At 38.0% G+C, this 125,955-nt stretch overlaps 4 protein-coding genes across 9 annotated transcripts; 3 read left to right on the forward strand and 1 right to left on the reverse strand.

Moving 5' to 3' along the window:
• Positions 1-13,052: 13,052 nt before the first annotated feature.
• Positions 13,053-61,502, reverse strand: TRAPPC3L (trafficking protein particle complex 3 like). The gene is made up of 5 exons (XM_025382971.1): positions 61,365-61,502; positions 59,241-59,338; positions 56,302-56,401; positions 16,577-16,762; positions 13,053-13,172 (listed from the first exon to the last, which is right to left on the reverse strand). The coding sequence occupies exons 1-5, from the start codon at positions 61,404-61,406 to the stop codon at positions 13,053-13,055; spliced, it is 546 nt and encodes a 181-aa protein (XP_025238756.1). The 5' UTR covers positions 61,407-61,502.
• Positions 28,058-33,117, forward strand: CALHM5 (calcium homeostasis modulator family member 5). Its single transcript, XM_025382965.1, has 2 exons — positions 28,058-28,760; positions 32,129-33,117. The coding sequence occupies exons 1-2, from the start codon at positions 28,074-28,076 to the stop codon at positions 32,516-32,518; spliced, it is 1,077 nt and encodes a 358-aa protein (XP_025238750.1). The 5' UTR covers positions 28,058-28,073; the 3' UTR covers positions 32,519-33,117.
• CALHM4 (calcium homeostasis modulator family member 4) lies at positions 45,415-74,700 on the forward strand. 5 transcript variants are annotated; one of them, XR_003119053.1, is made up of 4 exons: positions 45,429-45,559; positions 59,703-59,810; positions 70,040-70,200; positions 73,666-74,408. XR_003119053.1 is itself a non-coding variant. In XM_025382967.1 (4 exons), the coding sequence occupies exons 1-4, from the start codon at positions 59,752-59,754 to the stop codon at positions 74,050-74,052; spliced, it is 513 nt and encodes a 170-aa protein (XP_025238752.1). In that variant the 3' UTR covers positions 74,053-74,402. The 5 variants fall into 5 exon arrangements, 4 of the variants coding, with proteins under 4 accessions (XP_025238754.1, XP_025238755.1, XP_025238752.1 ...); XM_025382967.1 differs by lacking the exon at positions 45,429-45,559 and adding an exon at positions 69,684-69,688 and having other exon boundaries at positions 59,752-59,810; positions 70,139-70,200; positions 73,666-74,402; XM_025382969.1 differs by lacking the exon at positions 70,040-70,200 and having other exon boundaries at positions 45,415-45,559; positions 73,666-74,700.
• An 11,967-nt stretch (positions 74,701-86,667) lies between these two features.
• RWDD1 (RWD domain containing 1) lies at positions 86,668-116,155 on the forward strand. Of its 2 annotated transcripts, XM_025384470.1 has the most exons (8): positions 87,168-87,382; positions 89,797-89,910; positions 96,693-96,758; positions 101,401-101,531; positions 111,702-111,845; positions 113,155-113,287; positions 113,766-113,828; positions 115,861-116,155. In XM_025384470.1, the coding sequence occupies exons 5-8, from the start codon at positions 111,720-111,722 to the stop codon at positions 115,980-115,982; spliced, it is 444 nt and encodes a 147-aa protein (XP_025240255.1). In that variant the 5' UTR covers positions 87,168-87,382; positions 89,797-89,910; positions 96,693-96,758; positions 101,401-101,531; positions 111,702-111,719; the 3' UTR covers positions 115,983-116,155. The 2 variants fall into 2 exon arrangements, with proteins under 2 accessions (XP_025240254.1, XP_025240255.1); XM_025384469.1 differs by lacking the exon at positions 89,797-89,910 and having other exon boundaries at positions 86,668-87,382.
• The last annotated feature ends 9,800 nt before the right edge of the window (positions 116,156-125,955 follow it).

The following is a 125,955-nucleotide window of genomic DNA, read 5'->3' on the forward strand; positions in this document are numbered from 1 at the left end:
TTATCTTCATAGCTTTTCCTATAAAGTCTGCCATCCCAGAACTAGAAAGAACTGACGAAGATTACATGGTTTCTGTTTCTGTCTCCAACCTAAATTTACCACAAATATTCCTGCCTCTAAAAGGTAGCTACCAGGAATATCATCAACACTTAGTTTAATTATGTTTAACTTTAGATAATAGAGAACAAATCTTTGCCAACAGACACCTGGCTGAATTCGTGCATGGAAGTACCATCATAATTGCCAGGACCAGAAACATGGTATTCTTGATAAAGAGTTGCCCTTTGAGCTGTCTAGACTTGAGCAACCAGTATTGGTACCTTTTTCTTCCATTCATTCATTTTGATTGGATATCTTCATGAGGGACTCCACCCAGCAGGTGTTCAGAAAGGTTTAAATTGGCATTTTTTCACCTGTTTAGGGTGCAAAAAAATATACAGTTTTGACCTGAAGTTCTTTCAGACTGTCTAAACATCTTAGGCAACCACAAGACAATCACAGATAAGGTTCTGGGGGAACACTGACAGTAGGGGGAGTACTGACAGTGGGAGTAGAAATTTTCTTCTTTATCTCATTTTTTAAGCACCCCTAAAGCAGTAAAAATCATCTCTGGTCTATTTATTTAGTGGCTCCAACTCTTGTGCTGCTTTTTCTGGGGATATTTTTTTTTCAATAGTGGCATTTGTCAGCTTTTCACATTTCTTTGACATCTTTGGGACAATCATTATACAAGCCTTGGTAGTCCTAATATGTGGCTTTCTATGGCTTTCTTCAGTGGTCATTTCTATGTGTGTATTATGAGCATTTTTAGAATGCTCAAAACAGTATACATTTCCATGTTCTAGATGCAGGAGTACTTGGGGAAATTTTGTAGCCACAAATCTGCTCCTTGTTTGGAAGAGTTCCCTAAGACAGCCTACAGTCAAATCTCCCATCTCCTTGGAGACACAGGAAATTGTACTTATGATCCATGGGGAATCTCAGGTAAGTATATCTAGGCAGGCTGTCATCCCCATGTTAGTGACTTTGTAAAGAATCATTCATTAGAGCACAGGGAAGTAAAGGTCATGTGTATTTTCTTCCCAGGCATTTGCATGATCGTGCACTCTGAAGGCTGGATTATTTTCTACTTTGAGGGCTTAAGTGCTGAGAATATGGACAGCATTCTACAGCACAAAGTATCCTCATCCAGCCTCTGTCCACCTACATCTCTACAAAGACGTTGAATCATGTTTCATAGGGAAGATTAAGGCCAACGGTCATGAGCTTGATCAGCGTCTTCCCCACACGTCTCTAATCCAATCCCCTAATCTGCCCACTTTCAACTTCATCATGGCTTTCTAAGGAGAAAGGGTAATATTTATGAAGTTCAGAGTCAAACCTTTCTCCCATCATCTTTATCCTGCCCTCTCCCACTTCCTCACAAGTTATTCCCTCTCTTTTATGTTTTCAAATGCCTGGATTCTTAAGGAAAACAACAACAACAACAACAAAACTAAAGTTAACAGAGCAAACAGCCCAACCTTGCACTCAGAGTCCATTTACAGTCCAGTACCTTAACAGAATTATCTGCACATAGGGTCTCACCTCCCGTTGACTTCTCTATCTTTAATGAGGCCTCTGCCTCCACCACTGTCCTGAAATTGCTAAGATGCAAAGACCTCCTCTACACCAGTTCCAACATCCTTTTTCTGGCCTAACTTGATTGCTTTTCGGTGGCATCTAACACCTCTGACCTCTTTATCTTCCTTGAAATTTGACTTTGGTCTCACCAGTTTCTCCCTTCTACATCTCTGGCTGAAAGTTCAGCCTGACTTGCTCTTTTCTTTTCTTATTGCCCCTTGAGTGGTGGTATTTCTCAAGATTCTATCTTTGCCCCTTATATTTTCTAAAGTCCATATCCCGTTCAGATGTTACCATTCATCTCCACTGCTGTTACTATTGTTTATACGCTGATGACTCCGAAGTCTATCTTCAATTCAGACCTCTCTTCTGAGCTCCTGGTATTGTTTGGATATTTCAAAGGCACCTCAAACTCAAAGTATTCCAAGGTTATCAGCTTCTTCTTTTTAGCTGACTTCTCCTGTGGTTCCTCCACTCAGCCCCCTAAGCAAGATCCTCAGAAGCCATTGCCAACTCCCTGTACTCACCAGCTGCACATCTTAATGCGCTTAAAGCACTGGCAAGTTTAGTTTCTTTGTAATTTCACAGCTACCCCCACTATAAACTTAATGCCTCACAGATTGTTGAAAAGTAAATGATGTACCACGTATGCCTGGCATCTGATAAAACTGTTAATTGAATCTAAATCTTAAAAATCAGCATTTCCAGGTGCTTGAATTGTTTGGTATCCATTGGGAATTAACATTTCCTCTTCCATGTCATCAAAATCTATGCGATTCACACACTACACAGGAAGGGCAAGTCACTAAATACAGTCTTCTGGCTTTAAAGATTTATATCACTGAAGAGTTCCTGAAATGAGAGGGTTGTTCTGAGTTTAGAATCCTTAGTGACTCCTGATGTCATTTAGGATTCCAGTGGAAATAGGTGTAGCAAGGGCCTGAAATGTATAATTATTTTGGCTGTTTTATTTTAAGAGGTACCACCAATTTAAAACCGTGTTTTCTCCCTGTGGAATCTCCCTTTTCTAGGTCTTGTGTGCTGAGTAGTTGTACAACATAATGCAACTTCTATTTTCTTACTCCTGTGAACGTTTCCTTTTTGTGAAGAGGAGAGTCATGCAAATACAAGTGTTATTTCATTGAATATTAAACCATGTGAAAATGTAATAATAAGTAATTAATATTTTTGGTATTCTCAAATATATTACAGATTATCTGACCTATCACGTATTTGTCATACAATGAACTTTGTTGCATTGCTATTAATAGAGATGAGAGAATCAGAAAATGAATTAGTTTGGATCCTGTTGATTGCAGGTAACAGAAACCTAACTCTATTCTCTTAAGAACACAGTAAATTTATTGATGCGAGTAACTGAAATTCCAGAGGCAGGGCAGGCTTTTCTTCTCTTTATTCATCCTCCTCATCCTCCCTATGTCAGCAGGAACCAGAGCCAACTATTTCCACAGACAGACAGAATAAGAAAGGAGCGGGGTGGCAGGGCAGTGGGTCAGAGAGAGAGACAGAGAGAGAGAGAGAGATCCTCTTTCCATAACCATAGAGTAAAAATTGCAGCAATTGGGCCATGCCAGAACTATTGATTGTTGTCTGGGGAATACCATGTGTGGACTGGCTTAGATCTGGAAGGCAAGGAAGTGGTTTTAAACTGAGAATGAGCCACCTGAAGTAGATGTGTTGTTTAATTAAATGGTGGCTCCTAAGGAGAAATGTCACTGAATTAGAAGAGGGGAAGATATAGGAAGCTAACAAATGTCTATTACATGAGGCATAATTTTAAAAAATGGAAGAGGAAATAAAAGAGAAAGTAAGGAGTTCCGGGAAGATTCCATGGAAAAGGAAAAAGAGAAGATTCCGTAGTGGCCACAGGTCTGCTAAAAAATGGAAGACAAAAGAAACAGAAGGAAGAAAAATAAAGATTTTTTAAAATTTTACTTTAAGTTCTGGGATACATGTGCAGAATGTGCAGGTTTGTTACATAGGTATACGTATGCCATGGTGGTTTGCTGCACCTATCAATCTGTCATCTAGGTTTTAAGCCCCACATGCATCAGGTATTTGTCCTAATACTCTCCCTCCCCTTGCCCCTAACCCCCCACGAGGCCCTGGAGTGTGATGTTCCCCTCCCTGTATCCATGTGTTCACATTGTTCAACTCCCACTTATGAGTGATAATATGCAGTGTCTAGTTTTCTGTTATTGTGTTAGTGTCCCTGCAAAGGACACAAACTCATTCTTTTTATGACTGCATAATATTCCATGGTGTATATGTGCCACATTTTTTTTTATCCATTCAATCATTGATGGGCATTTGAGTTGGTTCCAAGTCTTTGCTATAGTAAATAGTGCTTCAGTAAACATATGTGTGCATGTGTCTTTATAGTAGGATGATTTACAATCCTTTGGGTACATACCCAGTAACGGGATTGCTGGGTCAAATGGTATTTCTGGTTCTAGATCCTTGAGGAACTGACACACTGTCTTCCACAATGGTTGAAATAATTTAAAATGCCACTGTCGGTGTAAAAGCATTCCTATTTCTCCACATCCTCTCCAGCATCTGTTGTTTCCTGACTTTTTAATGATCACCGTTCCAACTGGCGTGAGATGGTATCTTACTGTGGTTTTGATTTGTATTTCTCTAATAACCAGTGATGATGAGTTTTTTTTTTTTCGTATGTTTGTTGGACACATAATTGTCTTCTTTTGAGGAGTGTCTGTTCATATCTTTCACCCACTTTTTGATAAGATTTTTTTTTCATGTGAATTTAAGTTCCTTATAGATTCTGGATATTAGCCTTTCGTCAAATGCATACTTTGCAAAAATTTTCCCCCATTCTGTAGCTTTCCTGTTCACTCTGATGATAGTTTCTTTTGCTGGGCAGAAACTCTTTAGTTTGATTAGATACCACTTGTCAATTTTGGTTTTTGTTGCCATTGCTTTTCGTGTTTTAGTCATGAAGCCTTTGCCCATGCCTATGTCCTGAATGGTATTGCCTAGGTTTTCTTCTAGGGTTTTTATGGTTTTAGGTCTTACATTTAAGTCTTTAATCCATCTTGAGTTAATTTTTGTATAAGGCTTAAGGAAGGGGCCGAGTTTCAGTTTTCTGCATATGGATAGCCAGTTTTCCCAGCACCATTTATTAAATAGGGAACCTTTTCCCCATTGCTTGTTTTTGTCAGGTTTGTCTAAGATCAGATGGTTGTAGCTGTGTGGTATGATTTCTGAGGCCTCTGTTCTGTTCCATTGGTCTATATGTCTGTTTTGGTACCAGTACTATGCTGTTTTGGTTACTGTAGCCTTGTATATAGTTTGGAGTCAGGTAGAGTGATGCCTCCAGCTTTGTTCTTCTTGCTTAGGATTGTCTTGGCTATATGGGCTCTTTTGTGGTTCCATATGAAAATTAAAGTAGTTTTTTCTAATTCTGTGAAGAAAGTCAGTAGTAGCTTGATGAGAATAGTATTGAATGTATAAATTAATTTGGGTAATATGGCCATTCACAATATTGATTCTTCCCATCCGTGAGCATGGAAATTTTTCCATTTTTTTGTGTGTGTCCTCTATTATTTCCTTGAGCAGTGGTTTGTAGTTCTCCTTGAAGAGGTCATACACGTCCCTTGTAAGTTGTATTCCTAGGTATTTTATTCTCTTTGTAGCAATTGTGAATGAGAGTTCACTCATGATTTGACTCTCTGCTTGTTTATTATTGATGTATAGGAACGCTTGTGATTTTTGCACATTGATTTTGTATCCTGAGACTTTGCTGAAGTTGCTTATTAGCTTAAGGAGTTTTGGGGTTGAGACAATGGAATTTTCTAAATATACAATCAAATGGAGACAATTTGACTTCCTGCCTTCCTAATTGAATACCCTTACTTTCTCTTGCCTGATTGCCCTGGCCAGAACTTCCAATACTATGTTGAACAGGAGTGGTGAGAGAGAGCATCCCTGTCTTGTGCCAGTTTTCAAAGGGAATGCTTCCAGCTTTTGCCCATTCAGTATGATATTGGCTATGGATTTCTCATAAATAGATCTTATTATTTTGAGATGTGTTCCATCAATACCCAGTTTATTGATAGTTTTTAGCATGAAGGGATGTTGAATTATATTGAAGGCCTTTTCTGCATCTATTGAGATATTATGTGGTTTTTGTCATTGGTTCTATTTATGTGATAGATTACCTTTATTGATTTGCATATGTTGAACCAGGCTTGGGGAGGAGAAATAAAATCCTTTCCAGAGAAGCAAATGCTGAGGGATTTTGTCACCACCAGGCCTGCCTTACAAGAGCTCCTGAAGGAAGCACTAAATATGGAAAGGAAAAACCAGTACCAGCCACTGGAAAAACACACCCAAATATAAAGACCAATGACACTATGAAGAAACCGCATCAACTAATGTGCAAAATAACCAGCTAGCATCATGGTGACAGGATCAAATTCACACATAACACATACATTTAATTGACCTTAAATGCAAATGGGCTAAATGCCCCAATTAAAATACATAGACTGGCAAATTGGATAAAGAGTCAAGACCCATCGGTGTGTTGTATTCAGGAGATCCATCTCATGTGCAAAGACATATATAGGATCAAAATAAAGGGATGGAGGGAGATTTACCAAACAAATGGAAAGAAAAAAAAAAAAGCAAGATTGCAATTCTAGTCTCTGATAAAACAGACTTTAAGCCAACAAACATAGAAAAAGACAAAAAAGGGCAATGCATAATGGTAAAGGGATCAATGCAACAAGAAGAACTAACTATCCTAAATATATATGCACCCAATATGGGAGCACCCGGATTCATAAAGCAAGTTCTTAGAGACCTACAAAGAGACTTAGACTCCCACACAATAATAATGGGAGACTTTAATACCCACTGTCAATATTAGACAGATCAATGATACAGAAAATTAACAAGGATATCCAGGACTTGATCTCAGCTCTGGACCAAGCAGACCTAATAGACATCTATGGAACTCTCCACCCCAAATCAACAGAATATACATTCTTCTCAGGACCACATCACACTTATTCCAAAACTGACCACATAATTGGAAGTAAAACACTCCTCAGCAAATGCAAAAGAACAGAAATCATAACAAACTGTCTCTCAGACCACAGTTCAATAAAATTAGAACTCAAGATTGAGAAACTCGCTCAGAACTGCACAACTACATGGAAATTTAACAATCTGCTTCTGAATGACTACTGGGTAAATAACGAAATTAAGGCAGAAATAAATAATTTCTTTGAAATCAATGAGAACAAAGAGACAACATACCAGAATCTCTGGGATACAGCTAAAGCAGTGTTAAGAGGGAAATATACAGCACTAAATGCCCATATCAGAAAGCTAGAAAGATCTGAAATCAACACCCAAACATCACAATTAAAATAACTAGAGAAGCAAGAGCAAATAAATTCAAAAGATAGAAGACAAGAAATAACTAAGATCAGAGCAGAACTGAAGGAGATAGAGACATGAAAAACTCTTCAAAAAATCAGTGAATCCAGGAGCTGGTTTTTTGAAAAGATTAACAAAATAGATAGATCACTAGCTAAACTAATAAAGAAGAAAAGAGAGAAGAATCAAATGATAAAAAATGATAAAGAGGATATCACCACTGATCCCATAGAAATACAAACTATGATCAGAGAATACTACAAACACCTCTATCAGATCAGTAAGAGAAAAAACTAAAAAGGATATCCAGGACTTGAACTCAGCTCTGGACCAAGCGGACCTAATACACACTACAGAACTCTCCACCCCAAATCAACCGGGAAAAGATTTCAACAAATAAACTGGAAAATCTAGAAGAAATGGATAAATTCTTGGACATATATACCCTCCCAAGACTAAACAGGAATAATTCGAATTCCTGAAAAGACCAATAACAAGTTTTGAAATTGAGGCAGTAATTAATAGCCTACCAACCAAAAAAAGTCCAGGACCAGATGGATTCACAGCCAAACTCTACCTGAGGTGAAAAGAGGAGCTGGTACCATTCCTTTTGAAACTATTTCAAACAATAGAAAAAGAGAGAATCCTCCCTAACTATTTTATGAGGCCAGCATCATTCTGATACCAAAACCTGGCAGAGACGCAACAAAAAAAGAAAATATCCCTGATGGACATCGATAGAAAAATCCTCAATAAAATACTGGCAAACTAAATCCAGCAACACATCAAAACGCTTATCCACCACGATCAAGTTGACTTCATCCCTGGGACACAAATAAAGATTTAATTGGGAAAGACAGAGCCTGAGTTCAAGGAAGAACAAGAATTACCCCCAGAAGGCCTATTTCTTAACTTTTTTTTTGTGAAAGAGCCCCAACTTTTGATTTGTTTTGTTTAGTTCTTCTTTTCTAATGAAAAGTAAAATTTTGCTAATGATTGTTGTGGCTGTGCCTTGTTTTCAATGTTAGGGTGACACTTGCTAACTGAATAAGAGTTGACCATTTCCTTCTGAGATCACACACTGGTACATTGTACCTGCTACATCCCTCCCTGTCTGTTGGTGGTTTGTCATAGACCCTACTGGTCGACCACTGGTTATGTCCAGCTAAAGTTCTGGAAGGTTTATTAGGATGAAGAAATGCAGACACTGCTCAGATTTTTCAAGGAATATGCAACTAAGTGGAGTAAACAAAATTTGGCTTTCTCTCTTAACAAGAAGGATACAGAGTCTTTTGTCATATGAAGTTTCCAGAGCTGGGAGGATGCATCCATCACAGACTCCTTCAGTGTTACTGAAGAGATATTAGCTTCCAAAGCTGGTGAAGTAAACTGAAGTATAACAACTACCCAGAGTCTACAGCCCAGTGGGAGACACTTAACAGTGACACTTAGCATTTACTGTATTAGTTAACATTTAGCAGATCTTTGTTAAAGTAGCAGCAGATTTTTCTTAAAGTAGTCTCTGGATACAAAAGTTTTAATATCATCCTCTTACTTCAAGCATGTGATTTTCCAAATTTCTCCTTTTGTCTCTCATAAACAGGGAGAAGAGGAAACTTTCCACTTATTCACCATCATTCATTCCAACTGCTAAAGAGATCCAGGCTCCTAACAGCTAATAAATGAAACTGAGAGGTTTGAGAAGAGAATAAATAAGTGTACAGGACGCTGAGGCAGGTCTTTCTGATTCCTGGCAACTGCAATCAGTGAATAGACAACCAAAGCAGGCCTCCTCAGTTAATAGCTTGGGCAGTATCTGGTGTAGTCATTTAAGAGCATTGCACTACGTCTCTGCCCCAAACATTTCCTCCTCTTTTGCTTTGCTGAGGTGACAAAACAACTCTGCTTTAATCAAGGTTTTGGGTTTGGATTAAAGGCTTTTATAGAATAAAAATATAAAATAATATAAAATAAAAATATTATATAACCCTGTAGTTATGCTGTATAAGTTCCTTAAGCTCTTTATCAGAGAAACCCAGCTTTACACAATGGTGATGAAAACATACTTGGAGCCCAGGGAAGGATGTGTAATCTCTCTTTATTGTTTCTATGGGTCACCGCTCAGTTGGTAGAGAGAGAGCATTTCATGGGTCTCTGATAGTCTTATTGACCTGATTTTCTTTTATTTTTTTCTTTTATTTTTATTTTTTTCTTTTCTACCCATTTCCTCTCTTTCTCTCCATGGTACTGGATCCTCTCCATTCATTCTTTGTATCAAAGGTCAAGGAGACACAACAAATCTTTGACTGGGAATTCTAGACCAGTGGTGTCCATTAGAGTAGCCACTAGACACACATGGCTATTGAACATGTAAAATGTGACTAGTGTGACTGCATTTTAAATTCAGTTTAATTTTAATTAATTTAGATTCAAAAATTGAGGCTATTAAACACCATTAAACACAACTTTATTATTTTGGTAGAACTACATTTCACTCTAGCCTTTGAAAATTTACCATGAGTTGAGATGTGCTAAGAATGTCAAATACACACTGGAGTTCAAAGACTTAGTATGAAAAATAATATAAAATGTCTCGTTAATAATTTTTATATTGGCCAGGTGTGGTTACCTCATTCCTATAATCCCAACAGTTTGGGAGGTCAAGGTGGGAGGATCACTTGAGGCCAGGATTTAAGACCAGCCTGAGCAACAAAGCAAGATCTCCATCTCTACCAAAAATAGTAATAATGAAATTTATTATTATAGATAATGACATTTATTATTATATTACTATGTTGAAATAAAAATTTTTGGATAATTAAATGATATATTATTAAAACTATAAAAATAATGTCACCTATTTCCTTTTATTATTTAATATGGCTATAAGAAAATATAAAATTATATTGGTGGTTCTCATAATTCTAATATATTCAATGCCAAGAGGCTCCCCTCCTTCCACAGTGAGAAAAACAAGGGATGGGGAACAAGCCTCATCCTGAAGCCATCATCAGTTCCAATATCCAGCATCACTGAGAATACCAGATTAAGCTGCCTTCAGCAGGGTGGGGATCAAAGACTTTGGGCCAAGGGACTTTTGATGGTTGGGTTAGGAGAGAAAGAAGAGGAAGGTATAGACAGGCAGGAGAATACTCCAAGACCTGGAGTATTTTCAGGATAGTTAGTTGGGTGCTGATTTAAGAGAGAGGGCCTTAGGCATGAATATCTTGGGTTCCTGGGAGAAATGCATATATTATAAATGAGAAAGAGGCAACTGAGCAGAAGATGGAAAAAGTCCTAAAAAGAAGCTTTAGGATAGATTGTAGGCAAGAATTCTTATGGAGGTATCAGTTTAAAATACATGACATTGTGATACCCCTTCTAATGTCAGATATCTTCTTCCAGATTCTACTCCTGGTCTTCTGTGGAGCAGGCTTGAAGGTTCTTCCATTGATGCCTCAACTGTGTGCCAATGACCCTATTTCCTTTATGCCTATTGTAATGTCCTTTTGAAGAGACAGTTGAGTAAGTGGAGAACAAACAATTTCCCTACAGTGTTCTAAAGTCCAAAAATGTAGAATTTCAGTGATCATTTATATCGTTTAAACCCACTGATACAGTTTTAGACCTTTATTGCATCCAATGTCCTGATTTTAAAGGGGTGGGGAAAGAGAGAGAGAGAGAGAAAGAAAGAGAGAGAGATGGAGAGATTATGTGCCTTGCCCAGGATCAGTCACTACTCAGGATCAGCTGAAGCCCCTAGAAACAGAACTCGACAGGGACTCAGAATAGGCTCCTGAATCCTAGTTGACGTCTATTACTAACATATCACTTATACCAGTTTTATTTATTTTGATTATTTTTTAATTTTTTTTGTGGGTACACAGTAGGTATATATATTTATGGGGTACATGAGATGTTTTCATACAGGCATACAATGTATAACAATCACATCGGGTAAATGGGGTATCTATTACCTCAAGCATTTATCTTTTCTGTCACAAACAATCCATTTATAATCTTAATTATTATTAAATGTACAAAAAGTTATTATCAACTGTACTCACCCTGTTGTGCTGTCAAATACTTGATCTTATTCATTCTTGTACTTTTTTTTTTAAGACAGGGTCTCACTCTATTGCCCAGACTGGAGGGTAGTGGCACAATCATGGCTCACTGCAGCCTCAACCTCCTGGCCTTAATCAATCCTCCCACCTCAGCCTCCCGAGTAGCTGGGACCACAGGTATGCACAAGTATGCAAAAAAAAAAAAAAAAAACCAAATATATATATATATGTGTGTGTGTGTGTGTGTGTGTGTATGACCTAAGCTGGTCTCAAACTCCTGAGCTCAAGCAATCCTCCCACTTTGGCTTCCCAAAGTGCAGAGATTACAGCCTTGTGCCACCATGCCTGGCCCAGATCTTATTCATTCTATCTAACTAGATTTTTGTACCCATTAACCATCTCCACTTCTCTTGAAACTACCCTTTCCAGCCTCTGATATCCATCATTTTACTCTATATCTTCATGAGTCCACTGTTTTAATTTTTAGCTCCTACAAATAAGTGAGAACATTCTAAGTCTGTCTTTCTGTCCTGACATATTTCATTGAACATAATGACCTCTAGTTCCACCCATGTTGTTGCAAATGACAGGATCTCATTCTTCTTTATGGCCGAATAGTACTCCATTGTGTATATGCACCACATTTTCTTTATTCGTTCATCTATTGAAGGACACTTAGATTTCTTCTAAATCTTGGCCATTGTGAATAGTGCTGCAATAAACATGGGAGTGCAGATATCTCTTAGATATACTGATTTCCTTTATTTTGGGTATGTACCCAGCAGTGGGATTGCTGGATCATATGATCATTCTATTTTTTGTTTTTTGAGGAACCTCCAAACCATTCTCCATAGTGGTTATACTAATTTACATTCCCACCAACAGTGTACCAGAGTTCCCTCTTCTCCACGTCTTTGCAAGCATTCACTGTTGCCTGTTTTGGATGAAAGTCACTTTTAACTAAGGTGAGATAATATCTCATTATAGTTTTGATTTGCATTTCTCTGATGACCAATGATGTGGAGCACCTTTTCATATATCTGTTTGCCATTTGTATGTCTTCTTTTGAGAAATGTCTATTCAGATCTTTTGCCCATTTTTAATTGGATTATTAATTTTTTCCTATGGAGTTGTTTGAACTTCTTATATATTCTGGTTATTAATAACACAAGGGTGTCAGATATGTAGTTTACAAATATTTTCTCCAATTCTGTAGGATAGTATCACACCAATCATAACTTGTACTTGTGAGTTATCTGCAGAGCCCAGTAGATTCTGGGCTGCCTTGTAGGCTGCCCTTGTGTGCCAATGGTCTGGTGAAGATTACTGTGTATTTAATTCAGTACATATGAATTTTAAATGTGTTCTGGTCACAGAGAAAACATTCTGTGGAAGATTTTTTAGGGGATTAAAATGATAGTAGAAATTCTAAATTAATAAGCTTTGGGGTAAGAAAGTATTTTCAAAGAATATTATTTATCCTTTATTTAAGAGGTTTCCTGGCCTGACCATCAAGCAATATTTTATGAGAAAAGGAAGGAATTTGGTTAATATCAGCTATATTAAAACTAAATAAAATAAATTAAAATTAAATGCTATTTAAAATGTTTCAAAATTATCATTGAATAAATAGCTTGACTTGGTGATTACAAATCAAGGGTAGCATCAGGAGGCTAAAGCTATAAGCCAAGCTAACACATGAGAAAATCACATTATATGAAATTTTGTGGACATGAGATTGAAAATATGTGATCTATAAGCAAAAGGAAAAAAAAAAAACTTTAAATTTTTGTGCCCTGCATTTCAAATTTCTGGGTGATTTATAAGCCTTTCAAAGTTTATGCTATTAAGCAATTCAAAATTTCTATGTCTATACATGTTTAGCTAATATTAACTCAACTAGCCACCCTGTGGCATTTTCCGTGCTATTCTTCATTTCTTCCGTCTATATTTTTTCTCGTCTCGCTTTTTTAGAAATGTTATTCCTATTTCTGTCACACTGTCACCTTTTAGTCTGTCTTGCAAGAATGTAACATCAGCAGCCAAATGAACCTAGGAAAGAAGAAAAATACAGGTCTGTCATTTAATTAAAAAACAAAAAACTAAATTTTTCTCAGTCTTTTGTCAGCTTTCTTTACGTTCCTTAAGAAATGATTTTTTAAAAAGCTTGTTCGTGGATAAAGGGCCCTTTACTGAGTGTCCTCCAGAGGTGGTACAGCTGTGTGTCAGCTCTGTGGTGTGACTCTGCAAAGAGAAGGGTGGTCCAGGCCAACTAGGATGACTGGGACACCCAGACTCTGCCAAGCTTAGCTCACTGTGCAAGGCTGAATTATGGATCCATCTTTAGAAGAACACAAATTCCCTGCTCAAAGATAGCCTTGACCCAGTGTGCTTAGTCAGCAGAATTTCCAAGAATAAATGGATTCTTAAATGATTGCTCTCAAACAGATTTGCCATAAATCATTCTGTCATTAGCTAGATAACATAACCACTTATCCTAACAACATTTAGCAGTCAGTTATGGTTTGAAGACTTTGAGAATAATATCAATTAAATGAATTATAGATATAAAATTGAAGACTGAAATTACAGACATGAATATTTGATACTCAGGCCTTCTTTTTCTCTGTAAGGTATTTCCCATTTCCCAGGCACTGAAGTAAGCAGGGCTTACTTCTTTATTCATTAACATGTGTCCACATAAGAGCAGCATGATATTGCTGACCTACCCCCAATAGTGTATTTATTCAGAGTTATTTTGCTTTATTGGGAAAAATAAGATAAATAAGTAAAAGCACCAAGTAAAAGCAAATAATATGTGAAAAATGCCCACGTGTAGCAGGAAATTAATTGATATTTATTGAATCTTAGCTGACTCACTCCCCTCTCTCACTAAGAATTCCTTAGCTAGTCAGCCTCAATTTGTTAAACCCTTAGTGTACCAAATTATCTGACTCATACTGGGCCCGGCCTTGCAATGCCTACCATTTAACAGAAGGACGTAGACTGCACTTGGAAATACAGAAGCAAAATTCATCCTCAACTTTTTCTTCCATAAGATTTTTTAAGTCTTTGTCAAAATTTAACCGAAAATAAATTAAATTAACAGGGAGACAATGTTGAAGCTATTTGGATATTTGGGAACACATGAGGTCTGATGCCAGCTGTCATTCAGCAAATATAATCAACTGTTATCTATGAAAGTAGAAGACATTCTTTTCCTATTTTTGACTTGGTTTTATGGTTTCTCCCTTGGCCCATAAACGCTCAGAATGCTTTCCCACCCCTTCCTTGATCTCATGGCCACCGACTATAGGACAAGTCTAAAAAGATGCTAGGGTGGAAGCATGGAGAATCTGTATGAACAATACATTGTTTCTATTGTTTTATGCTTTTGGATTACTTGTTATTCTGTTTTCCCCTAATTATCACAAATAATTTAAAATCACATGCATGCCTCATTATTAGGTAGCTCAACACATGGCAAGACTTTGGTTGCTATCTGGTCCCACCATTCTTAATAGCTAAGCTTCTGGGAAAATGAGACTTTGATGACTGTCATCTCTTCCTAAGCTGTTGTTGACTCACCAATCTTTGACAAATTGTCTTCTTTCCCTCCACTTTCCCAAAGGAGCTTTTACCAAGGCCCTCGTGGGTCTTTTGGTTCCTAAATGTTGTGAATATTTTTCAGGTCTAGTTTAACTTACACTCTCTGCTGTACTTGTTCTTATTAATCACTCTGTCTTCTTGAAATGCTCTCCTCCCTTGTTTCTATGACTCCTTCTTTTCCTCCCTCTGATTTCTCTTTCTTAGTATCCTTTTTCAGCCTTTGTGCTCTCTATTGAACCTACTTATTATATTTTATTGCTTCCTACGGTTCTGTTACTCCCTTTTCTTCTTGCTCTACAGACTCTGTCTAGGCATTCTTTTCCAATTCTAATGCTTCTTCAATCCATGTCTCTCTGTGAACTCCTGACAGGGATAAACAACAGTTTGCTGGATAGCCTCACTTGCATGTGTTAAACACCTCAACTCCAGCAGGCTCAAAATTGAACTCCTCACTTTGTCTCTACCAAGCCCAGATGTACTCCTCTTGGTTTTGCTCCTCTTGGTTTAATAGCACAACCATCTCTACAGGTTGCTCAGAAACTTACAAATCATTCTTGAATCTTTTTCTCAATTTCGTTCCTTTCAGTCAGTTCATAACCTAGCCTTATCTGTTCCATCTTTTTGATGTTGTTCAAATGGTCTTCCTCTCCCTATTCCTGCTGTCAAGGCTTTGTTCTGGTTTTACCTGAGGTTACCATCATAACTTCCAAAGTGCCCTCATCCTTTCCTTCAGCATTGTTCCCTCTGATATACTTTCATTTGGTTGATAAGCAAATGAAATTCCTAAAACACAAGTTTCAAAATATTATTCCACTGTTTTTAAACCTATATTGATTTCTGTTGCTTCCAATGTAAAAATCTGAATTTCCACGCTTGTCATATGAACTCCTTTTCTTAAAATCAGTCTTCTGTAAAGAATTTAAGCCTTCTTTCTCATGACAATCTGTCTCTCAATTTATATGTCAGTCATACTGAACTAATTCAAGTTCCTTGTTCCTTGATTGAAACATTCTTTTTGTACCTTTGGACATGCTGATTCTTCTACCTATTGTATTATTTTCTCCTGCTCCTCTTACCCAAGGCTTTTATCTAACTCCTATTTTTCTTTCAAAAGCCAGTTTAGAGTTTCCTTAGGAAGTCTAGGAAGTTTTTCCTGCCACAGGTTCTCTCATAGCCTTAATTATACTTATTTGTGCATCTGACTTCTCCATTAGAAAGCAGATTCTTTAAAGGCAGCAACTATGTCTTGTTCATCTGTGTATACTCAGTGCCTGACACTTAGCAGATACTAATAACTGTTTTAGTTAAACCAATTAATAATTCAGGTGTAAAATCCAGCCTCCAAAATGGCCAATGATCCCTACCTTCTGTTATTCACACCCTCAGGTAACCCACTCCTCCATGGCACCAGGGTTGGCCACATAAGTAGCCATGTTGTGATTAGATCTACAAAGAGGTCCATGTGGCCAGGAACCTCATGAAGCCTCCTGCCAACTGCCAGCAAGGCACTGGGGGTGTGTGAGTGAGCTTGGAAGTAGATTCTCCAGCCTCAGTCAAGTTGCCAGAGGTTGCAGCCCTGGCCAGCAGCTTGACTGCATGTGTATTAAGCCATGAAAGACTCTGAGTGACAACAACCTAGCTAAGCTGCTCCCAGATTTCTGATCCTCAGAAACTGTGTGAGAAAATAAATGTTTGTTTTTATAGCTGCTACATTTTGGGGGTACTTTGTAACACGTTATTAGATAACTAATGTACCCAGCAAAATGAATTATGCATATTGGTTATCTTATTTTAGTCTTAGAAGGACTAAGAGATTCTTCATTCATTCTTCACTTATTCAACTTTACCATTTCCAAGGCACCTCTGATAATCCCACACAGCAAGTTGCAGTAGCACAGAGAAGATCGTCCAGCAGGGAGCTCTTCCACAAACTCCACCAGAGGATTCTTGTCTAGAATCAGGGAAAATTCATTTCTGCTTGAATTGTTACAGGTCACACTTGGTGTAATTCCCAGATACATCTTGAAAGCAACCTGATAAGAAGAAAACAAAATTACTAAAACCTGGTCTAGAACAAATAACTATTAGCAGACTAAACAAATACCCTGTTCTAGGCATTGCAGCACAATGGTTAAGTACATGGAGTCTATAGTCAGGTGAAGCTATGGCTTCACCCTTAGCTTTGCAATTTATTGATCCTATGCTGTGAAATTTTTAAATATTTTTACTTGTGAATCACTTCCAAGATTCTTGAATAGGAACAGCTCCGGTCTACAGCTCCCAGTGAGATCAACAGAGAAGACAGGTGATTTCCAACTGAGGTACCTGGTTCATCTCACTGGGACTGGTTGGACAGTGGGTGCAGCCCATGGAGAGCGAGCCAAATCAGGGCAGGGCATCATCTCACGTGGGAAGCTCAAGGGGTCAGGGGATTTCCCTTTCCTAGCCAAGGGAAGCCATGAGTGACTGTACTTGGAGGAACGGTACACTTTTGCCCAAATACTGCACTTTTCTCGCGGTCTTCACATCCGGCAGAACAGGAAATTCCTTCCCTCAGGAGATTCCCTCCCTCAGGAGATTCCCTCCAAAGCCTGTGCCTAGCTTGGCAGGTCCCACGCCCATGGAGCCTTGCTCGCTGCTAGCACAGCAGACTGAGATTGACCTGGGATGCTGAAACTTGGTGGGGAGAGGGGTGTCCACCATTGCTGAGGCTTGAGTAGGCAGTTCTATGCTCACAGTGTAAACAAAGAGGCAGGGAAGCTCTAACTGGGTGGAGCCCATCACAGGTCAGCAAGGCCTACTGCCTTCCTAGATTCCACCTCTGGGGGCAGGGCATATCTGAACAAAAGGCAGAAGATAACTTCTGCAGACTTAAACGTTCCTGCCTGACAGCTCTGAAGAGAGCAGTGGTTCTCCCAGCATGGTGTTCGAGCTCCAATAACAGAGAGACTGCCTCCTCAAGTGGGTCCCTGACCCCCATGTAGCCTGACTGGGAGACACCTCCCTGTAGGAGCTGACAGACACCTCATACAGGCAGGTGCCCCTCTAGGACGAAGCTTCCAGAACAAGGATCAGACAACAATATTTGCTGTTCTGCAGCCTCTGCTGGTGATACCCAGGCAAACAGAGTCTGGAGTGGACCTCCAGAAAACTCCAACAGACCTGCAGCTGAGGGGCCTGTCTGTTAGAAGGAAAACTAACAAACAGAAAGGAATAGCATCAACATCAACAAAAAGGACATCCACAACAAAACCCCATCCATAGGTCACCAACATCAAAGACCAAAGATAGATAAAACCACAAACATGGGGAGAAACCAGAGCGGAAAAGCCAAAAATCCCAAAAACCAGAACACCTCCTCCTCCAAAGGACCACAACTCTTCACCAGCAGGGGAACAAAACTGGAGATGGAGAATGAGTCTGACAAGTTGACAGAAGTAGGCTTCAGAGGTCAGTAATAACAAACTTCTCCGAGCTAAAGGAGCATGTTCTAACCCATCGCAAGGAAGCTAAAAACCTTGAAAAAGGTTTACACAAATGGCTAACTAGAATAACCAGTGTAGAGAAGCACTTTAATGAGCTGATGGAGCTGAAAACCATAGTACAAGACCTTCATGAAGCACACACAAGTTTCAGTAGCCGATTGGATCAAGTGGAAAAAAGGATATCAGTGACTGAAGATCAAATTAATGAAATAAAGTGAGAAGGCAAGATTAGAGAAAAAAACAGTGAAAAGAAATGAACAAAGCCTCCAAGAAATATGGGACTATGTAAAAAGACCAAATCTACATTTGATCAGTGTACCTGAAAGTGATGGGGAGAATGGAACCAAGTTAGAAAACCCTCTTCTGGATATTATCCAGGAGAACTTCCCCAATCTAGCAAGGCAGGCCAATATCCAAATTCAAGAAATACAAAGAACACCACAAAGATACTCCTTGAGAAGAACAACCCTAAGACACATAATTCTCAGATTCACCAAGGTTAAAACGAAGGAAAAAATGTTGAGGACAGCCAGAGAAAAAGGTTGGGTTACCCACAAAAGGAAGCCCATCAGACTAACAAAGGATCTCTCTGCAGAAACTCTACAAGCCAGAAGAGAGTGGGAGCCAATATTCAACATTCTTAAAGAAAAGGATTTTCAACATAGAATTTCATATCCAGCCAAATGAAGCTTCATAAGTGGAGGAAAAATAAAATCCTTTTCAGACAAGCAAATGCTGAGAGATTTTGTCACCACCAGGCCTGCCTTACAAGAGCTCCTGAAGGAAGCACTAGACATGGAAAGGAAAAACCAGTACCAGCCACTGCAAAAATATGCCAAATTGTAAAAACCATTGACACTATGAAGAAACTGCATCAACTACTGGGCAAAATAACCATCTAGCATCATAATGACAGGATCAAATTCACACATAACAATATTAACCTTAAATGTAAATGGGCTAAATGCCCCAATTAAAAGACACAGACTGGCAAATTGGATAGAGAGTCAAGACCCTTCACCTGGGTGTGATGGCTCACGCCTGTAGTCCCAGAACTTTGGGAGGCCAAGGCAGGTGAATCACGAGGTCAGGAGATCAAGACCATCCTGGCTAACATGGTGAAATCCCGTCTCTACTAAAAATACCAAAAAATTAGCTGGGCATGGTGGCGGGCACCTGTAGTCCCAGTTACTCAGGAGGCTGAGGCAGGAGAATGGCGTGAACCCAGGAGGCGTAGCTTGCAGTGAGCCGAGATCACACCACTGCACTCCAGCCTGGCCGACAGAGCGAGAATTCGTCTCAAAAAAAAAAAAAAAAAAAGTCAAGACCCATCAGTGTGCTGTATACAGGAGACCCATCTCACATGCAAAGACACACAGAGGCTCAAAATAAAGGGATGGAGGAAGACCTACCAAGCAAATGGAAAGAAAAAAAAATAGCAGGGGTCACAATCCTGATTTCTGATAAAACACACTTTAAACCAACAAAGATCAAAGGAGACAAAGAAGGCCATTACATAATGGTAAAGGGATCAATTCAACAAGAAGAGCTAATGATCCTAAATATATATGCACCCAATACAGGAGCATCCAGATTCATAAATCAAGTCCTTAGAGACCTACAAAGAGACTTAGACTCCCACACAATAATAATGGAAGACTTTAACACCCCACTGTCAATCTTAGACACATCAATGAGACAGAAAATTAACAAGGATATCCAGGACTTGAACTCAGCTTTGGACCTAGCAGACATAATAGACATCTACAGAACTCTCCACCCCAAATCAATAGAATATACATTCTTCTCAGCATCACATTGCACTTATTCCAAAATTGACCACATAGTTGGAAGTAAAGCACTCCTCAGCAAATGGAAAAGAACAGAAATTATAACAAACTGTCTCTCAAACCACAGTGCAATCAAATTAGAACTCAGGAGCAAAAAACTCACTCAAAACTGCACAACTACATGGAAACTGAGCAACGTGTTCCAATGACTACTGTGTAAATAATGAAATGAAGGCAGAAATAAAGATGTTCTTAGAAACCAATGATAACAAAGACACAATGTACCAGAACTTCTGGCACACATTTAAAGCAGTGTGTAGAGGGAAATTTATAGCACTAAATGCCCACAAGAGAAAGCAGGAAACATCTAAAATCAGCACCCTAACATTACAATTTAAAGAACTAGAAAAGCAAGAGCAAACAAAGTCAAAAGCTAGCAGAAGATAAGAAATAACTAAGATCAGAGCAGTACTGAAGGAGATAGACACACAGACACACACACACACACACACACACACACACAGACACACACACACACACACACACAAACGCTTCAAAAAATCAATGAATCTAGGGACTGGTTTTTTGAAAAGATCAACAAAATAGATCTACCACTAGCAAGACTAATAAACAAGAAAAGAGAGAATCATCAAATAGACACAATAAAAAATGATAAAGGGGAATATCACCACCGATCCCACAGAAATACAAACTACCATCGGAGAATACTATAAACACCTCTACACAAATAAACTAGAAAATCTAGAAGAAATGGATAAATTCCTAGACGCATACACCCTCCCAAGACTAAACCAGGAAGCAATTGAATCTCTGAATAGACCAATAATAGGTTCTGAAATTGAGGCAATAATTAATAGCCTACCAACCAAAAAAGTCCAGGACCAGATGGACTCACAGCCAAATTCTACACAGAGGTATGAAAAGAAGCTGGTACTATTCCTTCTGAAACTATTCCAATCAACTGAAAAAGAGGGAATCCTCCCTAACTCATTTTATGAGGCCAGTATCATCCTGATATCAAAGCCTGGCAGAGACACAACATAAAAGAGAATTTTAGGCCAATATCCCTGATGAACATCAATACAAAAATCCTCAATAAAATACTGGCAAATCAAATCCAGCAGCACAACAAAAAGCTTATCCACCACCACCAAGTCGGCTTCATCCTTGGAATGCAGGGCTGGTTCAACATATGTAATCCATCACATAAACAGAACCAAAGACAAAAACCATGTGATTATCTCAATAGATGCAGAAAAGGCCTTTGAAAAAATTCAAAAGCCCTTCATGCTACAAACTCGATAAACTAGGTATTGATGGGACGTATTTCAAAATAATAAGAGCTATTTATGATAAACCCACACCCAATATCATATTGAATGGGCAGAAATGAGAAGATTCCCTTTGAAAATCGGCACAAGGTAAGGATGCCCTCTCTCACCACTCCTATTCAACATAGTATTGGAAGTTCTGGCCAGGGCAATCAGGCAGGAGAAAGAAATAGAGAGTATTCAGTTAGGAAAAGAGGAAGTCAAATTGTCCCTATTTGCAGATGACATGATTGTATATTTAGAAAACCCCATCATCTCAGCCCAAAATCTCCTTAAGCTGATAAGCAACTTCAGCAAAGTCTCAGGATACAAAATCAATGTGCAAAAATCACAAGCATTCTTATATACCAATAACAGACAGAGAGCCAAATCATGAGTGAACTCCCATTCACAATTCCTACAAAGAGAATAAAATACCTAGGAATATAACTTACAAGGGATGTGAAGGACCTCTTCAAGGAGAACTGCAAACCACTGCTCAAGTAAATAAGAGAGGACACAAACAAATGGAAAAACATTCCATGCTCATGAATAGAAAGAATCAATATAATGAAAATGGCCAAACTGCCCAAGGTAATTTATAGATTCAGTGCTATCCCCATCAAGCTACCACCTTCTTTGTTCAAAGAATTGGAAAAAACTACTTTAAATTTCATATGGAACCCAAGAAGAGCCCACATAGCCAAGACAATCCTAAGCAAAAAGAACAAAGCTGGAGGCATCACGCTACTTGACTTCAAACTATACTATGAGGTTACAGTAACCAAAAGAGCATGGTACTGGTACCAAAACAGATATATAGACAAACGGAACAGAACAGAGGTCTCAGAAATAACACCACACATGGACAATCATCTGATCTTTGACAAACCTGACAAAAACAAGCAGTGGGGAAAGGATTCCCTATTTAATAAATGGTGTTGGGAAAACTGGCTAACCATATGTAGAAAGCTGAAACTGGATCCCTTCCTTATACCTTATACAAAAACTAACTCAAGATGGATTAACGACTTAAGTGTAAAACCTAAAACCATGAAAATCCTAGAAGAAAACCTAGGCAATATCATTCACGACATAGGCATGGGCAAAGACTTCATGACTATAACACCAAAAGCAATGGCAACAAAAGCCAAAATAAACAAGTGGGATCTAATTAAACTAAAGAGTTTCTGCACAGCAAAAGAAACTATCATCAGAGTGAGCATGCAACCTACAGAATGGGAGAAAATTTTTTCAATCTACCCAACTGACAAAGAGCTAATATCCAGAATCTACGAAGAACTTAAATAAATTTACAAGGAAAAAAAAACCATCAAAAAGTGGGCAAAGGATATGAACAGACACTTCTCAAAAGAAGATATTTATGCAGCCAACAGACATATGACAAAATGCCCATCATCACTGTTCATCAGAGAATTGCAAATCAAAACCACAATGAAATACCCTCTCATGCCAGTTAGAATGGCAATCATTAAAAAATCAGGAAACAACAGATGCTGGAGAGGACATGGAGAAATAGGAACACTTTTACACTGTTGGTGGGAGTATAAATTAGTTCAACAATTGTGGAAGACAGTGTGGCGTTTCCTCAATGATCTAGAACCAGAAATACCATTTGACCCAGCAATCCCATTACTGGGTATATACCCAAAGGATTATAAATCATGCTACTATAAAGACACATGCACATATATGTTTATTATGGTGCTATTCACAAGAGCAAAGACTTGGAATCAACCCAAATGTCCATCAATAATAGACTGGATAAAGAAAATGTGGCACATATACACCATGGAATACCATGCAACCATCAAAAAGGATGAGTTCATGTCCTCTGCAGGTACATGGATGAAGCTGGAAACCATCATTCTCAGCAAGATATAACAAGGACAGACAACCAAACACCACATGTTATCACTCATAAGTGGGAGTTGAACAATGAGAACACATGGACACAGGGAGGGGGACATCACACAATGGGGCCTGTCAGGGGCTGGGGGCTGGGGGAGGGATAGCGTTAGGAGAAATACCTAATGTAAATGACGAGGTGATGAGTGCACCAAACCATCATGGCACATGTATACCTGTGAGACAAACCTGCATGTTGTGCACATGTACCCTAGAACTTAAAGTATAAAAATAAATAAATAAAAATACTATTTTTACTTGTATAGAATATTGTAAGAGGCTAATTTTCTGTGGAAATAATATGGTTTATAAAAAATTACACTAAAGCATTATTTTCAAAAAACTTTTAAAAAGATATATATCCTTTCAGGGAGTAAGAAATTAAAATACTACTAATCATCAACATATCAGCTGATATTTGTCACACTGATACTAGCAAAGTATAAAACCCTGGATTAGAAGGGACCCAGGACACATTTGCCACAACAGTATGGTGACAGTCAAAGCAGAGGATGCTAGGGGCAGATTAGACCCAAGAATACATTTTGGGAAGTGGAGGGAACAATTTTGGATTGCTGGCTGTTATCTGTGGTCTCAGTTACCTGTGGTCAACATAATTTGAAAATATTCGATAGAAAATTCTAGAATAAATAATTCATAAGTTTTAAATTGTGCTTCTGAGCAGTGTGATGAAACCTCTCACTGTCCCCACTCCATACTGCCCAGAACATGAATCATCCCTTTGTCCAGTGTATTCATGCTGTTTATGGTATGACCTGCCCATGGGTCACTTGTTAACTGCCTCAGTTAGCAGATTTTAGAAAAACATAATATATACAGGTTTGGTACTATCTGCAGTTTGGGGGTCTTGGTTGCAGGTATCCCCTGTGGGTCTTGGTTGCAGATATCCCTTAATGGAGGTCTTGGTAGCAGGTATCCCCTGTAGGTAACAGGGGACTACTCTACTATCAAAGACAAGTCTCTAAGGAGCAAGTGGTAGTGGCGGGAGGTGCATAAATGAATTATAAAGTAACTTCGCAAAAAGGTCTGCTGTTTTACGTTGCTTGAAGAATTTTACAATGTGGAAATGGAAGAAACTTGCAGACTGTGTCTTTTAAGGCCTTAGTTTCACAAATAAGTAAACTGGTGTTCAGATAAGCCAAATGACACTGCCAAGACCATGCTATAACTTAATTCCTTGGCTCCTAGTCCAAGGCAATTTCTTTTCACAAAGCACACAGGCCTGCACTTTGAAGTTTATTAATGAAATTTCAAGTGCAGAAATTAATTAATTTTTAAAATTAAGAGCTGTGTAGGAAAGAAATGGAAGCAATTTTCTTAAATTACTTATAATCAGAAGGACTAAGAGATTCCTTATTCATTCTTCATTTATTCAACAGACACTTCTTGAGCACTGCCATTCTGGCACAGTACCTGGCACACAGTGGGAGTTCAGTAGCCATTTGCAAGACAAAATTATAGAATGGGCATCTATTGACTGAATGTTTGTCAGGCAGACAAGACTGGGGGTCTGGAGGGAAGTGACAAAGACATTCTAGGTAGTGGGAACATGTCATGAGCATAAAATACCATGATGGGGTTCAGGGAAGCTCTACATATATCAACTTGTGAGCAGTTGTGAGCCCCAAAGGTGTGAACTGGCTAAAGCAGAATTAAATTTCAGTTTTAGAGGGATCGTTTTCTTGTCAGCATAGAGGATGGATTTAGGGTTATGGATGGGTGTGAGCATGAGATCAAGGGCAGAGATACTAATCCAAAAGTTACTATTATAGCCTAGGAAAGAAATTATGAGGACTCCTCATTTTGACTTTCCTTCAAAACTCAAACTCTCCCTAAACTTTCCCAACTAAAATGCACATATCTCAAATCCTAAAATTTGACCTCTAACCTTAGTCAGTTTAGGAAGATAGAAAATGAAAGGGCGAAAGTTGAAGCATTCTCCCTAAGAAGTGGAACAGACAGGGATGCCTACTTTCACCACTTCTATTCAACATAGTGCTATTAGTAGAAATCCCATCCAAAGCAATCAGGAAAGAAAAAAAATAAAGGGCATCCAAATTAGAAAAGAGGAAGTCAAACGATCTCCATTTGTCAGTATAATCATGTATCTAGAAAACCCTAAAGACTCCTCCAAAAGACTACTAGACTTGATAAATGAATTTACTAAAGTCTTAGTTTACAAAACTCAGGTACCCAAATCATTAGCCCTGCTATACACCAACAACAACCAACCAAAGAGTCAAATCAAGAACTCAATCCCTTTTATAACAGTTGCAAAAAAAAAAAAAAAAAAACAACAACAACCACCCACCGAGGAATAGACTTAATCAAAGAGGTGAAAGATCTCTATAAGGAGAACTATAAAATGCTGCTGAAAGAAGTCATAGGTGACACAAACACAGGGAAATATATACCATGCTCCTGGATTGGAAGAATCAATATTGTGAAAATAAGCATACTTCCCAAAGCAATCTACAGATTCATTGCAATTCCTATCAAAATACCAACATCATTTTTCACAGAATTAGAAAAAAAAATCCTAAAATTTATATTGAACCATAAAGAGAGACCCAACAGCAAAATCAATACTAAGCCAAAAGAATAAATCTGGAGGAATCACATTACCTGACTTCAAATTATACTACAAAGGTGTAGTTATCAAAACAGCATAGTAGTGGTACAAAGGTAGATACATAGACCAATGGAACAGAATAGAGAACCCAGAACCAATAGATCTTTGACAAAGCATACAAAAACATAAACTTGGGAAAGGACACTGTATCCATTAAAAGGTGCTTGGAAAACAGGATAGCAACATGTAGAAGAATGAAACTGGATCCCTGTTGCTCACCATATACAAAAATCAAGATGAATCAAAGACTTATATCTAAGATGTGAAATCATAAAATTCTAGAAGGAAACCTAATAAAAACTCTTCTGGACATTGGCCTAGGCAAAGAATTTATGACTAAGACCCAAAAAGCAAATGCAACAAAACCAAAAATAAATAAATGGGACCTAATTAGACTAAAAAGCTTCTGCACAGCAAAGAAAATGAACATCAGGGTAAACAGGCATCCCACAAAGTGGGAGAAGATATTTGTAACCTATGCATCTGACAAAGGACTAATATCTAGTATCTACAAGGAACTCAAACAAATCAGCAAGAAAAAAACAAATCCATCAAAAAGTGGGCAAATGACATCAGTAGACATTTCACAAAAGAAGACACACAAATGGCCAACAAACATATGAAAAAATGCTCAACATCACTAATCATCAGGGAAATGTAAACTAAAACCACAATGAGATACCACCTTATCCCAGTAATAATGGCTGTTACTAAAAAGGCAAAAACAATAGATATTGGTATGAATTTTGTGAAAACAGAATTCTGGTAGAATGCTGGTAGGAATGTAAATTAGTACAACCTCTATAAAAAACAGTATGGAGATTTCTTTCTTTCCTTCTATTTATTTATTCATGAGACAGGGTCTTGCTCTGTCACCCAGACTGGAATGCAGTGGCATGATTTGGCTCACCACAACCTCAGCCTCCTAGGCTCAAGCAATCCTCCCATCTCTGCCTCCCGAGTAGCTGGGACTACAGGTGCGTGCCACCAAGCCTGGCGAATTTTTTTGGGTTTTTTTTTGTAGAGATGGAGATTCACCATGTTGCCTAGGCTGGTCTCAAACTCCTGGGCTCAAGCAATGCACCTGCCTCGGCCTCCCAAAATGCTGAGATTACAGGCATGAACCACCGCACTTTTCTTTAGTTCTTAAAGAAAGAACTTTAAGTACTAAAAGTAGATCTATTATTCAATCCAGCAATCTCACTACTGGGTATCTACCCAAAGAAAAAGAAGTCATTATATATTTAAAAAAAAAAAAAAACAAAAAAACCTGCACATGTATATTTATTGCAACACAATTCACAATTGCAAAGATATGAAACCAATCTAAGTAACCATCAACTGATGAATAAAGAAAATGTGGTGTATATACACCATAGAATACTACTCAGTCATAAAAAAGAATGGAAGAATGTCTTTTGCAGCAACTTGATGGAGCTAGAAGCTGTTATTCCAAGCAAAGTAACTTGGAAATGGAAAACCAAAAACTGTAGTTCTCACTTATAAGTGGGAGTTAAGCTGTGGGTACATAAAGGCATATGGAGTGATATAATGGATTTTGGAGACTCAGAAAGAGGGAGAGTGGAATTGGGGTGAGGGATAAAATAATACATATTGGGTACACATACATATCTGGTGATGGGTGCACTAAAATCTCAGAATTCAGCACTCTCTCTCTCTCTCTCTCTCCATATATATATATATATACACACACACACACACACACACACACACACAATTCATCCATGTAACCAAAACCCACTTGTACCCCAAAAGCTATTGATATATATATATATATATAATTTTCATATGTATTTATATATGTGAAAAAGAAAGCAAATCCCTGTCTTCCAAATCTCAAGTCATAGCAAGAGGAAAAAAATTCAAGGTTTGCAGATTTGATTTGTCTCCTGATCAATCGGCTGAAACCCCTTTCTGTTAATGTTGATTCCTTACACTGGAAAATTCCTAGACTATTATTTGTATGAGTGAGAATTTCTTTTCTGACTTTCAATCCAAGCCACATGGAAAGAATGTAAAAATGGAGCCTGTGCACTTTGAATTTATTCTCCGCCTTTAGGCTGCAGTATCACAGCCCTATTTCCACCAGTAGGAGGCATTATCTAAACATGTTGAGAAACAGTCACTCCTAAGGAATGACACTGTTTCCTTATCTGGCTCAATTCAGTCTGAGAAGAAGGACTGTTGTTTCTGATGAAGAAAGAGCTCCACCCTCAGCCACTGCCACAGCTGCTCTGCCAATAACAAAGGCACAGCATTTTCCCTCTTTGTGCATCTCCAACATGGATGCTTTTCAGGGCATTTTAAAATTCTTCCTTAATCAGAAAACTGTTATTGGCTACAGCTTCATGGCTCTGCTGACCGTGGGAAGTGAGCGTCTCTTTTCTGTTGTGGCTTTTAAGTGCCCCTGCAGCACTGAGAATATGACCTATGGGCTGGTTTTCCTCTTTGCTCCTGCCTGGGTGTTACTGATCCTGGGATTCTTTCTGAACAATAGGTCATGGAGACTCTTCACAGGCTGCTGTGTGAATCCCAGGAAAATCTTTCCCAGAGGCCACAGCTGCCGTTTCTTCCACGTCCTCGGCCAGATCACTCTGAGCTCATTGGTGGCTCCAGTGATGTGGCTTTCTGTGGCTCTGCTCAATGGAACTTTCTATGAATGTGCCATGAGCGGGACGAGAAGTTCGGGACTCCTGGAGCTGATTTGCAAGGGTAAGCCCAAAGAGTGCTGGGAAGAACTTCACAAAGTTTCTTGTGGCAAAACTAGCATGCTACCTACCATCAATGAAGAACTGAAACTGTCCCTTCAGGCCCAGTCTCAGGTAAGAAAACACAAACTCGCCGTTTTCTCTCAGCATGAGCTTTAAGTATTCTCTCTGTCCTCCTTTCAGCCAGGGCTGAGTCTGTGTCCTGTCAGAATATTTTGAAACTAAATGGAAACTGAAACCTGATGCAGCATTGAGACTATCTCGGGAAAAGCTTTTGAAAGGCTGGATGGTTCAGTAAAGTTGCTGAATGGATTATCTCTTTTCCGGTTCTGAAAAGAAAATATCCACTGGATTGTCCATATGTAAATAGTAAATACTTAAGTACTTTAAAACATTCTCTCTGGGTTGACTTTGTAAATAAATAATGTCTAACACTAAATCATAAATTGAGTGTTAATGGCAGAGCTGTAATTGGAAATTACTGCCTTCTATCAATTATTTATATTCAAGTTCGTTTCTCAAACACACACATATATTATTCATCTATTAAAATGTAGCTGAATGAAATGAGTTAATACTTTTCAAAGTTGCGTGTAATATAATTAGTGTAGAGAGTCTGTTGAATGATTTCTGGCAACCGCTGTCTCTGTGTATAAATATTACCAAGATTGAGAAGAATTTCCCTTGTAAAGTAGGAATCAGCAGTGTTTAAATAGCCTCTGTGAAAAAGTGACCGTACTCTCTAGGGAGATTATGTTTTATACTCTTTGTGCTATACAGCTAAAGAGGTTCTTAATTACTTCAGAAGCTCAAGATTGGGGCATTGTTTTATGTAACAGAAGGAAATCATATCTTTACCTAATTGATGCAGGGAAGTAGCCTGTCATTCCTCCAGGCACATGAACACAAATCCAGATGTACAGCCTTAGGAAGGACTGACCTCCCATTTATAGGTAGTAAGAATTGCATTCCCAAAAGCAAAACAAGCGGTAAGAGTTGATAAGCAGATCCACAAATTGTCAGGAATGCTATCTGTTTCAGAATAAAGGCACTGAAATAGCATTTTTCAACAAGGATTTGCCTTGGTAACAACACATCAAGGCAAAGTCTGTTTTTAAAATCATATACTCTGAAGCTGGTTGGCAGTAAAGTCATACTCTTCATAAATTGGTAAGTCAAAAAATTCTCCAAAACAAAATCTTTTCTTTAATGCATAAAGCACATCTTAGATAAAACATATCAGGCTCCCAAATGTCTTGTGTCTTTTACTGAAGAGGGGTATAACTTACAACTCTTATGATAGAATGATTGATTTATGGTTCTGTCCTCAGGCACCAGGCTCCATTCAGTCAGTGCCAGGCCCAAACACCTATCATTATGTGAGCTTCTCCGCTCTAAACACAGGCACTAGGAAACCATGCACATCATGTCATAGCTTAGACTGAGCACACTGACCTGCTGATTCTTCATCAGAATGAGAAGGACCTGGGGCTGATTCCTGTGGGAAGATGCATAAGGAATGTGGGCAAGAGGAGTTGTATCAACAGCAGGTGCTGAATACAGAGGTTCAGATAGGCAGGAGGCAACATATAGTCCAGACCAATAATAGTTGGACATGTGCCTGGAGGTGGAAAAGAACATTCATCCATGGGTGGGGCAGATAAACAAAAAATCTAGCTGGGTGACTCTCTATTCTTAAGGAAGACAGAATGGAGTAGTGGAAAGAGCTCAGTCTTGGAATTGTCTGGCCTTGGGTTTGTATGCTGACGCTATCAATCACCAGCTATGTGACCTAGAACTAGTGGTTCGACCTCTTTGAGTCCCAGTTTTCTCATAGTTGGTGGTAATATCACCTACTTTGGAGAGTTGTTGGAAGATTTTGAGATGATAGACATAAATGGGCATAAAGTTTCTGGTACACAGTAGATATTCCAAGTCAATGAGGAAAACTGCCAGGATTTGGGGGAGGACATATGCAAAATAAGACACTATTGAGGGCTGCTATGGAAGCATCCACCATGCTCTAATTTGACTCTGGGTACTATGAACTGAGGGGAAGCATTGGTCAATGCAAAGGTCATGTGAAAGGGAGAAGGGGACCTGAAGCTGATGGAATAGTTTATAACTCAGCTGAAACTGGCTCCGATACTGAGATGAGATGGCGTACAGAAGCCTCAGCTGTGGAAAAAGAGGAAGATAGACAATGAAGGAAAGAGGAAGATACAAGGTAACCAACCACAAGCTATTCAAGGACTTTCACATGATGGTAGTTGTGCCTCACTCATTAATTATAAGTACAGAAAGATATTATGAATTCATTAACACAATTACATAAGTGTATATACATTTGAAGAATAGCAGCATATAATATTAGCTAAAACTGAATGAATACATGTGTCCAGCATGATTTCATTAGGTCCACCAAATTACCCTTCAAGGTGAGTAACCCCCATTTCACAAGTGAAGAAACTGAGATACAAGAATATGCACAGTAAGGGGAAAGTTTAGATTTAAACCTGAATAGTGCCAGTCCAGAGTTGGCATTGGGGCAGAGGTTGAGACCCTTCACAGACACTCTGTATCTGAGCCAGAAGTTGGGAACCACTGATTTAAAGCTTATTTGTGGTTTTGTTATGGTCTGAATGGGTTCATTTGTAGATCATTTCTATTTTCAAATAGGCTCATATGCTAAAGAATATTAAGGATCATTTAAACTAAATGTCAAGAGACACCTTGAAAAAAATGTTAGTTTTCCAAACATAAAATTAATTCCAATTGTGAAAACATAATTAGAGCCAAAAAAGTTAGAAGATAATTTGAGCTATTTAAACTTTTGCTTTTAAGATCCAGGGGAGAAAAGCTGAACCATTTCATATTCAGGAAAGAGTTTGTTTTTTCTAATTATCAAAAATCAAGACAAATCATTTTCAAGATTTTAATGATCCTAATTTTTTCTCAGCCTTTAAATTCTTATGGCTTCAGCTTCCTGATTGTATCATCTGTCTCCCTTTTCCATGGATAGTGAGTAATGACAGAAAAAAAATCAGTCACTAGCCATGTATATACATTTATCAATGCCTAAAAATGCCTGGCTGAAGAGCTGGTCATTTGCTCAAATGACCACATTTACTTACGCACAGAATATTTTCCTCTCAGAGCTAATACTATCTGAGCTTGATTTCTGTAAGTCTTATGTAATCTATACTTTGTACTATTTTCCGTCTGCCTGCCTTCTGGTTATTTCTTTGCACCAGCAATGTTGGGGAGGAGAATAGAGATTAGGTAAACCCTAACTTTATTTTGAGTTTACCTAATAAATTCAAAAAGTGAGTTTAAAGTGTTTACAAATTAAGATGAATGATTTCAAATGAGGTATGCCAAAGACCATGGTAATAATTTAGCTACACACTTCTCAATAATACCACCCTAGCTCCCTAAATGACTTTGCTTTCATGTGTACTCAATATTTCTTTCTTGTTAAGATTCTAGGATGGTGCCTGATTTGTTCAGCATCTTTCTTCTCTCTGCTCACCACATGTTATGCTCGCTGCCGATCTAAAGTTAGCTACCTCCAGCTGAGTTTTTGGAAGACATATGCACAAAAGGAGAAGGAGCAGTTGGAAAACACATTTCTGGACTATGCCAACAAGCTGAGCGAGAGGAACCTGAAATGCTTTTTTGAAAACAAGAGGCCAGATCCTTTTCCCATGCCTACGTTTGCTGCCTGGGAGGCTGCTTCAGAGCTGCATTCTTTCCACCAAAGCCGGCAACACTACAGCACCCTCCACAGAGTGGTGGACAATGGTCTGGAACTTAGCCCTGAGAATGATGAGACAACAATGGTCCTTGTGGGTACTGCCCACAATGTGTAGCTCATCCACCATCACTGACTCATGGTGCTGAGTGGGAGGCTCATTCTGGGATCCTCCTAACTTATCACCAGTAACCTGTGTATTTCTGTATTTTCTTACATTTGGAGTATCTTTACAAGACAATAACACAAAGGAAACTGCTTTGAAGGTCTTAAGTGGAGCATCAGTATGTGCTCAAATTGATGCTGAAGGGTGACAAAGATACTCTTGCATTGGTGGAGAGTTGGGCTCAGTAGGCCCAAATGTTGCTCCAAGATCTAAGATTTTATCATTCAACAGAGAGACTCATGTGAGAGGGCTCATCGGTCTCTGTAAATATTGGTTGCAGAATTTAGGGGCAGAAACAATGGCTTGTGAGTGATTAAGTTACTCTTAATACAGATTGCCTTACACAGTGGCTCCTGCAGTGTGATCAGCAGGAATCTTTGTCCTTCAAATCTATCCTTTTAAGGATGTATGAAATTCTGGAATTCATTCCCTCAGAATCTGAAGACCTCAGTTCTCAAAAATGAAAAGTTGCAAGAATATGATGCCTGAAACTGAAACTCACATGTTTTCACTATACTGAAAATACGCCCCTGGAAGCAGGGCTGCATCATGATTTGTGTGAGCTTTATGTACTTTTGCCTTTGTGAACCACTTCCTACATTCAGAGTAGTAGTAACAAATACATATATATATATAGAAATACATATTTATAACTGCATTGATAAATATATAACATTGATAAAAGTTATATATTTATAACTGCATTGACTAGCATTTTCTTCAGCCTAAAAGTTTATGTATTTTCTTCTGATTTTAAAAGAAATTAAAAACATTTAGTGGACCCTTACAAGTATTGTGGGTCAGGTTCTGATGAGAGCAATTTTCCAGGTTGCGAACTGCTTGCTGCCTTCTCAGTGAACTTCCATGGTGGAAAGTGCAAATCAACTCCCTTGAGCATTTTTTATAAGGCACTAATCCCATTCCTGGAGGCTCCGCCTTCATGACCCAATTACTTCTCAAAGGCTCTGCTTCTTAGTACTATCAGCTTGGGGGTTAGGATTTCAACATTCTCCCCCAACATGAAATTGGGGGAGACACAAACATTCAGACTATACTAGGGTAAATTGACCCTGACTAAAGGTCTGGGGACACTGTCCAAAGCGTACTGGCATAAAACTGTATTTCATTCTTACATTTATCAGAAATAATGCAAATCTTGCATTCTACAATGTACTATATCCACGTCAGTATATACATACATATGTGTATGTGTATATGTACATAAATTCTCCTTAAATCTCTTGGAAGAATTGTGGTTAAAAAAAGAACTATGTTTTGTGCTGTGGCTCATACCTTATATCAGTGGGAGTCTATGTCTCCTAGTTTGAGAAAACTGAATATTAACTTTTTATTAACATGAAACATGGTGGCAAACTGAATCCTACAAGTATAGGACCCAGAACACATCTATGTTATTGTTGTTTACAAGAAGAAATATGTGTTTGATCTTTCTTCCTATTCCTGGTGCAGAGCTCCTAAAACCTTTGGGACCTCCCAAGTGATGTGTCTGGTAGTACGCAAATGAGGTGACTGATGGTTAGTGGCTTCTGAATGGCCTCAGAATGGGGTCTGGTTGCCAGGGGAACCAACCATGTGTTTAGAGGGTTGGAACTTTCAGGCCCACTTCCAGACCTTGGGGAAGGGAGAGGGGCTGAAGGTTGAGTCGCTCACAAATGGATAATGATTTAATCAATCATGCCTAAGAATAAAGCTTCCCATAAAAATCCAAAGGACAGGGTTCAGAGAGCTTCTGCGTTGCTCAATACATGAGGGGTGGTGTGCCCATAGGGACCGTGGAAGCGCCATGCCCCTTCTGCCAAACCTGTTCCTGTGCATCTCTTCCATCTGACCATTTCTGAGTTATATTCTTTTATAATAGATGGATGAAAGTAAATAAAGCTCTTTCCTGAGATTCATTGGAACCTCTGCTTTGTAGCCATGTCAGATAGAAGATGTGAGTCACTTTGGAACCTACTGCTTGTGACTGGTGTCTGAAGTTGGGGGAGGTCTTATGGGACTGAGCCCTTAACCTGCTGGGGGTCTGCACTTAATGCCGATTAATGCCAGAATTGAATTTAAGATATCCAGTTGGTATTGGAGAATTGGCCAATTGTGTGGGAGAAATTGGCCAATTGTGTGGGAGAAAACCCATACAATTGGTGGCAAGCAGTGTTCAGTGTTGAGTGTGAATGTCAATTAAAAAAGATTTGTGTTTTCTACATACAATATCTTTGGGAACTTGGAGGTGCAGGGTCAGACGTCTGTGTGTGTATCTGGCAGGGACAGAACAGGGATTAGGGATGTGAAGGAGTAGAGTTTTCAGAATAAAGGGAGACAAAATTCAGCAAAGAATTCTCTTTCTTAATCTTTCTTGACTTGAAGTTTGTCTGCCTTTAAGTGTCTTCTGAGCTGGAAAAATACACATAGGAACCAATGCCCATGCCTCTCTTGCAGTGCTTGAGAGGCTGAAACATCAATTCTATAGAAGTAGGTTAGTTCTGAGAAACTGAGGATTGAGGAGTCATATCTGGGGCATATTTCTGCTACCCTCAACTCCAGGGACTTTCTGCACTCAGAAAGCTGACACTCATGACAATGACTGCCTCATTCAAGAAACTCCAAGCTGACTGGCAAGAAGCCGGCAGGCTGGGTACTTGGTGCTGCAGCTTCATAAGTAGCAGAGGAGCTCATCCTCCTCCTCTGGAAGAAGCCACTTAACAGGTTCTCATCCTGACTCCTGGTCCTAAATTTTTTAACAGTCCTTTACTCAGGAACAAAACAAGTCCAAGAAAACTTATCTGTCCCACGAATTGTCCTGGGAGCAGTGGAGCAAGATAGGGAGAGCAAATTGGTGTCTGCTCTTGAGTATCCTGAGGGAATGGGTATCCGGAGGCAGCAGCATGAGCTGGCTTTGATAGCAGAGACTTTAAGATGTGTGGACCATTAGTTGTCTTTGGATGTGCTCCCTAGAGGCTGCGCCTGACACAGGGAGCTGTGTATACATGATTTGTTAAAAAGGAAATCCTCTAGGAGAAACATATTAGCAGGATACACACAAGAAAGAATGCAGTTTCAAGTGGAGTCTCAATCAATCCCACAGGAAATTCTGGGACTTCAGCCTCAGCTTGACCTATGGGGGCTCTGGAATGTCAGCTTCCTCCTGACCCAACTGTGCTCTGGGGCTTCCATTGCAGCCAAGAGTCGTTCCGGGGCAAGAGAGAGCGTTCCTCATAAAACTCCAGGTGAGGAGTCTCCATTGGTCCAAGGGTGATCTTCCAGAGGAGGTTACACCGCAGAACTGGGACATTGGCACCCTGAATTTGGATATCTAGAGAGGGCGCCCAAAGGTCATACTAATGTCTGCCACAACAGTCTCTTCGAGGTCTAGAATTGAAGCATATGGAGGGGGTCCTTGGGCTAGAGTTAACCCAAGCCCAGGCTGACTCCCTTTTTATACTTCTAATTTTCCCTGAAGATCTTGTCTTCTCCCTACCACCACTACCCTATTACACAAGAGGAAAGGATTGCAGAATGCTCTTGAAAAGAATGTGATGCTTTCCCATACAAGGAATATACTCAAGGAAAAATTGCATGGCACCTAATGCTGATTCTGTCCAATTTACCCCATGAATAAATTGTGTACACATATATATGATTCTTTTGTTTTTCCTGTGCAGTTCCTTCCTTTTTTCAGGCTCAACCACTTAATTCGGCTTTAGGATACATTCAGCTTATTCATATCAAATATCAAGTGGGGAAAAAAGGTCTTTAACAAAGATTACAAAAATAAGACATGGCAGACAAATCCCTACATAATTCTCTGCATTATACCTTAAAGTAATATATTGTAAAATAAATGTGTCGAAAGCAACTTTTAAAACTTTTGCATGGTTTTCTATTTGAGACCTTTAAAGCATCACTGAAAATGTATACATTTAACAAGAGAACCATGACATTATTGATTCAGATTAGTTGTTTCAAAGCCTGATGATCCACTGATTTACTCTAAAAACTGCTTAAAGCAATCCAGAAGTCATTGGGTAGCAGAAAACTGCTGTCACTTCTCACATGATATATTTCGGGTACTTCAACTATTAATTATATTATTCTATTTAGACTTTGGTGGTTCTGAATTCTCTAAGGTAATTATCTTATTTTTCTAATATTTCCCTCTCATTTTTCTCTGTTGTACAAGCCAGGGGATATTTAACTTCCTTTGTGGGTAGTGCCTGGACTTCTCTCATTTTAGATCCCAAAATCATTAAGAAAAAGCTAAGAGGTTGGTGTGAGAGGTTTGATGGAAAGCATCTATCTGTGTTTGTCAGCAGCTCTCGATGTTGGCTGCACACTGGAATCACCTGGGGCCCTTTGACAATCTCAATGTCTGGTCCCATTTCCTAAGAACCTGATGTAACTTTTCTGGGTTAGGGCCTGAACATTGAAATTTCTTTTTTTTTTTTTTTTTGTGAGACGGAGTCTCGCTCTGTCGCCCAGGCTGGAGTGCAGTGGCCGGATCTCAGCTCACTGCAAGCTCCGCCTCCCGGGTTCCCGCCATTCTCCTGCCTCAGCCTCCCGAGTAGCTGGGACTACAGGCGCCCACAACCGCGCCCGGCTAATTTTTTTGTATTTTTAGTAGAGACGAGGTTTCACCGTGGTCTCGATCTCCTGACCTTGTGATCCGCCCGCCTCGGCCTCCCAAAGTGCTGGGATTACAGGCGTGAGCCACCGCGCCCGGCCTGAAATTTCTTTTAAAAGCTTTCTAAGTGATTATAATGTGCAGTCATGGTGAAGAACTACTGATTTTATGTAGGGAGTCAGTGAAGGTGGTGAGGGGCTGTGAGGTTGAAATATTGGAAATGTTATCTGGATTTCAAACAGCAGAGTGTGATAAAGATTTAAAAACTGGCTCTCTGGGAAAAAAAGAGATGTCCTAATATGACATATTTGCCAATATACCATGGGTTTTCTTCGGCTGGGATGAACTTTCAGAAGTTTTACAGTGAGATTTTTTTTTTTTTTTTTTGATTTAAATTGGTTCTAGCTAAGCAATTTTGGGCTATCTTTGGTGTACCTGGGTCTCTCATTTTAATAAATGTTTAACAGTGGTATATTAGTCAGGGTTGTCCAGAGAAACAGAACCAACAGTACAACAGTATATATACATACATACATATACATGTGTGTGCATGTGTGTGTATGTGTGTATGTCTGTGTGTGTGTATTCATGTGTATATATACATAAAATATATATGAAACGGGATTTATTGTGGGAATATATATTGTTATATATATTATTGTATACAACAAAATATAACAAATATATACCAAAATATATGTGCTATATATATATATAGTGTGTATATATATATAAGAGGATTTATTGTGGGAATTGGCTCATGTGATTATGAAGGCTGAGAAGGCCCATGATATGCCACCGGTAAGCTGGAGAATCAGGTAAGTGAGTAGCATGGCTTAAGCCCCAGTCTGAGGGCCTGAGAACTAGGGGAGTTGATGGCACAAATCCCAGAGCCAAAGGCAAAGGAACCTGAATTTTTTATTTCTAAGGACCAATAGAGAAGGAGAAGATTGGTGACCCAACTCCAGGAGACAGAGAAAAGATTGGTGACCCAACTCGAGGGGAGACAGAGAGAGACAGAGAGAGAGAGAGAGAGAGAGAGAGAGCAAATTTGTCCATCCTCTCCCTTTTTGTCCTACCCAGGCCCTCAGTGGATTGTATTGCGCCTGCCCAGATTAGGTGAGAACAGATTTTCCTTCCTTACTCAGTCCACTGATTCAAATGCCAATCTTTTTTGGAAACACCCCCATATACATACCCAGAAATAATGCTTTAATAACTATTTGGCTACCCCTTAATCCAATCAAGTTGACATCTAAAATTAACCAGCACATGTAATAAATTAAACATGGTTCAATGGCTCCTTCTGGCAGATGTAGTCTTGTTATCCTCACTTTGAATCTCACCTTATGAACCAATCAACTATGGCAGACACGAAGGTAGGCTGTTAAACAGTATCACAGTTTATGCCTTGGTCTCTTACAATGTTGCAATGCTCAACAGTCTGGTAAAAGCCACTGTGTAAGAACTGCAATTACCCTGGGACTACCAAGCTCTGAAAAGGCCCAAGCTAGCCAGTTGGGGGGGATAGGGGAGAGAGAGAGAGAGATAAAGATAAAGAGAGAGAGAGAGAGATCCCAATGGCTCCAATTGTCCCAGATATTCTAGCTTAGGGGTCAGACATGTGAGCGAAGGAGTCATTTTAAACATTCAGGCCCCAGTGTACGTGACATGGAGAAGGACCAGGAAGTCCAACCAGCCGTGAGAACAAAAGGTCCCAGATCTATGGCCCTAGTCAACTCATTGCAGCCATCTCCAAACATTTGACCCACTCCAGTGGAGGCTGCAGGCTTTGTAGAGAAATCCTTGCTATGTCCTATCCAACTCCATGACCCCAAAAATCATGAGCTTAAATAAATGTTTGTGGCTTTAAGTCACTGAATTTTGGGGCAATATGAAGCGATAGAGCCTGAATACTAACATGAAAATCAAAATTTATAAAAAGACAAAAAATAGAGGCAAATTGTATTTATACATTTATACATTCTCACTATGCATAGAGAACATTTTCTTCAATAATGTTTTCTTTTTCTTTAGATTCCAGTTAGCAGTATAGCATCTATAGCATGATTTGATAGATGCTGATAAGTATCTCTCTAAAATTTCTCTACCAAAGCTGGAGATTCACTTTTAATTATTTTTTAAATATTTTAATTACTAAACTTTTAATTATTAAAAATTTTTAAATAAATTTTGTTTGAAAGGAACACAAACATATTATTGGGAGGAGTAACACATTAAGCTATTATTTGTCATTAATATCTAGGAAAAAATAGCAAGCGAGGGTTTCAGACTAGGCTGGCCTTCAGTAAGCTGGAAACAGACTGTTCTTCTAGTCTTGTCCCTCAAAATGTTATCTTCAGACCGTCAACATCAGCATCGCGATGAAGCTTGTTAGAAATACAGAATCAGACAGTATCTAAGACCTGTTGAGTCAGGCCGGCAGTTTAACATAATCCTTGCTGATTCCAGTTCAAGTTAAATTTGATAACACCAAGGCAGTGGTTCTCAAATTTTGGTCCATATAAAAATCATCTGGAGGGCTTATTAAAATGTGGATTGCTGAACTCCACCTCCAGGGTGTCTCATTCAGTAGGTCTGGAGGGAGGCAAAAGAATCTGCATTTCTAACAGGTTCTCAGGTGATACTGATGCTACCGGTCTAGGGACTACATCTTGAGAATAACTGCTCTACGGCACAGAGCAGGCTATTCTGGGGAAGGCAGGCTGTAGGAAACTCAGAATCTTGGGCTACACTCCAGATCTACTGAATTGGTCATCAACCTGTCTAAGACTTTGGGGTGCCTTTCCATTCATTCAAGGATACCTTTTGTCCTTTAGGAATATTTTAAAATTTACTTCACGTAAGTTTTACATGTTTCTTGTAAACTCTATTCGTAGGTGTTTTCTTTGTTCCTATTGTAAATGGTTTCTTTTTTCCACTACATCTTTCTAAGTGATTGTTATCTGAGTATGTGAAAAGCTACTGTCTTATGCTTATTAATTTTATCTCTCTACTAATTCTTTTATTGTTTATAGGGCTTGTCAGAATTTGAAAGTAAACATTTTGCAATCTCTGATGACATAATCGATCTAGACAATAAATAATGAATTCTAAACTATTAGGTGAAAGCAGAATGGGGTCAGACCTATGCAATTTGAAGCCACTCATCCATATTAGCATCACTAAAAATCAAACCAGATATTACGTGCCTTAGGAGGCAAGGCAAGAACAAATACACAGTACCACTTGTGAAATATTGTTGCCTAAAAAGCTAAACCTAATCAAGTATTTAGACATTACTGCTAGTTTATAGGAAATGCGAGTAACAGAAAACAAGGCAATTAGCCCCACAAGAAAACAAGCAGGTACATCTAGATACAGAACATTCCATTTTACAGATGACTCAGTTTCCCCACAGATTAACAGTATTAAAAAAGGAGAATAAAGGAGATATAAGTGGCTTAATAACCAGATATGCTATATAGACCTTATTTGTATCTTGTTTCAAAACAACCACCTGTAACAAGATATCTTTGAGATATTTAGGAAAACATGAATATTAGATGATTTTTAGAGAATTATTAATTTTGCTATGTGTGATAATGGTGTGCTGGTTTATGTTTTTAAAAAGTTCTTCAGTTAGAGATGTATATTTAAATATTTACATGTGAACTGCCATGATGTTTAAAAGTTTCTTTAAAATACTCTAGAAAAAAGAAAGTTTAGGGAAAAAGCTGAAAGATGAAACAAGACTGGCAAAATATGGAAACTTTTGAAACTGGATGGCAGGTACATGGAATTCATTACATTATTCTCTTTACACTTGTATATGTTTGAAAATTTTCATAAGGTACACAACAAAATAAATGAAATCAGTTATTTTACTAAAGTTTCATCAATCACCTCCTGCTTGGCTGGAGTTTACCTTCTAGTATCATTCTTAGCAAAGGCTCATAGGAACGCTATTCCCTGAATTCTTACATATTCAACCTGTTGGCCTGTTCTCTAATTGAAGGACAGCTTGTCTGGTTCATACTTTCTCTACGTGAGTGTATTGTAAGCGTTACTTCATTGTCTTTTGTCATTGAATATTGCTGAGGTGCCACACCTTGATGTCTGATGCCATCTTTATTTTTTCTTTATTACTAACATGATATTTTATCCTATATTCTCATTGGTTTCTTTATCTTTCATGTCCAAAAATGTTAAATAGGCCTTTGGGTAGGTCTTTTTGGAACAATTTTTCCTGCTACAAGTTTACTCTTTCATTCTGGAGAATCATTTTCTTACATTTCAATAAAAGAGTTGGAAATTTTTCAACTTATTTTCCTTTCTGTGCTATATCATTTTCAAGAAACTATATTGTTTTGAATTTAAAACTAAACCACTCTATGTTACTACTGGAATTTCATTAATTTAATTTTAAAAACTAAGTCAACTTGAAGTCTTGGCTCTTGTTTCATCTAAGTGTCACAAGCACACTGGGAAGGAAGTATTACCTTTTCTATGTTTATAAATAATGGTAGAGCCCAAAAAGACTAAGGTGGTTAAGCCATTGTTAAGTTATTGAGCATCAATTTGGACCTACATTTGTCTAATCCTACTTTCCATCACACAAATTCTGCCTCATTTTAGTATATTCTTGATTGTTCATATAACTTTTGAAAGCATGTTCCCTCATTTGTAAAATGAGGATGTTGAATTCATACATCTCAAAGTCTCTTTCAACTCTGTTGTCCTAAATCTTACAGTCAGTAGTGTGTGAATTCCCAGTCAATTGGATTCTTAGTGTCCTCTTGGGAATAGAGGTCTATCTCCAAGTTTCCTGGCCTCTGTCTGGGCCCCTGGATTCTTTCCCATCCTGAACAGCTTTTCACCTTGGGTTTCTAAATACTTAGGATAGTTATACTCAAACTGTACTTCTACTGTATCACTGAAGTAAACTTTCCATTTTATTTTTTAAAAATTTCCTTAGATAAAAATGACAATTGATACAGAAGGAATTTTTGGCAGTGGAAAGTTTATAAAAGATTTCAAATAATCCCCAAACTTTAATTTTTATATATTTTAGAGTGCACCTTTCTTTCCATCTGGCCAGCTATCTTTTTAGAATTTCAGGTTTCCTGAACCTACAACCACACCAATTCCAGAGAGAAATCTTCACAAGTTTTAAATTGCAATGAAAACTGAGATTAAAATGGGAAAATGAATTAATTACTTCACCTAATCACATTCACTGGGTCATTTCAAGAAATAGGATTAAGTCAGCAAAATAAGAACTCATGATATTGAGTAACAAGATAAATGCATTCTTTGGCAGTTTATAACCTATAAAATGGTGACTAGTTGCATTGTAAAAACATTCTGTGCCTATATTTTATCATAAAGACATGTGCTTCTGCAATCACAATAATTTCTGATAGTTTCAACAGAACACAATTATTTCTCTCAGGGGGTTCGTTGGTATTTGTGTCACGGAGGAAGGACGAGGGATAGTAATCAGTGTTTTAAGAAGGGTTACTTCCTTAAACAGTTGGCTAACTGTGAGTGGGTTTCACCGACCCTATGCATGAAGTCAAGCAATTAAAGAAATATATGCTTACAAACTGGTCAATTTCCATCTTCTTTTGAGAAATGTCCTCAAAAACACGGCCTCCTTCCCTACCTCTTTCCCTACAGACAAATTTGTTGTCCCAACTAAAGGTGAGATCAAAACTGTTCCACTTTTATCATATCTCTCTAGTGTTTTCCACTTTTTTCCCAAATGGATTTTTATTTATTTGAAGCATGTAAAAGACATAAAATAAGAGGAAACTAGGGGTAGAATTTGGATGGAGGGTCTGGAGGAGTGGCAGCCTTAACCTGCAGCCTCACTTCTACAGGAATCACCCTAGAGTTCCATAGAATACAGTTAGGGATCTCTTCTAAACAGTGGAGGCCCATTAGGATCACTCGGAGAGCATTTAAAAAGTTCTAATGCCTTATTCCCAGAGACCACAATTTAATGGGTCAAAAGTAAGTTCTGAACATCAGGTTTTTTTGGAAAGCTCCAGGGGATTCTATGTAGGAGCTAGAATTGATAACCCTTGCCCTGGAGTATCACTGAGAGGTCAATGCAAGTCTGAACCAAATCTTACTTCTGACACAAACTAAACATCACACCAGGCAGGGATGGCCTGGAATTTGGTGTTCCTGATGTGTCTCTGAATCCTTAGACCCAGACAGACCTTGCTTTAGGGTTTTGTTTCCCAGGGTATTTACTTCATGGTTTTCTTTTCTTAATAAAGAATTTTATTGTAAATAGTTACATTAATAAAATGTTCCCCAAGCTATTGCTATTTTCAATCCACTTAGGTTTGTTTTAAAGGAGTTCAGAATATGCCACCCCAAAATATTGCCACTTTGACATGTATACTCATTCTTTTGAGTTAAAGGCACTTGAAAAGCAGCAGTCACAAGACTGCTCTGACCTTCCTGCTGTTTCTTAAAGGCAGGAGAAGAAATTCCCATGCGAAGGATATCCTCCCTAAACTAGAAAGAAAGCAACACTCTTATCATCAAGGAGGGGCAAGTGAGGCTGAGAGGATTCTGTACAGATTTTATTAAAATCATTATTTTCTTCTTGCCTCCCCAAATAATTTAGTTGCCTTTTTGCAAATTACTATTCTTTGTCTAATTCAGTAGGTAAGTGTTCCACTCCTTGGGCCTCCATTTCTTTACTAAAGATTCCCATGTATTAAGTAAATGTGTATGCTTCTTTTTCTGTTGATCTGTCTCCTGTCAATTTAATTCTCAGGATAACTTTAAAAAAAAGTCCTAAGAGGATAGAGGTGAAGTTTTGCCTTCCCTACAGTTTCATGAGTCAGTTTCACATGAGTTTCATCCAAATAACTTAAACAGCAGAAATAAAACCAATAATCTTCAATGCAAAGGCAGGGCAGCCTAGATATTCATGTGCTAGGATATTCGGAAGATTCAAAACTTCTCCCCTAGAAGGGAGAGCATTTGGACAAATGCCTAATGCATGCAGGGCTTAAAACCTAGATGACAGGTTGATAGGTGCAGCAAACCACCATGACATATGTATACCTATGTAAAAACCTGCGCGTTGTGCACATGTATCCCAGAACATAAAGTTTAAAAAAACTTATCCCTTAGAGCATTTTTAGTAATAGAGCAAAAATGACATCTGATGCAGCCAGATTTCTTGTAAGTCCTGATTATGAACAAAAATGGAAGATGGACATTCATAAGGAAAGTGAGAGGCAGTGCTAAGTTATTTAGTGACTTGTAGAATTAGTAAGAATCAAGCCCTAAGAGATTATTCTCTGTGACCAAAGAAAAAATAATATTATGCAAATGCAGTCATAATAAAAGTTTAAGGGTAATTCCCTTGCAGGTGCTTTGCCTTCATGTTGGAACTCTGCTATAACAGTGGATGTGGCCTTCTGGGTTTGATCCAATCAGTCTCAAAATCCACAGAGCTTGTGGCTGTACGCATATGCTTTTCCACAAAAGAAAATTTCCTACATTTTTCCTCTTTCATCCTGCCCAGAGGTACAAAACAGAATAGAAAAAATGTGTGAGTGATTATATAAGGCAGTTCTTGCCTATTCAGTGGGGAGAAACAAGCCTAAGTGGTTATGCTTGTTTAAACAAGTATCATATTTTTAATAATCTCTCTGCTATATTTCTGACCCAAATTGTAAGATGTCTTAAAATAATTTATAAATTGTTTTGCTGTGAATATTCATCATTTTTTAAATATTGAGAATTTTATTACCACAAAGAATTTTTCTTTCCTTTTAATTGATTTCCGCTCCCTTCTCTATTCAAAACTGCTACTAAATAGGAAAATGGTCTGACATTCAGCTAACTGTGATGCCAGCCTTCTCTGGAATGTTGTGTTGTGTTGGGCTGTGACTTCCATGGAATTCAATTCCTGTTTACCAAGGGCTCCCACTTATTTTATTTTAATATAGTATGTTGAAAAGAGTGGAAAAAAGAAAAGCAATTCAATAGGCTCTTACAACTAGGGTTTGAGTTAGCCTTTGAAAAACGGTAAGAGCAAAGAAAGATTTTATATTTAGGCTTATCTGATGAGCTTCCTTTGTTGTTGTTGTTGTTGTTGTTGAGGGATTAAAGGGATGAGTAATCTTAGCAAAATGCTGAGAAAGAGGCATATATGGTGCTTTAACCCTTGGGTCCTCCCTTGCTTACACTGTGCTGAGAACTGCTCTCTCTGACCAGGTCTCCTGTTTGTGAACCTGCATCCTCCACATGTGTCCCGACTCTTCAGGTTAATAACTGAGCCTCTCACTTGGCTTTGCTGTACCCCTTCAGCTCTGTGCATTGTAAGGAATGCCTGGGTTGCAAATCTTACTAGACCCTGGGGATTCTGTTCCATTCCAATAGCTGGGTTTCCTACTTCAATCTTTTGGCTGGGGTGGGAGGCATGTACAATAACAGCTAATTTCTCAAGTATCTATTGACATGTTATTCTAAGATAAGACAGTGGTGAGATATCAAAAAATTTTAGCATCTTTGTAATGAACAGAGTCACAACTGTTGGCTGTCTGATGGAAGTTAATATGGGGTAACCTCCATGCACCCTCCTGCTTCCCAGGATTCCCTTAGGGATTTCCTGTCAGGTTGCTTTTGGTAGACAGAGCACTGTGTTGCTCGAGGTAAAGTAGATTGGAGCTGAGTGGAAGTTGTCCACCACTCGTATCTGCCTTCAGTATCTATGTGGAGAGCACAGAATCCCCTCTCTATGTCTTGCAAGGCAAAAGTTACATTTCATCTGGTGAGGTTAACAGGTAGGCAGTTGCCGTGATGTGCCTTCAGCCCTCATGAGGTGAATGCAGCATGAATGAGTCACTTTCTGAGAGGACCATGAGCAAAAACCAGTCTCCACAATATCAGTGAGAGATTTTAACCAAGTGAAGGGCAGAGATTGCATGAAAATAAACAGGTCCTAAATCTTTTATTTTATGGCCCCCAGGCTGCATTTCTGAGCCTATACCTTAAAGTAAGTTGTTGTGTGTAAGAGAAGGAGTGTTGAGGAATGGAAAGCAACTCTAAAACTGAGGTTTAAATATTCATCCTAGTAAAAGAAAGAGCATTCAGAGGACAGGAAAAAAATGCGTCCCCATTTTGTGCACAGCATTATGATGGCAGCAAAATTCAAGTGTTGTGCATTGTATTGGGTGTGTTACATCTAGACTTAGACCCAGAATTGTGAAATATGGTAACTTTTAGAGAAGTATTTGTTTTTAAGATACATGTTATTTAGAAAATTAAGGAAGCCAAATATAACCAGAAAAAAAAGAAAGCAAAGTAAGTAAAATACAGAAGCATAAGGAACTCCGCCCCCCCACCCCACACCACCCCACCCCACCCCACACCTTTTTTAAGAGAAAGGTAAAAACAGCCTAAGATATGTTGCTGTCTCTGACTTGAATGCCCTGGTTTAAGTTCATTTTATCTGGGCACTTTTCCTATTCACATTAAAAATCAGATTATCTCTGGTAACAGTCTTTGAAAAAAGAAAATACACAGAATGTCAAGAGAAATGACTGAAAAAGACTTAGAAAAAAGAGTAACAAAAGAAAAAGCCCCACCGGATTAGATGACCAGAGCAAACTTTTGTAATTCATTCCTTTATAAGAAGTTCAAAGGGAAACCTAATACTATCTATTGTAGCACAACATCATTTTTCTTAGGAGAATTTGGTTATCTCCCTTCTACCAAGCGTTCCTCTGAGCTCACTGTCCTGAGTAATGTTAGCCCCACTCTTGCTAATGGTCTAAAATATTTACTTTGCATTAACAATGTGGTTTCACTTGACTGCTTCCAAGTGCAGAGGTATTTTATTTTGAAGTGTTTGCTTTCTTTGTTATTATCTGCAAATACATAACAAAGACAGTTTTTTCTACTTCAATATCTTATAGTTAGCATACTAAATGGAGTCTGCAACACTAGTTATTTGCCCCAAATTCTAGCTCTGAAACAAAGAAAAACAAACACCAGCATCAGTAAGATAAATACTGTGAGCAGAAGATTCATAGATAAAATGAGACTCATATATATATATACTCACACACACACACGCACGCACACATATATCTGTTACTAATTTCCTAGACAAGGAACAAGATATTTATCAATTACTTTGTCCTGTTTTGGAAAATCTTGGAATGTTTTTCATACCCAGATTCCCTTCCTGAGGGGCTCCCTGTGATTGCCATGTTCTGTCTAATTATCCTGCCATTCTGGCCACAGTTAATGGATTAGGGTGGGCATTTTGAGCCTGGACAGTCAGTTCACAGTTTGGCTAGGGCCCTGGAAGTGAGCTAGCATGAAACTCTACCTAACACAGGGCTAGTGATTGGCTGGACAGGTTAAAGACTCTCTTTTGGGGACTTTAAATATGAAACACATAGAGAAAGTCACAGTTTGGGTGATTGGGCAGAATGCAAATGACACCCAGAGAAAAAAGAGTAAGCAGAAGCCATGAGGCAACAAAACTGTGAAACACCAGAAGCAATGAGGTGGAGAGAAGGAAAAGAAAAATGGAAAGATATTATTAGGTAATTATAAGAGCAGAACAAGCAGAGAAGGTTTGAGTCACGAAAATGGCACAGGACTGAAGTAGAGAACCACAAAGGCTTGCTGCTGAGGGTTCAAGATAGACTAAAACTGGAAGGATTTTCCAATTTTTGTTCTTTCATGGGGTCTGATTATTGTGTCCCAGAATATCTCTACAATAAACCCTAAAGATCTGACATAAACTAAATGCTGGTAACCTAAAGGAGTCTACCTAAAACAATTTGGCTCCATGATGAATTTTAGGATAATTTTCAAGCATTTTCCATAATAATATGAAGTGCACTATGTAATGATTTTATTACCTACTTAATATCTGCATTTGAAATCACAATTGACCTCAGAGTAGCAGAATGAATCTCTCTCTTCTGAAACATACTGCACTCGTAAAATAAATAATCATGGAAAAACAATAATAAATATATAATTTAACATAATTATAATTTATTTATATTTGATTTATATTTAATTTTAAAATACAATATAATAAACAATAATAGAAAACACAAATGTTTCAATAAAATTATCAAGTCGAGTTCGCTATCATTATTTAATAAGAATCAGTTATTTTCCTGTTCAGGATCCTATCGCAGTTTAAATCTTGTTGTTGTGGATTTGTTATTGTGAACAACCAGGTACTTTTAGAGTGCTAATTTTCAGTGTAATGAATATTGCTTGAAATAAGAGGGCAGCTTCTGCATGTGGTGTTAGTATTGAGCAGACAGGGTCGGAGACTTTCATTTAGAGACAAATGTGGACCACTGCCCTCTTCTGGACAGACTAGGAGGAGCAACAGGGTATAGATGAGTGAAAAGTTCTTCAAGTATTTTCTAAGTTCACTTCAACAATATTTAATAAATGTCAACAGGTGTGGATTTACCTGGTGAACCAAATCCCAAGAATGCTATAAATGATCCCTCCTTTGGAAAAACTTACAGATCTGATGGGGAAATGAAATTGTAAATGAAAGATAACTTCATTGGTTAATACAATAAAGAATCAAATTTAAAAACTTTACTAGTATTATCATAACTTTGGGAAACTGTATTACTTCCATTTTTGTGAAACATTTTTGCTTTCTTTAGATGGAGACTGGAATTATGTACAAAATAAGCTGGTCAACAGCAAATCGTTGGAAGATCAGCAGGCACAAAACACGATAAAATTGAATTTCACAAACTGATTAAAACATTAAACTAAAATGCAGACTTACATTGCTCTGCTTTCATAATAAAGATAGTTTAAGTAAGGTTAATCATGGGTTCCCTTACCTGTGCAAGGTTGCTCTGTCATTTTTGCTTACTTAACACTACAACTCTTGCCTCACCTAATGCAAACTAATTATCTCCCTTTGGCATAGAAAGACCTAATGAACATTTCAGAGAGTGAACTTGGTTAATTTAAAGCCTATGAGACCCACTGGCAGGCTTTAAGTCTAAGCCCCCAGCTACATCTTTCACTGGGTGGTAGCTTAAGGGCCAGTCTGCCATTTATCCTTGCATATCACCACCTTGGGCTTCCAGGGAAGAAAGTACAAATTATTGGCAGGTGATATTCTGGAGTTCTTGACCACAGTGTCATTTAGCAGTACTTCCAACAGTAATCAAATAGAGAGAGTAGATTTATAGTCATTGGAGGGATTGAGAAAGGGAACATAGATTTGGTTGTAGAAGTTGAAGAAATTTATAGGAAAAAAGAGGTAGTGGTTGTATTTAACAAATTGCACAGTATTTAACAAAAAGTCTTTATTTCAGAAGAAAAGTTTGCACACTGAAAATTGTGCCCTTCAACCTGTTTTCTGTCTTCAGTGGCAGGAAGTTGACACCACTGTAGCAATAAAAGCAGGTGGCTTCCTTTGCCATCTCTTCCTTCCACCAGACAGCTAGATTTGCACTGAGCGGCCAGATTCATTCCAGCGTGGGAGAGCAGGTGGAACAGGGTCAAACACGAGGCCACCAAAATATAAGATGGCCATAGAAATGTAAGTAACAGTCAGGATGGCTCATGGCTTCTGTGCTGGTTGTCAGATTATTGCCTCTCAGCTTAAAACCTACCGTTCACTGCCCTGCTTGTAATGCTAGAGCTCCATCATGCAGACATTTTCCTTGGCCGGAAGAAGGTGTTGCAGGGACACTGCGGGAAGAAGGGGCTTTTCTTCTGTCTCTAGCGTGCCTTTTGTTGTCTTGCTCCTGCTTAAGAAGTGGACCTCTGTCTAAAAAGGATTCCTCCTTTGGGTGCTCATTCTCACCCCTAAATTCTATAGTGTGGTTTTTTCCCCCTTTCTCAGTAACTAATCCCCTGTAAATAGCTAATAATGTTTTCTACTCAACCTTTCATTTTGAAATGATTGTGTGATTCCCGTCTCCTGACTGAACCCTCTCTGGCTCACCTTCCAAGCTGTGGGTCTCCCCTCTGAAAACGTCTAATAAAATCAGATTTGGATATCTTTGTTGAAGTGTCAGATCAGTGCTTCTGAGCACAAATCTGTATTGGAGATTGGCAATCATAGCCCTCGTGCTGTCTCCATTCTAAAGTGGTTCAGGAGTTTTGGCTTGAAATGTTTTCATTCATCCCATAGATTCAGTCCATAGCAGTCTTGTGCATTCAGATCAGAAGCAGAAAAAAATGTATGTGACTAGTATGATTTGCTGAAGTTTTTCTGCATATACTCAACTCTAATCTCAAATGGACCATTTTATTGAAATAAAAATGATTTATCCACTGGGAAAAAAATTCCCTCTGCTATTTTGTTTTCTCTCTGGATTATGTGCTTAAATCTTTTGCCCTAGAGTTTCCGCTTACAAAATTCACCACTTAGATTTACTTCCTTGCTTTAGGCACCCTCATTCATATTGCTTCTTATGACCATTTCCTTGATTTTTTATTACTCATCCCCCAAAATCATTGCTCACATTATTTAATTAAGGTAAAATTTCAATTTATACTATAAAAGGAAAAGATCTCTTCTTTTGCTTTCCAGAATTTCCAACAAGCACAGTATATTAGATGCTGATTTTTTTAAACTAAAAATCAGGGTTTCAAGTTTTTTAAGACTTTTTATGCTGTATTTAAAAATCCCCTCTTACAGTGAAAACAAAGTAATGTGATATTTACACTGAAAAATGATAAATTCCCCAACATCCCTCAGAGTAATCATCATATTGACATGGACCTGAGAGCAAAAAGCTTCCCCAACTTTGACAAACATAATTTGTTCAAGGCCAAGCAGTTACAAACACTGTCAGTAACGAGAAGATATGGATGCTTTGCAGGAGGCTTTGGAAGCTACATTCACCACACTCAGCTATTTATGATTAGAATTCAATGTGCAGATGGTAGCTAGTGAAAGTAATACCTGAAATTCAGGAGAATGACAGCTGAAAGAGGTCTCTTCTGACAAATATGGAAACCGAAGTTTGGACAGCCTAAGCAACTTGCTCAGAGTCACGCAGTGGGAATGTAAATCAGCAGGATGTGGACTCTTCCTTTTTAATCTCCACTACATTGGACATGGTTAGGCCAGTGCTCATCTACTGATGAGGATCGCAGCTCTTTGTGTCCCAATTACTTTCAAAAGGCAACATGATTATAGTTATTGTCAAACCTAGCCTTTGTAATCATCTTGATTTAAATGATCAAGTTTATCTCTAATTAGCTTCTCCTAATAACAAAACTATTTTATCATAAATGTGTTTGGAAACCCTAAAATATATTTTGTATAACTAAGGAGGTTTTTGGTTCTTTGACCAGAGACAGGTGCAATTGCACTTTCTGCTTTCCCTTATAATAAACAGAAATACATACAGGTGTGTAAGTAAGTTAAATTATCTAATATTTCATTACTATAACTAAAATCAGCTATGGTAATTCTACTGCACGTTACACATTTTCATCTAGACCAACTACAAAATTTTTCTCAGAACAATTATCATAGTAGAAAAAAATCTTTAAAGATACATTTTAAACAATTAGTTCGTGGAGAAAACACTAGAATAAGGTCAGAAGAATTAAATTCTAAGCTGGGTTTTCTTACTGTGTTCATGGTGATAGCATATAAGTCTCAATTATACTATCAGTAAAATGGGGCTAATGACAGATGATAGATGTTCTTTTTATTTCAGAAGGTTCTTATAAAGGAAATACAGGTAATAGGTAGGAGTTACTTTGAACTTTTATAAAGAAAATATCAATGCTATTAAAGTTTTTCAATATCGTGTTATAATGCTGCTGACATTAATTTTCAAAATAAATTAGTCTTATTTAATATTTGTAGTTGTACTTTGAAGTAACCACCACAAAAAGTTGTTGTATACGATAAAATTCTGTTTTAAAAATGGATGCATTTTAATGTTGTGGGAACTAGACTTTATAATTAGCTTGGCATCTTTTTTTATATATAAAATGCAAGGCCAACTAAAGATTTTTGCCTTCAATGATTTGGCCCTTGCCGTGGGATTTCTTTTCAGACCACTAGACGGCGCAACTACAGGTCTAATGACAGACCAACCTCCTCTTTGAAGAAAAAAACAAGTGAGGAGAACAAGAGAGAGGAATGTTATGAATACCTGAAGTTACACAGTCCTTCTCTCACAAAGGCAGAGGTGTGCAGAGTGCAGCGTAAGTTCAGGAAACCTGTTCCTACATGCAGTCTTTTTACTAACTCAGAGGCAGGGATCACTTCTCCTGTCTGGGCATAGGTTTCTTCATCTAGTCAATTCTCTTTAAATGCATTCCTTCTCTCTCTTTCCGTCCCTGGAGACAGAACAGAGATCATGAGTTCTATGGCTGCCATGGTCTCTAGCTGCTCAGTACTTGAGAAGGATGATAATGGTGTTCGGTAGAAGTGTGTGGTCTGTGAGGGCAGCCAAACAAATTTCACAGCCATTAGGTTCTATTCCTGACTCTGCCATGCTCTGGGAGCAGCATGTGACTACAGTAAACTTCTTCTGAACTTGGCCTAGTTCTCTGTAAAACTGACTGTATCATTTGACATCTGCCTCCTCTAAGCAGAGTTTACAAGGATTAATGAGATAATGCTGCCAACAGGCCCGACGTTTGAATGAAAGCTGCTAATTATTAACAAAGCCTCAGTGGGCAGGTCCATAACTAAAGTCTGACCTTTCATCTTTGTCAAAATGCTCCTTAAATGGGTGACATTATTGCTACAAATAAAGGAACATTTTGTTGGAGAGGTAAAAATGATTAAGAGGAAGGACATCAGGCCTTTGAAGGAAGGTGCAAAGAGCAGGGACAACTGTCCTACACTAGAGAAGGGTGAAGGTGATGAATATTCTCCTCATTGACAAGAAAGAATCTTGCATAGGAGTGGAAGTGGATCTTTTTCCTGTTCACTGAGGACAGAAGACACAGGAAGGAATTCATCAGAATGGTTGATAAGACATGAAAAGCTTAGAGAAGGGATATTTGGAAAGCAGATGTTGTACATGTTTCTAATAGGAGAGAATCAAACAGACTTGTTTCTAACTTGGTGAAAATTGTGTACCATTAGGAGGTCAAATTTCATTAGAAGCTTCTTTACTCTTTTAAAGACAGAATATGATTTTTGAATATAATTTCTAAATGGGGAACATTCTGGATTTTTTTCATGGGTCTCTTCCTGCTGAGATACGAATTCATTTTCTTTCTTATGCTCTCCATAGAACATTTCTTATTCGATTCCTCTTCAACCTTTTCTTTTTTAATCTGGAGCATTGAAAGAACTCTTGTTCTATTTCCACATATTGAAGACTTCATTATCAGGTAAAGTGAGGAGTTCCTCATGGAAGGGACCCGAGGAGCCCTTGAATGTGTTGGGCAAGGTGAGGAGCATTCCCAGGCTACCTCTTGCAGAAGAAAAGCAACTTCCCAAGGGGCCTGAACAAAAGACTGCTTTGATTCCTTCTTCCTCCTTCCTCCCCTCTTCCCTTCATCTTTTCTTTTCTTTCAACTAATTTTTATTGAGTATCTACCTGGTAAGAAGGCCTACATTACGCCCCACATAAACATGTACTTCCTATTGGCGTATTTAACTTGACTTTCAGCTCTGTAATTTTCCTGCGGCTAATAGAGAAATATCCTGATTGAGGACCACAGGTAGCAAGAAAGTTTTCCATGAAACTTCTTAGACACCTCTAGGAAGGATTTATATGGGATATTTGTTAGCAGCTATTTTGAACTTAATGACACTAATTTTTAAAAGTTATCGTTTTTATTTTCTACTAGAGAAGCCTTGTTCCTTTATGTTCCTCTAATTAAAGTGAATATGTGGAATTATTTCTTCTGAGTTCCTTCAGAAGCTTTGCAGTGATTTGGATGGTGCCCTCAGTGCCAAGAATAGACAGTAAGAAAGAACCAGAGAATCCTCCCATTACACTGCACTATTCTAACTGGATCAGCCAATATTCTCTGGGCCAAGGGCATTTACAGTATTGAGCATATTTCAGATGATCTCTGACCCTACATCGTGTGATAGAATGTAATTCCAGATTCTCAGCAATGAGGTTGTATATGCTTCTACTTCCAGTTGGTTACTGCTCTTTTTTCAACAGATTTTTCTTTTGCTCTGTTAATCATCTTCTTAAAAAAATAAGTGAATACATTAATAAATGGAAAAAGATGTGTACCATACATATACAAACATATCCAGAGGAATAAAAATTTTTGCTAGTTGTGCTAACATATCTTTAGAATGAAGTCTCCAAATCGCCCTTGAAATTATTTTCTTCAAATGTTCAAAGTCTAACAAACAACCTTAAACACATGAGTCAGGTTTTATTTTCCACATTCTGTAAGTTTTCAGATTATTGGTCAATGTTCTACCGCCGTATGAATTTGCAAGACAAAGTCTTAAACTTTTCTCTCTTTTTTTTTTTTTGAAACAAGGTCTCACTCTGTCACGCACGCTGGAGTGCAGTTGAATGATCTCGACTCACTGTAACCTTCACCTCCCAGCCTCAAGTCATCCACCCCTCAGCTTCCTGAGTTGTTAGGACTATAGCTGTGCCACCACGCCCGGCTAATTTTTGTATTTTTTTGTAGAGATGGGATTTCATCATGTTGGCCAGGCTGGTCTTGATCTCCTGAGCTCAAGTGTTTTGCCCACACTAAGCTAATGGGATGAATTTTGGCAAAGATCAAGAGGGAGTCATTCTCAAACCAATCTAATTATCCTCATCATAGAAAGACTGTGTCTTACTAATCAAAGAGCCTAGAGGGCTACCAACTAGAAATGCAACAAAACACAACCATCTGCATTTATATATTACAAGTATTTACTTTCCATTAAAACAGCTGTTATTCTTGTAGTATTGCCCATATAATTAGTTTCATTAAAAAATGTTTTATTTTATTTTTCAAACTACTGTTTTGGGATCTTACTTATATTCTGACAATATAGAAAGGGACTTTTTTCCCCAACCTGGTTAGTGGTGTGATAAACTCACTGCGCTAAGGTTGGAAGATACTCGGATAACAGTTTCGACCGCATTATCGCTAGCCATGAAATAATACAAGTAATAATATCAGTAAATGGAAAAATCTTTCATTTGTATTGTATGTTTTAATGTAGAATTTTTCCCCACATATACTATTATTTACTGTTCATCATATTATCAAATTATTTCTGGAACTTAATTTTCTTATCTGGAAAATAGGGATAGTAACTCCAGTTCTGCCTACTTCAGAGGGTTACTGTGACAATGAAAGACAAAGAGTATGTAAAACTGCATTTAGGCTCAGAAAGCATGATGGTATAGAATGACAGCCATTCATGCACAGAGTCAGTTCAGCCATATATAACAATATTAAGGACTAGGAGAGGAAAAAAAAAAATGAGACTGACTTAATTGCTCAGTTGTGTAAACCTGGAGACGTGTATCTTCTGAGTCTCCTACAAATTAACAACACTACGTTAATAACCATAGGCCAAGATTTTTTAAATGCTGGCTGAAGACGCATTTTCCAGTTGAATTTCTAATAACAGTGAGCTAATCCTGGATAATTCCTAGTTGTCTTCTATATATCAGGGCTATGAAAGTTCTTAGAACAAATATATTTACAGGAAGTTCTATTTTTCTCTTGGGAAAATACTCTGGGAATGACTAAACAATATTCTCTAATACTACCAAAAACCATCTCCCTCCATGTGCTGAAAATGATCATAGAGAAACTGGTTTGGGGCATGCATGTTGTAAGGTTGCCCTATTGCACTCCCCTTTTGTTTACCTTCTGAAAACGCTTTTCCCACTAGAAGACATACACTCTACACACTCCTGTAGTCAGGAAAATCTATAGTTGCTTAGATGCATCTTTCAGTTCACAGTAGCTTTATCTCTGTGCTGAAATAAAATGCTTTTCAATTAGAATCTCCTTTCTCAGCACCTAACAATGAATGCAGATGGAACCTGTCCAATCTGAGCAGAAAAACCACCAAACTTAAAAATAATCAGAGATTTTCAAGACATATCGACAGAGCTAAAAACATAGTTACCTGGGCAATTATGTCCGTAATTTCTGAATAACTATGGCATCTTCCCACACAGGATCGAGCCAGAAAGTCTTCTACAAGCCGTGTTCCAATGCCGTAACCCCTGTGGATGAAGGAAAGAGTGTGGTCTGAAAATTCTAAGAAATTAGTGAAGTCTATCAGTTTTTAAGAAGGGATTTGTGTGTTTAGCACTTGTGCAAGAGAATCACAAATCATACCAAATATGAAGAGTCAAAATGGCTTTTGGCCGTGGGCTTCTTATTCGTCCCACAGACCACAGAAGCAGAGAGGAACACACCGAGGAAATATTAACTGGTCTCCTACAAGCAGAATAGTCTGCCTAGAATCAAGACTGGCCCAAACTTGACAATGTGAATTAAAATTAAGGAAGGCTGGTGTCTGTAGCCTAATGTTTCTCAGTGGCAACGAATTCTCTCATCATTAGCTATGATGGAAATCAAATGAGAGTCTAGCTAAAGTGTCTGCTACATGTGTGATACCCGGATATTCGCTCTTCTCTTAGCATTGTTATCAGGGTAGAAGGGCAGGCATTTCCAGGATGAGCTCTGGAAGGAGGGGAAGAAAGGAGCAGAACAAATTTTTGTTGTCAGTGAAAGTTTCGGCAACTTCAGACTCTGAAGTTTACTAAGAAAAAAAACCTCGTTTTTCATTCCAGGGAAACAAACTATGGGACTTGGGGGAAGGTACTGTATTATCTCCACCCCAAGAAAATAGCTCTAGTAGTGCCTGAAGTACAATTTTGAGAACCTTCGATTGAGATGTGATTATACACACACTGAATATGTAGCTAAGGTGGCTGAGCACACACTTTCAACAAGATAAACTGAGAAACGACTAAATTTCCCAAAAGGATACAAAGAAAGGTCAGAGTCTCTGTCTTATAAGAACATGCAATCTAGCTGAGAAAATGTGACCTTCAAGTGGAAATCAAATGGAACGCTGTTTTTGCCAAACCTCTATCACAAAATTGGTCTTTGAATTTCACAGCCACATGTACATAGACAAGTGAAACGATTTCCAGTGGAGCCACAAAACGCCCAATGAGACACCACAGTGTTCAGAGGCAATGATTACTCCAGAGGCTCTAAAAAGAGATGAAATCTTTGGTGACTAGCTGGTTGGAGGGAGACAGATTTGATGTGAGAGTGCTTATGAATTCAATGAATCTTGTGAGATATCCTATTTATATTTCTGAATGGGTAGAAATATTCAGTTTAGCTTCCTTGACTTTAGAGAAAAATGGTTTATAATTTCAGCCAAGAAGCTCACGCTGCAAAGACTTTTAACAATCAACATGTCTACTCTACAGAAATAGTTGTATCAGGATTAAAAAATATTTCCAGTGTTTTCTAATTATCACTTTGCATATCCACAGCTCAGCAACTGGGAACAGTGGTCAGAAGCCAAAACGTTAATGAGCTGTGCTATATCTACACATATTGCTTTGGTCAAAGGGTATGTTTCTGCGAACTAGATATTTTATAAATTAAAAATGTAAGAGGCTCTCAGCAGAAGCTATTAAGGAAATCTAAATGTGAATTTTTTTCTTAAGGAAAGATCTTTCTGCGGCTTCTCAAAAATTTATTCTTTAATATTTCATTCATGTTTGTTAAATGTATACTCAATTAGCTAACCGAAGGTTTTTTTTAGTCAAATAAGTGAGCTTTTTTATTATTCACAGCTTTTTCACAAAACAATGCAAGTTTAACGTAAGTCAAATAAAATGAAGTAATTTCTGGAAATGCTATGTCAGATATTTAAGTGTGACCTTAGTGTAAAATAACCTTAACATTCCTCACAGCTATAGACAGTTCAGCTAACAAAGTGACCGAGAAATCTATAGGTGGACAGTTGGACAGTTCTCTTCTTTGTGAATGCCCTTGACTAATTAAGTAGAAATGCAAAAAAAAAAAAAAAAAAAAAAGCATATGTACAAAATAAATTAGAACTTTTTAAAAAGAAAAATAATATGCATACAGAAAGAAGAAAAATGAGAGTTTTTAAAAAAGATTTTCAATCTTTATGTTGTCTTTTTCTGTATTTCAACTGAAAATACAATGAACCCTTTTAAAAAGCTCTAAAATGTTAGGCTAAATTTCCCCTTCAATCTGCCTAGATAAATCTTCTAACCAGTACACGTTTTCCAGTCTTACCTCTGTTAGAGTCCTCTTCAGAGTTTATAATTAGAAGCTCAAAACCCATTGACAGATGTTTTATTGTTTGGCAATCATCTGATGATCACATAGTTATTCAGAGAAAATCAAAAGGTAGAATTTGTACAGGAGGAATCTCCAATAATAAAGACAAAGAGAATGGGTCTCATTTAAAAAGGAAGAAGTGAGTTTTTCTACCTAATGTGTTTTTAAGAAAAGCATAGTAAGGATTAAAAAACATTCAAACAATAAAAATGCTATCTCAAACAAAATAAACTCTCCCTTTAATTCATAATTCCCATTTTCTCCATCTTCCCCTTAGGAAACTACCATTATGAGTTTCTTGCATATCTTTCAATAGATGGTCTGTGCTTGTGTAAGCATATATTTATATTGGAAGGAGTTGTGTTAGAACAAAAGACTTCTGAAAAGAATAAAATTTGATGTTCCCTCATGTTGTTAATAGAACAATTTCAATTTTACCACATATTTTGCTTATAAGCAACTCTTCAGTCACCTAAGAAATGATTTCTAACTAAAGAGAAGACATCCCACACTTGATATTTGTAGGAAAAAATTCCTTCCTATTACTTTATTCTATCAACCCAAATGGCACTTGTAAGAAATTATGTTCAGCTTTCAGATGTGATTAATTGAGATAGAAGAACCGCTGGTGAAATGAAGGAAGGGAAGTCATCAGAGGCAGCAAGAATGCAGGTGATGTAAGAAACAACAGACATTCAATAAGAATGAAGGACTTCCACTTACATTTTATCTAAATATTGGTTCACATCTTCATCTTTCTCATAATCCTTACACAGCTGGGCAACCAGAGCTCCATAGGTAAGGACAAAGAGATCTTTATTCTGGAGAAAAAGGGGTAGTTTCTTGTTACAGGCAAGTTATGACAGTATACTACTGTACTTCTTTTTTTTACAAAATCTGGTTTGAAGTAGCCTTAGAGGTCATCTGTACAATTTTTCCTTCCTCCTATTATTGCAACAATTCGCACTTTTGAAAACAAATTATATTAACATTTGGATACATTGATGTGGGGTGGGGGAGAGACAGCCGTTAAATAAAATGAATTTCTCAACATAAGAACATCCCTCTATGCATTTGCTTACATGATAACTTGCAATGTATTTTCATGAAGGACAGTTTTTTAAAAATACTAATTTCTAACATAAATTTCTGTTTTTCTAAAATATATGCCAGCCATGTTTTCAGTTGGAAGGAAGAATTGGATAAGACTTCTCAGGAGTCTGCACAATCCCTAATGGCTCCCAGATCTGCCAAGGAGACCTTCAGGATAAACCCAAATGTAGCAGCAAATTTGTGAGTTTCTTTTCTTTTTACTTAGAGAAAAAAGGGGAAAGTGATATTTCCTTATAGATCTCCAAAGTATGTCCCATTTTTAGAGTAAATTATAAATGAAAACTAAAGCTTAAGACAATTTAGGTTTGACTTAGGATTCTTCCAAGAACCTAATAATAAATCACAAGAAATGCTGGTAAATTATCAATGAAAAGTCTGCCTAACATATAAGAGCCACAGCAGAAGACAAAGTGCTGCCATATACTAATGCTACAGCATAAAGATAAACAAAGGTGAAGGAGGGAGAGAGAGAGAGAGAGAGAGAATGAGATTGTTGTAACTACCAGTAAAACAAAAGAATCTGAAAAAAATAAAAGTAAAAAAAAATTATACCCTACCTACATGCCATGGTCCCAAAATTGTGTCCATTTATAATTAAGGCCAAACTGAAATAATGGAATTTCTTCTCTGTCCCTGATGGGTGGGCACTATTATATATTGAAACCTATTTTATTTCCAGCTGAGTTTCTAGTTCAGTACCCATAAAGGCCAGCTTTCTCTATTCCGCTTCATGGCCAAGGACTGTACCTTGAACTGCCTGTTCAGCTGGGTCTCAAATCCATACCACAGATGCTAGGAAAGGTCAACATAAGTTTATCTTCATAGTTTTTAAAACAATAAAAATAATCATGTGAATATCTGAGAGAACATCATTAACTATTTCAGTAGGTTATGAATGTATCAGGATAAAAATACATTTTAACTGCGTTATAAAATCAAGTGATTTTGGTATAATAGGAAGTATGTATCATTTATCTTTAGCACTTGAGAGTCCCACAGGAAAATAAATCAAGATACCAGAAGGCCAGAGGAGGTATCCGCAGCCATTTCAAACTGAAGTGTGCCAGTTAGTCACTACAATTCTAAACACCAAGTCTGAAATTACTTAATTATATCAAATGCCCATCAGTCTCCTGAAATAATTAACAGAATTTTAAAGTTAACAATGAGTTTTTGTATCTGTAGCTTCTGAATGGCTAAAACTAAGAGAGTATTAAAGAATGTTATTTAAAACTAATCTGCAAAAAAGTAAGGTTTATAAATAACTCTTAACCTGGAATATATAGAAAGGATAATAGGAAACATTTTTAAAGGCAATCCTTTTTTGATGACCTATTTCTGTTCAGTTTTACACATGATCAACTATATATATACACACATATATATACCTGTATACGCATACATATATATATATATTCCTATTTCCTGAAGTATGAAATACAAAAAATTGCTAATATTTTCATATCTTCTGTCAGAGGCAAAAAAAAATTGACACTCGTATGGATATAATTAGTCAGAAAAGAAGACCTTAAAGTCTGTATAAAGAATTGATTATTCTTTATGTGGGAGATAATCGTAATTATTCCTGGATGTGGCATTTATGATTCACCTCGCTGAACACTCTCTTTCCTCCACTAAAAATTCTTGTAGCATCACTTTTTAAAATAAATCAGAAATCACTCAAGAAAACATTTTCTCTGAAGTAGAAAAAATCTCTTTGTAGAAAGATCTTACTATTTTATGGTATTCTGGTCTTCGGTGTGCAGGGCGAGACATAGTGCTTGATAGATGAAGAACGTGATCTTCAATTTATCTTCTTTTGTCTGTTTCTTAAAGGTATATCAGTCCAGGTCTTTTTGTTTTGTTTTTGTAAGCTCTTCCTTGCTTTGAGACAGGAGTGCTACTTCTGCACTCTACTGCTTTTGCTCTTTGCTGAGCATAACAACAGGATTTTCTTATAGCCACGTAACTTGCCATGGATCAAATAACTGCTTCATTTGTAAGGATGAATTGTAATCTAGAGCCATAAAAGCTGATAATGTGAAGTCAGACCTGAAGCACTGAGACACAAAAAATTCTTTAGCCCAAGGGAGTTCAAGAGTGGTGTTTTGTTCTCATGCCAATACATTGTTTTAAAATCATAAACAGAAACCTTTGCAATCCAAGATAGATCTAAATGTTAGCATTATTCAGTCTTGGATTGATTGTTGTAAGAATTAGAGAGACAAGATCAGCAATCTGTAGGTAATAAATCCTGAGTTCAAACCTGATCCCTTAATTACACCAATGGTTATCATATTGTCCCCAAAACCATAGATCCCTATCTTGTGTGATTGCAGTATTGAAATATATCTGGTAACCTTTTTTTCTTTTCATTAGCAGCAATCAACAACATTAAGGAGTGATAGGACGGGCAATATTTTCTTACAAAACTGTTGTTCAAAATGGGTGCTCTACAGTATAATAAAGTATAATGATCTGGTAGAGAAAGTAAGCCCTTAGCTTTCTTTTGAGAGTTCTGGAGACGTTAGCTATTGAAGGCTCTCTTTATTTACGCAGAAATACTTAAAGTTCAAATAAAAAATCCTTTCACCTTGACAACTGCAGGGTGCAGAGGAAGATCAAAATCTTTCCAGAAACAGAAGTGGAAAATTCAGTTTAGGAAAGTAGTTTTCTACTACTTATAGTTTGAGTCCATTCGTCCTATTTGTTCTGGCAAATTCTTGCTATAAAGGGACAGACTCAAGAATACTTTGAAGAAAAGTGTGGTGTAGTTGAAAGAACCTAGGAGGACTTGGAAGGCTCAGGCTGATGCAGCCCTACCATTTATTGGCTGTGTGGCCTCGGGCAAGCCATTTTATTGCTCTATGGCTCAGTTTCCACATTTGCAAAATGGCAACAATATCACCCACCTCACAGAATAATTGTGAGAATCAAAGACACAGGTGTGCCATAAAACATATTAAAATGCACTATATAAAAACTGGTTACGATAGGTTATTCTTGTGGTTGGATAAATTGAATGGAATTTTACAATATCTACGGTATTTCCGTGACTGCATATGTTCTATGACAGTATGATCTCAGGAAAATTAATTTCACTTGGTTGTGGGGTAGGGGTGGAGAGTTTTTTAGTAGCGATTAATAGCAACTTATATGTATATCAAATTTACAGTTTACAACATGGTTTGCATTCTCTTTATCTCATTTTAATTCAAATACAATCTGTGAAATATTACTGTAATTGTGGCCATTTTACAGGAGAAGAATCTAAAAGTAGAGAGGTTGAGAAATGTGTTCAAGGTTATCTGGATGTTGGCAACAAGAAGGGATTTGGACTAAATTTGATGATTCCAAATCAGATATATTTGGTACTGCACACACTCTAATTATGTTAGAGCAAACTATTTTAGAGACGACTCACAAAGCTTACTAAGGTTCAGTGACAGCATGTTGCTGGGTCAATTTGTGGGCAATCCTGAGTTCTGAGTTAGATACTGCAGAGAATAACATAGAAAGGGCCTGTGTGCTTGCTGCGAGGTGATGGCAGTACTGGAATCAATTTCACCAAACTCTAATGGCTGTGGTATGGTCACATTAGGGCCATCGGGAGAATTCAGGATGTCATTGGGTGTATTAGAAAAAGCCAGCTTGTATTTCAGACTGACATGGTTCACCTTTGCCCTATGACCTTCCAGTCAAGACACAGAGCTTGAGGAAGGAGCAGAGACCCTGCCAGGTGCTACTGTACAAAGCACAACCTGCATGACCACAGCTGTACTCACTATCACAGGGGACACTGGTTTACTGGTTTTCAGACTATGAAGCCTACTATTCTTCAGCAGCTCTTAGGATGCCAGTGAGCCCTGTGTTCCACAGACTCCTTTTTTAATGTAAAAGTACACCTCCCTTAAATAGAAGAAAGCACAGAGATGATGTTTCAAGCAGGTACATGATCTATAATGTCTGCCCTGGCAGCCAAGTAGGCAAGATATTTATTCAAGATATTATTTCAAGATAATGCATAAGCAAAGTTTTTCGTGTTTTACTAAGAGTTCTTTAGTCTTGTTAGGACTAAATTTGGAACTGGGGTTAGGAGAAAGACGCATTCTTCAGTCTAGTCAAACTGCACTGCAGTCAACCAACCCAAGGAAATGGTGAATTGAACTATGCTCCTAGGCTGGTCCTTTGGGAATACGTGGGCAGCAGAATAGACACTTGGGAAGGTGCTAATAAAGGAGGACATCCACTGATCTGTGGGTTGTATGATCACCCACAAACTATCAGAGAAGACATGTCCCTAAGACATGTCTGAATGTCCCTAAAACTTATGTGTTTAAACTTAATGCCCATTGTGGCAGTTTTAAGAGTTGGGGCCTTTGGGGAAATGATTAGCTCATGAAGGCTCTGCCCTCGTGAATGAATTAGTACCTTATCAAAGGGCTGGAAGGAAATAGCTTAGACTTTTGTTGCTTTTCTGCTATGTGAGGATATAGCAATAAGGTGCCATCTTGGAAGCAGAGAAGAGCCCTTGCCAGAAAACAATGCCAGCACCTTGATCTTGTACTTCCCAACCTCCAGACCTGTAAGAAATAAATTTCTGGTGTTCACTAGTCTGAAGTATAATAACATCACAAAAGAACTGAGAAAATGGATTACTCATGAATGTAATCATTCACAGTCATTGACAAGTTACACATTGGCACTGCAGATGAAGTGATTAGTTCTTTCAACAGTAAGCAATAGTAAAACTTGGGAATTTATCATCTACAAACTCCTTTACAGCAAGAATTTTACAATCCAATAATGACATCTAATCAATCAAGGCTCCATCCTTTCCTACATAATTCCCTGAAAGAATGGTCTACAGTTTCCTTCTCTACTTCCTTACTCCCCATATACAGATGCTCCTCAATTTGTGATAGGGTTATATCCCGATAAACCAATCAGAACTCAGAATGCATTTAATATACCTCACGTACCGAGCAACACAGCTTAAGTTAGCCTTCCTTAACATGCTCAGAACACTTACATTAGCCTACAGTTGAGCAAAATCATCTAACAGAAAGCCTATTTCATAATAAAGTATTGAATATGTCATGTAATTTATTGAATACAGAACTGACAATAAAAAAACAGAATGGTTGTATGCATGTTTGATGTAGGGTTTCTACTGAATGTATATTGCCTTCACACAATTGTAAGGTGGGGACCATCTATACTTTAATTAAGTTGATTTTTAAATATAAAATTATAAACATAAGGAGGCCAAACATGGTGGTGCATGTCTGTAATCCCAACGCTTTGGGAGACCGAGGTTGGTGAATCATCTGAGGTCAGGAGTTCGAGACCCTGGCTGACATGGCGAAACTCCATCTCTACTAAAAATACAAAAAAAAATTAGCCAGGCGTGGTGGAGGGCACCTGTAATCCTAGCTACTTGGGAGGCTGAGGCAAGGGAATCAGTTGAACCTGGGCAGTGGAGGTTGCAGTGAGCTGAGATGGTGCCACTGCACTTCATCCCGGGTGACAGAGTGAGACTCTGTCTCAAAATGTATATATATGTAAAAAATAAAAATTAAATTATAAGCCTAAGGAAAGATGTGGTATTTACTATTAAGCTTTACTAAACATGTTGCTATATACACTTCAGGCTTTGCTTTTTAAAATTTTTGTGTTGATACATGATATTTATGAGGTACATGGATAGAATATACAATGATCAAGTTAGGGCATTTAGGGTATCCATCATATTGAGTATTTATCATTTCTATGTGTTGAGAACATTTCAAGACCTCTTTTCTGTTTTGAAATGTAAATACATTATATATTATTTATATATATATATATATAACTCTCAGACAAAACTTGCTAAGTTTGTTCTTTGTACATTTTATGTATTTTCTGATATTTACTTGATTGATTCATTTCTGATAAAAGCATATTAAAAATATCTCTCCAACCAGACATGGTGACTCACGCCTGTAATCCCAGCACTTTGTGAGGCCAAGGTGGGCAGATCACCTGAGGTCAGGAGTTCGAGACCAGCCTGGCTAACATGGTGAAACTCAGTTTCTACTAAAAATACAAAAACTTAGCTGGGCATGGTGGCACATGCCTGTAATCCCAGCTACTCGGGAGGCTGAAGCAGGAGAATCGCTTGAACCTGGGAGGCAGAGGTTGCAGTGAGCCAAGATCGTGCCATTGCACTCCAGCCTGGATGACAAGAGCGAAACTCCATCATATATATACACACACACACATATATATCCATAATTGTAAGAATTTTTCTTTATAATTTGATTAGTTATTGCTTTATATATTTCAAAGTTATGCAGTCACAGACACACAAGTTGACAATTGCCAAAATTATTCCTTTTGACACTTTTTAGTTAAGTTTTGCCTTCTATTAATATTATTGCTCCCATTGATATATATTTCAGTACCTTCATTTTCAAGCATTGTGGTACAGTTTTGAGAGTATCACTTGTAAGCAGCATGACTCTATTTTTCAGTGACTTTGTAGGTAAGTTTAATCTAGCTATGGAATAGTGGTTAAAAGCATGTGTCAGACCACCTGAGTCCCAATACTGGCACTTCTGCTCATCTGTGTGTGATGGGCGGAAGGGCCACGTCAATTTTCCTGGGTAATCTCTCCACACCTTAGTCCTCTTATCTGTAAAAACATTGAGGATATTAGTGTCTCATCATAGGGTTATTGTAGGAACTAAATAACATAAAGTTCTTAGAGCAGTAACTAGTGTCAGTAATTGTTAGCTGTTGAAAATTTTTTTTTTGTTGTGATTGTGGATATATTTAGTCCCATTTCTACCATTATTTTCTGTTTTCTCTTTACCAGCCTCTTTCCATTGTTTACTCTCTCCTTTCTTGTCAATATTCTCTTTGTATTTCCTCTTTTTTGAATGATCTATGCGTTGGATTTCTATTCTTTTAGTGATTACACTTATACCCCTGAAGTCACCAAATAAATCAATGTAATTAACATTTCCATCATCCCTGTTCTAGTTGTGTTTTCTCAGATTCTGTATTTGTCTATTCGGCATCCATTAATTACAAGGTCAAATAATGGCCAAGTTGCTTACATCACCCCTGTGATCAAAGCCCATAATCTGAACCACTTCCTTATCTAATTTTCATTTACCAAGCCAATATTTACCCTCCCTTAAATAAACTATGGCCAGGTCACAGGCAATATCCCAGGTCACAGGGATAGCCTCTGTGCCCCAAGGCCAATCAGAATTGTTTAAGTGAGCCAACCCTAAGTGTCTTCCCTGACCTCCCTTGCCTTTTCCACAGAGTGCCCAATAGAGGCTCTAGCTAGGCTTTCCCTGCCACCTCTTGTCCCCTGACTAAACCTGATGTGCCCCCATGATCTTATGTGGCAATAAATTATTTAAATGGCATTGGCCTCTTTGTGTTGTCACTCAGTCACCTCCTTAAATTAAAATTCCACGGCACAAGTTGATACAACCCCAGAATTACAAAGGGATATTTCTCATATTCCTTTGTAATCCCTCTCTTCTTATCCCTACTTCCAGACTTCGTAGGCAAGCACTGGTCTGTTTTCTGTCGGTATGGATTAATTTACATTTCCTAAAATTTTACATAAAAGAATCATACACTATGTACTTTTCCTGAATTATTTCATCCAGAAAATTATTTCTGAATTCATTCATGTTACTAATATATATTAGGTTGGCACAAATGTAATTGTGGTTTTTGCCATTACTTTCAATCGTTTTATCCTTTTTTTTTTTTTTTTGCTGAGTAGTATTCCATTGGATGAATGTATAATACTTTGTTGATTCGTTCCTTTGTTGATGAATATTTGGGTTGTTTCCAGCTTTTGGCTATTCTAAATAGGGTTGCTATGGACATTCATGTGCAAGTTTTCATGTGGACATGTGCTTTCATTTCTCTTGTGTAAGTAACTAGGAGACAAGTGCTTATGTTATATGGCAGATGTATGGCTACCTTTTAAATAAAATGACAATTTTCCAAAGTGGTTACTCCATTTCACATTCCCACCATGAGTATATGAGAATTTCAGTTGCTCTGCCTCCTTGCCAACATTTGGTATGGCTAGTCTTTTTATTTTAGATATTTTAGTAGATATGTAGTGACATCTTATTATAATAATATATTGCCTTAGTTGTAACTTTTGTAATAAAAATTAGTTATTTCTGAAGTGAATGGACTTTTAAAAGATTATACTTGTGCCCATCATTATTTTTTGCTCCTGTGTCTCTCCTCAGGGCTCATTTTTCTTTTTGCTGTAATATATCCTTTAGTAACCCTCCTAATGAGGTTCTGTGGATGGTAAATTCCCTTAGCCTTAATGTGTCCTTATTTTGCTCAGTCTTGAATGATAGTTTGGCTGGTATTAAGCACTCTGAAGATAATGTCTTCTGGTCTTTATTGTTATTGATGAGAAATCTGCTGTCAGTCATTGCCCTTCTTTTGTAGATTATCTGTTTTTTTCTTTCTGATAGTTTTAAAGAATATCTCTTTATTTTTCACATTCTGCAGTTTTACTCTGTGTTTAGTTGTGCATTTATTTTTCTGTATATTGCTCAGAATACCCAACATTCTTCGGATATAAGAACTTTTCTTTGATTCTGCAAAGTTCTCAGTTATTTCTTCTTCAAATATTACCTGTCTATTCCTTCCTTTTTTCTTCCAGAACTCCTACTAGACATATTGTGTAGTTGCTTAACTGTTTTCAAAAATAATTATTGTATTTATTTGTTTATACTGCATTTTGGGTGAATTTCTCAGTACTACATTTCCATTCACTAATTATGTGTTTAACCATGTTCAGTTAAAAGTTTATTTGAGAAGAGAAATGTATATCATATTCACTTTGTATAAACCCAGTCAAACCTATTTCGGTGCCCTTTATATTGAAATTCTATAATAAATATTTACTGGTTAAATACACAAAGAAAACATCTTACATCTTACTTTTTGTTTTCAGATATATAACTTTATTAAAAACCAAATATCGGCCAGGTGTGGTGTCTCACACCTGTAATCCCAGCACTTTGGGAGTCCAAGGTGGGCAGATCACGAGGTCAGGAGATCGAGACCATCCTGGCTAACACGGTGAAACCCCATCTCTACTAAAAATACAAAAAAATTAGCCAGGCGAGGTGGCAGGCGCCTGTAATCCCAGCTACTCAGGAGGCTGAGGCAGGAGAATGGTGTGAACCCTGGGAGGCGGAGCTTGCAGTGAGCCGAAATTGGGCCACTGCACTCCAGCCTGGGCAGCAGAGCAAGACTCTGTCTCAAAAAAAAAAAAAAATCACATTTTCATATAACAAAAAGATACCTATAAACAAATCTGCAACTTAAATTTTTAAGCAGCACATAGCAATATTCTGTGAACGCAAGCAGATTTAAAATTTTTATGCAAAGTTAGAATATTTTGTTGTGATTTGGCTTTGGGGCATCTAGCCTTGTTCTTTCCTTTGGGAAATATTTTGAGCTCTTCTAGCAGAACCCTTAGGAACATTCCAGCCAGCCCTAAATTTTGGATTGCTCTAGTATTTAATAATTTCCATTAATAATTTTATTATAATTTTATGGTGACAAGATGCTGGTCCAGTACAAGGTTAAGAATGTCTCGTTTTGCTTTCAATGCTCGATTTGCTGGTGCTCAGCATTTTGTGTCATACAAAGCAGCACACAGAAAGATGGAGGCAGCCTGCTTTCTAAGCAAGCCTCCTTTTTAATTATAGTAAAAAAAAGAAATTCCTCCCTTCACTCATACCTAAAGGAGCTCGCCCTCAATTTCTTTCAGCTGTAATCAATCTGAGCTCAGCGTTTTCAAAGTACACAAGGAAAGATGCTAGAATCCTTTAAACATGTAAGGATGTTGGATCACTTGACACAACCAGTTAAACCAGTAAGATCCCATAAAATGGTTATAGCTGGTGGAGTCTAATGATCAGAAAGGGCCACAAGCTGATTTGTGTAAGAGCTTCCCACGATGTGCTCAACGCTCAACAGTATTGTATCTTCTCTGCAGAGAAATGGTATATTTATCAATTCTTTAATTGCAGCCTTGACTGTTGGTGGGCAACAGCTCTTCTCCTCTTCCACATTCAGCTGTCCTTGTCAGGTTGGAAAAAATTTCTATTATGGTTCTGCTTTTCTTGTCATTCCTGCCTTGATCCTTCTGATTGCTGGCTTTGCTCTGAGAAGCCAAATGTGGACAATTACTGGTGAATACTGCTGCAGCTGTGTCCCTCCATACAGGAGAATCAGCCCCCTAGAGTGCAAGCTGGCTTGCCTTAGGTTCTTCAGCATCACTGGGAGGGCAGTTGTTGCTCCTTTAACCTGGCTGGCGGTGACCCTGCTGACAGGCACATACTATGAATGTGCAGCAAGCGAATTTGCATCTGTGGACCATTACCCAATATTTGATAATGTCAGTGCCAGCAAACGAGAAGAGATCCTAGCTGGGTTTCCATGTTGCAAATCAGCTCCTTCTGACGTGATCCTAGTAAGAGATGAAATAGCTCTTCTGCACAGATACCAGTCACAGGTAAGTAGATTTTTTTCCCCCTGCTGTGTTACCCCATAGAACTACAGTCACTAGAAACATTGCAGATTCCTACTGCTTCTCATATTCTCTGATTATAGAATACAATACTAGATACTGTTCATCAAAGTGAGTTCTACTGAGCGAATATACATAGTTAGCATGTTGGGCTTTGGAGTCAGCAGAACTGAGTCTTAGTCTTGCTTTGCCACTTATTAACCTGCAAAACCTTGAGTAAAATGGTGATATTAATGGCACCTACCACATGGGGTTGTTGTGAGGAATACATTTACCAATATATCGGAAGTGTTCGATATGATTTCTAGAATCTATATTAAGAACAATAGATTTTAGATATTATAATGAATATTATTGCTATATTAGTAAATCCCACCTTCTGTATATATATTCTTAAATATGCATTCTTATATATTACTATCTCATCTAAAATTATAGGAAGCTTAATTATAATGAAAAATAATTCCAGTTGTGATTCTAAATTTGGTGTCTATGGATAGGTTTATGTCAGAAAGTGGGGTGGGGTGGGAAGAAAGCCTGACCCCTACTACATTTAAAGGTTAAATTTTTAAAGTGCTATTGTGCATTTTATCAGTAGAAAGAGTGACATTGGCTGTCATCAATTTCTCCAAGGGATTTGAGGAAAAAACACATTTTGAAACCACTGTCATATAGTAAAAGCATAGCTTTTTGAAACTACTTATTGCAAAGGCATGCATATTTTTTCACTGGTAATCTTGGAGTTACTACATTTTAGAAATGCTAAAGTTATTTAGTTGGGAGAAGCTACCATCAAGACACAGAATATCAAGTTATTGTAATATGGCCCAGTTTTTAAAAAGTTAGAAATACCATTAGATATGCTGTGTCTTAACTTTTAAAATACTAGCCCTAATGCTCAGAGGAGCTATGTAAAAATATGTGAAAATTCAAAAAATGAATAAAGTATAACTTAAAATAATTTTCTTGCTTAAGGAAAGCTAAATTGTAATATGCATTGGTAAGATTTTCTTAAAGTCAAAATAAAATGTGTTATTAAATGCATACACAAATTTCTGGAAAAGATACTTTTACAGTTCTGAGTACCATTGCCAGTAGGTTGTTTGGTTTTGTGACAACAAAACTTACATTTATTTATGTACTTTTCATATACTGTATAAATATTTTATATCTTAATTCTAGTTCTGATAATATTGAGAGACGGATATTACTACCCCATTTTACAGATAAGTAAATCAAAGCTCAAAAAGTTTATGTAACTTGTATAATTCAGGGCTAATAAACTGGATCAAGATATCCCAAGATCATGCTATTTCCTTTTCACTAGGCCGTCTTCTGTGACTGTCTCAACCTTCAGTCACATTTCATTAATATACGTTATTTTTCAGTTAGATTTTTGTGAGTTGACCACAAAATCGCCTTAAATTCAAATATCTTCTTTGCCCATGCCCCATTCTAAAATATCTTCCTGACGTTAACTTCACCCCATTTCAATCTACCTCCTAGACATATGCCAAAAATATCTTTCTAAGTGCAAATTGAATGATGAGATCCCTTCCCTACTGCATATGAAGCCCTTCAGTGATTTTCTACTAGCCTAAGAACAAACCCAATTTCTTGGCATAACATACAAGGCTTCAACATCTTGCCCTTGACCACTTTTACATGACTCCTACGAGCATGTGAGTCCAAATGTCTTGAGGTTCTGCCAACTATTCATGCTATTTTTCTTTACCTTCTTAGAACTCGCTTTACCTTCTTGCATCTGGTGAACTTCTTTTTAATAATTTAGGCTTTTGCATTATCTTCTCTGGGAAGTATTCCCTGATACTCCTTTCCCTTAAGTGAGTTCATTCCATTGTGCTTCCTCGGGTGCTCTGATTACTCATATCAAAAACTATCCCATTACGTCATATTTCTTGGCTTGCTCATTTGTCTCCCTTTTCAGGCTTAAAAATCACAGAGAAAATGAATGCATCTTTAATTATTCACATCTGCATTCCCCATAACCAAGCATATGTATTACACACGGGGGAAGGTCAACCTGGAGCTCAGTAAATGATTGTTTATAGATTAATGGGCATCTGGGATGGCTTTTCCTCCGCCATGCTGGCCTCTGTTTAGTTAAATGGTAATAAATATCACTTTGTAGGTTTTAACCTCCATAGAGTACAACTATCCCACTGTGCACACACTGGAAACTCCAGGCCTGTTGATAAATCATAAGATGCAGAAGAGGCCTTCAATACCCAGACTGTGACTGCGTACTGCTACCATCCCCAAATATGTGGAACTTACCTCTCTCACTTAACATAAGAAGTGCAAAATATTGAAAACAGTAAAATGAAAAGAAAAAAAAAGATTCTAAGAATAAAAAACAGCCATTTGAGTCTCTTTAAAAGCCAACACTAAATAGTCTCAAAAACTAGTTCATTTTCCTTTTAAAGTATGTTTCAAAGACACATAATGAAACTGGTCAGCAAATGATTATTTGAGGACAAGGGAAATGAAAAGGAAAACAATAATGTACTACATGGCATAGTGACTATGCTATTTATTTTATTTGTCTTTTTTTTTTTTTTTTTTTTTGAGATGGAGTCTCTCTCTGTCACCAGAGCATTCTTATGGCATGATCTGGGTTCAGTGCAACCTCTGCCTTCTGGGTTCAAGCAGTTCTCGTGCCTCAGCCTCCTGAGTGCCTGGAATTACAGGCATGTGCCACCATGCCCGACTAATTTTTGTATTTTTAGTAGAGATAGGATTTCACCATGTTGGCCAGGCTGGTCTCGAACTCCTGGCCTCAAGTGATCCACCTGCCTGAACTCCCAAAGTGCTGAGATTACAAGTATGAGCCACCATACCCAGCCAACTATGCTATTTAGAATACATTTAGATACATGAGTCTGTTCACTGACTTGCTTTTTAGCTGCAAAAGAGGAAAGAGCAACTCAGGAAGAAATATCAATGAACACCTGTTGGTACATCATTGAAGACACCTTAGAAGGTTACTATTATTATGTATCATATCATTTTCATCACCATCATTATCAAATATTTATTAGACACTCAAAGAATGCATAGGCCTGTACCTGAGAGTTGAGAAGTAAGGTTGAACTAAAAGCAAAGAAAGGTATGTATCATATGTAAGGTTAATTGGTGGGTTATAGCATCTGTCACTTCAAGGACTGTATTTAGAATCCATTCCAAGTTAACTGGTCAAATTTCTTTGTAACTCAAAAACCAAATTGAAATGGCTGGGCCTATGCCCTCCATAAGATCTATTTCCAAATCATATCATTAAAACGTTGTTGATATATTAAAGATGGGAAAAGCAAATTTTATGCCCATATTTTAGTTCTTAGGTTTGTAGGAATCCCTCCTCCCATGGCTGTTGCTTGAATATTTGATGTATTGATACTTCCTGTTTCTCTTTTTAATAATGATGTGAAGATGCTGGGTTGGATTTTGATCACCTTGGCAACCATTGCTGTCTTAGTCTCCTGCTGTGTGGCAAGGTGCTGCTCTCCCCTCACCTCTCTGCAACATTGCTACTGGACCAGCCACCTCCAGAATGAGAGAGAACTCTTTGAACAAGCAGCCGAGCAGCACTCTCGGCTCCTCATCATGCACCGCATAAAGCAGCTATTTGGCTTCATTCCCGGGAGTGAAGATGTCAAACACATCCGTATTCCTTCTTGTCAGGACTGGAAAGATATTTCAGTACCCACTCTTTTATGCATGGGTGATGACTTGCGAGGTCACTATAGCTCCCTTGGAAATAGGGTGGATGAGGATAATGAGGAAGACAGATCAAGAGATATTGAATTAAAACCTTGATTACAGCACCTTTCTCAAGTCAGATTGCTTAGCAGATACTTGGCTTTTATGATCAGGGTGTTTCAAAGTAATCTCTTCATCTTTTTCTTTCTCTTCTGATATTTGTTTATGTAAGTCCATCTCAAATATTATTTCTAAAATCAATTTATTAGATGATTGTGCCAATCTCTCATTTTGAAATTTTGCCAATGGTCTGGTAATGCCTAGAGTGGAATGTGAAGTCACGTGGAAATTTGCATCTTAGTTGTGTTACTTAGTAGCTGTGTGAAAATTAATATTTCTGCGTGCTATTTTGTCATCTGCACATTGTAGCTACCTCCTAGAGTTATTATGAGAATTAAACATGAGAATACAAAGTGTTCAGCACAGTGTCTTTCATCAAAATAGATGCCAATAAATGTTACTTTCTCTCTTTTTCTTTTGCATTCCATGTCTTCTATCACTGTATTTCCTGCCTGTATTTTCTGGTTTTATCAGTTTCTACCTTTATATAATATCCAGAACTTTTCGTAGCCTCCGCCTCTTTCTTCAGACCTAAATATCTGACCTTTTGGGAAGCAGGACAGAAACCCCTTTCTAATCCGGTAACATGTGAGGGAGAAGCCCATGCAGGAAGGTCTTGAGTTATCCTACTACAACCTGGGGACAATGATATATTATTGTATCATTATTAGTATCGTGTTATTTGTAGCACCTCTGTACTAGGAGCATTTTTATGGCCACTACATATAAAGTTTCTTCTAGAAAGCTTCTCCACTGTGCTGTACTACAGAGATACCATTTGTACCTTTTCATTACCAAATTGCACCTTTGCCCTCAAAATCCATTTGTGAAACCAAAACTGCAATCTGTACTTGTATATCCATTATCTGTAACTCCAAAAGAGAATAATTTCTGCCTGACGTTGCTCTGCCTGGCTTTACTAAATGCAGCCTACGGTATCTGGACAATTTTCTAATTTATCTCGATTATTTCTGTGATATATAGTGACTCGTGCCTGATTTTTGCTACATTCACTGAAGCAACTTGCTCATTAGCAAAAACAAGCTATCTGAGGGCTTCTATTTATCTCTTTAGTCAAAACAATACTTACAGGACAGTGGACCAACTGCCAATATTCAATCCAGTTTTCAAGATTCACTTTCAAGGAGACCAAGGAACTTGACTATACTATCTAAAATGCAATCAATTACTTGGTAATCTACTTTTACACAATTATGGAAGGTTCTATTTTGTATAAAGTTCTGGGTCCTTGAACTTAAGAAGAAGAAGCAGAAAATGATTTTTAAAGAAATTGAAATGTTTTCAGGTTTTGTTTTGTATTCCAACAAGAGACTGCATATTGTAGTTCTTTGCTGGGAGAATTGTCCTGCCCTCACCATTACTCATCTGTCATCTGACCTAGGAAAAATCAGTCCATCTCCCCGGGGCCTGGATTTTTTTATCTATTCAATAAAAAGGGATGATAATGTTTTACCTCTTGGAAGAAAATAACTGAAATAAATAAGTGCTTAAGGTCTCTTTTACACCAAGTATGATTTTTATGTTTATGTTTATGTATATACAGGTCAACATGCACACAGCTTTCTGAAATGGTAGTAGACCCAGGTTACTTCTCTTGGAAGGAAAATATCCCCAACTCTGAATCTGAGCTTTCTCTGAAGACATTTACTGGCATTCCACTTTTAAAAGAATGTCAATGTACTGACCTTTTTCAAGTCATCAAGGAAAGCCATGACATTACATGAAGGATGTTAAAAATACAAATAGAAGTATGTTGTGGAAGGCAACTAGGGTTCTAGTTTCACTCTGATACAAATGAGCTGTGTAAATATGGAATGTCACTTCCATTTTGTTCCCTAAGGTCTGCTCCAGTTCTAATGCTCCAGTTCTAAAATTCTGTTTCTATATACCTGATAATTTTTTATATCCCTCTGTATTGGAACATACTAGTTAAATGGACACTTTCAACCATGCTCAGAATTAATTTATTAGTTGTCAGGAACTATACCACAGTAAAGACTCTTCAATAAGATTTTCGGTTAACAACAAAATCAAAGAATATTTGAAGTTATAGCATTACATCATCAGAAAGAAGATTAATAGTTGTTTATACCCTAATACCAGGAAACTATATCCACTAGCTTCTGAAGCCCTTTCTACATCAAACTCTTTTAGTGCATGATATAAAAATTTTATATTTTGAGCCAGTTAATCATGATCTTCTCCTATAACTTTCTGGCAAAGGATTCTAAGTATTCGTTGGCTCTTCTACATGGCTTCAGAGTGATTTATAGCATCTATGTGAACACTTAAAAGGTAGTACATACCCCTGGGATTTCATCATACAGTACATTATCTCAGATCAAATAAATTGAATTTTTAGTATTTTGGCGGGGGGGGGGGGCGGGCTATGGTCTATAGCATTTTTTGTTCCACAGCTAGTTAAATGAAACTTTTTCATTATGAACATGGTACTCCTTCCCCTTCATGCTTAATGGATTTATGTAATTATAAAACATATAATTAAAGTAATTATGTGCTAATACGACTTTATATTTTGCTACCAAATGCCTTTGGCTACTACATCAAACCTGGAGCTTGACATATATAAACCTGTTCCTTTCTTAATTTCATTAGCTCCTCCACAGTGCCACCATGACCTAAGTTGCCTCCTTCCCAGGAGACAAATACAAACCAATGTGTAGATGTGTTTTACTCAACTTTCTTTGTTTTCCAAAGCTGAATTGTAGCACCTAATTTATATTCTGTCCTTCTCTGTGTCTCTTTTCTCTGTTCTCAGTCTTCCATTCATTTTCTGTACAAATTCTAATGCATGATTGTAATAAACAACAGTGAGATTTTACTAGTTGTTTTCTTGCATTTGGTTTGTAGCACAAAGGGAAATCACATTAATCCTATAAAACTTTGAAGTATCATGGCCAACCAAAGGCCTTCTGAATGCAAGACTAGGTAGGTCTTTGCTATCTCGAAAACATAAGGTGTGGAAATACAACTTTAACTTCTAAATAGAGTCTATGGAAAATTAGTACCAGTCAATAAAGAACAGATACTGGCAGGCTGAGGAGCATAGACAGCTACACAACCGGCTTCTTCAGCTGGGGGGCGTAAATCCATAAATGTGATGTCTGGACCGAAGAGCAATGAATACAGAGAGGCAAACTGTATTATTCCTGACCTGAATTATTTTTCTGCACTAACAACCAAGTATGATTAAGCTTCTGTAATTTCAGTATACCGGAATTTCAGGAACAAAACAAAAAGCATGCATTTCAAGTATGGTTTCCTCTTCTGCCACCTAGTGGTCAAAACAGGTATCTGCGCCATTTGTGGTGATGGCAGTAGCAGTAAAAATAATATGTAGTGCTCACTGTATGCCAGTTACTTTCAACAAATTATCCTAGTTACACCTTTCGACACAGTGACAAATAGTCACCTATTGACAGTAAGTTGCTGAAATGACATTAAATAACATTAATTCTTTATTAATTCATTGAGTAATTAAGATACAGAGAAATAATTGAGATACAGAGAAATTAAGCAATGTGCCAAGGGTCACGTAAGAGTTGAAGCCAGAATCCAGCCCTGGATCCTGCACTCTGCAGCACTGTGCTGGAATACAGCAGTGAGGTATGTTATCAATCTTCCAAGGCCTTGTAGGTGTTAGGAGGATATTCCTAATACTTCTGTCAATGAATAACTGAAACATCCTGGGCTCTGTGTGTTGCCATATCACATAAGCCGCTCTCTTTCCACCTAAATCATACCTGCAAACATCAGGGCCCACTTTCAAGGCACTAAGCTTCTTAGCAAAGTCACCTGTCCACTCTCACTGGGACATCACATTGGACCCGATCTCCCCAACAGCCAGTGGCAATGATTCTATTCGCTGCAGACTAACCACACACCTGTTCTGGAGTCTCAAGTGTTCTCTTTCTCATGCATGGCATAGGCATGGCACTACTGTAATCTGTCCATTTATTTTGGGTAGGCCATAGTTACGAAGTGTCAAAACAGGGATCAGGAAAACACCATCTCCTATCCTTTATGTTGTCTTGCACAAGTCAATCTCTCTGGGACTTCAATTTTCCCCTCTACGAGAAAGGAGAGGGTGATTAAATTGGAAAGGTGGTTGATTAAACCATTTTGAATCACAGACCCCTTTGAAGAGCCATTCTGGGGAAGCTTTTTTGAGGACATATCCAGTGCATACACACAGACACCAGCTCACATACCTCAGAGTTCTCAATACTGTCGTAGGCTAAATAATGGCTCCCTGAGGATGTCCGTATCCCTGGAACCTGTGAATGTGACTCAATATGGCAAAAGAGACTTTGCAGATGGATCAAGGTAAGGATTTTGAGATGTGGAGATATAATCCTGGATTATCTATGTGGGCCCAATGTAATCACGAGGGTGCTTATAAAAGGGTTGCAGGAGGAATCCGAGTCAGAGGGAAGGCAAAGTGACAACAGAAAAGGAGTGTCAAAAAGTGTCAGAGTTATGCAGCCTGAGGAACACTCGATCAGCCATGGCTAGCTTTGAAGATAAGGGGGTCATGAGCTAAGGAATGTGGGCAGTCCCTAGAAACTGAAAAAATCCAGGAAATGGACTCTCTCCAAGAGCCTCCAGAAGGAACACAGCTCTGCTGACACCTTGCTTTTAGCCCACTGAGATCTGTGTCTGACCTGTGCCAGAAGAGTAGTAACTATATACTGTTCTTTTAGTTACAGAACTATAAAGTAATACATTTGCAGTGTTTTAAACCACTAAATTTGTCGTAATTTGTTACAGTGGCAATAGGAAGCTAATATACAAACCAATACACTTCAGGAAGAACCCACAAGCCTGTTGAATGAGACTCCCTGGATTAAGACCTCTAGGTCATTTCTAACACAAGCAAACTGATTCTATATGTGCTGACATTCTGCCTTGGGCAAAACTATTGCTCCTGGAAAACAAATATATCTATAATATAACATTTTATGAATACAATTCAATGTGCTCTAATATTTTAAAGTGTCCTAAAGTGCAGAAAGACCTGAATATAAACTTTATATGCATTTATAGATGTTTTACCTTAAGCTGCAAATAACATTTAAATATATTTTTCTTCTGTAGTTGCCAGTTAGTGGCATCAACAGATTTACTATAAATTATTTCATAATGTCGACATATGTTGGCATTTGAAATGTGAGAAAGCAAATGCCAAAGCACAATCAATCAATCTCTGGATCTACATGGTGTTTTGATTTCACAAATTTCATAAATCAGTAATAGGTCGCCTATTATTGATAAGTTTATGCCTGCCATCATTCTTTCATGTTGAAATAACTTGAATTTGGAAAAGCTGCCTGCAAAATAAGCATCTTTAGTCCAATGATGATTTAATAGATCCTATGCTGTCCTGTGAGACAGGTTTATATTGCATGGGGAAGATAATGCAAAAAGCAAAATTCATCCAAGTTATTACCGGCAGAGCTAGAATAATAACTTAATAGGCAATTCAGTACTGCCCGCCATCAGGGAGCCTGATGTTTTGAGCTCCTTCTGGGAAATTGTCTGGGGCTCACTGGCATGGGGTGCCCTGAGCCAGACCAGACTGCGGGGACTCGTTTCTTCCCTTCCCCACATCCCTGCACTCTTCAATCCTCTTCCCACAGTGTGGCATGCCAGGGGTAAGTGCCAACTCCCACATGCAGCCCTGGAGCCAGTGAGGTGGTGGCAGCAGCAGGTCCTTTCCTTGGTGTGCCGCTGCACTGGGCCCAGGGTGGTCTCCACTGTGTGCCGTGGATCAGGCCATCCTCTGGGGTGGTGTGCCTACTACCAGTGCTCTGATGGCTTTGAGGGGTCTTAGATTGCTGTCCTTTCTGGCTTCAGATCAGTGTGGTGAATCTGTGTTCTCTCGGGTTGGTCAAAGACATTCCCTGCACTGGAATGGAACTATTTATCTGGCACCACCCCTAGGACCTTCTCCCGTCTTCCCACTTGGTGGCCAAGTGTAGAAGGTGGGGTGCAGTGATATTAAAAGAGACACTGTTTTAGGAATGTAGTGATTATGGCCTAAGGCATTCAAGAAAAGACATAGTTGGAAGATGTGTAGTAAATTTAACTGACTAGAAAATAACCATTCCCATTTTCCTGCATACTTTGGGTAAAATTTCCATTTGTGGTCATCAATAAAGAACATTTTTTCAGAAAGACTTTGGAAGCCAGTATTCAGGAGCAGCAGGATGAATGATGCAGCTTAATGAGTAATGATGTGACCAGCATTACAAAATAAGGTGTACAAAATACTGCAGAGGCAAGAAGAACGATTTTGTTTTGCTAGAAATGACAATTAGCCATGGGATTATGTGTAGCAGCACTGCTTTTTTTTTTCTTCTAAATCATGGTGAGAGATATGAAATTAGACAGCAGTGCATTTGACAATAAAGAACATGAAGAGATGGCTTTTCTTCCTGAATAGGAAAAGATGGTGCCTGGACACCATGGAGAATCTTCACACAAACAGATTAAACAAAAAGAAATGTATATGCATTGTCACAGGATCCTTCAGGTGCTGCTTTACCGGCTGGACACCTCTGTGGCCAGTGGTACCTCTACTTGAGTTTTGCTTGTTCCTGCTGGGCTCGTTCAGCCCACTTGGCCCAGCAGGCCGTGCTCGCTTGCGCTACCGGCCCAGATCCTATGCCTGCCCAGAGGGAAACAGGTGTGGAGCGGCAAAGGGTGTGTGAGTGAGCAAGTACGGGGTCCGGCCACTGTACACAGCAAGCATACCAGCTGCTGCAGCAGGGCGGGTAGCTCCTGGCACCGTCACCATGCGAGACTGTGGCTGGACCAGACATACCGCAAGCAGCTTCCACTGTGGAAACCAGCGTCTGGATGAGTCGAATGCGGTGGCACCCCAAAACGCAGAGATTCCAGGAACCACAGAGCTCCAAAGAGGGTATTACAATGTGTCACAGCCCTGGCTCAAGGAGCCCCGAGGTCTGGGCTTCCAGAATGGCCACAGCTCTTCTCTCCCTCTTGTCACCTGCAGTGTGGGCAGCAGGGATAGGGGGCATGTTTTGAGGGAGTGTGTTTCAGCCCGTTTGTGTTACAGGTCTTTCAGTCTTACCACCCTACTCTGGCCCGGCCCTGCGGCTGCTTCCCGTCATGTGGGGCAGCTGCCCAGCCCTAGCAGAAGGTGGGAGGACTACAGTGTTAAAGCTCTGGCTTGGGGAATCCCAAGATCTAGGCCCCTGGAAGGGTTGCCCCTCTTCGTTTCTGCAGTCTGGGGGCATATCACCGCCCACAGCCCGGCAAGCAGGCCAGGAACATGTCACAGCCCCTTTAGCTCCCGACTGCTGTTCAGCAAGGACCAGAAAAGTGTTACAGCTCCTTTTGCTCCTGCTGTTCAGCAGGTCCTGAGCTCTTGTCCTTCATCCAGACAGAATGAGGTTATGCAGAAAACTGGAGGGTGAGCAAGGCAGAGAAGAGCTTTATTGGGTGACAGAACAGCGCTCAGCGAAGAGGACACCCAAAGTGTGTGGCTACCATCCGCAGGCAGGTAGTAGCCATGAGTGTCTAAGCTGGCCTGAGTCCAGCGGCTTTTATGGGCTCAGAATGCAGGAAGTGCATGCTGATCGGTCCATGGGTGGGCTGAGAAAAAGCACCACTTAATTGGTCCAAAGGTATCAAGGAAAATCTCACTCCAGGTTAGAGACTTCACCTGGAACTGATAGCCCAGCCCCTAGGCTTCAGGCTGTCCCTGGCTTGAAGATGGAGTTTCACTGGGGACCTGCCCCTTCCCACCTAGGAACCTGTCTACTTCCCGCTGCCATCAGTAATTCTCTATTATTTATTCCAAATCTTCATCAATAAGTCATTATATCTTACAAGGGCCCATGAATTTTAAAAATACATTTTTAAATACAATTATATAAGATTGTTTATAGAGACAGGGACTGTACAAAAACATTTTGCCACCAGGACACTACATACCTTAGGGGTAACCCCAACTCAACCCTTCACTGTATTTTCTCAAAGGAAGCCAAAGAATTGATGACTTACATTTAAATTTTTCATTTTAATTCTCATGTTTTTTCTATACATTTAAAGTCATTTATATTGCATTTCACTAACCCTATCTTCTATCTCTTTTGCTCCTTTGTTTTCTTCTCCCCATGTCTCAATCCTTTTCACATCCAAAGCAAAGGTAGGGGTTTGTGGAGAGTGGTGAAGAGGGAGAGGAAAAGAGGAAGAGGAGGAAAGTCAAAGAACATCAAAATGGTTATTACTAGGGTAGGAGGAAAGGAACATGTACAAACTTTATTTCTTGTCTTCCCACCTTATACTTTGTTCTTACATGCGAGGCAATGCTGGAAGTGTAGCTCACTTAGACCTAGCGTTGTCCCTGCTTTGTTGTTACCCAGAATTGAGGCCCCTATATGTTATATAGTTCAAGAACATTAGCATCAAGGCTGTTAGGAGAAAAACAACTCCATGCATAAATACTACTTGTATGAGTTCATTTTCACACTGCTATAAAAAAAAAACTACCTGAGACTGGGAAATTCATAACTAGGTTTAATTGACTCACAGTTCCGCATGGCTTGGGAGGCTTCAGGAAACTCACAATCATGGCGGAAGGCAAAGGGGAAGCAAGGCACGTATTACATGGTGGGGAGAGAGAGAGTGGTGAGGGGTGGGGGAAGTGCCACACTTTTAATCCATCAGATTTCACTGGAACTCACTATCATGAGAAGAGCAAGGGGATGTTCACTCCCATGATTCAATCACCTCCCACCAGGCCCCTCCCCTGACACATGGGGATTACAATTCAAGATGGGAATTGGGTGGGGACTCAGAGCCAAACCATACCACTACTCCTTTAGCCAAGGCACCTTGGGTCAGAGAAGTTAACTGCTACCTCTGAAGTCTACACAAAATTGACTGCAATATAAACATGATCTTGAGAATCATACGCTCTTACATCTGGAAGGAATTTCATAGATTGTTTTACCCAACTCCCTCGTTTTATAGATGGGGAAGCTCTTAGATCCAGAGAGATTGTTTCTTACCCAAATTTATATGACAAATTCATTGTAAAGACCTGTAACCTAGCCTTATAATCCCCCAGTCCAGTGTTTTTAGAACTGTACCATGTTACCAGTCTTTTGGATTCATTCATTCACTCAAGAGTTAATATTTTCTGAGTGCCTAGTCTGTTTAGGTACTGCCTTACGTGCCAAAATACAATAGTAAACAAAATTTGTACCCTCATGGAACTTACATTCTACTAGAGGGAGAAAGAGTATGAACATAATAAATAGTGTAATTTTAAAGTAGCATGGGAAAAATAAAATGAGTTAAAGAGGATAGGTAGTGCTAGGAGGGTTGTGATTTTAAGTAGGGTGGTCTAGTTGGGGTAACCCCATTTAGAAAGTGACCTTTGAGGAAAGACTTGAAGGAAGTGAGGGGGTGACACATATGGGTATGGGAGGAACAGCATTCCAGACAGAGGGAACAGCAAGTGCAAAGACCTTAGGAGGAAATCCTGCCTTGCATGCTTGAGGAACAGCAAAGAGGCTAGTATGGCTGGAGTAATGGAATAGAAGAAGAGAGACCTGAGTGACACACTCAGCCGCCTCACCATGTGATGGCCTGTGCTACCTCAGTACTCTGCAGAGTCCCCACATGCAAGAAGGTCCCACCAAATGTCCCCCTTGACCTTGGAATTCCAATACTCCAGAACTGTAAGAAATAAAATTACCCAGTTTCGGGTATTCTGTTATAAGCTTAGTCCAGAAAATGGACTAAGACACAGAAAGAAGAGCTGTGAGGATGAGGATCAGGAAGCCAGATTCTAGGACCTATATTATAAATACATGGTTTTAATCTGAGATGAGGATGGGGCAGTTATGAGCAAAGGAGTGATATGGACTGGTTTACATTGTAACAGAACCACTCTGGCTTCTGTGTTGACTCAGAGTAGATTGTAGGCCAGGGAACTGAGTTAGGCTGGAAAGTATTACTAAGATTCACTACCCTTGAAGAGATATCTACTCAGAGCACACAAAACTAAAATTTTATATGGCTCTTTGTGCTTGTGACTGGTAAAGTCTTTGAGATACCTGAGTAAATGAAACATTAGCCACATGAACTGTTTAATAATTAAAATTAAGCATGAAATAGGGAATTCTCAACACTGAGCTTCTGATAGTGTGATTGCTAGAAAACTCACAGGCACAGAAAAGTAAAAATAAACATCAAAATAATTTTTAAAGGCTTATAGTATTAGTAAAGAGCAACTACTAATTTGTATTACCTGCAGAAGAAACTAAGAAGAATACAAATAAGATGAATCTCTTAGGGACATACTTCATTAGCAATAAAGATGAACAGCAATGCTTTATAAGATGATATATGAATTTAATTATCAGGAAATAATGTTGATATGGAGTTTACAAACATGCTTATAATTATTTCATGTCATCTGAATTATCTTATAAGCTTACGTATCTTGCAAATGACTAAGGCTGAGTTTATTACTTCTGGTTCCAGATCCTATGATGGCTATCATAGTCAGTTCTCACGCTGCAATGAAGAAATAACTGAGACTGGGTAATTTATAAAGGAAAGACTTTTAATTGACTCATAGTTCTGCATGGATGAGAAGGCCTCAGGAAACTTATAATCATGGCAGAAGAGGAAGCAAACACACCTTTTTTTTTTCACATGGCTGCAGGAAGAAGACCGAGTGCCCAGGGAAGAAGGAAGCCCCTTATAAAACCATCAGATCTCGTAAGAACTCACTATCACAAGGGCAGGATGGGAAGAATCGGCCCCGTGATTCAATTATCTCCACCTAGTCCCTCCTGTGACACGTGGGGATTATGGGAACTACAATTCAAGATGACATTCAGGTGGGGACACGGCCAAACCATATCAATGGCTCACACCGTTTGCCTACCTGCAGAGCTTAAAACACACTTGGTCTATAACATCTTTAACTACCAATTAAAAACGAAACACTAAAAGAAAGTCAATTTGCCTCATGAGAATTTTCCACAATTTCAGTTAAGGGACTTGCTGTGTTCTGTTAAGCATGTGTTATGGTCAAAATGAAATTAGAGATCCACTAAAAAATGCTTAATAATGCATATGTAGGTATGACAAAGATTTGCAGATGTGTTTCCTTGATTACGAGAGCCATCTCCAGTATCAAAGTAACACTCTTGAGCATTCTGAAGCATGTAGGGTTTATTTACAGTGATACATAAGGTTTGAAAAGGATGCTTTACCAAAAGTTTTGTTAATGAAATAGGAATGCAAATAAAGAGGTACTACATTTACTAGATTGCAATTGGCAACCAAAAGTAACCTTTTTCTAACGTAAACCTTGTTATGTTTGTTGCTTTGCTGCATCTCATTTCTTTTGGTAGGTTGTTTTTATTGTTCTGTTAGGAGAAAAAACTTAATTTTGCTTGATTTTCTTTGATCTAGGAGTCATTTAAAGATGTAATGCCATCTTCTTTGCCAAATTTGATTCTGTCTTCCTCACTTATTTCGGAAACAGAACTTCATCTTTCCAGTTCTTGTAGCCAAAAATCAGCCTTGACACCCCCCTTAGGACTTATGCACTAGCTGTTGCCTCTGGCAGCTCTTTCCTTATAACAAATCATTATAATTCCTCTGAACTGAAGCGATCCAAAAAAAAAATGAGAAACTTATAATTGCAAAGTTACTTTATGTATTTTATTTGATTCTTATCATAGTTAGGAGACTCCACTCTTTTCCTTAAAGTTTAAAAGAACGCCTGAAATCAACCCTTAATACCGTAAACACATAATGAGTACCAAAGCGTTCCTCTGTCATAGGTAAGCAGCACTCCTCAATAAAAGATCAAGGTGCCTTCTGGTCCATGGGACATCACCATTTCAACAAGAGAAAACTTCAGAGGCTTCATTAGGAAGCTTTCGTTTAAAAAGTGTTCCTCCCACTATACAAGTGAAACCAGCTTTAATACAGAGAAATCAACACAAAGAGAAATAAAGTGGGGAACAGCTTTTGAGTATTTTCTTAAAATTTTCCATTTTTTCGACTTTGCACAATATTATAATAAAGGAACATGGGATCCTTTATTATTGTTACCACAGTTGTTTAATATTCTTTTCATAAAGTTAACCATGTTTATTTAGCCATTTTCTTAGCTTTTGCCATCATGGCACTTTGAAAATTTTCTTTGTAATTGCTGCAATGACCTTGGAGATCACAGATGCATGCTACTTGCTCAAGTTTATTCTTGGAAGTGGTATTACCAAATTAAAGGTTCTCAATATTTCTTGGGGTACTGCAATTTTTAATTGCATATTAAAACTGTTATTACTGAGATCGACATTCCTCTCACCAATTCACAAATACACAGTCACGGACATCTTGAGATCTATAAAACGTCAACCCGCGTTCATTTCACAAATTCACAAGTTAAACCTAAAGATCTGAACCGAGAAGCCGGACCTAGGGTCTATTTCTCCCCCCCGGATCCACCCCGACTTATTAAGCAGTTAGGCCGACCCTTCCGTGCTCATTCAAGGCAGTGCAGAGCTTTTGTTCCCCCGCCCAGAGGAATCTACCCTGGTCCCAGCCCCTCGTCCAACTCCCGTGGGACGCCACGCAATACGGAGTTCAAGAAACGCAGAAATCTCCTGACCCCCACTAGTCCACACTAGGTAGCAAGACCGCAGCACCTACGCCACAGGGTCAAATGGGAAACCAGAAAAGGTGAAGGCACCCGATGCCCGTCGCCCAGTCTCGGCCACCAGCGACGCTATCTTTCCCTGGCGCACGATGCCGGCCTTTCAGCCCAGACTCATCGAGCGAGGATGCCGCGCTGAGAAGCTTCTAAGGCTCAGGGCCTGCAAAGCCCAGCAGCCGGCTGTAGGTGTCCTTAGCAAATGCCAGACCGCGCGCACCGTCCCAGCAAGTCCCGAGCGAGTGTGGGACAGGCAGCAAATCAGTGCCCCCTGGCCAGGCAGAACTAGTCGAACTTGGAAGTAGCGAGCAGGCGGAGGCCGGCGCTTAACTGTAGCTAAGCAGGCCGGGTCTGGCTTTGGGCCCTGGGCCTTCCAGCCGGGGACTCTGCGCCTGCGCCCGCCTGGCCGCCGCCCGCTCTCCCGGCGCTGCAGCTGTCTGGGCTGCCGCGCGCCGCCTAGGTGTCTGGGCAATCCATGGGCAAGAGCAAGGGCCACGATGACAGATTACGGCGAGGAGCAGCGCAACGAGCTGGAGGCTCTGGAGTCCATCTACCCTGACTCCTTCACAGGTGACTTCCGCGGCCGCAAGCCTGCAGCCGCCCCAAGGTGGAGGGGGACGGGCAGGAGCCGCCGCAGCTCTGGGCCTCCTAGGCTGGGGTGGAGAAGGGGACCGTGAGGCCGCGCGGCAACCTTGCCCTCCACTCTTCTCAAGTTCTTCAGTCACTTACCAGCAACCCAGTGACTTTTTCCCCCTTCTCTGCTTGTCCCTGAAATCTAAAAGTCCGGGTGATGCTGGAAGGTGTCAGGCCTGAAAATTGAGTCGGGGTTACTTTGGTTTCTGTGTAACCTACAGCAACCTGAGATTTATAATACATTAAGAGAAAAGATACTCCAAGTGAGATTCGTTTTTCCACAGCTGCAAGGATGTTAGTTTTCACATTTTCACCTTTATTAAGGTAGAAACTGTTTTTCATACGATGCTGTTTTAGTTTATGGGATTCAGAGTACTGTTCTCAGTTACTCAGATAGGTTTTGAGAGTAGTATAGTCCCTGAAGTCTGTCGGGTTTCTTTTCTTACGGAAAAAAAAAAAAAAAAAAAAAAATCTAGCATTCAGCAGAATGCCTAATGGATAATGTGGCCCAAATTTTCGTTCCGCTATAAATTCATAGGTTGTTAGATTGGAAGGGAGGTTAGACATCATCTAGCCTGGGGATCCTGCTACAAGCCAAGGTCTTGGGGGCTCGGGAAAGCTAAGTGGCTTGCTCTGGACTGTCCGCCAGCGAGTTAGCGACAGGGCTGGTACTAAGAGTTACGTCCGGAACGCTTGCCTGTTCTTTCACCTTCCAGACATACAGGACTTGGGATTCAGCTCCAGCTGAGATTGGGGAGAGCAGAAGATTACTTGATAGGTTGGGCTAATGTAAAATATTGTAATGAGAAGTTCATTAGGTATGATTTAGAGGATGAGATTTCTCTATTAAGCCATGCTTCGGATGATTATAAAAATGCTACATAACTATATCAATATGGCTCCTCTGAGATTTGAGAAGTGGCCAAATAAAGCCAATATGAGTGAGTAGAAACTAGGTGTGTGCATTTACATTCGCCATCCTTTCCTTTGAGTGTTGCCTATGGTTGATAGTCAGAATTTATTGTGGAAGGTATATTACTTTAACTCATAAACTCCAACCCCTCCCCCTTTCATCGTTTAGCTTAGTTTTCTTGGTTCCACCTTTTGATCACTGCTTGCAATGGTAGCAAATTTTGTTCTGCTTTGCCAACAGGCAGATGTCTCTCAGCTATCCCTGTATAGCTCCAGTCCTGTTCATGTTCTCTCTCACCAGCAGTACATCTGTGCTGTGAGGATGTTAAGGGGATGAGTGAAGAGGGGTTTGAGAGTGTCATTAACTGGGTGAGTGTGTATGGAGTCTGGCTCCCTTCTCTATCCTTGCTTATATGTCTGTGTCTAAAATAGAATATAGGGTCAGTTGTTGGATATATTCTTAATCATGTTTGGTCATTTCCAGAACTTTGGAAACATAACAGATATGAACACTGTAGGCGGAGTCAAGAAAGCAGGATATGCTATTCTTTTCATTTCTTTGGACATAAGCTATCCCTCACTAAATCCTATGCATATAAGCATTTATAAAACTGATACCTTTTTTTTGTTTTTAACCCTGAAATAATCTTGTGGGTATTTCAAATTGTACTAGGCCCTGACAGCTCTGGTATAGTTCACTATGTGAAATTCTTATCAGATGCCCAAGTGCTTGAGGATTCTGAGCCAGGGTAATAAAAGACAATTGATGAATCTTTTGATGCATTCAGGTATTCTGCACTATCAGATAAGCCATCTGTCTGTAACTCCTGTCAACAGTTCTACAAACTTTGCAATAAATAAATTAAAATGAGATGTCTTTATTTATAGTTCTTAGGGAACGTTGCCTTCCTAGTGATCAAGTTCTTTATGAAACCTCTTGGGGAAAAGGCAGAGGATTTTGAAATAAAATGTTTCCATGTCTGATCTTTTAAAATCTTGGAGATTTGCAAGATTTGCTGTTTTAAAGCCTTCTTTTGTATTTATGATTCCATACTTTTGTATTCTCATGCCAGGGTTAAGAAAGAGATCTTGCTTGTGTCAGTTGGCCAAGGAACACTAAATGAGGTTTTGTAACTTCATTTTGAATCACATTTAATTATTAAATTTGGTTAATACTCAATGCTATTGATGAAGGAAATATACTTTTTTTTTTTTAAATGGATGACTGAGTGCCTGACAAAGAAGCATTTGTTAAGTACACGTAACCCCATGTGAATGCTGAAGAGGCACAGTCCAGCCCATAGACGTAGGCACATAGATTTAGCGTAACCTCAGAATTAATTGCTTTGACTATTTGCAAAGTACTTTTGGTCCAGTGTTGCATTTGTTGTGGTTATAACAAATCATAATACAATTTCTTCTTTTTGCCTATCCTGTAGCTTGATTGCACATTGATCCAACCCTCCTAACAACTAGTCTTCCAAAATATAAATGGACTCTCCTGATACCACATTCTCCTTCAGTAGTTCTTCACTTGACAAGGTCCTGCTAAGGTAGTAGAATTTGGTTATTTCAATTTATGTATTGAAATCTCTGGCTGTGGGGAGTTTTATTGAAACAAATTTGTTGGCATCAGGTTAACCAAAAGCCAAGTTTCCTTAATTCTGTTTGCCTTACAAAGAGGAGTACATAATCCTGTATTTCTTTATCAGTACCTCTAAGCAGCAGCCATTCACATTTGACAGTTATAATTGTATCTTGAGATAGGTAAGAAGTCATCTTGTAAAAGCAGTTTGTTCTAAGTCATACTTTTTGAAAGGTCAGACACTCCCTAACAACCAGAGGTGCTTATTTTAATATGGGCTCTCTCATACTTTGTGGAAACTAAAGGTGATTTGTGTATCTCTTAATGTACCTTTTAGCTTCTACCTCTTTATCCCTGTTTTTGACAAATCTTTAATTCTATCAGTTTCACCACCATCTGTCCCCTAACGTCTCTCTGCCCTTCCTCTATGGCCAACAGCTAACTTTCTTCCTTCCTTCCTTTCCTTCCTTTCCTTCCTTCCCTTCCTTCCCTTCCTTCCCTTCCTTCCCTCCTTCCTTCTCTCCTCTTTCTTTCTTTCTTTCTTTCTCTTTCTTTCTTTCTTTCTTTCTTTCTTTCTTTCTTTCTTTCTTTCTTTCTTTCTTTTTCTTTCTTCTTTTCTTTTCTTTCTTTCTTTCTTTCCTTTCTTTTTTCTTTCTCTTTCTTTTCTTTTTTCTTTTTTTCCTTTCTTTCTCTCTCTCCTTCCTTCCTTTCTTCCCCTTTCCTTCCCCTCTCCTCTCTTCTCCCCTCCTCTCCCCTCCCCTCTCCCCTCTCCCCTCTCCCTCTCCTTTTTGAGACAAGGTCTCACTCTGTCACCCAGGCTGAAGCACAGTGCCCCAGTCAGCTCACTGGAGCCATGGACCTCTGGACTCAAGTGATCTTCCCACCTCAGCCTCCAGAGTAGCTGGGATTACAGGCTCGCAGTACCATGCCTGGCTAATTTTTGCATTTTTTTGTATCAGCAGAGGTCTTGCTCTGTTGCCCAGGCTAGTCTTGAACTCTTGGCCTCAAGGAAGTCTCCCACCTCCGACTCCCAAAGGGCTGGGATTATAGGTGTGAGCCACTGCATCTGGCCCAGCTTACTCTTTTTCTCAATTTTTTTCTTTTTTTTTTAGAGAGTCTCCCTTTGTCACCCAGGCTAGAGTGCAGTGGTACCATCTTGGGTCACTGCAACTGCCACCTCCCAGGTTCAAGCAATTCTCCTGCCTCACCCTCCCAAGTAGTCGGGATTACAGATATGTGCCACCATGCCTGGCTAATTTTTGTATTTTTAGGAGAGACTGGGGTCTCGCTATGTTCCCAGGCTGGTCTTGAACTCCTGGCCTCAAGTGATCCACCCACTTCAGCCTCCCAAAGTGCTAGGATTGAGTCATCATGTGCTAGCATGAGTCACCATGCCCGGCCCTCAAAAGTATTTTGAATTACTTACAGTGGTGGAAGTCTGGCATCCTTATTGAAGACTAATCTTTCTTCTACTTACCCTAACTCACAGTAATGCATGGTAATGGGATTAGTCTTTTATCAGAACTTAGGAATTATCTATTTCTGTGAATTCAATTAAGTAACTTTCCCATCCCTATTTTAGTTACTGCCCAACTTTGAAATATCCCTTTTTCTGTTTTTAAAAAATACTTATTTTAATAAGATTAGATTCAGCTGTGACAGAAAACTCCCAATAACATTGGTTTTTAAAAAGGTAAAAACTTATTTTGCTCTTGCTTATGTGCTCTTGCACATGCAAGAGAGTTGTGGCAGCTCTATTTCAAGAACTCCTCAGGGACCCATCTTCTAATGTAGCTCTCTGTCATCCCTAAGATGTAGTCTTACACTCATGGCCAAGATGGTAACATTCCCTTTCCAGGAAGTAGGATGAATAAAGGAAGGAAGAAGAACAGAGAGAAGTGAGAGAAGGCAAGTTTCTTAAGGAAATTTCCTGGAAACTGTCAGAGGGCATATCTACTTCCATCTTTTTAGTGGGAACTTAGTCATTTGGTGAGGGCTAGCTGGAAATGAAACTGGGAAATGTAGTCTTTATTCTGGGTAGTCAGTATGCTAAGTTAAAAGTGGCATAACTTAAATAAGGGGAGAGTGGATATTGGGGGACTTTTAGCAGTACTTCCCAAAATCTTTATTCTTTGCTGTACTTGCTTCACGTTTTTTCTCTATAGTGGCAACTTTATGTAGTGTCCTTGGACAAATCACTTAGCCTCTCCAAGCCTTAGTCTCTGTATCTGTTTAATGAGAAATAATGTGAGTGAAAATACCTTATACCTTATAATTGTGAAACAAACATATGATACTCTTTACTAGAAATACCATCTTAGTTGATTTTTCCACTAATATCGCTTCATAATTTCTTGTCTCTTTCCACTAATGATTTTGATTTCCACTTTTTTTTAGCTGCACATGGGCATTGCCACACCTTGAAAATGCCATCTCTAACATTTTGGCCCCTGAAAATTACTCCTTCCCATAACCTTTGTACACTTTAGTTCTTTTGTTGCCATGCTTTTATTGAACATGCATCTCATGATTTCTCATGGATTGATAGTTCATCAGTTTCTTTCTGGTCCATCTTGCCTCCCTGTTCTATCTGGCTCCCCAGGTCTGGCAGTTCACTGATATTCTTGCTAACATTCCCATATTTTTTGGTTTCCTCATTTACCAGATATTTACTATATGCATTTTTTTAGGATCTCAGCTTGGGGAAACAGATATCAGATACATTTAGGGAGAGGGGATGGTCTGAGTTGTTTTGGAAAATTTAGGTGTAATGACAAGTTAACAAGTAAATGAGACTAGGGAAAGGGTATTCCAGCCTGGGACGCACATATGCAGAAGCAGGACTCTGAGGGATCAGAATATGTTCAAAGGACAAGTTATTTGGGTATTGTTAGAACATGAAGTGAGAAGTGAGAGTTATGGAAAATGAGACTTGACCAATAAGCAGGGGCCACATCACAGAGGGCTTTGTCAGGGACTTAGATGTGATCTGACAGGGCAATAGTTCATTGCCCATTTTATTCCCACACAGACCATATAGTGCATATTGTAGACACTGCCACATCAGACTCAGATTCTAATAGGTGGGGTGACTTCACAAATGAAATAGACTGAGTTATGCGTATTTTTTTAGCATGCTGGCTGTGATTCTACCCCTTTCTCACAACTCATTCCAACACACTGTATATGGATAGGGAACTGCTGCTGTAAGCAGGTAACAATGTGATGAAATCTGCTTGCTAGGAAACTGACAAGAGACAGTGGGCAGGATGGGGTAGAATGAGGAGAATCATTCTTCACCTGCTCTGGAAACTCACTTCCGTAGATTTTCATAACACTGTTACCTCTTGAGTTTGTTATTACTTCCTCTTACTTTGTTCTCCAAATTGAGGATTCCTTACAAAGCTTATGTTGGCTTTTTTTCTTTGTGTTACATTTCTGATGATCTCATTTAGTCTAATGGCTTTAGCTATCACCTCTGTGTAGATGATCCCAAATTGAATTAAAGCCCAGCTCTCTTTACCACCATTCGCCCATTTCTGATTGCATGTTCAACACTTCTAACTGAAAGTCCTGAAGTGTCATTAAAATATATCATGTCTGATTTTTTTTGTTATTACTCATTTTTGTTAGTTGCATCACATGCTCAGCCTGCAGCCTGCCAACTTAAAATATCATCACCACCGTTTCCCGCTATTCCCATTGCTGCCGTCCTAGTTCAGGACCTCATTACCTTTGCCTGGATTATCGCAATAGTGACCTAGTTTCATACTGCCTGTAGTCGTTTCCCTCCTTTCATTTTATGCACTGTTGTTAGATTTGTCTTCCTATGTTTTGAGAACAATTCTGATCAGATTATTGCTTAAAAAAAGATTGTGTACAACTAAACTTTCAACTGTATTTTCACCTAGTTTTCTTCGCTCACATAAAAGTTCAGCAAACGGAATAATTTCTTATTCCATATATGTATCTTTAGCTTTCCCACCATTAGGCCCTTGCTTCCATGGTGCCCTCAAGTGCATTTCCCTTCTCCATCTCTGCTTGCCAGTATGCCACTCATGATTCACAGCCTAGCTCAAATGACTTCCTTGGAATTTCTCAGCTGGAAATATGTTTTCTTTTTAAATGATGCTCTATATAGTTCATTCTGTTTGTTCAGTTACTACCTGATAACCTTGGACAAATTATTTAAAAGCGCTGTATCTTAGTTTCCACATCTGTAAAATTGGGGTGATAGTATATTTAATTATTATTTTTTTTTTGAGACAGAGTATTGCTCTGTCGCCCAGGCTGGGGTGCAGTGGCCAGATCTCAGCTCACTGCAAGCTCCGCTTCCCGGGTTTATGCCATTCTCCTGTCTCAGCCTCCCCGAGTAGCTGGGACTACAGGCGCCCGCCACCTTACCCGGCTAGTTTTAGTAGAGCCGGGGTTTCACCGTGTTAGCCAGGATGGTCTCGATCTCCTGACCTCGTGATCCGCCCATCTCGGCCTCCCAAAGTGCTGGGATTACAAGCTTGAGCCACGGCACCTGGCCACATTTAATTATTTTTAAGACATATTTTACATTTAACATCTCTGAAATATGGACTCGTCTTATAATCAGTTACATGTCGGTTTAGTTGGCAGCTTATTTTTCTTTCTTAGTGGTACGTAAAGTGTATCTCATACTTGATGGCATTGAAAATTTAGTGAATTATAGTAATAGTATAAATCATGGTCTTGTTCTAGAAGTACAGGATTTTCATGTAAATGCATAGCATAGCGCAAGCACAAAGTGATGCTCAATAAATGTTACCTGTTGTAATTGAGTATTGGTTACCCCTGACCTATAGCTTCAGGGAGTTCTAGAAAGTGGTAATAAGTTGGAATGTCATTGGGCTGATCCCTTATTTCTATAGTTGCAGTGTTTACATTTCATGACTTGCTAAAGTTGGTCATGAAAGGAAATAAGAATGAAATACATCAACTATATTTTACATGTATTTGTTAAAATATAGACGAGGCCAACTATATTATGGCTCTATTATAATAACCTTTCGGTGGGCTGAAACTTTTTTCAGCATGGGCTGGACTCCCCAAGACCTATTAAAATATGAATCTCCTGAGTCTTTTATCTGACACTTTTCTAGTAATCACAGGTGTTCATCATTTCTTAAAGTACCTTAAATTCAATTAAAATGAAGACATCTATCTTGAAAATAATTGGTTTGGGGTTTTTTATTTATCTTTTTTTTTTTTTTTTTTTTTTTTTTTTTTTGAGGCAGAATCTTGCTCTGTCGCCCAGGCTGCAGTGCAGTGGCACAATCTTGGCTCAGTGCAGCCTCTGCCTCCCAGGTTCAAGAAATTCTTGTGCCTCAGCCTCTGGAGTAGCTGGGATTACAGGCATGCGCCACCATGCCTGGCTATTTTTTGTTTTTAATATCGATGAGGTTTCACCATGTTGGCCAGGCTGGTCTCGAACTCCTGGCTTCAAGTGATCCGCCCACCTCGGGCTCCCAAAGTGCTGGGATTATAGGCATGAGCCACTGTGCCCAGCCAGAAAATACTGTTGATAGTATATATTTATAATGGCTTTAGAAAGTTCCCAGGTAGGAAAAGTTGAATAGTTTCCATGATTGCTTCTTCAGTGATCTATTGCTCTTTCATTTCTGAAAAAGCCTGCAGAGCTGCTGCCAGCCTTAACAGGTACCAGTGCTTCCTGGACAGCGAATGAGGCATAGGCTTTTTTCATAGGCTTAGCAGCCATTCCTGGTGGCTTGAAGTTTCCTTGTTTACTTTTCAGATGGTTCTGAGTACAAGTTTTCTTCGTTGCTGTTTTTCCTCCTTTCATTCTATTCATTTAGTTCTTTTATTGGGGCAATATTAATTGAGTTTCTAGATACTGCCAGATACTGATCTAGGAGCTCTCATAGAGTTGTTACAGCGTTCTTGTTGAGGAATAGATAATAAACAGAGATTAGTATTAGATAGACAATAGGCTATAAAATGACATACAAAACTTTGTTATTTATATAAATGTTGCTTTACATGTTTCATCTTGCTGAGTAAATTACGTGCAATCTGATGTTTACATTCATAGTTAATTGATTTATAATTCTGTGAAAGATGGTAGAGGCTTAGTAAGCATGTGTGAAAGAAAGTTTGGTTTTAGAGATGATGTGGTAGAGAATGACAGCAAGAAGACACTAATTTTAACAAATCAGTATTTACTGTTTATTAGGGAGATTCTGAGTTATATCTCACAATACATAAGTATAAAAATCAGTGAAACATGAATATCAGTGGGTAGTTTCAGGTGGGAAACGTGAAACTCTTTGCCATTATGTTTGGGATTTTTTTAAGAATGTAATTTTCCATGTATAGGTGGAGATTTTAAAATAAAAGGTAAACTACTTAATTATTTTAGTTGACTTGGTAAAACTTATATATATTTTATATATAAAAATATATAAAAATATTATATATAAATATATTAAAAATATTATATATTATTATATATAATATAATATAGTTATATTATATTAAAATAATATAACTATAAAATAGTTATTTCTTTCCAGATTAAAAACAACCCTGCATTTAAATAGAAAGTTGACGGTAATTTTGTCATTTCAGTGTTCTGTTTAGTCTGTATTTGTGGAAATGGAAATATAGCGTAGGGACCAGTTTCCAGGACTGATAATTTGCTAATAAGGAAAAGCATCTGCCTTAGAAGGCATTTCAATAACTTCTGTGTGTATTTTCTTGCAGTATTATCAGAAAATCCACCCAGCTTCACCATTACTGTGACATCTGAGGCTGGAGAAAATGATGAAAGTAAGTCTCATAAAAAATACTTGTGGTTTTTCTAAGCTTCTCAGGAATTTCACTCATTCTGTAGGCATTATGCTGGATATTGCCAGTGTGGAGGTGCTAAGGGGCTGTTACGAATCTACTATGAATGTTGTATATTTCTAGTCAGAATTTACTGTGTGAACATGATTTCTAGGGAAATAGGAAATTAATGAAATATAGTCTGGCACAATAAGCTTAGTTTTTAAAAGTGAAATAGTAATATTAATAATACAGCAGATGGAGAAAAGGTAGGAGACTTTTGTTTTGTTCAAAGCAATACTTTGCGTGCAAACATATTTCAGTGGTTGTGTGGTTCCTTTGAGTGACTTATTTTTTCATGGCTGTTCTTCTCTGAACATTTAGATTGTTCACTGGACATTTGCTGTTATAAATGGGGCTAGATATACACCTATCTGCAAGTTTCTGTCTCTTTCTTTTGAAATAATATAACTATAAAAACCAATAAATTAAAATTAAATAAATTAAATTTGGAGTTGTTTGGGGCAATGGTATCTGAAGTTTATTTCTATTTTTAGTCACGTTAGTTGATAATTTGATAAAAAGGTTATGTAAATTGAAACTAACAACCCTACACATTTTTCCCCCCTTTGAAGCTAGAAACCTAAATTCTGCCAGGAGCAGTCGTTAATAGCCAACTTTTATGGTATTGCTTGATAACTCCAAATCTGTTTAGTGTACTTGAAAATGAGGTTTGCATTCACACGTTATTGAAATCTGAATTAAAAGGATATTGAATACATTTATTTACTACCAAATTGATAACCAATATGCTTTTGCAGATTGGTATCTAAAAAATTTTCTATAATGCTGTAAAGCATGAAATAAATACTATACTGACTGCTCTTCAAACCATTTAAAATTTTCCTTTGTAAATAAGCCAGTGGCATGATTTGGGCTTCATAGGATGCCACTGTAGGTTCCAGAATGGTGCGGTGATGCTCATGGGTAAATAATCCAAATAAAATTTTCTTTAAGATGATGCTGAAATGAAAAACTAAAATATAAAAATGTCTGTGAGAGCTCCCATATTCCAAGTAATAGCTTTATTAGGAGCTAGTAATAGCTCTATGAAATAAGTATACTCAGTGCATTATCCTCCATACTTTCAAAATTATTTCTTTGAAACTAAATCCTGCATTGTACTTTTTTTCCCCGAAAACTCCTTTTTAGTGAACAAACTAGTAGGAAAGTGGGCAAAGGGCATTGATGTACAATTTCTAAAGGTAGCATTAAAAGAACGATCTCACAGGTAATTAAAAATGCAAGCTGAAATAATATATCCAGTAAATTATTAGTATTGGCAGATAGCATTATGCTCTTTGGAATATGAATCAATACACATGTTCAGGAGAACTATTGGACTCATGAAGCAGGAGACTTTGAAAATGTTCATATTCTTTGATACAATGACTACTGTATTTATGGGTATCTATTCTAAGCACAGTATCATAATACAAAATAATACATACAAGTATGTTTGTAATATTATTGTTTCTTTCTTAACTAATAAACAGTGACATAAAGTGGAAATATGGTATTGCATAAAGACTTGGAAGTATTCTCATTTTTGAGATTTTATATTTATATATGAATATGTACATTTTAAGCAAAATTTCATCCATCTATAAATAAAATTTTGTCTAAAATGTAGATATATGCAGATAAAAAAATGTAGTTTTATGAAATATTTTTAAGATACTTAAAATATACCAAAATGGACATAGCGATTTCTTCCTGATAATGGGATTATTTGTGATTTTATTTTTCCCTTATTTTATTCCTAACTTTTCTCTACTGAATGTCTTTTACTTATACTAGAATCAGTAAATGTTACTTTAAAAAAAAAAAAACTTAGTTTTTTAAATGGTTAAATGCATTTTAATATACCTGCATGGTGAAAATTAATTTTTAACTATGTACACTAAGTGTTAAAGAATATTCTCAGGATATAATGCACGTGAAACAAATCAAGTATAAAATTCTGTTGATAGAAAAGAGGAAGAAACTAATTTGCCACAATGATAAACTTTATTTTTTAAATTTACTTTTTAATTTTTTGGTGAGAACGTTTAATATCTAATCTCTTGGCAATTTTTAAGTATACAGTACATTATTGTTAGCTGTAATAATAATGCACTACAGTAGACCTGAAGTTACTCATCTTGTCTTAAACCTTTTATCCTATAACTAGTATCTCCCCATCCCTGATATCAGTTATAAAATATCTTCTTTCATGTATGATTTTATTTATTTTAGTCCTCTCCCTTTTCTCTAGTCTAGCTGTTTTGTTAGACTTTTTCTATTGTTTTTCTAATGTATTTCGTTTATTTCTGTTCTGATTTTTATTATTTTCCTTCTTGTGCTGATTTCATGCCATTTTTTCTTTTTCTAGTTCTTTGAGGGGCATGTTAAATTGTTTCTTCAGAATTTTATTTTTATTTGATGTAGGCATTTATTGCTATTAACTTTCCTCTTGGAACAGCTTTTGCTTCAACCCATAAGTTTTGGTATGATGTGTTTCCTTTTTCTTTTTTTTTAATTTTTAAAATTTTAAATATTTTTTAGAGACAAGGGTCCCACTCTGTTGCCCAGGCTAGAGTGCCATGGTGCTCTGTTAGCTCACTGCAGCCTCCAACTCCTGAGCTCAAGCAGTTCTTCCACCTTCAGCCTCCCAAATAGCAAGAACTACAGGCACATGCTACCATTCCCAGCTCAATTTTTTTTTTTTTTTTTTTTTTTTTTTGAGACGGAGTCTCGCTCTGCCACCCAGGCTGGAGTGCAGTGGCCGGATCTCAGCTCACTGCAAGCTCCGCCTCCCGGGTTCACGCCATTCTCCTGCCTCAGCCTCCGGAGTAGCTGGGACTACAGGCGCCCGCCACCTCGCCCGGCTCGTTTTTTGTATTTTTTAGTAGAGACGGGGTTTCACCGTGTCAGCCAGGATGGTCTCGATCTCCTGACCTCGTGATCCGCCCGTCTCGGCCTCCCAAAGTGCTGGGATTACAGGCTTGAGCCAGCGCGCCCGGCCTCCCAGCTCAATTTTTTAATTTTTTGTAGGCACGAGGTCTCACTCTCTTGCCCAGGCTGGTCTTGAACTTCTGACTTGCAATCATCCTTCTACTTTGACTGTCCAGAGTACTGAGATTACAGGCATGAACCCCAGCGCCTGGCCATGTTCCATTTTCCTTTGTCTCAAGATATTTTTAAAATTCCCTTTAAATTTCTTCTTTAATGCATTGATTGTTTAAAGTCTGGGAGGTAATAGGAATGGTGAGATGTTGGCCAAAGGGTACAAAGGTTCAGTTATGCAAGATGAGTAAGTTTGGGGATCTAATGTACAACATATGACTGTAATTAATTATAGATAATACTGTATTGTATACTTGAAGTTTACTAAAAGAGGTGATCTTAAGTGTTCTCAACACACACACACACACAAATCATAATCATGTGAGGTGATGTTAATTAGCTTGGTTCTGATAATCATTTCACAATATATATGTATATCAAAACATCACATTGTACAGCTTAAATATATGCAATTTTTATTTGTTGAGTATACCTCAAGAAAGCTGGGGAAGAAATAAAATGAAAAAAAAAATCTTGTTGCAGCAATAAAACTAAAAATGTGCTAATAAAAGAAGAAAGGAAAATGCCGGAAGATACTGTTTCTTACTGACGTCTAACACATAATCTTTTGCAATTTTTGGTTCATAAAATTCCTTGTTAATATCATAACATGAAAAATAAAATATCAAACCTGCAAATTTTAAGGTGCTTTTTTTCCCCGTCCATGAAGAACAGTATAAATTTGTATTGCTTCATCAAAATCAGTAGGTTTTAATCATATAAAATGTGAGTTACACAAAAGATGGCACTCTGGGAAAAAGATCATTGTAATAAAAAGTCTTAACAGAAAATGTTTCGTACTACTGCTTAGTCGCAGACTGCCTGGTGGAATTGAGAACTCAGTGGCCTGTGCTGCAGAGAGGCACCTTGCACTGACATGCCCATAGGAGTTTTACTTCCGTACAAGTGTGAGATCCGTAAATTGACACAGTCTTAAAGAGTGAGTGAGAATATCTAGATGAATTAGATTAAAAGTTTCCCATACAACCTTTTATACTGTCGAGGTCAAAACGGTGCCATCCAGCCACTAATTAGCCCTGCTGACATTGTGTGGATTTAAATATAGATTCCAGGGCTACAGCCAGATCTTCTGCAGGTAGGAACTGGCTCTGGTAGAGGCTGAAAATCAGCATACGGTAGTAGTTTTTAAAAATGTGTTGTATTCAGTGCCTTTTGTTTATCTTAGGAAAGTTTTTAATGAGTGGTGTTTATTCATCCTCTTTCTCAGACATGCAGTCTGGTAAAATACCAGTAAGTGGTAAATGTGCTTCATGTGTAAGTGTGATTTTTGGTAATCCCATGATTTGTTTCACTTATCTCTTTGTGGTATGTGTTGTTTACATTAGTGATTATCCATCTGGTCTCTTACCTTTTTCTTCATAGGAAAATCTGTTGTGCTACTTTTTACTGATTCAACAAAGATATCTACCTGTATATTTTGAAGGTATTCACATCAAACTCTTATCTTATGTCTTAGCTGTCCAGACTACCCTCAAGTTTACATACAGTGAAAAATACCCAGATGAAGCTCCCCTTTATGAAATATTCTCCCAGGAAAACCTAGAAGATAATGATGTCTCAGACATTTTAAAATTACTAGCATTACAGGTAAGGAAATAATAATTTTATGTTTTGTAGCAGCATTTGTTGGCCTTAAATATTACATATTCATTTCAAGAGTTAGAAAATGCTATTGTGTAAATAGTACATTGGCCAAGCAGAATTCATGATACATAATCACAGAGCATCTTTATTTTTGTTTCCTACTGTCCCTTTAAGATTTGAGTAATAGAGTTTGTCCCAGTGCCCCTGCTTGAAACTCAGTCAGCCCCATGGCTTTTTCGCTCATGTCATGAGTGATAAAAAGTCCAATGGGTACTTTAAGTTGTAAACAATGTTTTGATTTGGTTTTTAGAATGCCTAGTCCCATATGTAGCTACAATTTTCAACTTTTTTAAAAAATTAAAACTTCTTCCCTCTCTGACTTGTTACACGCTAGTTGCCTATAGTCTGAGAGAAGTACTAGCGATTGATTTTTTTCTCCCATCTCTCCTCCTCCCGAAGCTTACAAACAATAGTAATGGCTTATGACCCCTTTATGAGGGGAGGCTTGTGTGGAAATAAAAATGGATATTAAAAAACGTTTTACTGGATTAATTTTATTGTGGGATAGGCTACCCATAATCTGGGCTTGGCAGGTATTTAAAATATACTCATGCCTGGGTAGAGTTTTCATGGGGCTCTTCAGAGTAGAGAGTAGGGAGGGGGATAAAATTCTTATACCACTATGTTAAAGTCAGAAGTTCTACCTTTATTTGTTTAAGAAGAATTGACAGAAAACATATCTCCACCTTAGACATGACTTACGTATTCTAAAGACCAGTGGTCACCAAAATATTGATGTTATAAAAATATCTGGAGCTGTTGTACAATGAGGAGTGAAAGAAGATGTATCAGATAGGAATTTTTGCTGATCTTGGACCCTATTCACCTTGTGACCTAGCATAAAGTTATGCTAATTTTAACATCTTTTTTTTATATATTTTTATTTTTTTGGAGACAGAGTCTTGCTCTGTCACCCAGGCTGCAGGGCAGTGACATGATCATGGCTCATGCAGCCTTGAACTTCTGGGCTCAAGTGATCCTTTTGCCTCAGCCTACCAAAGTGCGGGGATTACAGGCATAAATCACCTTGCCCAGCTCTTCAAACATCTTCTAAAACATTGCAGAGAACCTGGGATGGTTATGCTATATTCAGTCAGTCACACCTTAATGTAAATTATATAGTCTAAGTGAATTTTTCCATGTTTTTAATATTTTGTTTGTACTCAAACTGTCTCTCTTCAAAAAGGCTGTTTTGATTTCTTTGACACCTTCCTGAGCCTCAGGTGTGTTCAGGGAATATTTGTCCTTTGTTTTCCAGAAAATAATTGTTATAATTTTCTGGTATCAAAATAGTAAATTCATATTACAGAAACTCAGAAGATACAAAAAATCAAGAAGAAGAAAATAAAGATTATTAATTGTACCCACCATGTATAATTAATTGTCTATAAACATTTTGGTGTGCTCTAGTGTGAGACTCTTTTTCCTTATGCTTATATACATAGTCCCCCTCTCCCATCCAAGTTAGATCATTTTATGCGTAATGTTTTATAACATCCTCTTTTTCACATAATATATGTGAGCATCTTTTCAGTTAAACATATATGAGTCATTATGTTTGGTTATTGTATAGAATCTCATTGTATGTATATGTAATTACTCTTTTTCTAAAACAATTTACAGTTGTCTCTCATTTTTGCCTGATACATAATTAACATATAATTAAGAATTAGTATATAATTCTTTCAGCATTCTTTTTTTTTTTTTTTTTTTTTTTAATTTATTTATTATTATACTGTAAGTTGTAGGGTACATGTGCATAACGTGCAGGTTTGTTACATATGTATACTTGTGCCTTGTTGGTGTGCTGCACCCATCAACTCGTCATTTACATCAGGTATAACTCCCAATGCAATCCCTCCCCCCGCCCCCCTCCCCATGATAGGCCCCGGTGTGTGATGTTCCCCTTCCCGAGTCCAAGTGATCTCATTGTTCAGTTCCCACCTATGAGTGAGAACATGCGGTGTTTGGTTTTCTGTTCTTGTGATAGTTTGCTAAGAATGATGGATTCCAGCTGCATCCATGTCCCTACAAAGGACACAAGCTCATCCTTTTTTATGGCTGCATAGTATTCCATGGTGTATATATGCCACATTTTCTTAATCCAATCTGTCACTGATGGACATTTGGGTTGATTCCAAGTCTTTGCTATTGTGAATAGTGCTGCAATAAACATACGTGTGCATGTGTCTTTATAGCAGCATAATTTATAATCCTTTGGGTATATACCCAGTAATGGGATGGCTGGGTCATATGGTACATCTAGTTCTAGATCCTTGAGGAATCGCCATACTGTTTTCCATAATGGTTGAACTAGTTTACAATCCCACCAACAGTGTAAAAGTGTTCCTATTTCTCCACATCCTCTCCAGCACCTGTTGTTTCCTGACTTTTGAATGATCGCCATTCTAACTGGTGTGAGATGGTATCTCATTGTGGTTTTGATTTGCATTTCTCTGATGGCCAGTGATGATGAGCATTTTTTCATGTGTTTGTTGGCTGTATGAATGTCTTCTTTTGAGAAATGTCTATTCATATCCTTTGCCCACTTTTTGATGGGGTTGTTTGTTTTTTTCTTGTAAATTTGTTGGAGTTCTTTGTAGGTTCTGGATATTAGCCCTTTGTCAGATGAGTAGATTGCAAAAATTTTCTCCCATTCTGTAGGTTGCCTGTTCACTCTGATGGTAGTTTCTTTTGCTGTGCAGAAGCTCTTTAGTTTAATGAGATCCCATTTGTCAATTTTGGCTTTTGCTGCCGTTGCTTTTGGTGTTTTAGACATGAAGTCTTTGCCCATGCCTATGTCCTGAATGGTACTACCTAGGTTTTCCTCTAGGATTTTTATGGTATTAGGTCTAACATTTAAGTCTCTAATCCATCTTGAATTAATTTTCGTATAAGGAGTAAGGAAAGGATCCAGTTTCAGCTTTCTACTTATGGCTAGCCAATTTTCCCAGCACCATTTATTAAATAGGGAATCCTTTCCCCATTTCTTCTTTCTCTCAGGTTTGTCAAAGATCAGATGGCTGTAGATGTGTGGTATTATTTCTGAGGACTCTGTTCTGTTCCATTGGTCTATATCTCTGTTTTGGTACCAGTACCATGCTGTTTTGGTTACTGTAGCCTTGTAGTATAGTTTGAAGTCAGGTAGCGTGATGCCTCCAGCTTTGTTCTTTTGACTTAGGATTGTCTTGGAGATGCGGGCTCTTTTTTGGTTCCATATGAACTTTAAAGCAGTTTTTTCCAATTCTGTGAAGATACTCATTGGTAGCTTGATGGGGATGGCATTGAATCTATAAATTACCTTGGGCAGTATGGCCATTTTCACGATATTGATTCTTCCTATCCATGAGCATGGTATGTTCTTCCATTTGTTTGTGTCCTCTTTGATTTCACTGAGCAGTGGTTTGTAGTTCTCCTTGAAGAGGTCCTTTACATCCCTTGTAAGTTGGATTCCTAGGTATTTGATTCTCTTTGAAGCAATTGTGAATGGAAGTTCATTCATGATTTGGCTCTCTGTTTGTCTGTTACTAGTGTATAAGAATGCTTGTGATTTTTGCACATTAATTTTGTATCCTGAGACTTTGCTGAAGTTGCTTATCAGCTTAAGGAGATTTTGGGCTGAGACAATGGGGTTTTCTAAATATACAATCATGTCATCTGCAAACAGGGACAATTTGACTTCTTCTTTTCCTAACTGAATACCCTTGATTTCTTTCTCTTGCCTGATTGCCCTAGCCAGAACTTCCAACACTATGTTGAATAGGAGTGGTGAGAGAGGGCATCCCTGTCTTGTGCCAGTTTTCAAAGGGAATTTTTCCAGTTTTTGCCCATTCAGTATGATATTGGCTGTGGGTTTGTCATAAATAGCTCTTATTATTTTGAGGTACGTTCCATCAATACCGAATTTATTGAGCGTTTTTAGCATGAAGGGCTGTTGAATTTTGTCAAAAGCCTTTTCTGCATCTATTGAAATAATCATGTGGTTCTTGTCTTTGGTTCTGTTTATATGCTGGATTATGTTTATTGATTTGCGAATGTTGAACCAGCCTTGCATCCCAGGGATGAAGCCCACTTGATCATGGTGGATAAGCTTTTTGATGTGTTGCTGAATCCGGTTTGCCAGTATTTTATTGAGGATTTTTGCATCGATGTTCATCAGGGATATTGGTCTAAAATTCTCTTTTTTTGTTGTATCTCTGCCAGGCTTTGGTATCAGGATGATGTTGGCCTCATAAAATGAGTTAGGGAGGATTCCCTCTTTTTCTATTGATTGGAATAGTTTCAGAAGGAATGGTACCAACTCCTCCTTGTACCTCTGGTAGAATTCAGCTGTGAATCCATCTGGTCCTGGACTTTTTTTGGTTGGTAGGCTATTAATTGTTGCCTCGATTTCAGAGCCTGCTATTGGTCTATTCAGGGATTCAACTTCTTCCTGGTTTAGTCTTGGAAGAGTGTAAGTGTCCAGGAAATTATCCATTTCTTCTAGATTTTCCAGTTTATTTGCGTAGAGGTGTTTATAGTATTCTCTGATGGTAGTTTGTATTTCTGTGGGGTTGGTGGTGATATCCCCTTTTTCATTTTTAATTGCGTCGATTTGATTCTTCTCTCTTTTCTTCTTTATTAGTCTTGCTAGTGGTCTGTCAATTTTGTTGATCTTTTCAAAAAACCAACTCCTGGATTCATTGATTTTTTGGAGGGTTTTTTGTGTCTCTATCTCCTTCAGTTCTGCTCTGATCTTAGTTATTTCTAGCCTTCTGCTAGCTTTCGAATGTGTTTGCTCTTGCTTCTCTAGTTCTTTTAATTGCGATGTTAGAGTGTCAATTTTAGATCTTTCCTGCTTTCTCTTGTGGGCATTTAGTGCTATAAATTTCCCTCTACACACTGCTTTAAATGTGTCCCAGAGATTCTGGTATGTTGTATCTTTGTTCTCATTGGTTTCAAAAAACATCTTTATTTCTGCCTTCATTTCGTTATGTACCCAGTAGTCATTCAGGAGCAGGTTGTTCAGTTTCCATGTAGTTGAGCGGTTTTGATTGAGTTTCTTAGTCCTGAGTTCTAGTTTGATTGCACTGTGGTCTGAGAGACAGTTTGTTATAATTTCTGTTCTTGTACATTTGCTGAGGAGTGCTTTACTTCCAATTACGTGGTCAATTTTGGAATAAGTACGATGTGGTGCTGAGAAGAATGTATATTCTGTTGATTTGGGGTGGAGAGTTCTATAGATGTCTATTAGGTCTGCTTGCTGCAGAGATGAGTTCAATTCCTGGATATCCTTGTTAACTTTCTGTCTCGTTGATCTGTCTAATGTTGACAATGGAGTGTTGAAGTCTCCCATTATTATTGTATGGGAGTCTAAGTCTCTTTGTAAGTCTCTAAGGACTTGCTTTATGAATCTGGGTGCTCCTGTATTGGGTGCATATATATTTAGGATAGTTAGCTCTTCCTGTTGAATTGATCCCTTTACCATTATGTAATGGCCTTCTTTGTCTCTTTTGATCTTTGATGGTTTAAAGTCTGTTTTATCAGAGACTAGTATTGCAACCCCCGCTTTTTTTTGTTCTCCATTTGCTTGGTAAATCTTCCTCCATCCCTTTATTTTGAGCCTATGTATGTCTCTGCGTGTGAGATGGGTCTCCTGAATACAGCAGACTGATGGGTCTTGACTCTTTATCCAGTTTGCCAGTCTGTGTCTCTTAATTGGAGCATTTAGTCCATTTACATTTAAGGTTAAGATTGTTATGTGTGAACTTGATCCTGCCATTATGATATTAACTGGTTATTTTGCTCATTAGTTGATGCAGTTTCTTCCTAGCCTCGATGGTCTTTACATTTTGGCATGTTTTTGAGATGGCTGGTACCGGTTGTTCCTTTCCATGTTGAGTGCTTCCTTCAGGGTCTCTTGTAAGGCAGGCCTAGTGGTGACAAAATCTCTAAGCATTTGCTTATCTGTAAAGGATTTTATTTCTCCTTCACTTATGAAACTTAGTTTGGCTGGATATGAAATTCTGGGTTGAAAATTCTTTTCTTTAAGAATGTTGAATATTGGCCCCCACTCTCTTCTGGCTTGGAGAGTTTCTGCCGAGAGATCTGCTGTGAGTCTGATGGGCTTCCCTTTGTGGGTAACCCGACCTTTCTCTCTGGCTGCCCTTAAGATTTTTTCCTTCATTTCAACTTTGGTGAATCTGGCAATTATGTGTCTTGGAGTTGCTCTTCTCGAGGAGTATCTTTGTGGCGTTCTCTGTATTTCCTGGATTTGAATGTTGGCCTGCCCTACTAGGTTGGGGAAGTTCTCCTGGATGATATCCTGAAGAGTGTTTTCCAACTTGGTTCCATTTTCCCCCTCACTTTCAGGCACCCCAATCAGACGTAGATTTGGTCTTTTTACATAATCCCATACTTCTTGCAGGCTTTGTTCATTTCTTTTTCTTCTTTTTTCTTTTGGTTTCTCTTCTCGCTTCATTTCATTCATTTGATCCTCAATTGCTGATACTCTTTCTTCCAGTTGATCGAGTCGGTTACTGAAGCTTGTGCATTTGTCACGTATTTCTCGTGTCATGGTTTTCATCTCTTTCATTTCGTTTAGGACCTTCTCTGCATTAATTAGTCTAGCCGTCAATTCTTCCACTTTTTTTTCAAGATTTTTAGTTTCTTTGCGCTGGGTACGTAATTCCTCCTTTAGCTCTGAGAAATTTGATGGACTGAAGCCTTCTTCTCTCATCTCGTCAAAGTCATTCTCCGTCCAGCTTTGATCCGTTGCTGGCGATGAGCTGCGCTCCTTTGCCGGGGGAGATGCGCTCTTGTTTTTTGAATTTCCAGCTTTTCTGCCCTGCTTTTTCCCCATCTTTGTGGTTTTATCTGCCTCTGGTCTTTGATGATGGTGATGTACTGATGGGGTTTTGGTGTAGGTGTCCTTCCTGTTTGATAGTTTTCCTTCTAACAGTCAGGACCCTCAGCTGTAGGTCTGTTGGAGATTGCTTGAGGTCCACTCCAGACCCTGTTTGCCTGGGTAACAGCAGCAGAGGCTGCAGAAGATAGAATATTTCTGAACAGCAAGTGTACCTGTCTGATTCTTGCTTTGGAAGCTTCCTCTCAGGGGTGTACTCCACCCTGTGAGGTGTGGGGTGTCAGACTGCCCCTAGTGGGGGATGTCTCCCAGTTAGGCTACTCAGGGGTCAGGGACCCGCTTGAGCAGGGAGTCTGTCCCTTCTCAGATCTCAACCTCCGTGTTGGGAGATCCACTGCTCTCTTCAAAGCTGTCAGACAGAGTCGTTTGCGTCTGCAGAGGTGTCTGCTGCTTTGTTATTGTTTTCTGTGCCCTGCCCCCAGAGGTGGAGTCTACAGAGACAGGCAGGTTTCCTTGAGCTGCTGTGAGCTCCACCCAGTTCGAGCTTCCCAGCAGCTTTGTTTACCTACTTAAGCCTCAGCAATGGCGGGCGCCCCTCCCCCAGCCTCGCTGCTGCCTTGCCGGTAGATCACAGACTGCTGTAATAGCAATGAGGGAGGCTCCGTGGGTGTGGGACCCTCCCGGCCAGGTGTGGGATATGATCTCCTGGTGTGCCTGTTTGCTCAAAGCGCAGTATTGGGGTGGGAGTTACCCGATTCTCCAGGTGTTGTGTGTCTCAGTTCCCCTGGCTAGGAAAAGGGATTCCCTTCCCCCTTGCGCTTCTCAGGTGAGGCAATGCCTCGCCCTGCTTCAGCTCTCGCTGGTCGGGCTGCAGCAGCTGACCAGTACCGATCGTCCGGCACTCCCCAGTGAGATGAACCCAGTACCTCAGTTGAAAATGCCGAAATCACCGGTCTTCTGTGTCGCTGGCGCTGGGAGTTGAAGACTGGAGCTGCTCCTATTCGGCCATCTTGCTCCGCCTCCCTCCTCAGCATTCTTATGTATCACTACTTGGAAGTCCTTAGAGCAGGTTCTCTTTTGTACTCCTAGTGCCTGGCACATAATAGACACTCAAATGTTTGTTGAATAAATGAAAAGAAAGAATTGCTGATGAGTATACTAGTTCAGTGTTTCCTGGAAGTAGGATTGCTGGATTAAAGGGAATGCATACTTAATAATTTCATACATACTGCTAACTTGGCCTTCAAAATGGTTGTGCCAATTTATGATCTCACTGTAGTCATTGTGGTATCTGTTTTCCCACATCTGCTAATACCAGATATTTTCATTTGGACATAAAATGATGACAAGGTGAAAATGGAATGTAATTATAATTTGCATTTTAAAAATACTAGTGATGTGGAACTAGTATGACTTCTGAGTTGTCCAGTTTCCATGTGAATGATTATTTTTTTGCTTTTCTATTGGAATACTTAACTTTTCTAAAAGATATCCTACTTTTATTGGATATGAAAGTTTTGTTATTGAAATGTGTCATTAGGTTGAGTGAACAAGAAAGACACCATCCCTAGTCTCATTGAATTTTTTTTTTCTCTAGTGAACAGTGTGGATTAGCAAATTGGAAACCATTCTGTATGAAAAATGCTATGATGGAATCTTATGAAATATAAGATTATATGGGTTGACATACACAAAGTTCTAGAGAAGCTTCCAGGAGTAGCTGAGAGCTGTAGGAAGAGTTGGCCAGGAAATAGAGTAGAAGAATTTCAGGGTAGGCGAACAAACTTGTTAAAGGATATTGAGGTGAGAGAGAGCAAGTGATTGATTATTTCTCCTAGAACTTCTAGTCACACAAAATTTATTGAACTTAGGATTTGAAGTTAGTGGTGATAAGTGGCGTAACTAAAGAGGCTACTGTCTTCTTTGAAGGGTCTTCTAAACTGTTCACAAAATATGGATTTGGTCCTGATTGGTTTGCAAAGCTATGAAGGGGTTTTAAGCAAGAGACTGACTAGATCAGTTTTAGTGGTGCTTCAGTTTATAAATTGATTAGTTCTCTCTGTGACTCACTCTCTCTGTCTCTCTCTCTCTCTCTGTGTGTGTGTGTGTGTGTGTGTGTGTGTGTGTGTGTGTGTGTTTACGTATGTATGTATTGAGTGGTCAGGGGAGGTTGATGTTAGGTTTTAAGATCATAGCTTTTAAGAAGACCAGTTAGGAGTTTCTTGTATTCCAAGCTGAAAATGTTGGTACTCCAGGCTAGGCTTATAACAGTGTTGATGGACAGACTTAAATGACTTTTAAGAATAGATCAGTAGCAGTGATGGAGCTTATGATGGGATGGGGATGTTTAGGCTGGGTGGGTGGTTGTGTGATTTGCGGAGATTGATCATCCAGGAATAAGTTTTGAGGAGAAGATGATGGTTTTGTGTTGAGATGACGGTGGGACATCAAGTCACTGCCCCAAAATAGTCAGTTTTAATATGGGTTTGTCACTCAGGAGAAGTTTGTTTAGTCATAGATATAGGATGGTTAGCATAGAAACACCACAGAGAAGCCCCAATGAATTGCATTGTAGGAGCTAGCTTGAAGCCTAGTACCTAGAGGGCCCAGGAGATGCAATACCTATTCAGATACTGCTGAGGCCAGCCCTGTCAAAGAAATGTTTAGTAATCTCTGCTTCTAGCACTGAGATTTTGGCTAGTATATTTTGAAATTATTTTTGTCTTCTTCATTGGAACCCTATCTTGTTACTTTTTTCTGCCTTCAAATTAGCCTTTTGAGTTATATCCTTTTCATGAGTTTGAGATGCTTTTATATTTGGTTTTAAATCATTTCAAATCTAAAGAAAAAAAAGGTTGATATAGATAAACTACAGTATTTCTTACATTCTTTATTATTCTATTATTTTAGAAATCACTCTGGCCTCAAAATGCAGTTCATTGTCACGGCTTTTAAAATAGAAAGATCTAAAATACTGAAAACATGCTGGAGAAAGGATGTTGCTAGTTACTAGAGGAAACAGTTTTCTGAATTTTACCTATGTGATTATTAAACAGAATTTGCTGAAATACAGTATCTGTTTCAGGTTGGATATGGCACATTTACATGACTTTTTAAATAAGATATTATTATTTATATATATGCTCACTTAAATGATCTTTTATTGAACTGTATGAACATAGGGTATAACCAAATTAGTAATCATTATAAATGTATAGACTTTTATTTTTCTGAGAGTTTATTCCTCATCACGTTTTTGCGTTACATAGGCTGAAGAAAATCTTGGTATGGTGATGATTTTTACTCTAGTGACAGCTGTGCAAGAAAAATTGAATGAAATAGTAGATCAGATAAAAACTAGAAGAGAAGAAGAAAAGAAACAAAAAGAAAAAGAAGCAGAAGAAGCTGAAAAGGTATATTTAAAAGCCTTGTTTTCTTTTATTATTTCTTAAATCGGTTTTTGGTTGCTTGGTTGGGTTTTGAGGGTTTTTTTGATCAATAGCAGCTTTTTTTTTTTTTTTTTGGAAATCACAAAAATAAATAAAAGTAAATTTTAGTAAAGTTTTACTAAGAGTAAAATTGTAAAAGTCCTTCATTTGGTTGGTGGCATAGCGTGAGTAATGAATGATAATCAGTAAAAGTTAGTAAAACTCATGCAGATAAGACCAAGAAGTATAAAGATTTCACCTATGATATAGAGCCAGTGGTGTCCAATATTTTGGCTTCCCTGAGCCACATTGGAAGAAGCATTGTCTTGGGCCATTCATAAAATACACTAACAATAGCTGATGAGCTAAAAAAAAAATTGCAGAAAAAAACATGTTTTAAGACAGTTTACGAATTTGTGTTGTGCCACATTCAAAGCTGTCCTGGGCTGCATGTGGCTCTCTGGCTATGGGTTGGACAAGCTTGGTATAGAGTTTAGAATTATAAATCCCCTATACTACAGTGAATTAAATAGTTACTAAATGTAAAGAAACCCTCATATTTTGAAATAAAGTGACAAAGCAATGATTTAGTATTAGAAATTGATGTGTATTCAAAACATGTCATTATTGACAGTGTAATAGTTCGTTTTCATGCTGCTAATAAAGACATACCCAAAACTGGGAATAAAAAGAAGTTTAATTGGACTTACAGTTCCACATGGCTGGGGAGGCCTCAGAATCATGGTGGGAGGTGAAAGGCACTTCTTACATGGCGGTGGCAAGAGAAAAATGAGGAAGAAGCAAAAGCAGAAACCCCTGACAAACCCATCAGATCTCATGAGATTTATTCACTATCATGAGAATAGCACAGGAAAGACAGGCCCCCATGATTCAGTTACCTCCCCCTGGGTCCCTCGTACAACACATGGAAATTCTGGGAGATAAATTCAAGTTGAGATTTGGGTGGGGACACAGCCAAACCGTATCAGACGGCAACAACTTTTCTTCTTAACAATGAATAGCTATGGTGGTAAATACAGTGAATACATTGCATATTATCTTTGTTTTTTGTAATAAGTAAAAAAAAAAGGACTACTCCAAAGTATGTTGCCAAAACCAGTGAGAGTAGCCAGTGCAGGCAGAAATCAGTTTAAATATTTCAAAAATTCAAACATTAATTTTTCTGTTTTTCTTATAAGGGGTTATGTTTGTTTATTTAGAAGATACTATTAGGATTTATTTGTTAAACTGCTGTTTCATTAATCTGGTGACTTTTTTTTTTTTATTTTCTAAGCAATTATTCCATGGTACTCCAGTTACAATTGAGAATTTCTTAAATTGGAAGGCCAAGTTTGATGCAGAACTCTTGGAAATTAAAAAGAAAAGGATGAAAGAAGAAGAACAAGCAGGAAAAAATAAATTAAGTGGTATGATTCCCCTGACATTCCTGTTCTTCCTAAACCCTCCTGTATCATTTTTTACATAGCAAGAGGATCATTTGGTCAGATTTCTGTAAGAAAATAATATACATAGGCATCTAGGACAAAAAGAGAAAACATCTACCAGATGATATTTCTCTACTCATAATTTGTAATTGATTTTTATGGCTTATCTTTGATATAAGTGTTATAATTGCTAGATCCTATGATAGAAGGACATTCAGGATCATGTCTTAGAAGTAGTAGAGTCAAACCCATTTGTTTTTCTAGTACCCTAAGGCAGACTGAGTTTTCACTTGTTCCATTTTAATGCAGATACGTTTCATATGCCACTCAGCTACTGAATACATTCAGAAATTTATTGAAATTCACAGAAAAAAGAGGTTTTCAAACTTGCTTTCTAAGTGTCGTAGTGAAAATGGAGAAAAACTATGCCATTTGAATTAAACATACTTTTTTTTTTAAGGGAAACAACTATTTGAAACGGATCATAATCTTGACACATCTGATATCCAGTTCTTGGAGGATGGTAAGATAATATTAGAATTCCACATGTAGGATGAGCACAGTAGCTCAAACCTGTAATCCCAGCATTTTGGAGAGCCAAGGCAGGAGGATTGCTTGAGCCCAGGAGTTTGAGACCAGACTGGGCAACATAGTGAAACCCTGACTCTATTAAAAAAATAATAATAATAATAATTCCACATATATATAATGTAGTCTCTTTAATTTTGAACCATGAAAATCAAACTGAACTTTATTTATTGTACATTTTTCCTCCCAAGGCTGTTAAAAAATACATTTTGGAGAATAAATTCTAGTGGTTGACCAATTTATACATTTGAAATGAATGTTGTAATTCTATAGCAACATATATTTTAAATTTTTTGATAACTTAAGCAATATCAAAGATAGAAATAGATAAACAATGATGATCACACTATCCTCACAACTAGTAAACCAGGTTATTGTGACTCAGGTGACCTGTTTTCTTCAAATTTCTAGTATCACAGATATGTGAAAACTATTCCATGGTCTGTCATGGAGCTTGTAAAAACCTGATGTTTAACGTCTAGCATTCCCTCTCACCAGCCTTTCATATGACTCTTAATGTATTTGGAGCATCTAGTCCCTTGTGCTTTTATCCTACCACCTATCCTCTTCTCTTCCATCTATCCATCATCCATTCATTCAGAAATATTTATTGCACTGTCCTGGCCACTGAGGATACAGCAGAGTACAGTATGGGCCAGTTCTCTCCCCTTGGGAGCTTATGGCCTACATGTGTTTTCTTAAACTGGGCTCCATACTCAGTCACACCTCTGATAGCACTCTAGAGTTCTGTACTTCGTTAACCTTTTGTTGTGTCTGTCTTGCCAGTTGGGAATCCTTTAGCTTCTGGCCTTTCAGCCTTGTTCTGAATTACCTGCTGAAGAAGGTTAAGAGGCAGTATTGATACAGCTTACTGCTAAATGCTTTCTAATCTAAGCTAGGCCTTTACTGACAGGCAACATTTTAAAGTTTTTGATACCTTTTCCTTTTCTGATTTAAATGTTTTGTCATTTTCACCTGGATTTTTGTGGTAGCTTCTTAAATTATTTCCCTAAATCTCTTCCTCCTTCTAGTGCCATTATCTATTCTATAGTCACTCCCTGTGAGATGGTATTTCTAAAACCCACATTTAATCATAAAATTTCTCTCCTTAAAATCCTTTGATGGTTTCCACTGCTTATAGGGAGAGAATGACCTACACAGTCTTTCTCAGTCTGGCCTTCATCTATGTTACTTTCAGGTGTTTTTTCTCAGGAATTTCATCTTCCAGTTAGAATTATTCAAGATCTTATATTTTCTCTCTCCCTTTGCATATACTTCTACCTAAAATTGCTTTCTCCTGGCTCCTTTTCTTCTTGGTGCATTCAAATTTATCATGAAGATATTTCAGACTTCATTTACTCCATGATGCCTTTGCTATGTCTCCTAGACAGAGCCGGTTATTCTTTGGCCAGGACTTAATTGTATTACCTACTTCAGACACACTGAAGAGTGAAGATGTTTAATGCAGAGCCTGGGTATTGTTTCCTATAGGCTTTAGACATTGTAACTGAAAGCATACCATTGGTTAAAAGGGGAACTGGGTGAGAATGAAGATCAAATCAAATCAATTAATTAACAAGTATGGCTGAGCTTTAACAATGCTTATCTGCCACTACTGGAAGACATAACTCCTCATACAGGTCCCATGGTCAGTGATAATTTTCTATAACCATGAGAACATATCATCCTTGTCTTCAACTTATAACATGCTACATTATAAATTCTAGTAAGCTTTTTTTAATAACTGGATTTTTAGATTGTGAACTGGAAACATGAAGTTGCTCTTAAAATTTCAGAGTCTCTACTGACCAATACAAATCACTTTTGGTATGATATGTAGTAATTATAGTTTGGGATTTCATCACTCCTACCTCACATGCATATTTAGAGATTTCGGTTTGGTAGTGCCAATGAGTTGTATCTTTTATTTCTGAGTATAAGACTAAAGGTGATTTTTTTTTTTCCAGCTGGAAACAACGTGGAGGTAGATGAGTCTTTGTTCCAAGAAATGGATGACTTGGAGCTGGAGGATGATGAAGATGATCCAGACTATAATCCTGCTGACCCAGAGAGTGACTCAGCTGACTAATGAACTGTCCCCATCTGCAGAGAGGCTTGACTGCCACAGCATCTGTGGCTATGCTCAGAGGGTTTTGTTTTCCTTTCTTTTTTTCTAAGAAAAAATTATTTTCAGGAGAATATTCTTCTGATAGCTTTCATCATTGAACTTAATAAACTGACCTTAAAATTTCAAATATAAAATGTTCAAGGCTTCTTACTGGTGAGCACAAGGTTACGTATTTAAAATCACCTAATATTGAGAGAGAACCTGCCTGTAACACCAAGACTTGAAGGTAGGCTGGTGCTGTGCACATGAGCGAGTTTATACACAGGAAATTGGAGTAACTTGGAATTTCTGTGCTGGAGACTGTGGCTACTTCTGGATTTCAAGCATTGTCTTTTATATGAAGTGTGAGAAAACTGAGTTGACTAGCACATTAAACCATCTAGATTCTAGCCTCCAGGCACACTAAATTTAACTCTTCACAAAACCAAGAGGCCCATACTATGATCAGGAATAAAATGAAGTTTAGCCTTCGTTTTGGTCCATTTTGTATTGCCATAAAGGAATATCTGAGGCTGGGTAATTTATGAAGAAAAGGATTTATTTGGCTCACAATTCTGGATGGCCAGAAAGTTCAAGATTGGGTATCTGCACCTGGTGAGAGCCTCAGGCTGCTTCCACTCATGGAGAAGGGGAAGGGGCACTATGTGTGTAGAGATCACATGGCCAGAGAGTGAGGGTGGAAGTGCCAGGGTTTTTTTTGTTTTTTGTTTTTTTTTACAAGTCGCTTTGGTGGGAACTAGTAAAGTGAGAACTCCCTTACCTCTGCTCCCCACAGGAAGGCATTAGTCTATTTATGAGGGTTCTGCCTGCCATAACCCAAACACCCCACTAGCCCGCATCTCCCAACACCACCACACTGGGGATTAAATTTCAATGTGGGATTTGGAGAGGACAAATATCCAAACCATAGCAGTCTTAGAGTATTTAAATTAGAATCATTTGTGGAGTTTCTAAAAGGTATGCATTCCTAGGCCCCTCTCAGGTTAGATTTACGAACACTGATCCCCAATCTGAATTTTAAAACAGCAAAATCTCATACTAGTTCTACAGATGATTCTGATACACAATCTGGATTAAGAACCACTGTCCTGTAGTTGTGAAGTCTATATATTTTGGTATTTTCTTTACCTTTTCTCTAATTAACCAGTCTGAAGGAGTTTGAATTTTGGTGGTCGTACATCGTCTGCAAGAGAAACACATTAACATCTATGCACATAGGGTTCTTTGTAGTAATTTCGGATGATTGACTTGGTGGCTCCAGGTAGGAAAGCCAGGCTTCGTGCAAGTTATTCAGTCACTACAGTTTTGGAGGACTGACTCTTAACCCCAACAGGAAATCACTTGTGCTATTTTAAATTTATAAAGCTATTATAAAGAGCTGCCTCCAGTAAAAAATACATATGCCACATACCCACAGACAGCAATATTAATCATTTGTTATTGGAGTTAGACCTTATAATCAAAAAGCAAATGATTTAAGATAAAATTACCATTGAGGAGTTTAATACTTTTCAAGGAATCTTCACGTCAACCTTGATCCCAGACCAGTAGAATGGAATAACAACAGGAATGTTCAGCATTTCGATGCAGGGAGAAATCCAAAAGTTTGTCCTATGTAAGATTTTGCTTTTCCCATATTTTTGAAGCTGATCAGCAGATACATAAGAACCTGGAAGAAGCTGCTCAATTAAGGTTAAAAAAAAAAAAAAGAGCAATTGTTAGCAATGTGGTGCTGAAATCAAGACTTAACTTTGAAGTGTCAAGAATGATACCCCATGCCCCATCCCCTTCATGTGATTTTTAAGAATTAGCTTTATATATTTCTCCAGGTATTAAAGTGGATGTCTACCTTTGCCATTTCAGAACCTAAAGGCAGAATCTAATGGTAAAATGAAGACAACCTCGTTAGTTCTAATAACTCAGATATTTTCATCTAGAGTAAATATTTACCATTGGCTTTGTATTCTGGGAATTAGCCCAAGACTATGCTGCTCAAATGGGTGCAAATATACTCTCAGGTTGCAATAACATGACTAGTAGTATTTGAAGCAATAATTGTTCCATCTTGGATTATCAGTTTTGCTCTTTGCTTGGCAAAGTTTTTGTTTTTCTATTTGTGCCAGTTGTATTAAAATATTACTAGGTTAAAAACAAACACAAATATATTTATTCACTACTGTATCCCTGTAATAATGCCTGGCATGCAGTAGGCCCCTAATATTTGTTGAATGAATGAATTATAGAATAGAGTACAAAATTAATTCTAATGTATTTTAAAGTAAAGCATGAGAGTTCAAAGAAATGTTCTATTTGCCATCTACAACTTGGAATAATGTTCCTAGATCCTGCTTCCTGCACTTTTGCCAGCAGAGGTGGATGCCTTGGGGAAAAAGTTGGATAAATGCTGATCTAAGGCAACACATCTAAATGGTTATGTGAACATTTCCCAGTTGAGGTAAAACTAAGAGGAATGATAATAACATCTCATCAATTTAAAGGATGAGTTCACTGATTGTACTGTCATACTCCAGAGATACATGTGCCAAGAAGCAAAGAGATACACTCTTGTATTCCAGAAAAACGATGATTTGTAAGTGTTCAATATTTGTGTGGCAGCCCTTTTAGGTGTAATGAAGTGTAACAGAAAAGTAAGTGAACTACTTCAAATAGCTCTCAATGTTTGTCTTTCAGAGGCCATATGAGTCAGGCAGCAAAAGTTGGAGCCATTGTATGACTGTGTGTCAAAATGAGAGTCACACACTTCAAGACCTGTAGGGACTAATTTTAGAAAAAGACTCTTCAGAACAGATGACACATGAAATGTGAGTTTATGTAAACATGTAGATTTGAGTAGCATTAGTTTGTTTTCTGTTTAGGAACTGTATCAAGGTGACAAAGATGAAAGAAGGCTGCCAGAAAGGTATATCGTTAAATTTTCAGGCTTCCATTGGTGAAGTTTCAAGTAACCTTTCACTTAAGTTACTTGTGTCAGAGGATGGATGATGGGGTCATTTAAATTGTTGGACAAAGTCATGAAAGGATTTTAAAATTTTGTCATAAAAATAATGATGTTTTTAATTTTACATCTAAAACGAATTTGCATTATCCTGTGTTAGTGACTGAATCTCAACTCAGTTCTCATTTTTTAGTTCAACTTTTAACAACTTTATTTTCATTGACACCATGGACAGCACAGTAAAAAAAAAATACACAAATTTCCTTTTCTGTTATTGATTTGGAATGATCACTTTAAAAGAGCCATCAAATACACCTACATGTTGAGCCACTCTTTATCATTAAGGTGAAAAGTTCATTTCAGTTAAGGTATTTGAGTGCTATTATGTGCCAGCCTTTCTTTGCGTTAATGTTTTTTTTTCCTCCCCTCCATGAAGGGAAGAAAAAAAATTAATTCAGCCATGAGTTTTAATATTCTGGTGAGCACCTTATCCATTTGTAGCCACGCCAACAAATTTATTCTGTGACAGACCAAACTTACAAAGTCACTGCAATTTCAGCAAGCCCCATTCCCAACATGAGTGCTGTCCACGGTCCTGAACCATCAATGCTAAATAGTATTTAGTTGCTGATTTTCATCCTGTCATGCAGTTACATATTCCAGGAATACTGAACCAAGTGAGGACAAAGATAGCAGTGGGTTGCTGCAAAGGAGGGGAGGGGAGGGGAGAGAGAGCAAGTGAGAGAAAGAGAGACTAGTGGTGATGTTTTTAAATAATTGAAGTAAAAAAGAGAGAGAAGAGCTTCTACCCAGTCCACCAAAGCTTTTTAATTTCCTTACATAATTAACATGATGAATTTTTAAATAATTGTTATATTTAGTTTTGTTTTTCCACCTTTTGGCCATTTCTACTACATATTTACTTATTTAAAAAATACTTGCTAGACCTTCCTCTTACAGCTACTACCTATCTCTACCTTTGCAGCTGTTCTCCTTTACAGAATAATCTCTATTAGTTTTCTTGACTTCTTCATCTCCCTACACAAAGATGAAGGATATTTAGCTCTGAAACTCCTTCACTGTTGAATATTTAGATTGTTTTCAATTTTTACATAATGAACAATGCATCACGAGATTATTGGCTGCAAATAAATAGGAAACATAAAACATAAAAGAAGTTTTAAGTTTAAATTTTTTTTAAAAAAAGGTAAACACAAAATATTTGCCAAAGATAAAGGGTTGCAAAGCTACCTTACGATGTGCTCTTATACCAATACTAAAATAAAACTTACAACAACAAAATTAGTGATTAGGAAATTACAGTTTTGATAAACTTGGCATTTCAATCAAAGTCATATTTGCCACCATTCTCTCAGTAGCTTTAGGCCAATTTCCAAATTGCTTTCAACAAATTAGTTTTATTTGTTTATATTATATATGTATAATTTAAATTATATTTATAATTTTTTCAGTCAGATTTCCTGGAGAACAATAGTTGTTAGGTGCCTACCAGAAAATAAGACTAGAAAGTCATGTTGGAGCCATATTGTGGAAGGCCAAGGAAGTGGGATGGGAGCAAAGGTCATGTCAATTATATACTAAGCTTATATTCTATGCAAACTAACCCCTTCCTACCACATATATTATTGAAAAATTATTTGCTTGCTATTTTATCAATGTCTTTTATAAATTAAAATTTTTCTTATTACAACTATATCTTAAAAACACCAATAAAATTGCCAGATCATTAATATTCCTGCTTTTATTATTATAAGATAATGTACCAGTTCTTCAAATATACCTTTGAGTAGAAGGATGGACCTGAAAATTGATTTGGGTTTATTTAAGAGAAAAAGAAACCTTTCAACAATCCTAAATCTCAGATTTTTAATAGCATTTTTCTTGTTTATGGCCAGTTTCCTATTTATTTCCTATTATTGTTTGACAGTGCCCATTTATATTGGAAAATCAAAATGGAAAAGTACATTAGAAAACATAAGTCCTTCAACTTAAAGATGTACGATATTGGTATCTGGTTGAGTAAGTTTCTAGTCAGAGGTTTTTCTAGTCATTTCTGTTCAAAAGTGGGATCCACCAGAATGTACACGTGATGATGGACCTTGTCTGTCTGCTCCCCAGTTTATTGTTACTCTGAGAATAATGCCTAGCAGAGGGCAGGCACTCTGTAAATACTTGTTGAGTGTATACATGAATAAGTCCTTTTGTACTACTGTTTTGTAACATTGTAATTTTTATTTTATTTTTTTGAGATAGGGTCTCACTTGTCACCCAGGCTGGAATGCAGTGGCGTGATCTCAGCTCACTGCAGCCTTGACCTCCTGTGCTCAAGCCATCCTCCCACCTTAGCTGCCAAATTAACTGGGACTACAGGCATGCGCTACCACACCTGGCTTACTATTATTATTATTTGTATTTTTTGTAGAGATAGGGTTTCACCATGTTGCTCAGTGTGGTCTTGAACTCCTGGGCTCAAGCAATCCGCATGCCTCGGCCTCCCAAAGTGCTAGGGATTACAGGCATAAGCCACAACATCTGGCCCCTGTAATTTTTAAAATACATAATTTGTTAGATATATAGATTGGGATAAACGAAAATGTGACAAAAGGAGCGTCCCTCTGCCAATTTAGAAATATGGATAAAAATACTTAAGATACACGAAGCTTTGGGTAATTGCCATTACACACACTCTACCCCCAGTATACCAGTATTTTACAAATTTTAAAACCAGTAACAAATATTTGTTTACAATACCATTCTGCCTAAAATTTATCTATTAGCCAAATTGCTTTATGCATTTGGTCAAATTGCATTTAGTCAAATTGTTTTCAGCCAAACCTTATGCGCACATGCTAGCCAGTGGGATGATAAAAGACAAGAGATGTAGTCTGTCTGCTTAAGGTATTCTCACATTTCTGTGCACATAAATACAGTATTGAATGAAAACTTACAGGGTGCTCCAGGGTCAGAAAGGAGGGACATCCAAGTTAACCTGGGATTGGGATGGCCCAAGGAGTCTTCTCAAAAGAAGTGCTTGAAATGACCAGTTGGAGGGCAGGAGCTGTGTTTTATTTGGCTTTATATTTACAGCTTTGTAGAGAATCTATACTAAACAATTATTGGATGAAATAATCATTGAAATCTGAAATAATTATTCATGTAGTAATTTATTGGATGACTAAATGAAATCAAGTTGAAGATGCATGGGAACATGTTTAAACTGTTGTATCTTGGAATTTAAGCTGGATGAAAAAATAAGTCAAAGGAAGCATTTATGTGGGGAGAAATGGAAGCTACATATCTCTTTTTTAAAATCAAAGATTATTCCTAATGGGAAATAAGGAAAAGAGAGAAAATTTGAATCCTGGGAGATTGAGATTGGAAAGAAGCATAAGAGACTTAGGTTTCTGAGAAGTTCTTTCAGATAATGACAAGTTCAAGAGTGGTTCTTTGAGGTAGGAGATGGGTGAAGTGGGGCAAAAATAATAGTTATTTAATGATATTAATAAGTTATGAGGTTAGAATGTTAAGGATAGGTTATACAGAGGACACTGAAACTGCCAAAGATATGGTAACTCAGATATGTTAGTTGGTCTTAACTCAAAAGGTAAAAAGACAGTCATAGTCTTATATTCCTGTAATTTGCACCAGATTTAAAAGATGGAATACTGAGTTCAAAGACTCAGAAATGGTTTATTTTGATTAGATGCTCCCCAAATGGCATTAATATTTAAAGAGAAAAAAAGAAAAAAGAAAAAAAATCCCAACAAAACTTAGATTTTTCAAGACAAGAGACTATTGCGGCTAAAGCTGTACAAAAAAAGAAAAAAAACTATTTTCTATACTTTTATTGGAAAGATGAATTCCATGTGCAGGTGGCAAGACGAATTGTGTGTGCAGGTGACCTGGCCCAGGTAGTGGTCTCAGTGTGACTGCTTACGCTAAATATGTCCTTAGAAATAAAAACTAGACTTCTTAAATATACTGGATTAAAATGATCCTGAATTAATTCATCTAAACATTGAAATAACTTGCTTTTCTACTTCAAACACAATTTTGCTTAGGAGATCTTTTGATACTGAAGCAAAGAAGTGGCCTTGGGGCTCTTTCTAAGGGTAGAAATCTTGGATAAAAATGTGTGTGTGAGTGTGTGTGTGTGGCGGCGGGCGGGGGGGGGGGGGGGGGCGCGGTCAGAATGTGGAATTCAAGCCACTGCATCTGCAGTTGGGAGGAAGAGAAGTGAGTTGGGTTGGGAATGCACCTAATCCCCTCCAGTATTAAAAGGTGGGAAAATGCCAGCGAAAGTTCAAGGTTTAAGATTGTTACAAAGGTGGGGAGGGTTATTAAATCACATATTTAAATAACAGTGAAGTGCAGAGCCATATTGGAGCCTGAAGCAAAGGAAAAATTTGTGTTATTTAACATTTTGATGTTTATTTTGTACATCATAGATTTTACATTAATTTTGATTTTTATATATATTGCATTAAAATATTATTTCTTTTGATTAGTGAGTTTCAGTGCCTCCTTAAAGTTTGCACCTGAGACCAAAGCCTCACTCACCTCACCATAGTCCTCAGCAGATCAAGGCAGCTTTCAGGTTCCGTGACCTCAATCTCCAAGACCATTAGGTAGAAAGGCCTGTAAATGGAACCACATGGGGTTTCAGGCAAGGGAGTCTTCATTGCTGAAATGATAGTGCTCAATGGATGAACAAAATGAAGCCATGTTATTGCTGGCCCCAAAGAGATAGTTAAACGAACTATCTGTATGATAAAAGGACCTGGAAATCACTGGGATGTGAGCTGTTGCTACAAACCCAAGACACTGAAAAATAGGTTATTGATTTTGGTCACACGCAGTCCAAACATATCTAAATGTGGTAGAATCATGAAATTAAATCGAATTATACTCCATATATGGTGGTTTTGTTTATATGATGGAACTTAGGCTGTTTTGAAAATATAGATCTAGAACATGTTTCACCTATACTTTTGGGATAAAGTTTTTTGGAAACCTTCTTGATCACTCTTGATATTATTTGGGATATATTTTCTGATGTTTAAATTTTGTTTTTAAGATGTCAGATGGATTAATCTCTAAAGTTCCTTGTAAGAAACTAGGATCTGTTACTAAAGTTGTTTACAAGATAATTATTTTCCTTTTAAAAGGCAAAAGGTAATTATTGACCCTAAAGCCATGAAAATAATGTTAAAGGAGAGAGTTAGGCAAATCTTCAAAGGTATGCATTTAATGTGTTGTTCCTTTCCTTGCTACTATCAACTAATTTTATAGGATTCTATTTGAGATAGGAAGTATCTCTGTGCACGTGTACTTTTTATATAGGAGGGTTGGGGTTTTCTCTTTCCGACATTGACACTCAACTGATAATGAACCTCCACGCTTTTGAGCCAGCCCTAGGGAGCTTGAGCACAAGAGAAAAAAAGATAGTGAAGATTTAATATTTAAATCTTAATATTTTAGTTCATCACTGAAATTTGACACATTGCTTAGTATGAAGATGTATGATACAGTTGGTCAGACTTGTGAAAAAATAGTGAGAATTGGAATAATAGGCTCTTTAACTGTGAGAGCTTGAAAAAAATTCTTGAACCCCTGATTTTCAATTTCCTTATCTGTAAAATTAGGATAATAATACTTCCTTAATATAAATAACTTAGAAAAATTGATCAACATGTTCCAAATTGGTCACTTACCAGGGAAGGAAGTGTTTCAAGAGACTCTGTCTATGAATCTCTTATCTTTCACATTTCACCTATTCCACTTACCCTACACAATTAATTTACAATGAAGAAGTATAATCCTTCATCTTCTTTTTACCATTATTAAAAATATATACATATATATAAATATATAATTCAAGAAAAGAAATAAAAGCTTATTTCGATGTGCAGACTATACCTCCCTCAGTTACAACTGCATAAATGCTGTCATGCATTCACATCTGTAGCAACAAAACGTTCTCAATTTAGAACAATTCTGAAGGGCATCCCAGCTCCTTAGCTTCCTATTCAAATACCTGTTGTCTCTGTTACAACTACAGTGTAGTTCAACTTTTGACTCTGCCCAGTCGTGCTTCTTTCATTTCCTCACAGACTGTTCCTAAGAGTACTTCATCTTCATGTAGATTTTAGACTGCTTCCTGGGGGAGCCAAAACTAAAACGTCTTATAAAATGATTTAAATCACCAAGGTGACTCAGTGGCAGCACAGCAGTAGATCAGAACTAGCTGAGGGCAGATTTTGGAAGGATGAGTCTTGAACTAGTGCCCTTGGCTAGTGCCCATAGACCCCAAGTCTTGCTAGAGAAAATGATTCTAGGTGGGCCTTGGAAATGTGTGGCAGCACATATTTATACAGCAGCACCTCAGTCTACTGGCACCAATTTACGGTAGTCCATTGTCATGCCACTGATAAAGACATTCCCAAGACTGGGTAATTTATAAAGAAAAAGAGGTTTAATGGACTCACAGTTTCACATGGCTAGGGAGGCCTCATAATCATGATGGAAGGTAAAAGGCACTTCTCACATGGTGGAAAACAAGAGAAGAGAATGATAGCCAAGCAAAAGGGGTTTCCCCTTATAAAACCAACAGATCTCAGGAGATTTATTTGCTAGCACAAGAACAGTATGGGGAAAACTGCCCCCATGATTCAATTATCTCTCCCTGGGTCCCTCCCACAACACAAGGTAATTATAGGAGCTACAATTCAAGGTGAGATTTGGATGGGGACACAGCCAAATTATATCACTAATATACCTCGTGAAATAGCTAACAAAATATTAGCAAGTGGAATCCAGCTATTTAAATAAAGGATTATTCAGGATGACTAAATGCAATGAATCACATCAATACAAAGTTGGTCTAAATATCCAAAAATTAGTTTTATGAAATACACAATACAATGAAGAAAATATATCATAATAGCATCATATTAA

This window comes from Theropithecus gelada, chromosome 4, assembly GCF_003255815.1.
Source record: "Theropithecus gelada isolate Dixy chromosome 4, Tgel_1.0, whole genome shotgun sequence".
NCBI lineage: Eukaryota > Metazoa > Chordata > Mammalia > Primates > Cercopithecidae > Theropithecus > Theropithecus gelada.

What these genes read in the sequence shown, in the direction of transcription:
- CALHM5 (XM_025382965.1), top strand. Translation starts at nt 28,074, where the DNA reads ATGACACTGTTTCCTTATCTGGCTCAATTCAGTCTGAGAAGAAGGACT. An exon ending in CCCTTCAGGCCCAGTCTCAG is followed by an intron (nt 28,761 to 32,128) that starts GTAAGAAAACAC and finishes TTTCTTGTTAAG; the next exon opens with ATTCTAGGATGGTGCCTGAT.
- TRAPPC3L (XM_025382971.1), bottom strand. Translation starts at nt 61,406, where the DNA reads ATGTCTCGCCCTGCACACCGAAGACCAGAATACCATAAAATA. An exon ending in AACCAATATTTAGATAAAAT is followed by an intron (nt 56,402 to 59,240) that starts GTAAGTGGAAGT and finishes CTTCATCCACAG; the next exon opens with GGGTTACGGCATTGGAACAC. An exon ending in TCAGAGGTGCCTTGGAAATG is followed by an intron (nt 13,173 to 16,576) that starts GTAAAGTTGAAT and finishes CTTCTTTCCTAG; the next exon opens with GTTCATTTGGCTGCTGATGT.
- CALHM4 (XM_025382966.1), top strand. Translation starts at nt 69,643, where the DNA reads ATGTGCTCAACGCTCAACAGTATTGTATCTTCTCTGCAGAGAAATGGT. An exon ending in TGCACAGATACCAGTCACAG is followed by an intron (nt 70,201 to 73,665) that starts GTAAGTAGATTT and finishes AATGATGTGAAG; the next exon opens with ATGCTGGGTTGGATTTTGAT.
- RWDD1 (XM_025384469.1), top strand. Translation starts at nt 87,310, where the DNA reads ATGACAGATTACGGCGAGGAGCAGCGCAACGAGCTGGAGGCTCTGGAG. An exon ending in GGCTGGAGAAAATGATGAAA is followed by an intron (nt 96,759 to 101,400) that starts GTAAGTCTCATA and finishes CTTATGTCTTAG; the next exon opens with CTGTCCAGACTACCCTCAAG. An exon ending in TAAAATTACTAGCATTACAG is followed by an intron (nt 101,532 to 111,701) that starts GTAAGGAAATAA and finishes TGCGTTACATAG; the next exon opens with GCTGAAGAAAATCTTGGTAT.